The 144,179-nt window shown below is 44.1% G+C and overlaps 1 protein-coding gene across 1 annotated transcript; it reads right to left on the bottom strand.

Moving 5' to 3' along the window:
- Window positions 1-6,420: 6,420 nt before the first annotated feature.
- On the bottom strand, window positions 6,421-118,339 carry LOC8028650 (relaxin receptor 1). The gene is made up of 20 exons (XM_029981071.3): window positions 117,993-118,339; window positions 41,176-41,331; window positions 31,667-31,768; window positions 30,451-30,565; window positions 28,270-28,341; window positions 28,123-28,191; window positions 27,782-27,853; window positions 27,623-27,694; window positions 27,282-27,350; window positions 26,717-26,788; window positions 24,795-24,866; window positions 24,144-24,215; window positions 23,485-23,556; window positions 23,335-23,406; window positions 22,335-22,564; window positions 20,895-21,094; window positions 20,067-20,285; window positions 14,663-14,864; window positions 9,801-9,962; window positions 6,421-6,695 (listed from the first exon to the last, which is right to left on the bottom strand). The coding sequence occupies exons 1-20, from the start codon at window positions 118,078-118,080 to the stop codon at window positions 6,520-6,522; spliced, it is 2,364 nt and encodes a 787-aa protein (XP_029836931.1). The 5' UTR covers window positions 118,081-118,339; the 3' UTR covers window positions 6,421-6,519.
- Window positions 118,340-144,179: the final 25,840 nt, after the last annotated feature.

A 144,179-nucleotide genomic window follows, 5' to 3' on the forward strand; every position in this document is an offset into this window, starting at 1 on the left:
GTATGACATAAGCTTAACATTTAAGGCAGTCAGCCGGTGTCCGCTTTTGATGCATGTGAACAGTATAAGATTATGACTTTTTTATGTATTAACTAGAATAGTTAAACGTATTGTAATTTTTACTGAAAAATAAACACCCTATATGCATCACATACGACCCATATTCACTTAATGCCATACGAAAGGCCTACATGAAGGAAGATTTAAACGTCATGAAGTTCTATAGAGAGACTTCAGAAGTTGAAGTGGTTCAAGACAATCTTTCTTACCCAATGCACGGACTACACATAAAATACGGAATATTCTCAGTGTTGTGCGCCAGACTCTATCTTAACAAAATTTCGCGAATTTTGATATATTAGACATGCGGAAGAAAGCAATTCCATTATGCTATTTTTTATCAACCATACAGAAAAAATATGGTTTATAAAGATCACCAAACATCAAATTGACATGTGTGTTCTTTATTGGAAAAACGCATTTACCACGCCATATGGGCCTTTCAAATTGTATTATTGGATATGGGCTGTAGGGTGTAGGGGTGCATATTACTTTTTCCCCAATAGAAATATCCTTAACCAAATTAGACCAGAGGCAATCTCGGAACATCTGGTGATTGCATATGCGTGCATATTCAAATAAATAGAACTATAATCAGTGGTTATGGGCGATCGATTTATTAACGACTATGTACAAAAGGAGCAATATGTACAAAACACGAATTGGGCTTAAGACAGTTGGCTGGACTTCAAGAAAGGAAAATCACTTAGGCCCTTTAAAGGAGAAAATTCATTCTGAACAGCAAGCTCGACGTGAAAATTATGTACGTTGTTTCATACCCTAAAACGTACAAAATGTGAGAATCTGCTGCTTTGTTTCAGCGCTGAAGTTGTTTCGCGAAATATATTCTTCGGCAGGTTGGTAATTACGTTTTTTACTGTCTTTCCGCTCAATCAACTGGTTGTTGCAGTCAAAATCTTGAAGGCTTCTTCGCGAGCGCTTATGAGGAGCGCAAGTTCTCTTGCTTCTTTTTCTGGCGTTTTGGTGACGTCAGAACACCGAGCCCTGATTGGCTCTGATTGAAGGATAGTGGGCAAAAGGCAGCTTGCTTTGAGGTCTACCCACTATCCTTCAATAAGAGCCAATCAGAAAGTTCTCGGAACGCCGGCAAAAGGAGCAGACGAACTTGCGCTGCACATGTACATTAACGCGCGGCGCCGACGTCACATCGCTGCGGTGGCGCTGCTGTCGACGCGGCGCAGGCGCAACCGCTTCAAGTAAATCTTGTTTCTGCGCATGCGCAATGCCCACACATGGTGAAGGGCAAACGCAAACTGCTTTTGTAAATGGCGCGTTTATCTATGCATATATTAGCACAGATTAGCATAGTGTGGCATGAAAAATGTAGGCAGTACGTTTTTTTTTATGGAATTAAAGGGGTACGGAAACGAAATTCTAGCGCTCCGTTTTTAGCTTTAATGTGTTGCATGTTGGAGCATAACCTTAAAAATACCAGTCTTTTTTTTGAAAGGCACAAGAAAACGAATTTGAAAGCTAATTAAACGATCTTTCGATGTGCACCTGGTGGATGCAAATGGAGCCTATTTGGGAGGTAATCTAGCAATCTTTGGGGAACTTGCTACGTAGTCTTGACGTGGCAAGTTCCATCGGAGCAGTGCCGCCCTTTGGAGTTCAAGATTTTCCTTCATAACTTTCCTCCTCGACTCACAAATTGCGCATTGTACCTAACAGTTCAAGAAGACGGAAAAGAGGGACTCCCCTCTTGCTCGGACCCTCGTTTGTGTACCCGGACACAGCCATTCTCCCCCTGGCTCGTCGCTCATAATTTGGACAATAGTTACTTTTCCCACGCCGTTCACCCCTAAGCTGACAGTACTGTGGAAGCTACGTGCTCTTTGGGCCAGCCACACGTTCGTCACCCACGTGTGCTTCGAACGGCTCGGTTGAAACGCGTTGACGCTGTTGACACTACTACAACGCTGACAACGCCACCAATGGCAAAGCTCATAACCACGCCAGCCTTTCTACGTCAGGAATGCGGGGAATGTTTTGTTTTTTTTCTGTTTGGAACCGTTTGGAACGAAAAATATAGCTAGTCACTCAAAATATAAACTTGCGATTATCATTTTCGGTTATTATCCGTCATGCTTAACTCATTTCCGAACTAAATTTGAATATTTATATTTTCGTTTCCGTACCCCTTGAACATCACTGGCAGCTAAAGAAACACGGGGCAGGGGCTATTTTGTTCAGACTTCTTCGTTGGTTTTTCGCTGTTCTTAACGGCCAAATATTGCAATCCAATATCTACGCACCAATACCCTAGTGAAAATGGTATCTGTATGAAAAAGATTTTCGTCCAATAAACGCCTGGGTCAAATAGGACCATATATTAGCATTTAAGAATAATACAAGAGTACATAAGAAGTTATAAGAAACTGATAAGAGGTTCTTTGTAACTTCTTATATAATATTATTTATTGTTCTTATATGGTTCTATGTTCTGGTGCGATCTTACTTTATCATATGCGTTTATTGGATGAAGAAATTTCTATTAAAAATAGATTTTTTACTAGAGCCATAACGTGCTCGGACGTGCTACCTAACCCCTGTGTTCCCTAAGCTGTCAGAAACTGTCGTTTAAAACAAAGCAGCTGAACGTTGCTTACATGGTTGATGCATTTTTGTAAAAGTACTACATTTCATTATTACTATCCCCCCGTTGAGACACCACATGAACTCGCTGAGCTGATGAAAGAGATATTGACGAATGTTTGACAGTTGTTGTTCTTTTTTTTTTTTTTGACAAAGACGTGTACATTGTAACGGCATCACACTCAGACATACTACTCACATAGAGTTTCAGTTGGACCCATATACGCGCTGAACCACATGAACCCAAGAGTGCGCTACTGGTATGAATTTACAAACCTCCAGGTATGTACATTCCCAACGACGTATACGTTGAAGCAAAAACAGCACCTCACCAAGTACACAAGCGCGAGGCTTGCTGGCGAAAGGGTAATAAAAACTGTTCACAATAGCCAGTCGGCGGGATGATCAAAATACTGCAAAACAGAAGCATGTAAAATTGGAAAAAAAAAAGCTTTTCTAACTGGAAACCTAGATATTGAGTGCGTGGCTAGAGTTAGCGAGCTAAGAATGTGGCTGCGACGAAAGACACCTTCTTTAAGGATTGTTGACAACCTCGACCCTGGAGTGGTGCTAACTGCGAAAAAGGCAGCATTCATTTTAACACTCACATTTTGCCTTTCAACTACAGTTTGAAGCGCAGTGCTTTCCAAAATTAAGATGGTACTTTTGTTTTCAAGTATAGCTTCTGCGTGGTGCAACAAAAAGATTAACGCGCTGTTTTGCTCCTTCTCCAGGTGCATTCGTTTTTTAGAGTTTGATTCTCTCGATTTGTAGTGGACAGCACATAAAACCACAATTCGTTTAGCCTTTTTCGCAATCTATGGGGGATACCTATATGGATCTACTGTTGCGCAGAAGAACGGGCTTTCACGTCTTGCTTTAATAGAGAAGTAATAGATTCTTAGTAGGAAAGAGCCACTGAATTCGTACCCAAACATATCCCTATAATGTTTGAACACGATGGCGTTTATCCCCAATATACGCATGAGCTTGTTGTTGCCCACCCTGGCTCTCTGCATTGCCATAGCGCAACTTTGCTTTCGTTTGTTTCTTTCATTATTATGAGAAAGGTGAAATGCTAAGTTTGTTGCACACCCCCCATATAATATTAGCACACTCATATAATGTAAACGTTGTAGTTCTAGTAAGACAAAATGAAGGGGCAGCTTGCACATTAATATTACGCACCATGCGCAAATTACAATTCCGCTGAGCGAATCCTGGCGTCTCCATTTATGCAGTAGCTTTGTCTTTGTAACGACATGCCGCTAACAGATATGTATTGATAATACATCATACCGAACCTCAAATAACGTCCTCGCTGCTTGAAGTAAGGAAGAATGGAATTAACACCCACATACAAGGTGATGACGTCTCCATCGTGTGTCTTATGAGTGTGGAATAAAAACGTATATCTACTGTAGCTCCTTGATCGCAGGCTGTACAAAGATAAAAAGGTACACAGTCATCGTGAGATGATTAAACCATTACATAGGCGCTTGCGCGATGACCTACACGGAGTGAACCACCAAAAAAGAAACCTCGTCCTCGAATTTGTCATTCCTGGTGTCAATAAACTACAATGAGCACAACTGTGAGATGGTGCCAGTGTTGGCACTTGTACCACCAGACTTTTACAGTCACATTGATTATGCGCGTTGCATTGACATGCACATTAAACGGAGATACCCTGTGAGTAATCGTGGTAGTAGGACAGACGTTGTACGACAGCTGAGGACGACATTTACGACAAATACGAATTTTACGAGTTCTGTTTGTCACGTCAATATAAATATGCGCTTTGGCCAGATTCATTAGCGAAGCTTTGGCCGACACCGACGCTGGGTTCGATATTCTTTAACATACCTTTTAATTTCCTGGACCTCCAACACCTAAATGTCCGGATGGACGTCTCTTTACGATCATAGACTGGTCTGTTGGACTAAAACCCCCAAACCAACCAAAACGTCTTTTCATATCTTCCTTGTTCCTGGAAACAACCCTCCACCAAAAGAAAAAAAATCACTCAATCTCTCACAAAAAATCCTGTGAACATTCCATACAAACGCACATCTCAAGAGCATTCAACATCTCGAGGAGAGGATATTGAGTTCACGTAACGTCACGTGACGCAGGGACGCCCCTCGGTGTCACCATGTCATGTGTCTTCGTGGTCTCGGATCTGTCTCTGACATTCCAACTGCTTTTTTAGAATTAACCTTCCAATTAAAAATAAAACAAATTTCTTCGTTAAAAGTTAAAATCGTCGTATTTGCATCTATGGATTGTCCGAACCAAAGATGATGCAGAGATTCAAGTTATGAAGACATATCAGCATATGTTGAACAATGTCGTTTCTGACACTGACAAACTAATCGCAAAAATAAGATTGGTTAGAGGTCTACCGTAATTAAAAAGAAGACACTGCAAACCCTGGGAAATGGCAGCTACTCGCCATTTAATCTACTATTACTTCATATCGTAGTTTAAGTAAGAAGAACCAAAAAAGCAATTGAACGGTGTGGATCCTGGAGGAGACATTTCTTTTCCTGATCAGTGAACGCGAATGTCTGAGTGGTTGACTACTTGAACATCGAGATCTTCGTAACGCTGGCAGTGAATCGGTCGTCATGTAAAAGAGTCTTGCCCATGTGTTAAGATCATGGTCAAAGCGAATTTCCGAAAAACAAAACAAATTCAAATCGCAGAGGCTTTACAAACTGTGAGAAATAATATGAAACTTGTAGTGGGGGAATGTATCTGAGCCATAGCCAACATTAAAAAAAGGGTGAGGATGTCTTTAGACTCCGTTGTTTCATAAATAAAAAAAAAAAACGAAATAATAATTAAGTCAAGTCATTCTGAACCTTTAGCAAACCGTCCTTCGCGTGTTGCTGGATATACTCGGCTTCATTTGAAGCTCGACCACAGATGGCGCTGCGAGCCGACGGAGGCAAACAAACGGCAACCAAAGAGCACCGTTAGTGCGCTCATCCCCTTTGTGCGTTGGATATCACCCAAACGAAACATAAATTTCACGACATTCACACGTACCACCTTAAGCAAGAGCTTGTGAATGGCGCCAACAGCGCTGCGAAACAACTCAAACAAAATATAGGAAGGGACAGCAGGTGTTCATGTAAGTTATGAGAAGGGTGCACGCTGCTTCTCCGGCCGCTGTTCAATTTTGCAAAACCTCGCCCGGACGTCTCACAGGGCACGCGCTTGCTGTATGAACTGAGATCAAAAGTACCTGTCCTGCCCCATAAGGTAATCACAGACTTACTTTTTGCGAAATAATAACTTACAACCTTACAAAACATGTGTGAACTTACGAAACGATTATAATACAAAAAAAAGAAAATAAACAAGGTTCAATAGCCGGTGGCCTAGCGCTCTTGTTGCACCCCACCCCGTCACAAGTTAGAACAGAGTGGAATCCACGGGCAATAGTCATCCCGCTATCAAAGAAGGTCTTACACACAATCTCTCCTTCACTCTCGTTTCTCTAAGGCTCAGATCTACACCGCATTCAGTTAGGACGGCGAGAAAAAAAGAAAATATACATTCATGCTGAACTACGTGAATAATAAAGCGCATGTCACGCAATGACACCATAAAAAAGTCATAACTTGTCGTCGAGGGGAAATCACCGTACTGTGAACTTATCTATACAAGCAATCCGTGTCCCCCCTCATTGTGTACAACCAAGCCCGCTGATGTTTCTTCCACGAGTGAAGACTACAATGACGATTAGCATTCCGTTCGTCGGACGAGTCTTGGTAGCCGTCGAATCTGGCTTCGCTGTCAAGCCGATCTGCGGCAAGACAAGCCCAGCCAACTTCAGAGGACGGTGTCGTCTGCTTCGGATGATTCGGAGAGCTCGTGGATCGCCGCGCACGATTGGCGGGATACTGGGTGGTACGCACTTCCGCCGGAAGTACAGTCAGTTGACACCGACGGGACGTCCGTTCCAGTAAGACTCTGCGTCGCCACCGAAGACCGAGGTGTCCGGCTGCCTGGAGCAACACAACACCGATCAAAAGAATCTGTATGTCATAAACGGTCCCGGAGAATACGGAAAATAGATTCGCATGTTTATTTTCGTACAAAGACAACTGGCAGCTCACCGCGGGTCTTTTCATAATTACGTTAATTGAAATAATTAAATACAAAATCGGCGAATTTTAAAATTTTAATTCTAATAGACATTCTGCGAATGTAATATTTATTATCATGAGCGTTCAACTTTAGATACGTGTTTGTGAGTGAGATGATGAACTCGTAGCAAATTTAGTGAGAGGCACATTAAGATATGTTGGCTATTCTTATAGATTCCTGACGATGAAACACTACATAACGTGGTTCACGTCAAATGCAGCATAGGCGTACGATCCCACAGCAGAACATGAATATCAGCGCAGCGCTGCTTTAAATATATTCGAACGTTTACGTGCAAATTCACCGGGTGAAAAATAGTGCGGAGCGAAAGTTCGTCCGCTTCTCGCACATGGGTTGCAGTGACGTCAGAACGCCAAGCTCCGATTGGCTGCGCTGGAAGAATAGAGGGTAGACATCAATGCTAGCTGCCTTGAGGTCCACCCACTATCTTTCAAACAGAGCCAATCAAAGCTCGGCTTCTTTCTGACGTCACTGCAACTCAGGTTCGAGAAGCGGACGAACTTCCGCTTTACATAGGTTTCTAAATTCAAACAAAAATGACAAGTCTTCGGGAGTGAGGGACACGACGTATTCCATTCCCCTCAATGGGGCCTGGAACCGGAATCTTTAGAAGCTTCGCCGTTTGGCACGTTTTAAGTGTTGAAAAAGGGAGAGTGCCGTTAGAGCGCGCGACACCAGAGCGCCGACGTTAGAGCGCGCGACATGAGGGCGCTGCGAGAGTTGCGCGCGTGACACTAGAGAGCACGTTACGAGAGCGCAGGACCAGTTGAGCGCGCGACACGAGAGCGCACGACCAGTTGAGCGAACACCGCAAAATGTGGAATGTACCCGCGGCTCCACAGACAGACCAGAATTGTGCGACTCTTCGGATCGAATCATTGGCGATTTTCGATTGATTAAATATACCTTTAATAAAAAATAAAAATAAAATCGGTACGAGTTTTTCTAACCAGTCGTTTACTGACATCAAAGAGAAAAGGGGGCAAAAGAAAAATGGGGTTGTGTGTATGTTTATGCAGCCTAGAACTCGGTCTGCCTCACAGGGGCGACGAGTCTCCCAGCTGTAGAAGAGCAATTTAGCCAGTGCAGTCCTGGGGTCTTTAACCTGCATCACGCAGTAGTGATACACGACCGCACGCCGGTACGATGCTCATCCAGATCGAAACGGGCAGGGGCAAGGGAGTGGGGCATATAGGTACCGGGAATGTCTGAAGTTGGGTGGAGCAGCGAGTCTAAGATTTCTTCACGCTGCTGCGCTGCGCCTTTCGAATATACTATAAATAGTTTACTTTTTGCTATATTTCGTCTATTCTTAACAGGCATTTGGGCTCTGAACTATTTGGTGTCTATTTAGATGCTCCTAACATAATTTTAAATAGTATTGTGACGTCCATGACCGTAATGAAGAAAGCTCACCGCTAAAAAAAACTCTCAGCAAAAAACTCATCGAAGCAAAAAAGCTCAGCGAAATTTTATATGTTGCAGAACTTTGCAACCTTTTGACGGATACAGGAAAAACTCTCCTGCAAACCTGTGAAATAGATTTGAGAATTGTTTTCCAAAATCTTCATTCGTTGACGCGTCGGGTATGGTGACGACGTCACTTTCTGTTGTTGATAGAACACAACCTAAAGGCAATGCTCTTTCTGCATGTCCCAGAAAAAAGCTTACAACGAAAAAAAGACTTGTCCATCGCTTTGTCCGTTCTTTGCATTTTACATAGAACCGTAGCTTCTCCACATTTGTTTTAAGAAAGTAGTCCAATCTTCTAAGGGCGGATGAGAGTGCTTTGACTAAGAAATATATGGACACCAAAGATTTCAGAAATATATGAGTAAGAACCGCAGCACAAACAAAAATAAAAGTTCGAACTGAAATGTTTTAGACATGAATAGAGATCGAACTTTTACACAAGGATAGTGCTACAGGTAGTAAACTTAAAGGATCGATTGTAAGATTCGTAGGTCAGCTTTTTCCGACAAAAACGTCTCTAGAGACAGAACCAATGCGTCAAGATCTACAGCGGCGAGATTCCGAGAAGCGCATAGGAAATGGTGCCTGCCGCACCGAATGCTGTCGGTCTCGCCCCAGCGCTATATCCCTCCACTACGCTGACATCCACGCATATTTCATTTTCACTGTCGGCACAGGTTCCCGGATCAAGCGCTTAGTACAATTGTCACTTGTGACAATGTGAATGGTTGCCGTATGACACTTAGCACGAGAGCTCCTTTCCCGAAATTGATCTTGAAAACCCCAGGATACGGTTAAGCATGTTACATGTTGCTTCTTTCCTTCTGAACGTTTTAAAATGATTTTCAATAAAAATTAGTCAGATCGATGGTGAACTTTATCAATTAATATCAAAGAACAAATAAAGCTAGGTCAGCTGCAATGTCTTTTTTACTGCGGAAATAAATGCTACTTATGTTCTTTTTTTTTTTGTTCTGCTGTCAGTTTTTTGTGACACTTGTTGGCTTTTCACACGCAAAAATTTCATCGACTCATTCGTAATGTCCTTGCTGAATTCCGCGGCGTAAATCCCCGCCTATTCCAAATAAAGCATGTGATGTCCGAACAAGCGATCGGTCGGGTCGGGCCACCCGCGCTGGGCTGGTTGTGCGCTCTTGCGACGGGCGCTCTAATGACACACGCGCTAATTTCGCTGCGCTCTCGAGTCGCGCGCACTAACGTCGCGGCGCTCTCGAAGTCGTGCGCTCCAACATCGCGGCGCTCTCGTGTCGCGAGCGCTAACGCCGTGGCGCTCTACTGTCGGCGCTCTAATGTCGGCGCTCTAATGTCGTGCGCTCTAGTGTTGTACAGCCGTTGAAAACTCGCATTGTTTCAGACAACGTAAGAAACATCGGGCGTGACTTATTGTGTCACCATGCCCCGCGTTCGTTAAGTTGTCGGCGACCATGCATATACGAACAGGCACTTACTGGTGAGCATGCACTCGAGGCGTTTGTGGCACTTAAGCAAGCGCTGGGCGAATTTTTCTATCCTACGTCGGAGCTCGGTAGGCGCCGCTAGCGTATAGATGACGGGATTTAGGGCGCTGTTGATTGGCAGGATGAAGACCACCACCCATGCGTAGATGTTTTCTGAAAATAAAAAGAATAGGTAAAAGCTACAACTGATTATAGAGCCTTATTTCGACTACTCGTTCTATTGCTCCCCGCTTATTGGAAGTCCGTAAACTTACTACACACGTTACAATTGCTGTATCAACCATAACCTAGGCAAAATAAAAAAAAAATTGGGTTGTGTGTGTGTATATACAGCCTAGAACTTGGTCTGCCTCACAGGGGCGACGAGTCTCCCAGCTGTAGATGAGACATTTAGCCAGTGCGGTACAACCGCTAGCCTGGGGTCTTTAACGTGCATCACGCAGTAGTGATACGCGACCGCACGCCGGTACGATGCTCATCCAGATCGAAACGGGCAGGGGTGGGGCTCGAACCCAGGATCCCTGGGTTCTGCAGCGCGAGCTTTCGCTCCACGTGCTCCGAGCTGGTGTGCGCTAGACCACTCGGCCACCGATCCCCCTAGGTAAAATAAATTTAACGTGGCAATGGCAAATGTTGGGGCTTTTACGTGCCAGACCAACGAAAGGCATCTGAGACGCCCCAGCGCAGAACCGAGAATTAATTTGGATCCCCTGGGAATCTTGGGAGGGCTGGTTCACAAATTTGAGTTTAATTGCGGTCGATTGCGCTTCGACCGCTTTGAAAGGCTTACGACGACAGCAGACACTAGCGCCATCTATCGGCCAACCCCGGAATCGATGCGACGTGCGTTCATTTTACGCATTATTCATTCACTATGAGCCCGCACTAATACCGACATTATAAGAAACCATTTTATCATAGATAGTACGTGGATATGATCTGGCAAACGGTGCTGAAATTGCGGTCTAGTTATACGCGGATCGAAAGGGTTCAAGAGCTAGCTGATAGATGGCGCCAGTGAGCTAGCATGTTCTCTCTTCGTAAAACGTTATGCTCCAGTTACACTAGGGCGACAAACAAAAACAACCGACCCCGACAAGCCTCAAACACGAGCAGCGTGCCCGCGCAGGGTATCTTTGGCAGGCTTGCAGTCACTCGCGCTTACTTCACACAAGCACCGAGCGACGGAAAGCCATGCTGCACGTGTTTGATGCTTGTCGGTGTCGGTTCTTTCTGTCTGTCGCTCCGGTGTGGCTCGGACATTGCAAGTGGTTGTAGCGCAGTAGACCGCAGTTAAACGTAAATGTGTAAAGCAGCCTTGGCGTGCAACTGGACTCTCGGTTGCACGGTGACTTCTCCATATTTAGCCTCCATCACATGGGAATCGTATACCTGCTAACTGGGGAGAAATAGTGCAACCAACCACTGCTGCGCTGTCATCGAGCGACGCTGCAGAGGCTGGTTGCACTATTCCTCCACGGGGCACGGTGCCGTCGGGGCCGAGATGCTCTCCGATAGTAAACCGAAACTGAAAAATCCGTCGAATTTGGGTGGTTTTCAGAAAGTCGTAAAATCCTTCGCGTGCCTTCTATCGTTCTGCAGTTTGTTGATTTAGTGTTTTTTGATGATGCTGAGCAATTTTCTTATTGAAATCATGCCCTTAAACACAATATTCAAAAAGTTGATTACGCGAAAATAATTAGCAACTTAATTATCCCAGACTTTAATAATTATCCTAAATAGGCCCCTGGCCCAGGACCAAAACAACCCAAATCTTTTTTTGTTGCGACGCGTAGTTTTCGCAATGCCGAATTTGTTAACCTTTTGTGAAACACCCTGCATATATATATATATATATATATATATATATATATATATATATATATATATATATATATATATATATATATATATATATATATATATATATATAAATTGTGTAAAACGTTTCTGGCGTCCTAATTCGGCAAAACTCGGGCTGTTCGCCACAACCTGCAGTTGCTGGAGGTTTCGCAAGTTCAGAGTCGTCAGTATTCACACCAGCGGATAGGGGAGGGGGACAAAGGTCATTTTGTTTATAGGGGACACGCCCCAAAACCAGGAACTGAAGCAATAGCCAGTGCCACCCGCAATTCTAAAACGACCTCACGCCCTAGCTACTTGTCAAATTGCAGTCGCGCGGCAAGCAAAACGAGGACTCTACTTCGCTACTGTAAACAGCAGGCGGCCGATTGAAAACATCGTGCACACTGCGTGTTATTGTTGGCACGAACGATTTATTAGTGCTTCGTTTAATTTCTCTTATAAAGCAGCCGGCGCCAGGTTTAAGGCCGGTGATGTCATCACATTTATTTGCTTTCTCTTTCATTTTACTTCGAATAAATACTGACGGTCGTTGAATTCGGCCGCCAAGGTATATGTGCCGAATGCGCAGCTACCATCAGACTAGTTCGTCCGAAAGTGACCCTTGGATTATAAAAAAAAGGAAGGGCTATCGCTTGTTCGCGTCAACAGTGTTTCGTTTGTAGATTTACGCATCTAACGAATAACGTTTTGCTTAATCATAAATCAGAACGAAGCTGGGGCTGCGTTCCAAAATCCTGCTCAATTCAATGTGGGTTACTCCGGCGTGGCATTCCACGTCACAACATAGATAAAACACTGGACGCAAGTGGGATTTAGAACGAAACGATGCATAACCTTTACTCTCGAATGAGATCGAGCAAATTTTAGAACACGGCATGGAAATGTGAAAAAACACCGTGCGAAAATCGCAAAACCAATTCGGAAAACAAGTAAAAAGTTTTAAACACTTCTTTTAATAGTAGACCACGCGTAAGTATTTATTGTACGCAAGTCACAAGACGTCTTTTACTAAAAACATGTGCGAAATTTGCATGCAATAATTTTATTTTACTTAATATCGTGAAAAAATGCTTATATTGCGAATTTCGCGAGAATTTCGGTCGGTTATTCAAACCGGGGGTTAAAGTGTAACATTCTAATATTCAGCCCCTTTGACCAGACACATTGTGTAAGAATAAGGAACTTGACCATAAGTCGTCTACTTCCAGGCAGAATTTAGTACAAGGCGTATATCTAGGAAGTGCGGTAGAAGGCGTACTACACTCTCTCTATATATTTTTTGTATTATCAACTGTGTACATAAAACGCCACTTGAGGCAAACTAACATCCTGTTGTATAAGCAAATCCGCAAGACATTTTTTGTTTCATCAGGCTCTATCGGAGAATTACTGGACCAGTCCCGGAGGTGCGGTTGAAGTTAACGCGAGTCAGTAGCAAGCCGAAGTTACCTTGCCGGCCGTTTCATGGACAAATTTGACGGTATATATCAATATATACATCGACCGATTGGCCCAGTAGGGTACTTTCTTGAGGCCTCCACTAAAGTGAGAGAGTGCGTTACCATGTTTCTAGGGCTTCACAGTGAAGCTCTGGAAACATGGTAATGCACTCGTTCACTTTATTGAGGCTCCAAGAAGGTAGCCTACTGGAAGTAGAGGGCTGATAGCACCAAACCATGTACATTCACGTAACAACTGTCAAACATGCATCACGCAGATGAATTACACAAAAAGCTTCTGCCCTACAACACCAAACCGAATCGTGGCTGGTTTTCTAATAAATGCGGTTACCTGATCCTCCAGGTAAAATAGTCACAAGGGAATTTGGTTGTCACGTCACCGGCTCCGTGAGGAGACACGTCCTATAATTCTAGTCGATTCCGTTCAGCAGCCATAAGCATCGTCTCTCCTCTGCTTTAACTCTTGCTGAACACGACCTTCCCCGGAAATAACTTTACAAGCCACGGTGGCATGTATAGTTATTTCTGGAATAATAATTGAAAACTAGTGTTTTTGTGAAGATATATACGAATGCATGAAAGGATAAAACATAGAGGGCGTGGCCGGAAACAGAACTTATTTCAAAGGAAATTCTGGCGTGTGTGTGTATGTTTTATCCTTTGTGTTTTATCCTTTCATATATTCATACTCATTTCTGGGGAACGTCGTGTTAAGCAAGAGTGAAAGCAAAGGACAATCAATGCTTACGGCTGCTAAACGGAATTGGCTGAAATACTGGGTAGTGTCTTCTCACAGAGCCGATCACGAGGCAATCAAATTCCTTTCTTGATTATTATACCCACAGGTTAAATTAACCGCATCCACCCCTAAAGCACATGGATGTGGTTTATTCATTTTACCTTTCAAACCTCTTGACCCATTTTTTTCTTCACGAGAAATCCGACTTCTAAAATTGAAACAGGGGCAAACTGAGGGCATCCCATTTCTTGTAGCGCTACGTACACAGATTGGACGGCGGGGGCAAGGAAGCGTTGCGAGGAAGTGGAAATTAACAGTTGTGGCAGTGGAGGGTGATAAGTCAACTGTGTGGACGTTCTCATGGACTCCGTGGCGCCGAGAGCATGTGGATGACGGTGTGTGCCAGGAGGGCTGCCGGCGTGGACTCGACGGGAAGCGGCTTGACCTTCGGGACTGTGGATATCGGTTGGGGCACCGGGGGAGCTCGCCTTTTTAAACGAGTGTCTGACAAATAAACCTTCAGCTGTGATTGAGACGTTGTGTTGTGTTCGTCCCCTTCTGTGTTCCTGAGTCTCGGGTTCTATTACCATGAATCATCACCAGCTCGCTTGTTTTTCAAGTATTATTGCACGTACACTCAGTTTATTGTCTCCACGTAGCAAGTCACGTGACCTCCAACTACCTTATGCGACCAGTTTACCCTCCGGTTCAGGCGCCTCATCGATCAGAAACCCGGACCAAGAGTGCGATTGGGGTCTTTGTGGTGAAGCAAAAGCTTTTTTGAGTACCTGATATTTGGACCTCGAGAAGTGCGAGTATCTTGATGATGACGATGGGGATCCAGCACATGCAGTCGGTGAGGACGATGAAGAAGAAGCGGAGCGCAAGCACGGCGTCTTCCTGCTTTTTCATCGTGACCGGTCGTGCCCGCTGCCTGTCTTCCTTGATGATGCAGAACATGGACAGGTACAGGCCCATGACCAACACCATCTGGAACCGGGTGGCAGTTATGTTTTTTTTTTACTCTAAACCCTATCCCACCACAGCCTGTGCAGTCCGACGAGTTGACTACTTTGTCATCCCACCGCCGTGCAAAGCCACGTTATGAATTATTTCAAGAAATCAAAAATGATCAAGAACAGAGTTTTCAATCTGTGTAACTAACTTACAAAATCCTACTTAATAGGTTTTCCCCTTAGAAAAGTTTGGTTTGTTACGATAAGTTTCGCCCCAAACTCTCCCTACGACTGGAGGCTATGTATTAAAAAAAAATCTACCGAAGCAGAAATTCACCGAGTTTCTTAGTCCAGAGACAACGAATGGCCGTAGTTTTTTCACGATAAGTAGAAAAACAATGAGTGCCAGTTAGACCAAAGCAAAACAGAAGTTTGTACGGACAAACGCGGTTTTAAAAAGGAGGCATTGACCCTTCATAACGACTTTGTGCACACTACTGTCTGCTGTGAAAAACGTCGGGAATAAAAACAGAACAAAAAATGGCGGTGAAATTGCAAACAGGGTTCCTCTAACCGCCATTTCATTTTATTTATTTTTTTTTTTTACAATGCCGCTTTAGTACTCTTGATTTGAATCGAAGTGATCTTGGTGGAGTAAAACGATCAGAGGTACGAGTAAAGACTAAACTAAAAAGCAATATAAATTCTCTAAATTCGTTTTCCCAGTCTTCTCCTTCAATCACAAGTTATACGGTGGACGATGGTGGTCTGTATTTGCATATCCAAATGACATAGCCACATCGGCCATTTCTCTCTTCCCGACTGAGAATTAATTTTAGATTTCGATTAAACCGAGCCGCGCCACAAAGAAAAAAAAAACGTGTTTCGTTCACGTAATTAGATTATCCTTATTTTATTTTTATTTTTGTGTAATTTGTTTCTGCCACCACCGCCTTATAGAAAGCACGGAAGCTTTTAATCATGAAATAAAATAGTCAGTGACTCAAGCGCTTTGAATTTGCATAGGAATCATCGTGCTGGAGAGAGCCAGGAACCCCCCCCCCCCCCCCCCCCCCCCCCGCCTCATCACTCAGCCACCAGTGCATAACGCGCTCGCATCATCGCCCACTAGACTGCCTTTCACCAGAACTTGGCACAAAACGAACACTACGAAACCCCCGGGCCGATGAGAGCCACGGAGCCAAAGCATCTGACAGGTCTTCGCTGGAAGAGTGCCCTCCGACGATACACTACCACGCATTTCCTAACCACGCCGTGATTGGAACGCTGGGGCCAATACCCTTCGACGTTTGCCAAGTTACCCTGGGAACAGAGTGCAGGGATGCTTCCCAGAGATCCGGCCTCATTTCCTTTCTCTCTCAAGAGAACACTACATCTATATCTCTTCTCCTTTTCCCTCTCTTCCCTTCTAACGATGCAAATGATTCAACTTTGTTACTGTGCGTAGCGACGCGATGACAGCCAAAGAGAACCGAGGAGGAAGGATCATCCTCAAAGGGCTGTGGAGTGAAGCATCGTTTCAGAAGTAAAAGCGGGCTCGAATGTATGAGGCGTTGCTCGGACGGCTTCCGTAGCAAGCAACTCGGAAGGCAACGGAAGAGTTTGGTCCAAATTACGGCCATATATCACCCCTTTTGAAAGATGGACGTGGGGGAAGCGTGGGGTTGAAGTGGTGGCCGCGGTTGGAAGCGTATTTTATGCAACCTGTACGAACCTGGAACTACCGACATTTCCATGCATCGAAGGGTACATTTGTTAGACAGCCTTCAGTACGCACCTCTTCATACTCATACCCGTCATACACCGACCCTTTAGCTGGAGGTTCTTGACCCGCTAGCGATTGTACACGATCTTCATTATTAAAAAAAAATATTTCTAAGGAATCAAGAGCTATCAATGACAGGACAAAGCTAACGTCGAATACATTCCTCGAAAGTGTCGGAATGTCGTTATGAGGGTTCAGTGATCGTATAGTTCGTCTTAAATAATTTAGGTTCTTGCGCTCCTTTTTACTTCACTTCGCTCTTCGTAGCAAAGTTGACAGACTACTCTGTACGAATCGTATCTTACGCAGGAGACGCAAGTCGCCCCATATTGAGGTTGACTTTAAAAAAGAAAATCACAAAATGAATCAACACAGGCAGGATTAACTTGCAAATGTACCTCCTAGAGAGAGAGAGAAAAAACTTTTATTGGCGGAATATGAGAATTCCTTATAGTGCGGTCCTCGTTGTGGCCGTTGTGGCGGCGACCTCCTTTGCCCTTTCCACCAAGGCGCTTTGCACCTCTGGGTCGGAGCTTCGGAGCGAGGTCTCCCACTCATCATGGGATGGGATTGAGGGAAAAGGGTCTTGTGGGCAAGCCCATATTATGTGGGGCAGAGTGGCTTTGTCTCCACATAGGGTGCATTCCGAGGTGGGGTACATTGAGGGGAAGATGTGGGTGAGGATAGTGGGGTTAGGAAAAGTGCCCGTCTGGAGTTGGCGCCAACTATGGGCCTGCTCTAGGGTAAGGGACTTGTCGGCTGGCGGGTAGACCTGACGGGAGAGGAGGTAGTGTGTGGTGATTTCATGGAAGCTGGATGGACGGTCCCTGGCGGATCTGGCCCCGTGATAGGGATGGAGGCTAGGCCCTGCCCGGATAGTGTATCCTCGGGCTTGTTCATGGGCCGCTTCGTTTCCCTCGAGACCAGCGTGCGCGGGTGTCCAGACCAGCCTGACGGAGGTCTGGGGCGGGTTTCTGTGAAGAATATTGAGCGCTGGCTTGGAAATGCGGCCAGCTGCGAAATTTTGAAGGGCGGTTTTAGAATCCGTGATGATCACTGAGGGGGTTGGGATCACAGTGAAGGCGAGGGCTATGGCTACCTCCTCCGCCGTTTCTGGGTCAGTGGTCAGGACGGTGACAGCGTCGATGGGGGTGTGTAAGTTGTCAGTCACCGCCGCCGTGAAAGCCCCATGGTGCCTGTATTCTGCCGCGTCGACATATAGGACACCCGGGTCATCCCCGTAGGTTCTTTGCAGGGAAATGGCGCGTTGTTTCCTGCGAGCAAGGTTGTGGGTGGGGTGGACGTTTCGAGGTAACGGATTTGCTATAATTTTGTTGTGGATGTTGGGCCTGATGGGGGATTTGTCTTGGTGGAGCTTGTGACATCCAATGTTTAGGCTGGCGAGTATGTGCCTACCAGTGGGGGTGCGGGAGAGTCTAGTCAGTTGGGCAGCACGATGTGCTTCTATTAATTCGTCCAGGTGATTATGCAAACCGAGTCCTTCCAGTTTGGCAGTTGGAGTGCTAGGCGGTAGGCGCAGTGCTATTTTGTAGGCCTTGCGGATCAAGGTATTAACCTTATTGTTGAAGGCCGGCGTGAGGCGTAAGTGTGGGGCCGAGTATGTTAGCCTGCTCAGGACGAATGCCTGTAGGATGCGTATGCGATCCTGTTCGTTGAGGCCTTTATGTTTATTTGTCACCCTTTTCAGTAGGCCTATTGTTTGATTAATCTGACTTTCTATTCGCTCAAGAAATTTGTTATTGAGCCTATTCGCCTGGATCTGCAGTCCCAAGATTTTGAGCTCCGAGACCACTGGGATTGGCCTGCCATTGATGTGTAGTTCGATGTCAGCGTTGTTTTGTTTCCTAGTGTTGGAGGGCCGAAGTAGTATTAGTTCGGATTTCGCCGGAGAACAAGCGAGACCTGCTCTCTCTGCTTCCTCCGCTACTATGTCAACCCCTTGTTGTAGTGTTTCTTCTATATGAGCGTCACTCCCTCTGCCGATCCAGAGGGTGATGTCGTCCGCATAAAGACTGTGTCGGAGTTGGGGAATTCGGCCTAGCCTTTTGGGGATGTTGATGACTGCCAGATTAAAGAGAATGGGCGAAAGCACAGCCCCTTGCGGGGTTCCCCTGCTGCCCAGTTAGGTAGTGTCTGACGTGAGGTCGCCAACGTTGACTACGGCAGTTCTCTCGGAGAGGAATGCTTTGATGTAGTTGTACGTCCTCTCTCCGGGGTTTACTGACCCCAGACCCCCCAGGATGGATTCATGGGTGACATTGTCGAATGCCTTTGTGAGGTCTAGGGCCAGGATGGCTGCCGTGTCGAGGTTACCTGTGGATTTGATTATTTGTTCAGAGAGCTGTAATAATATGTCCTGCGTGGATAGCCCAGCCCTGAAGCCAACCATGGTGTGTGGGAACAGGTCTGCGTCATTCATGTGGTTGGTCAGCCTATCTAGGATTATGTGTTCCATTAGTTTACCTAAACAGGATGTTAGAGAAATAGGTCTTAGGTGTTCTAGGGTGAGGGGTTTCCCTGGCTTGGGGATTAGAATAACTTTTGCGTGTTTCCACGACTCGGGAATCCTCCCCTCTCTCCAGCATGTGTTGATGTAGTCGGTGATGTCTGTAATGGATGAGTCATCAAGGTTGCGGAGGGTGCGGTTGGTTATTCCGTCCGGTCCTGGCGCCGAGTTGGGTTTGAGCTTGGATATTGCCGACCTCACCTCCGCCTCCGCGATTTCTCGGTCCATGTTGGTGTTTTGCTGCCCAGGGTAGGGAGGGAGTGCATTTTGGGGCCCGGTCGGTAGGTATTTTTGGGTAGCTTGACCGCGGCTAGTATCCCCAGGAGCCCCGAAGAATCTTCAGGGCACTGAAGAATCTTCGGGTCACTGAAAGATTCCTCAGGAATGTCGGCTACTCATTCCCAACTTTCTTGGGCATCAAAGACTTGCGGATTTCCAAATACAACTAAACAGCAAACATCGCAATGCTTCCCGTGAATATTTTAGATAACAGTCATATATAATATCAAGAAGCAGTAATTAAACTTTCGGACGCGTACAGCTTTTGTTCCACAGCGCTACAGTTTCTTTGAATCCTACAGGCCACATTCACAAAATTATCAATTTTTGCTTTTCTTGACAAAAGATTGTAATGTTGCGAGGACTGTAATTGCCTATGTATCATAGAACGCGAGTCAATAAGAATTTGCGTATTTTCTTAAAACCTTTCTACTCCCCTGACTTTCCCAGAATGTTGTCAATGACTTCGAGGTTTACAGGAGGTTCCTTTCAAGTTCTCGCCGTGCAAGACACATAACTAAGGAGGCTCGTTCCAACTCTTGCCTTAAAATCTCACTTTAGTCTTACACTCAGAAGTGTGACTTCACAGTCGCGTTGCATGTACCTTCGAATGATGGAAAAAAGAATTGCCGGGAGGGACTTACTGCGAAGAAATTGATTCCCAGGAAGACGAAGGCGGAGTACTCCCAGCCGAGCATGAAGGGGTCATCGATGTGAAGCGGGAAGCAGAGCCCGTTGCTCGAGTAGAATGCCCTTTCGCTGGGCCAGCGCAGCACTGGAAACAGGGCCAGCACGAGGCCGGCCAGCCATACCACAGCCAAGAAGTAGCGCGCCGCGTTCACCGTCACCGCACGCACGTTCGTCTGCGGTCAAGGGAAGGGAAGACCATGCGTCTTCAACCAGTCGAATCAGCCAACACAATAGAGAGTTTTAGGGAAACGCTTCGCATCTCCGATCGGTCGAGCAGCCTCGCGATAAGAACGTCAAGCTACCTACAGCAAAAGCTTCCTTGCTTTGATCACAAATTTCAATTCCAATTTTTATCATTATCTTTTTCAACAAGAAAAGTTTGGAAATTAGAACAAAATATGTCGCCTCATGTACTTGAGGAGCCGCGAGTAAAGTTATTAGTGAGGAAGATTGTAATAAACAAAGATTATTGAAAAGTCACTAAATCCCAAATCTACATCTGCTAAACTGTTTAGCTTTGTTTCTCTTCTTGTTACAAATTATAGTTCAGTGGTCATTCAACGCTTTGCTGTGAACGTTTGTTCCTCGTTTAACGAGCTGTTTTTATATGTTTTACAGGACCGCGCTGAAATCGCTGCTAAAGTACCCTTGTACGGGAGATTCTCAAGGTGGAGAAGATATGGAAATGTCATGAATGCTCATAAACTGCAGCTGTCTTGTCACAAAGTCGATATTAGCGACAGACACATATCCCGCTAAAACAGGGGGACGAGGTTGCTCACCTTGATGCAGCAATAGCGCTCGATGGTGATGAGGGAAAGGATGAGGACGGACACCTCGCAGGACACCATGGCCACCAGGCCGCAGAGGGTGCAGAACCAGGAGGACATCCACTGGTGGGCGTGCTTGTTGTACTCGTCACGAAACGCTACGTCCAGGGAGCCGACCGTCACCAGGTATATGCCCATCAAGAGGTCCGCCACTGCGCCACAGCAGAAGGCAGAGGACGTGCAGCAGGGATTCAATCTATTCAAAAAGCAGACAAGTAACAGTATTTGTGGTGTGTGTTTGTTTAACTAGGGGGCAAGTGAGTCATCGCCAGAGGGTGTCTTGTGTCCCCGCTGTAGATGAGAAATTAGACCAGGACAGTATCACTGCTAGTGTTGGGTCTCTAACGTGCACCACATAATGGCGATACCCGACTGCAGCAGGTATGATGCTCGTCTTGATCGAATCATGCAGGGAGGGGGGGGGGGGTATCTTAGAATGTCTGGGTTTTGCAATGCGAGCTTTCGCTCCACGTGTTTCGAGCTGTGATGCGCTAACACATTCTGTGACCGAACCCTACACTCAATTGACTGATAATTATTCTTCGCCAAAAAAATTGCGGACATTAAAAAAAAAAAAAAGTTATGTCAACAGGAAAGGCCTTAGTTAACGGCGGCTTCAGGTAGACTGCGTCGCGAAACGTCTGCCACGGAAACCTCTTTTGCTATTCTAACAGGCACGCACTCGACCCACGAGCCGTTTGATGAGGTAAATTGTATCCATAGCTTTACTGAGATAAGCATCTTGTACAGAACGGTTGTTGTGTTTTGTTTACTTGTTTGATTGTTTTTATTTAGACACAAGGTCTATGTAGCAAGGCAAGAGGCCGATTTACTCTGCCTGACGAGGAACTGATACCCCTTTACCACCAAAACTAAAACAAATAGAGAAAAAGTCACTGTACGGCAAAGACCGTCGCTGTTGTTCGTCTGCCCTTGATGTGCAATCCCGAATATATACTAGATTTTAAGCGCCACTAGCATGGGAAAAGTTAACTTACTATTTTAGTGGCTAGATGGCACTAAATATTCGAAAGAGTGTTTTCTCCGTTCGGTGTGAGATTGCAGTAACCTTTAAGGTGTACTCTAAGAAGTTAATTTTTCTTTAATATCTCAGATTGGAGCCAACGTTTGGCTAAGCTTAAAAAAAAAAAAGAAGAAACGTCGGCTGCTCTGTTTAAAGATTATCTTTTCCCAGGCTAGTGTACAGTGACATTCGATTGCACAGTTATGTTCATGTAATCGGTGACAGGTAAGAAATGCAGTAGAAGGACGGCCTGCCGCACGCTCCCGTTGCCTTGCGCCGGGCTATGTCCGCGCGTGCGGCGAACCGTTATCAAAGACAGAAAACACGCGCTGGAGGAAGAGTGTGTAGTTAGGCGGACGGAGACTCACTGGAAAGGTTCTTGATGAAGAGCGAGAGGACGCGGTCCTCCTTCTTGGCGAGGAAGCGCCAGGCGAAGACGACGCTGTTGCCCGTGCACGTGGTGAAGGCCACGACCCAGACGGACAGCCGAAGCACGGGCCACACCAGGAGGTGCTCTGTGGACGACAAGCCGTCCGTCTTGGGCATGCAGATGCGCACGTAAGGCGCGTAGCTGCAGTAGTGGAACTTCTTGAAGTAGCTGCACGCGAGGGACGCCAAGTATACCAGGGATCAACTTCACAAAAACTACCGAAAGAAAACAAAACAAAAAGCCATCTATTCCAGTCAAAACGATGCGTTGATTCGTTGCGCATAAGGCTAAGAAACGCAGAAGGCGCGTTGTGCATGTGTTGGCAACTTTGACTCTTTGGCGATGTTGTGAGCCGCTGTCGCACAGCTAATACGTCCTACAAAAGAGAGTTTGCAGACAGAGTCCGAGGCGTGTTTCTTCCTTGTATAACCGTTCTGTTACAATAGGGAGTTTTAGGGAACCGTTTTTGCACATCCGATACGGTACGATGGGCCCTCCCGTTCGAACTGCGCATGCGCTACAACAGGAGACTCCCGCATGCGCAGCTCATCTCAGAGGGCCCATCGTGCACCGTATCGGATGCGTACAAACGGTTCCCTAAAAGTCTCTATTAGAGAGTTTTAGGGATTCGCAAAGCGTCATGCTTATATTGCGTAATGCCACAGCGCAGACTTCATTTCGAGGTCTAAAAAGATGTTCCGCCTCATCATTCGCTGCACTGATTTCGTAGATCGCAGAGATTGTAACTTTGAGTGTTTTTCGGGTAAGTACACGCGCAGGCATTCCTTAGAGTGTAACACTACATTTAGACTCGTTTATACAATTCTAATTTTAACGTTTGAGCAGTCTTATTCTCTAGCTTCATGACTCTATAGAATGCAGGCTCGGATAGCATTGCTCAATGAATTATGCAGTCACGTACTGAAAGGTAGACTCACATGAACTCGAGTTTCGGGAGATGACGAAAATGTCGAATGCCGATGTTGGAGATCTCGATACCAGAAAGGTTCCTGACAATAAAATTGGACTATTGTAATGTAAATTTTTTTCGCAGAAATGAAAAAGAATCCTAAGGACGATCGACTCACAATGAGTTGAGGCTACGCAGATCGTGAAAGAGTGTTGCTGGTAGTGACTTGATGGGGTTTTGTGAAAGATCGCTGCGGCAGACAACGCCAATGCAAAAATACATGTTTTTAAAGCTTTTATTAAAATTAAATGATCTTAGTTCGTAAGTTTCTTTTGTCGAAATTCCAAAGTAAAAAACAGTGTCGAAAAATTTACTAAATTCGAGGTGCGAGTCCCAAGTCTTGAGCTGTCACGAACTAAACCAATATTATGAGAGACCAATATCGCAAAGATCGGGTAGGAGTAGAAGAAAGAGACAGAACAGAACAAGAAAGATAAAGGGAGAAAAGGATGGATGGTATATAGAAGTGGGGATGACGAGCCTAGTCTAACCATTCAGACTTTCAACCCCTGATTAGCAACTGACGTTTTAACGCAAAAAACGACAAGAAGGAAATTAAATATGCGAGTAAATGAAAGATACGAAGGGAAGAAAGGCGTTGATCGAGGAAGAACAGAAATACAAGGTGTTTTACCAAGTAATTTATCATAAAGTTAAAAGAAGTAACTTTTGTGCTAACACATTAAACGCAACATTGTAAATTTTGCATAAGCTGGTACAGCTCTCTGATAAAGTCCTTTTATCTGTTACTTTTATATATTTTTATCGCATACTCACATTTTCTTCAGGCTACGAAGACCTTTGAACAGGCCAAGATGAAGGGTGAACAATGAGTTTCTTGAGATATCTCTGCGTTTGAGAATTAAGTAAGAAACAAGGATGATCAACGTCTAATTCATAAAATATTTAAGTCGCAACCTACATTTTGTAATTAGCGTATACAACGTTTGTTACAGACTGTATTGAGATGCAGGTTGAAATTTTTTTAAAGTACAAATTTCATAGCAATGTCCCTGACTGTTATAATTATGGCATCAACAAACTAAACTTTTTAATAATCGTTCAATGTTCAAAATTCAACAACGAAAGACAATTTGCTTCTAGTGGTTTTGCATCACAATATATTAATGCTGGAAGTACGTTTGCCTCACAAGAAGCACTACGTTTATTTCTACTTTATAACTTTAGATTAACTAGTATTTTAATAAAGCTGTTATAGTGCGAGCTGGTCAAGACAACAAGCGGGGTTTGTAAAGATATCAAATACGATCTAATAGTACAGTCATATTAACCTAGGACGTAAGCGTCTAGCTCAAACTGTTTAATAGAAAATGACTATGTACACGAGGAAAATAATAAAATAGTTTAAAACAGTTTTTTTCTACAGTTTTATATCCTGAAAAAAGTGAGAAAACAGATTAAGCTCACAGTTCCAACAACTTGGTGTTCTTCTGAAAGGTCTCTTCGGGTATATCTACGAGATGATTCTCACGCAAAATTCTGAAACGCAGAATGCAAGAACATTTTGTTTCAAAACGTTAACCTTAGACACACGGTACAGAACATTACACTCACAAATAACATACATTTATCAACTTGTTTCACTTCCTTCAAAAAAGTGGTGAACATTGGTACTTCGAGAAAATTTATCGATGGCTGGGCTAGTTAAAGAAAGGGCATGTCTCCTATGAAACTAGCCTCGTAACCGAACGCAAACCTGAGCAGCTACGTAATCAGAATCAGATGAGTACACATATACTCCGGTTTTTCTCAAGAGCCATCTAGCCAATCCGTGCCGAGGGCGCACCACATGATCTCATGCTCCGCGCGTCGCAGCGCCCATCCCAAACGTCCGGTAAGACTTGTTCCCAGCGCAGTGTTGGCTGCGACTGATCAATAGTGTTTCATTGTGGTCTATCTTAAGGTGAAACAGAATATAACCGCGTGCATAGTTGCGGACGTGCAAACAGAAGCTAAAAAAGGTAGAATTTGCCTTTGGCCACGGTGGTAGGTTCAACGCCTCAGCACAACGATCCATCAAAAAAAAAAAAAGAAAAAAAGAAACCCGTTCAAGAAGCAAAAAGAAAAAAGTGACTCTGTCATCTCGGAGCCGCAATCCATATCCGCCGGACACAAGAGCGATCGAAGCTCACCCAGGCACCAGGAAGTAAAATATCGGCAGGGTACACTTTCTGAAAGAGGCAAGTGCACGCTATGGAAAGGTTTCCTTTTCTGCCGCCGTGTTGACAAACACCCACCTGCCCACACGCGCACCCCCCACGAGGACTCTAAGTGCACGGATAGAAGAACACACGCTGTCACAATGCATGGCTTGCACGTGTCGTCATTACGCCATGATGGTGGGCGTGTCTATTTGTTCTTGCCCAAAAACAAAAACACGCACGCTTGGCGGTGCGCAATGTACGCGAGCTGAAGGTACGCGTTCAGCAGCATGGTCACCACAATGGCTGCTGATGTGAGGTCAGTGAAAGCCGCGTATACACACACTCAACTCTCTGACGTCACGGCACTGCGGTGGCGCTGCTGTCTGTACAGTGCATGCGCAGACTTTTCATGTCACGCGATAATGGTGTCTGCACTCGCGCAGTGTGCATACCTGGCGTGGGAGAACGCAAGGCTTGCTTGTAGACAGCGTGATGGCGTATGGACCAACGCACGGTTTACAAACAAGTCAGCGTTTGTCCATCTCATGTGTGCGTACTGCCCGTGCGCAAAGGGCCTACAGCAGCGTCACCACATCAGCATGACGTCAGAGCTGCTTGTTTGTATTTCGGAATATAATGTCACGTGACAGGGTCGTCCACGGGTTACACCGCGCCTGCAAGGGGTCACTGCCACTAAAAGCGGCGGAGAGCGTTATCCCGGTACTACTCATCTTTTTGTTTTGTTCTTTTACGTGGCAGTGTGATGTTATTGTATACGCGGTGGCGATGAGGTCGGCTCTCCCCTTTTCGGTACCTCTAAAAATAGCACCCCGTTCACTTCCTCTATCGGTTCATTTTTTTTTTTTTTTTTTTACTTGCGCGTACGTGGGACTGAAATCCTCCTCGCCGTAAGTTGGTGAGATCTGGAGAGAGCCGCTTTTTCATTTCCTGTCGTTCTGTCTCCCCAATCCATCATACCAAAACCGCTCGAAACTTGGTAGCGAAGAAAGAACGACAGAGGCAGCAGCGCCGTGTTGTTGTCGGATCGGATGTGAAACTACTTTGGAAACTTGGGAAGTGGGCGACGGGATCCTTATGGCTAGACCCCGCGCCATTGAATCTTTGATGGAATATAGATCAGGGATGGACGTGTGATAGAAATAAGTAAATGGTTTGTTTACTTACAAAACCTCTAGGTTCCGAAGGCCCTGAAAGGTGTCTTTGTGGAGGGTTTTCAAATTGTTTCTTTTGAGATCACTGAAAATAAGAAACAGGATACATGTTTTTAAAGATTCCGCGTACATTTTGTTTGGGTGTGTAATCCATATATTTTGCAGGTTATGAACCCACTTTGATATAACACGTTTTTTCTCATATAGTATCGAACACTCAATTTTTTTCCCAGCTACATCTGGTTACCTATAAACAAACCTAACTTGACATTCAGAAAACAAGAAATATCCTAAGGAAGGACATACTACTTTTTACGGCTCCATCCAATCTATTTAACTAAGTATATCAAGCAAAAATATTAACTCAGATCGACATAATTTGATGCAGAGACTGTGCTCTCCATGTAACAAATTTTTAAAGTTAGGTACATTTGCTGGTCTTTAAAGCAAGATGTCTTAGCAAACCAAAATTAGGTCTCAATATCATAACAATAATAATACATAAATATTCTGATCCTCTTCAGCTGTAATTCTTGTATATTCAGGTCTATACTAAAGCTAATCAAGTGCACACTTACAGCCACGTAAGCGATTTCTGCTCAGGAAATGGCCTGTAGATTCCTGTAAAACCGTTGCCCTCCAGATTTCTGAAATGGTGAAATCCCACAGGTGACTGGGAAAAGTAGGGATCTGGGAAGCTTGATTTATCTGCTCTGAATGAGGACTGTTTCTAAACAAAACCACCTTAGTCCAAACAACTTATATGGCAAAATAGTAGCTACTGAGTATCGTAAAGTGCTCACTAAATTGTCGCAAATACTTTCGGTTACCCGATGTTTTTTATTTACTCAGAATGTTATATAAAACTAAAAATCGCGACATAATTCCTGATAAATATTTCAAAGGAAATGTTGCTTACAAGAGCTCAAGCTTGGGTATATCTCTTAAAACGTCAAAATTGAATATGCTCAGGTGATTGTGCTTGAAAGTCCTGTAAACGATTTATAAAGGCATGTTATTACGTAAAAGGTACTCAATAATTTAAATGACACACGCCATTAATCGTAAATATACTTACAGCCAATTAAGGTTCAGCAGGCCGGCAAATGATCCTAGGTGAATTTGAGAGATGTGATTTTTTTCAATTGTCCTACAAGAAGAAACCGCGTACATTGGTTTAGAGTTGCAGAAGAATCACAGGTTTACACAATCGATGCTAAATAACAAACAAAACGTTTTTCCAACATATAAGAAATGCTTGGTGCATATGGTGAGGAGAACAGTAACCCTCTTGTATATTATCATCTTTAAGATTGCCAAGCATCGTCAGGTTTCGCTACTCGCCACGACACTCATTCCTATGGGGTAACAGGTGACAGGCGCTCAATAAAGAAAGCACATCAAAATGAAAATACTCACATAATTCGAAGATTTAGGAGTCCATTAAATGCCAGCGGAGATATTCCTGATATTGAATTAATGATCATCCTAGAAATAACAAGAATATTAGCAAGATATTATCACAGTTTATTGAGGGCTCCGCTAAACAGAAAAGAGAATACTCACAAGCTTGATAGATTTGTGTACCCGTAGAAAGCATTAGCCGGTAGCACATTGAGACTGTTGTTCGTTAATATTCTAAAAATAAACCACGCGACAATTAAGTTTCAGACATTTAAATTTGCATAGCTATCAACGTCAAGCAACCCAATTACACACAAATCTCGTTTTTCTTTTTCTTTTTAAAAACAAAACAAACAAAATTTCTATTCTCAGAAACTCTAAAATGTTTTAAAAAACCTGGTTGTGTACCGCACTCCCCATAGAACAGCATGCTATGAAAGATAACTATGCTTTCTCCACCATCCCAATCTTTCTCTCTCTCCCTCTCTCTCTTTATTTTTTGTTCTTTCGTTAATAACTCAACTTCAGAGTGGTGCTACCTTCATACGATAAAAAAAAGGTCTTACAAAATCGCCTTGTCCATATGGAAGAGGTGCATGTCTTCTGGTAATCATTGCCGACGTAATTTTTCTTAAAAAGTTATCTAGTGAGCGTCCTTTATCTCATCAGGGATGCGGTATCACTGTACAACTATCGGCCCATGTCATTGCTATCATCATGCGCTAAACCTCTTGAACACATTGTGTTCTTTTACAATCTTAATAATATTTCTCTGCAAAGTGTTGTGACGTACAAATATCAAGGAGTGTTTTTAGAGCCCAGCTCTTAGGCGCCCGTCTCCGGCTTGAGCGGCGTCGGCGTAACCGTGAGGTCACGGGACCCCCCCCCCCCCCCCTTCCGAGGTCACGTGACTCTCAAAGTCACGTGACCTCTCCCCCCAGGTTACGTGACCCCCAAGGTCCCCCCCCCCCCCCCCCGAGAACACGTGACCCTCAGTACCCTTCCCTCCTCCTCTTCAAGAGCTGCGCTCTAATTCGGCGTTACAGGGAGTTGTAAACGGCTTTCATTTACCTCTTGAACACATTGTTTTCTCTTAGAATGTTAATAATATTTCTCTGCATTGTTGTGAAGTACAAATATCAAGAAGTGTTTTTTTTTTTTCGTACGATTTAATCTGGAATGTACGCGTTGACTATGTTGTTTGCGAAATTTACGGCAAATATTGGTACTTTAAGAGTAATTTGAGGCACTGTTCTTGTGATATAAAGCTCACTGCATTCAAAACTCTGGCAAAACCTGTCCTAGAATATGCTTCCTAAGTTTGGCATCCGCACACAACTGTTAACATCGGCCAACTAAAAAAGGTGGATATATTTGCACTGCGGTTCATAAACAACCAATACAAAGAAACGAATCTGTTGCCCCACTTTTAAGAATCGCTCAAAATAACTTCTTCTTTAACGATAGGCGTCGTAGAGAGAGACAAAAATGTTTATACTGTATGTTAAACGGTTACCTTAACATAGGCACTACGAAGTATTTAACTCATCGACATGTTCGTGTCACGAGAAATCTTCATAATAGGGCTCTTGTTTCCTTTCTGTGTCGAAGTAACTCTTAAATTTTCGTTTTTCCACGTACCATCGAGGAATGGAATACACATTCTGAATCACATGTAAATTTCACATCGGCTGATTTGTTCTTCAAGGCTTTGGAAAATTGTTCGTGAAAAGCATTATTGTGGCCTTTCTGCTTTCTACTAAAAGTTTTCGCGTCTTTCTTTTGTTTTTGTATAATTTTTTGTGTAAATACCTCTCTTATCCCCACCTGTCACAACCTCCAAAAGCAAATTAGCAACATGTGTAAATAAATAAATGATCAGGATTCGCTTAGCACTATTTGAAACGAAAACAAATATTAGATAGACCATTGAGAAAGTAACATTTAATTGAGTAATTTTCTAGATTGCTTTAAACAAATAAGCTAAAAAAAGAAATATAACACTAAAAATAAAACGCCGAAAAGCGCTCTAGAATATATAGTTCTTAAGAGGCACTCAATATTTATTGAAAACGTTATGCAAGCAACAACAGTGTTTATTATCCTTATAAGATCAATTTGACCTTCTTCCGCTATCATCGCTCTCCAAAGTGAGTGCTTAAAATGTATTCCTTTGCAAGGGCATCCCCACAAACAGCTTAAATTCGTTTTGCCTGAAATTAGCAGAATTACAGTATGCATATTTAAAGGCCACTTGGCGAGGGTTGGTCTTCGTGATATCTTGTTATTTGCGCTTATTACTTGACGCTACATTATTTTTGGTGAATGCAAATGAGTTCTTACAAACGTGTCACGTCAGAGATCGCCCTGGGTACATGAGTGAGGTTGGCGTTCTCGCAGAAGACGCGCGTTGTCGAGTAACTTTCGCAGTAACACGTTCTGGGAATGTCCGTGCGATCTGAAATAAAAACAAATGAAAGTAAATGTAGTTCTGTATCGAAAGCCTGACGATGCTACTGTATAGACGTTGAGCCACATTATATACGTCGTACTCATTTCATGCAACTTATGCGGGTTACGTCCTCTTTACTTTCTATTCGGTTCGAGTAGCCATTTAATCTAAAATATTCACAATCTAGTATATATACTAGTAACCACTGAAGCGCTTTCGTCTTCACGAAGCACTACCAGGAAACCAGCAAATTAAGATTGACCCATAGTAAGATGATGCTCACAGCAGCCTTTTTTTTTTCTCATCTTTTGATTTCTTGACCGTTGAACATTAAAACGCTGTCGCTGCAACACTTGTGTTATACACAATTTGCTTCGGTGTTCATGCTCTCAATTTTTAGTACAAACTGTACGTAATATCAAATTGTCGATACTCCTTCATAAATTTCAAAAAAAGCGCTAAAAGTAGTTGACAAAAAATGAACACACACCATCGACAAGGTTTGCCTTGGTATCTGTGTCCTAATTGTTCTCTTCCTTTGCAGTGCTCTTTTTTTATAATAAATTAGTGACGATCGTTAAAGCTTTGAAACATTTTTCTATGACTGATATTACGAGGAGGTTTACGACAGTTGGCTCTTCACTAGGGAGGAGAAAATATTTTAGTAAGTTACCTCACCAACTACCGAGTTTAATTACTTAAAATGAACATATGTTTTGTTAAGTAGTGAGACAATAGGTAGCGCCTCTTACATTGTACGTACGTATAATAAACAAACAATATATTGCTCCGAAATTGCTTCTTTAGAAATAGGAATAGTGTCGGACGAAGTGACACAGCTTTAGTGCAACAAATTTAAGATAGTGGTATAAAAGACACCTCGTGCCTAAAGACTACTTATAACTTTAATGAATTGAGTATTCTGGTCTAGCATTGGGGGTATTGCAATTGTTTAAAGGAACAAAATCGGTGAAGCAAGTAGTTAAGTAATTCATTTCAATTCGGGAGCAATTTGACGGCCGTTGAATGTCAGCGGCAACTGCACACATGATTTGAAACAACGCATAGAAATAAAATGGACGATTTCCAACAACGGTGAAGACTTACTGCATGAGTATCGATGAAGCATGTGCTCGGCTTTGGTAATGTTCTGAATTCGCCAATTCGGAAAAACGCCCATGAGTGTTCCGAGTCCTCCATAGACGTCGGCTATAATATAACAAGTAAAAATAAAGAAATGTATTAGAACCGTGACTACAAGGAATATCGTTATCAAGGGTGTGGATCCCGTCGGACGATTCCGGTGCTCCTATCACCGAACAAAACTGACCCACGTGCACGCAATTGACATTTCTTTTCTTGAAAAGGCAGTGGTCAATACAGTACAAAAATATTCATGCAAAACATACGTACACACACTGTGTCGTAAAAGTATATTGTATTTTATAGACTACCGTACTATAGACTAAAGTGAACACGCATGCTTAAGTTTAGATCTCACTAAAGCTTTATGTGACTGTATTGGGCCATTTTGCGTACATTACGCGATCACGACTACGGTGCTACAACGCGGCTTGTGATGGTTCCCCTTATAATCTAACCACTCATCATTCCATTGCAGAATTATTAAACTTAAGTACGGAATAATCTCAGGGGCCTGCAAGGTGTAGATGGAAGACGAGCTAAGCAAAGATGTGGAGACATCTCGATAATGAAAGTGCGTAAACGCTACACATAACCGCGGGCACCGTCGCGTCGTAGCGGCCAACCACAATGGCGCCCTCAGTCTTCTTTCCAGAGCCGTAAAAAGAGGTGTAGGAAACAATGTTTCATAGATTGGTATTGTTCACTCGTGAATTCGGCTCCGTGGTTGTCTTGCGGACTCTATTTATTTTTGTTATAGCGTACACTTGCGAACATTTTTTCGGGCCGCTGGGACGCGACCGCAAGTTGTTCTGCGTTGTGTTTTCGCACCAGGGAAGACAGCTTGAGAGCCGGACAAGAATGGTACTGTGGTTTGGTCGCGTTAGGTTTATGAAGCTGGAATGAATCGGGTATTTCCTTAGTCGGAGGTTCAACGTCGCGTCCAAGCATCCTGTTCGTGCGCCTTTGACGTTGTCAGAAGTCATTAGATGGTCGCTCGGTTGCATCCTCGGATATTTGAAGACAACAAAGAGATGCCAGTAACTCTTTGATGCGACCCTTAAATTCCCCATTCAGTTTGCATTGATTGGATTTGGCCTTTTATCTCTCTTTACCTCCCCCACATTGTTTATCTGAAATGCTTAAAGGACTAAAGGGAGGGAAGAGACAGAGATGGGCATTGGGGGGCAACCCCCCCCCCCCCCTCATGTTTTGACGCGACCGCCAGGCTATCGGTGGTACTGCACCGGCTAAATTTCTCATCTACAGCAGAAAGCAGACCCCCATCGGGGCTGACCAACTTTTCACTCTCAACAATATTACATAACAATTAAATTCCAGTTATCCCCAAGAAAAGCCACCGTGTAATAACTGTTGTAATTATTACAAGCAACAGTCGTCAATTTATTTCCTTGAAAACAAAAACCAAACAAATATTTGTATCTACCCTCTAAGTTAGCTATCAAAAGACATTCTTGATTTCTATATTATTTTTGATTCGTATAGGCTTAGAAAAAAAAAAACTTTTAGTCTCCGCATAACGTTGAATTACGACTCGGTGCGAGACCCACTTGGTGATTGCCTCGCTTGTTGAGCACTATGGGGTTTTAAAGCGGAACCGCCGAAGCCGCCGAATCAATAGTTCATTTCAATTCCGTTCTGTCCCATTGAGAAGAAATAAGCTTGCTGAGGTCGAAGGATTCTGCAACTATTAGTGTATCACTCGGAAATCCTTTTCCAAACAATGCATGCACTCTCCGAGAATCCAGGCAATCACCGTTCTTCAGTGTGTGCCGCTATTGTCTGCTCTTTCCATTAGAAGAGTAATAAAGGAGATTCTTTTCATGTCCCTTTTTGTTTTGTTATTTTTTTTTATTGAAAATGGGCAAAACGCTACAAGGAGGGTACAGGGCACTGTTGGGACACAAGAAATCGCACTGCTGGAGAAAAATTGACAGCAGTAATTGGTATTATCCTCAAATAAAGAATGAAATGTAAGATTAATACTAGAAACATCACAATCGTGTCCTGCTAAATCGTAAGCCTCGGGAAGGTTTGTGCTAAAGGCGTGGTTTACTGAGCCACCTTTCGGGCATTTTGAACATGCATAATAAATTATATCTTAGATAAATGTTAGATATATTTTATCTGTGTATTTATTTGTGCTGCCATTTATATGTTTAGCGTTTAACAAATACGTTCCCTGGACTTAAGGTGCACCTGATTTCTGTGGAGAACGCTGCTTAACTCTCACCGTCTTCAATATTCGACCCTTGCATTCGTGTCACACATGCGTTGCGGGGGACTTTCGTTTAAAAGTTGTTAAAATAACAGGAGGATATCGCGTCTTTCGAAGAAGACCATGAACAAAACCAGAAATCTTCTTCGTCAATTCTCTTCTAATTGACAGTGGTTCCAATTAATTCGAAAGTCCCGTTGGTCGGGGTTGTTAATGCTTCTCCCGAAAACCTCGAGCCAATTAACACTGTGGGTAGACGAGTACAAGTAAAAAGATAATATTTATATCAATTTACAGCTTGTCTGGGAAAGCATTTTTCGCGAATGCGGCAGACTGTTCTGACTGTTCCAGATGGCAGATTGCAGATTGTTATTAAATACTTAGAAAAATAAAAGCATCACCGAGAGGTGACGTACAGTTTGAGAAGTAAAGCCATTCATGCACCGCCATTTTGTTTTGCAGCTGTTCCTCGTATTGTTGCGCTAAGTGTATAAGCAGTACCGAAGATTCACCATAGCGCTCAATTAATTCATACAAAAAAACGTTGTTCCATTACTTATTTATATTGATGTTCTTTTTTTGTGCGAACAAAACAACAATTAGACAAGCTGATAAAAAGCGAGTTAAGCAAGGTGAATGACATAAACTGCGTCGTTAGGGTTTGGTAACCCAGACGATTGATTATGCCCAAGTTTCGCCGAAGTCAAAATTTTCCTACGAAACCGAAGTATTCTACGGAAAAGCAATTAGTGCCTTATTAGTCACTGCCAACGAGGTAATTTAGGGAGGCACATAATGTTTCGAAATAATAAGGTTCATATTGGGTTTTGCATAATTAACGTTTTGATTAGTAAAAACAGACATATGGTTTCAATTATAGACTTGCTCAGCCCTAAATTAGTACATTTTGGAAGCACTTGGACGCGTGCGGAGTGTACCTGCTGGTGCGCAAAAGCAGCCGCTTGTGGTACAATCGCAAGGCTGACGGTACGAAAACGGAGATGATAAGATTGGGGAAAAAACGAGGGGGGGGGAGGGTAACATTGAAATTGAATGCAATTTCAGGACCCCATAAAGTCTAAGCGCACGCTCCATTTTTTAATTAATTGAGTTTCAGATTTTTACGATTGCAAACGTTTTTTACCAGTAACTTCGTGTTTATTCTTTTTTAACGATGAAGACGCTAATTGTGAAAACAACAACTTAAAACTTTAATTGGGGTAATTTTACGTACCTCATTAAATGATCTCTTTGACAGTGCCTAATGTAGTTACAGTCGCCATTTTTGTGTGACGCGTATATTTTTGGTGTGAACGCTCTCCGATATTACGAAATTTTAGAAAAACGTACGCAAAACTGCGTGCGAAAAAAAAGTCGTTGTCGCGATTGCGCGTGCGCCAAGTCGCAACCGCGTATTTGCGAGTGGTTACAACGATATTAATTTCCGTACGTAAAGTCCTGCCAGGGATGGGCAAAATACATGCAAATATGTATTGAAATATAAATACAAAATGCTTCGTCAAAAATGTATTTAATTACAAATCTAATTACATTTCCAAAAAAGCAATTAAGTACAAGATACAAATGCAACCAAATGTATTTGGTATCCTCCAAATTCTTTTCCAAATACATTCCTCAAAATTTGTGTCAGCGACTTCAGGGCACCCGCAACAAGTTTCTGGGTATCTCATTTTAATTTTGCATCGCACACTCGGGAGTTAGTGTACGAGGCTCTAGTAACGTAATTGAAATACAATAAAAAAAATTTAATCAGCTTGGATGTAATAGGCGAAAAAATTAGAGCTTCAAGCAGCTTTTTTTGCGGATTACATTTTGGTATAGACCAACAAAGAACCGAGACGACCAAGACGCGCAGCGCTAGGTAGAGAATTGTTTACTGTTGCAACTCGCACCAGTTACGAACATCTGGACGACCCGCGCATTTAGAATGTTTCAGGCAAAAATATGGATGGAAATCAGGTTGGAAAGTATCACAAGTTGTCACAGGCATTTACTTAGCCAGTCTGGCTGTGAAAGTCTATTTCGTCACCATTCCTGCCCTGGACTAGCACCGTAATCACAAAGTCACTAAACGCTTGTGCTTGATTGAGAGACACTGCATTCGGTGCAGAACGTAGTTTTCTTCCTGCTCTGGACAGTGCCTTTGAAATAAAGCCGGAGGAGAAAAAGAAAAAAAGCCCCATGGCCGAATAAAGGACGAAGACCATATCTTACAATCACACGCATAAAAACAAGATGCATTTTCGCCCACAAAATTGTATTTAATTACAATTGTATTTGAAATACCCACGTTTTAGTATTTAAATGCACACGTCAAATACATTACCCAATTTCTAATTAAATACAAATACAAAACACACAAAGTATTTGAAATACGTATTTAAAATACTTGTATTTGAAATACTGCCCATCCCTGAGTCCAGGCATAAGTAATTCTAAAACACGCTATACTTTCAATATTAAAAAAAAAGCACGATATGCTTTATACAGGTTTATATTTCATGGCCTTACAAGGAACCTCTAAAGGCCCGTTCACACTCTTGCGACCGAGTACGACTGAGAGAGACGAGATCTCTTAAAACTTCTTAAATGTTTTCTAGACTGAGGGAACACACTGGCATTGTGGCGCCATCTTTGCGGTGACTCTGGAACTGCATTTCACAAGAGCGAAGGTTTTGCAGGATTTCCGAGGTCAAATGTGCGTAATACCCATAGAAAGGCTCGTTTATAATATTGACAAAAGTTTTTCGAGCCAAAAAAGAAAGGATAATGCGCGAGAAATAAACAAAAAATATGCCGGACCGCCGAGTTTACACTGCTTCCCAATAGATGGCGCCAGTGTGTTCTTTGGTTTAAGAAGTTTTATGGAACCCAGGTTTAAGAGGTCGCAAGTGTGTGAACGGGCATTTAGCATACACTATTCCTGGCACCAGCAATTCGGTACACTGCCCTGAATATCTAATACAACACTCCAAGAAACCACAGGAACAGTGTGCTTAGATTCTTGGTTCAGCAGTCATGCTCCCCAAGTATATGTCATTTCTAATATCTACGCCACATGAAAAAAAAATGACTCACGTTTTTTTATTCCTATAGTATATGTACTGTATATAAGTGAAGCTCCAGTACCACGCTTTTATGAGTCGTCACATCTAAATGATTGGTTTTCAAGTTTACGCACGTACAGAAACTCGATGTATCCTAAGAGTGTCAAATGAAACGACAGGCCTCCCGATTTTTTTTTCTTTTCTTTGTCCATTTACTGAATTTGTAGCATGACCCACATAAAGTTGGAAAGAGAGCATTGACCCGGAACTCCTATCCATGAAAGTACTTTTTGTCCCTTGTCGAATCAGGAAGCCGGGCGTACGAGTTTAGGAAGTTAAAGACCAGACGAAGACGAACTATCGCTTTGACAACGTCCACCTCCCCCTCTCTTTCTCCTCCCGCATGTGTTCAGTCCGCCGGACCGGGAGTATTGAACATGGGCGCTTACACCACACATATACGCCCTTTCTCACACAAACACAGATGCACTCACGAACGCACACGCCCTCACACTCACACGCTAAGACGCGCACACACGCACGCACACGGGCAAGCATGCACGCACACACTAACACACAACTTCGATTCCGAACACCATCACGCAAATGCACATTAAGCTTCACTGAAAAGAGCGGATGAGAACATTCTAGCTTGCCAAGTTCTGTTAAGCGGATCTCGAATGAATAGTGCACTGGTGCCACCCTTAACGCAAACTCCAATTTTTATCTTTGGCAGTGAATGGTAAGCGTGCAGTTATGCATACACGACCGCTTTCCGTTAAAAAAGTAAACCAATGTTGTTGTTTTTTTTAGAGTGCCGCTCTTAGGCGCCCGTTTACAAGTTGAGCGGCGTCTCCGTCGGCGTCGGCGTAATCGCGCGCTTTGCATCATGGGACGTTTCCCCGCTAAAGTTAGCGGGCAAATTTCCCGCTAAATTTGGTAGGGAAATTTACGTCACGTGACCTCAACGCCAACTCAGTTTCCCCACTAAATTTAGCGGGGAAAATTACGTCTCGACTTCGTGTCACGTCACACAAATTCAGCGGCAGGAGGAGAGGAGAAGGAAAAGAGGAGGAGGGGGTAAAAGAAGGAGGGAAGAGGAGGAGGAGGAAGGAGCATACCCTCCCCTCATCCTCCTGAAGAGTTTCGCTCTAATTTCGTATTACAGAAATTTGTAAACGTCCTTTCTTATTTATTATTTTTTTTTGTGATTCTCAGACATTTAAGATTGTCAGACTGTGTTGCCTCACTCGATTGATTCGCTGAAGAACCTCCAACTAGAAAATTTGTGAACTATTCGCAACTCCAGCCTCGCGTGTTGAAAACCCTTTCGGGCCCAAAACTTTACTTGAAGTACTAGAGACCTAAAAACCCTAACATGGTTGAAGAACACACGAAACAACAGAAGTTTGAAAAAAAAATATCTTTTTTTTTCTTACGCATGTTTTCAAAATGTTGCTTGTGAGCAACATTGTTCATTTGTGGCACTATTTCACGTCGAACGAATGAAAGCAGTTACAACAGGGAAGAAGGCCCAGGCGCATTTATAATTTCGCACAGTAGAGAAGGGGATCACCGAATTTGTAATATTTGCGCCGGTCGTTCTTCTCGCTATTTTGAGGGCAGTGGTGCAGGCCGACATACCTCACATCTACTGTCGAGTTTGGTTTTGAAGGACGGGTGATCCGTTTCGAAGAGGCTGGTGGCCAAAATAAAGATTTCGGTCCTCCACTGCTGAGCGCAGGTACCCTCGCCCTTCCGACAGAGGGCACTAAATTTATTGAGTCGCACGTAGCACGGAGAAAATAATTCTCGAGTTGTCGCTCCTGGGAAAAGCTGGGCATCAAAGGATCAGTAATTTTTTCCGTTTCTCGTTTTCGCCACTGGGCTGCGCCAAATTTCTCTCCATGTACAGCATATATTAAAAAAGACGGTCCTTCTAAAATCATGGGGTGCGTTTGCGATTTATTGGTGGACTCCTCCCGTTTCAACTGCGCCTACACGCGATGCCCCTGCAGGCAAGCCTACCTCCCTCCTGCAATACAGGGATATTAGCCTACACTACCGCCTCCTCCGCCGCCTATTCCCACCTCCGCACCCCCACCTCTCCCAAGAGGCAGCACACATGCTGCGCCTTTTACAAACACACACTTTCCCCCACCGAACACAACTAGTACACACCCAACCACACCTCTTTACCACCCCCGCCTGTCCTGCCTGCGGGGCACTCGACACTCATTACCATTCCCTTTGCGAATGCACCGCAGACCCATACCCCCCTCTTCCCTCCCCGCACCACTGGGAGAAGATGTTGCGCGACCCGGAGTCAGCCCAAGTCCTGACCACCTACCGGGCCTTGGCGATCGCGGCGGCCCCCTGGGCCTCCGCCACCCCCAATACCTGATCCCGGAAGAATAATAAAGTTTCCTCCTCCTCCTCCTGCGGAGACTATACTTTGTTTCAGCTTAAGTTCAGACGCAGCCGATGCTACAAGCGCGAGCTCTGAGCTTTCAGCGTCCCTGCCAAGCACGTGTCTCCTGCAGTGAAAGCACTGTTCAGGGCCACATGCTCACGCTTCTAGCATCGGCTGCGTGGGAACTTAAGCTGAAACCAAGTATAGAAAGGAGGCGGAAAGGCGGAGACGTTTGTAAACGATGAACGTTTTTTGCGGCACCTCCTCGCCACTCGTATTGAAAACGCGACCCATAATTAAACCACGTAAACCTGCTCGAACAGTTTGGAACTCTTTGTAATACACAGCTCTCTAGCATGCCCGGATGGGTGATAGATTCCTACTCCTCTACTTCGCCTATTTTCCTCTTCGTGGAGCCATATTCCTTGGAGTTTCGAACACTAAGAGTTTAACGGTGAAGATAGCGATGAGGTTGCTGTCCGCTTCGCATCTCCGAAGGGCACGGAATTTCTTCCGGCATTTGACACAATCATTGCTCTAGGCACCATATTTGCATTCATACGGTTACTGTCTAGATAATCTCGCAAGCACAGTACTGTGGTATCCATGGCTCACATTGACACCCATTTCAGCAGTCACTGTGGGATGGCTATTGCAACCACCGATCTCCACTAGAGGGGGCTGGATGGCGCGTTGAGCAAACAGGTATGAAGCCACCGGAAGTGAGCGGCTTGTCCCGGAAGTGAGCGCTTGGCAGGCTTTGTAACCCTTCCAAGTAATGGTTCGAAAAGCGTCGAGGGCGCTGGATTTTCGCTTGTTCCCTCAAGAGAGCCTGCTTGTTGCGCAGTAAGAGCGCATGGGAACCCGAGAAGTATCATGGGAAGCCATTCAATGTAAACATTTTGAGATTCTAGTTGATCAAATTGTGAATATGTCCCAAGTTCAAATGCCTCATTCTCGAAATTTAATGCAGAACGGCAGTATTAAAACCCAATCAAAGACACAAAAAAGCATGGTCCAAAATATCGACTGAATGCACTAGGAAGCCCAGCAGACGCCCGACTTCCGGGACAAGCATCGAACTTCCGGTGGCTTCACTTGCGCCAGGCTCGGAGAGCAGCTAAGCGCCATCCAGAGGCTATAGTAGAGATCAGTGATTGCAACGGTTTACTGCTGAGCCCGTTCTTCATCTAACGTGCATTTTGCAACACCCAATTGTTTTTTTTTCTCTCGGGAATAACCCGCATCAAGCACCAGCAGCGTGGTGCTTTAACGTCAGGTTCAAGCCATCTATAAGAGACAAGGCTAGCAGAACTTGACTTTCAAGACTGTTTTATTGAATCTCAACCGCAGCAGGGGGTGGGGGGGACCGGTGACTGAGAGCGCACCGCAGGCGAAGCGAAACATCGCCCTGATGAACCCGAGCACCAGCTGTGTTCAATCACTACCCTCGGCCGTTTCGGTCTGGACGAGTATCGTACCGGTGCGAGGTAATGTATTACTACTGCACGATGCACGTTAAAAACAACAGGCTAGCAGTGGTACAGCATTGGCTAAATTTCCCGTCTCTAGCCGGAGATACTACCCCCGTCGAAAAAAAAACACACACACACACAACAAGATTACAAGTACGCAACCACTTGCGAGCGGAAGGACAGTTCATTCTAAAAAAAAAAAAAATAAGGAAAAACATGATCTGACCACGCTTTCCGCAATGATGCACACACTGGTTTAAATAGAGCTAATCACTCACAGCAGTGTCGCTCGTCTTCGCCGCCAGGGCAGTTGACGACGCCGTCGCAGTGAAGAAGCCTGGAGAGACATCGGCTGCTGCCGTTCCCGCACGGGACATGTCCTGGAGGGCAGACGACTTCCCTCTGGTCCAGATCCTCGGCAGTCATGTCCAGACCTGAAGCAGAAGAAGCCGGAAAGAATGAGATAAAACTTTCACGGAGAGCTTGAGAAACGCCGGACACGGCGGGCCGCATTCTGCTATGACATTGAAGCCAGTGATATTGGCTGGGGCATCGGCCGCTTGTTTGTTCTGCGTTGCCCTGTGTACGAGCACAAAGTATTTTTTTTAATTACATTTCGCAATAATTCTTTTACTAGGATGCACAGAATTTTTCGGAATGAATTGCACTTCGAATTTTTAATTCGTATTACATCCTCGTGCTATTAGCGGCGAGATGTTTCGGTGGCGCCCTCGTTCGGTTACCTTTCGTGACGTCATTACCTTGTGAACAACAAGTACAATGGTGTCTGTAATCAGCATGGTGAAAGCCTGAAATCATAGCGCTCTCAAAGCAACACTGCCAACACCGTCAAAATTGGAGTTCTTCCATTCCTCTTATTTCCGACGATGAGACACTCTTTGCTGACGTCATAGTCAGCGTTCGGCCAATTGTGGTGGGCCGACCACAGCGACACTTTCGGCCACTCACGTCTCCAATATCCGTGGACATGTTCCTGTAGCTTTTCTTTTCTGGCCAGAGGAGGAGTGTCCATGCACGACCGTTTACAGATAATTCTCTCTTCAGCGAACAAAGTGGCCTTTGTATGATGTTCGAGCAGCGAGATTGAGGCTTTCGACAGCGTGGCCCGTGCATACATTTGATCAACGTACTATGGTGCGCGTCCGCTCGGGCACCCTTCAGATCCTCAGTTCAACCCCGCTGCGTCGTAAAGTTTCGCCGAGAACAACACACCGTCGAATTAAAAATTCGAGGAGTAGATTTGAACGTTGCGGGTGAAGACGCTTTATGCAATTTTTACCCTAAACGTTCTGAAGACCGGCTCGCACCTCCCAATGATGTCCCCCCGTGTGCGCAATCTCAATACAAATTCAAACACAACGAGACGACTGAAAATTTGGCGTGAAACTCCTGTAGCCGATCGCCTCTGTGCAAAGTGTGGCGACACTACATATCATACTGCATTTTGAGCAACTCGTTAGTCTTTATTTTTAATTTGATTTTCGCAGCTTTAAAGTTTCATTCGCAAGCTGTTCATGTCATGATGTTCTACATGTCTTCGCTAAGGATTTTTTTATAACCTCCAAACGTCAAAACGTTCAGCCCTACGTCGGAAAGAAGACATTTCTTCAGAAACTGTCCGTAATTTTCATTCGGGTCAAATACTCCAGGTAGCATGCCAGAGAAAAGCCTAACGTGGCGCATTCTTGACAATCCTATCGGCCTGGTTTTGCTCCAAGGCGTTAGTTAGTGCCAGAGTGCGCATTATTTGTTTTTTCTGTGGGTTTTTTTTTGGATCGCCACATAATTGCCAAAGTTCCAGTCGAGCTAAAGACTGTTCAAATAACGACTGTTCAAATAAAATTTAGTAGCTGCGTTTTGAGACGTTTTGTGTGTTGTCCCCTTCTTCGTCCGTCGCCTCCGGTCTTCAAAAATGTGTAACATCAACCAGCTCGCCCTGCCTATACTTACTTTATCTTCAATCGAGCTAAAGATGCCAAGTACGAAGAGAAGAACAAGCAGTGAGACCTAAATCTGGAGGTTGTTTGGTCCTTTACACCCAAAGTTTCCACATTGAAAACCGAACAACAACAACAAGTGAAATCTATAAGCTCTAGTACTCGGTTTGAGATTTAAGCCCAAGCTTCCAGACCGACGGATAAAACACCAACGTTTCAACCACAACTTCGGCACTTGGCTGGCAAATTAGGATCGAGATACTCAGCCTCTGGCCAAATAAGGTCAAGTTTGGTTCAACCATGGCTTTCTCGCTTTTTGAGGCCCTAAATGTCCGGATAAAAACTAAATTTTGGTCCAGAGAGACGTGCTATGCCTGGGAAACGTTTTAGCGTTCCTGCAGGAAGCAAGGCCGGTCTACAACGCAGCCAGGCATCTATTTTTAAAACAGGAGTTACAGCTTAACCAAGTCAACCTGCGAACCAGTTCCGCCTCTCGTCAGGCTTGTTTACCGTCGTTGTGCACGCGGAACGAGGTTCTCCCAAGGCACGCGTCAACAGCGTGATATGTGACAGCTACCATACCCCTCTTTTTGATGCCTCACTGAAGCGCACAACACCAAAGCACCGAAGAAAAAAGTCGCGCAACAGAGGGGAAGGGAGAAAAGGGGAAAGAAAAAGCGTGACCCAGCTGAAAATATACTTTTTGAGCCCCGACTCCTAGCGAAGTGTTCTTTCCGCTACCCGACGCCACCCCCGCAAAGCACGCAGCTGGAGACCTTCACGAAAAGAGGGTGACGCTCAAACTAGAAATTCGCACCAACGTTTTGGTGCTAAGGCAATTTCTGAGTAGTGTTCTTATTTTTGTTTTGTTTGCAATGTTGTTTCGTTTTTAGACCGACTACCCCATTGCAAGTATCCATCGCTGTAGCTAGCGAATCATTTTTTTGTAATAAATGGCGGATCGATAGAATAAAGAAAAATTACTCCAATTTAAAAAAATTCAGAAATTTCGTCAATTCCGAACTAAGGCGAGCTAAACACGTTTATCACGCTTCGTTATTCGACGCGTCCAGTTTAAGAAACCCAGAAATTATGTGGAAGCGCCTGAACCGTTTACTGCGCAATCCAACCGAAGATAGAGCACCAAATACTATGATAATTGACGACACGGAAATTTCGGGCAAGGATCTCGCAAATAAATTTAATGATCATTTTGTTAACATAGGCAGTAGCACGTACGACAGTACGGCAGCAAATATTTTAGAAACTAACCGTGAAACCCTCTTCCTGAATCCTACAGATCCTGCCGAGGTGTTTTCCGCCCTCATTAACATTACAAATAGCCGAAGCCGTGACTGTGAGGATCTCTTAATCCAACCAATAAAATATGTAATAGATCTCGTACTGCCCTGCCTAACCCACCTATATAATTTGATACTCTCGTCTGGCGTATTTCCCAATAGAATGCAAATTGCGAAAGTGGCAGTCCTGTACAAAGGTGGAGACAGAAATGACATGAACAATTACCGGCCGATCTCTATCCTTCCTATTTTTTCAAAGCCCGTCGAGAAAATCATATATTCGCGTCTTATGCATTTCTTCGAGCAACATTATTTATTGGCGGAGTGTCAGTTCGGTTTCAGAAAGAACAGGTCTACTGAAACTGCTTTGCTTGTCCAGAAGGAGATAATATTAGAAAATTTTGAAAGTAAACTCTTAACCCTAGGAATATTTATAGACTTCAGTAAAGCATTTGACCGGATAAATCACAAAATTCTTTTAGACAAATTAGAATGCTACGGAATTCGAGGTGTTAGTTTATCACTCATTGAATCATATCTACGGTACCGGAATCAGTACGTTCAGATCAACTCATACACATCATCCACGCAGCAAATTTATTCAGGAGTGCCCCAGGGAAGTATTTTAGGACCCCTTTTGTTTATCTTGTACGTTAATGACATCATAAAAATTGAAGCCGCTGTTAAATTCATAATGTACGCTGATGATACAAGCATATTTTTCACCGACACTCGAGAAGATGTGCTTGCATCTAAGGCGAACGTTTTTTTAGAAAAGCTAAAGACGTGGATAGATTCTAACTCTCTTGTAATTAATACCGCGAAAACAAAGGCTGTATTGTTTCAATGTCCAGGATCGCGTGTCAGATTGACAAATGATCTACTTTTCGGATCATGCCAAATTGACTGTGTTGAAAATGTCAAGACTCTTGGTGTTATTTTTTCAGAACACATGTGCTGGAATAACCAGGTAACACATATCCATAAAAAACTTTGTAAGGTTGTTGGCATATTGAATAGGTACAGACATACGCTCCCAGTTCATATTAAAAAGTTAATTTATGACTCCCTCTTTCAATCTGTAATTTGCTACGCTCATGTAGTATGGGGTACGACCACTATGCGAAATGTCAATAAGCTGCGACTGTTGCAGAAAAAGGCGCTTAGAGCTATCGAAAATGTTCCTCGAGATTATCATACCCTTCCCCTATTTTTGAAACATCAGGTCGTCGACATTTCCTACTTGTATCCCTGGAGACTAATTTACATGTATCAAAGATCAGTAAAACAAAACATCAAAGTTATTTTGAATCTTGGAAACCTGGTGAGAAACGAAGTAACATATTCATTACGTGACCCTCCTCATTGGCGTGTTCCCCCTTCCAGGACCAATTTTGGATTGCAGAGATTTAACTACAGACTGGCGGTTATGTTAAATAAGCTGGCATCCCGAGATATTGACATACGCTCCATAAACTATCAGACAATTCAAAGAATATTATAATATCGAAGTGTTTTTTCTTGTGTTTCTTCTTCTGTGGTTATTGTATAAGAGTTGTAGTTTAGAATTTCTGTAACCTAGCTGTGCCCCCATCACTGCTGCTTGGTTTTGGGGGGCGCTGGACTTTGTCAAGCTGCGAGTACGCAGCTTTTTTCCAGCCCCCTAGTCCCAAATGTAATTGTTTGTGACTTAATAAACTGATTGATTGATTGATTGATTGATTGAATAGGTCCTCATCCCTGTCCGTTTTGATCTGGGTGAGCGTATCGTACCGGCGTGCGCGCGTGTATCAACACTGCGTGATACACGCTAAAGACCCCAGGCTAACAGGGGTACTGCACTGGCTACGCTTCTCATTTGCGGTGGAGACATGAGACGCGCGTTGGTGCTGACTGCGGTCACTGAGGGGATGAAAAAACGTAGGGCGTGGCTCACTATGTTTACGCTTCTTGCTTCGCGATTGGCTCTGGGACGTTCTTATCGACGAATGCGGTAATTCCATTGGCTGCCGTGCGATAAAGAGACGCGCGGAACGTTTCTTAAGCTGTCACTGGCTAAGCGGAGCACAAGTTCGTCTGCTTCTTGCAGAGTGCTCACGATGATGTCAGAACGCCGAGCTCTTATTGGCTGATTAAAAAAAAAGATGTGTGTAGACCTCAAAGAATCTACCGTTGAGGTCTACCCAATATCCTTTCAACCAAAACCAATGAGAGCTCGCCGTCGTTCTGACGTCACCTCGACTCCTGTGCAAAAAGCAGACGACTTGCTCCCCGCATAGCTTCCCGTCGTCTGCACGTAAACACAACACAAATACTTCATAATTATCCGGGTTTGTTTGGCTGTGTGACGTTATTCAAAGTTATCTCTATTGAGTTCTTTTTTACATCTGTATATATGCTTTTGAACGGAAGTATTTAGAGTCAAGATGTAGAGGGAGAAAATTACACGTTGTTCAGCGGCCTTATAAAATAGGACAACAAGAAGGAATATATAAGTGTGACGATACAATTGTAAGATGCTGCGAACGAACGATAGTGTAATCGGGGTAATACGAGACGCCGAGTACTCAGGTCTTTATCTAATTAACTTTAGTGGTACATCAATGTAAATGCTCTGTGCGAGAGTGAATAACATATCAAGATATGTAGATACATGTTGTAGAAGGTCCGCACTGTCAAAGTAAGGCAGGTAGAAAGTAAAAAGATTACAAACACGAAACAAAATTTAAATCACGACACAGTTTAGCATTTTTTTGGCTTGCTCCGGGAATCGCTCTGTCCAAGTTTACGCAACCGTAAGATAACAAAGTGGAAATAATTTGAGCACCAATCATTTTTTTTTGTTTCCTTTTAGTATAGTATTTTTATATAACTCATTAAAGCTTGATATATATATATTTTGCCGTTAACAGCACCTCATAAATTGTTACCCTCGCTGTAGTCAGTGACAGCTTCTCGCTCTCTCTTTCCACTTTAGCACAGCGAACCCTGGAGTGGATCGACCGGATCCACTCCAGGGTTGGTGGAAAACGGAAGCTCCATCGAGGAGCTTCCGTTTGACTTTTAACTCGTTATCGACTATAGCGTCAGCGTGTTTAAAACAACATCATATGTAGTTGTCCTTTATGTTGTTTTTACGTCAAACAAAAATCACAGTGGCATAAAGTTACATCGCAGATTTGCAACAAAATCGCGAATGTCGTTACACGCGGACATTCTTTCCCATCCGGCTCTCTTTCCGACCGAAAACCCTAAATGACGAACACAAATCTGCAAACCGAAGCCGTGATGAAAGAAAAAAAGAAAAAACGCGCGAAGGCAAGAGCTGCGCCAAGGATTTGCCGGCGTCCACTTAGGAACCCCGACAAAACAAACAGCCTTCCAGTCGTTTCACATCCGTCTCGACAGTGGACTAAACGCTCCGTTTCCCCTCGAGGATGGGCCGTAGCGAGCGATATTAGCCGTCTCAACCAATCGATGGCGTTGTGAATGTGACGCGTGACTGCGCGTCCCACACGTTCGTTGCGTCCCTCCCGAACGTCACGCGACTCTAGCCCGGCATTGGACTGCAGCTCCGACGGCTCGCGGCATCAGCTGCGGTCCATCGTCAGGTGAGACCAAGTACGGCGGCCATAACACTCCGCGTGCACGGACTATTTGAGTAGCCACTCCCATCGAACTCGTAATAGAAGCTCCCCGTCGGACCCACACACACATCACCCGACGCGCGTGTAAACACAGACCACAAAGCTCAACCCCACCGAAAAAAAGAAAAAGAAATACTAGAAGCAGTTATCACTGGCCCAGGAAAAAGAAAGAACAAAGAAGAGGAGGTGCTAAGTATAACTGCGACGACCCGAGGAAGTTGGGCAGATTATGAGAGACAAATTGGGCCTTCGTCGAAAAAAAACAACATCTAGTCCATAGGCTTTGACTCTTCTGGGCGTTGATGTTCGAACCTACGTCCTCAGACTTAATTAGAGCCACTAAATAGGCGACGCTTAGAGTATCGACTATCAATAGACCACGATGGATGGATGGATGGATGAATCCGGCTGAGCCCTTTGGATCGGGCGGTAGCTTACGCTACCTAGCCACTTGTATTTTTTGGCGCATTCTTTTTTAAACGAGAGTCTACAATAGACACGCCCCCCCCCCCCCTTCCCTCCCCCGAACAAAAAGAAACAGTTTTAGAAAAGAAGTGGTTCCATCCCACAAGTTCACACGTGAATAGACCACCAAGCTCCAAGCCTCTGTTTAGAACACGTGATGCATTTCTGTCCTTCTGCAAACCCGAGGGCTTGGTCGATGCTCGAGCCGACTCTTGGTGCAAGAAGCACAAGTGCCGGACACTCGAGAAGCAAATGTGACGCTGTTTCTTCCGCATCAGCACATGCACTGCAGCGCGTGTCCGTCACGTTGGCGTTGTACTTCCGTCGGTAAAGGCGAGTGCGCAAGGCCCCACCTCGTGCCTCGATGAGGAGTCAGCTGCCCAGTGTGTTCCCACATGAGGTGATGGGGGCGATTTCGTTTTTAAAAGCTGCGTAAAGGTGCATGCTCGTGTGTCTTTGCATCTCTTCCTTCCATCGTTGGGCCTCTGTGGTCTTGATTTGCGATCACACCTGGGTGGCCCATTCCTTCTTAGACGTAGGCTCGGCGACCATTGCGAAAGCACCATACTTTGTGCCAAGCCACATGCGAAATGCACAGCGCCGTCTAGTGGGGCACCGAAGAACATGCTCCGCGTCTCACCAGTTGGCTTCGGCGCTGGCAACGGTCATGGCGCGAAAGCATCTCCTTCGCTCGCACAAGCACTCGCGCAGAGAAAGCGCTTTCGAAAACCGAACGCCCGCGCCCGTGCTTTTGCCGGCACTCAAAGCAAAATTTCGCGCCGAAGTGTACGTCCGCCATGTTGATTGCAGCGAGAAACAAGCGACCGGCGGGGCAACGAGCACGCATACGTGCGCAAGAAGAGCGCAAAACAATGCTGATTCCTTATCTCGCAAGTGTGCACTCTTAGAAATAGGGGGTGTATAATGGTACACCTCTTGTTCCATATTGCCGCGCGCGCAGCTAGAAGTCGAGAGGGTCGCGACGCCGGGAAGTCGCTGGTAATGGGAGGCCCGTGCTTGAAGGGCACGTTCAATGTTTGTTGCCTCCGTGATGAATCCTTCGACTGTGGTAGGCGGGGTTTCGCACAAGGCCGCTGAAGACGTTTTCTTTGACGCCTCGCATCAGGATTCTCAGCTTCTTCGCTTCGGAGTCTTGAGGATCGGCGCGGTTGCTGAGTCGCAGGACATCCTCGACGAAGCTGACGATACTCTCGTTAGGGCCTTGGATCCTCGCTTGAAGAAGCTCTTCCGCACGTTCTCTTCGTTGTTGGTTCGTGAATGTTCTTCGCAACTCAGCTTTGAGTTGCTCCCAGGAGGTGATCGATGCTTCGTGGTTCTCGAACCAGTTCCGAGCGGTTGCTTCCAAGGCGAAGTAAGCATTCTGTAGACACTGTTCTGGTGTCCACCCGTTATGACGGGCCACTCGTTCGTACTGTTGGACCCAGTCGTCGATGTCTTTGTGGCTTTCGCCGTGGAAGGGAGCCGGTGTCCGAGGAGCGACGGGTAGGTAGACGACGGCAGGAGCGGCGGGGTTCTGCGACTGGTTGGCCATCGTCGTCGTCTTCGGCTTGGGCGTGTCCAGCAGTAAACCGTACTCAGGATCCTCTCCCTTGGTGCGGCGGCTGGTTCGAGTTTCAGGTTCCGCGGTGAGTGGTCTTCTCACCGAGCTGGGAACCGGACTTCCACTGCGGGCCCTTGGAGGGGAACGCTGCACGGGCATGCGGTACCCCGCACCTCCACCAAAATGTCACGGGTGGTGACCAATAAATAAGAGGAAATAAACAGAAAGAAATGAACGTTTTATGTGGCAAACTCGTGCCAAAAATAAAAGGGTACAAAAGATAATAACAGAGCGTCGCGGGCGTCGAAGTCGGCGTAGCAGCAGAGTCGAACGCTGGGGCGAAACTGAATGCAGATCGCCACGCGGAGCCCCTATGTACACGTGTGGGCTTCTGGAATAATCGGCATAGAAGGTTCGGCGTGTAGAACATTCTGACCTCGAACAAGCAACATGGCTCTCGAATTCACTAGAACATTACTTTACAGAGTCAACAAAAATGCGCCTCCACGGCAAGGAATCGAACCCTGGCTTTCAGCGTGGAAAGCAAGTGCGATAACCGTTAGGCCACGCGCGCGCTGCCTACTTGGCCAGCTGCGCGCGCGGCAATATGTAACACCACAAAACTACATTTGAACGCTCAGTCCACTGGCATCCAGCTGGCGATACCAACTTTTACGAGCTGCTTGATAGCTGTTGGATATAACGTACTAAATAAGTAATGTGCGTACCAAGGACTAGAAAACAATAAACAAAACAAAAAGACTCACCGATGTTTTGCAGCAGGGCCAATAAAACCATGATTGTCTTACGGTAGCCTTTAAGGCTTACATTAGTTATTTTAATAAGTTATGTCAATCGACTATCAAGCCGCTCTTCCAAGTTGGTATTGTCGGTTTGACGTGTGTGGACTGAACGTCGAATTGTTGTTTTGGGGTGTTACACATGGGACAACGGGTGTACCCTATACACCCCCTATTTCTTAGAGTGTGGGTGAGGAAACATGACGGTGAGCTGTAGGCCTCGATTGTTACCTAAAACACTACAAGATTGACAAACGGCAGGAGAACCTCGACGCAGCAAAGATGGCAGCACACAGAGTGTAGCCAGGTGTTCAAACAATTTTGCATATGGTATATTGCGAATTCGGTGCCGTTAGTGCAGTATGGGCGCAACTGGCGATCGCTACGATTCGAAAATGCGACTTGCTCAAGTTCTTCGGTGTACGGTGTCAGAAATCTGGGGCGACATTATTGTCCTTTGTTTCGAACTGTTCTTTATATTTCTGAGAAGCGGAAAATCTTTACCTCGAAATTCAGATCAAGCTCGAAATAAACTGCCAACCATGCTTATAGGCACCAAAATGGAGGAAGTGTCATTACTTTGAAGCGAAACTTACTTAACATCTCTGAGCTTACCTCATTCTGTACTCCTTTTACTTTTGGGTGTGCATAAAACGCACCGCACCATTATGTTAAATAGGCAGTGCGCACGAAAATTGAAGAAAACTTTGCTCGGCCCTTAGCTGATCTTTGCTCTTCTCACTATTATTTCCTGGTTATTGAAAGTGTCCAGTGGATTTTTACTGCGCGGAACGGTTGAAACCATTCAGGAGGGTGGAGAGCAGCAAACAACATCTAGAGGCCATGTGAACAATTCCTTTATTTTTGTGCAAATCACTAGTTTTGATGGTGTATGGGTCACCGAAACTTTGATTCTTCGTCAAAAATAGAAGACCAGTCGTCACTTTCAAATACAAGTTTCCGTATTCACTCATTATCTAAAGTCGGCGAACCCCGTGTGACTATGTACCTTTGGCACAGCTTTCTTGGCTCTCTGCAGGCTCGCAGCCTTGGATACTCTCGGTCTTCACGCGAAATGTTTAGTATAGCGCTTCCATCTGCCGGGGAGCGCGCGAAACAAGCTGCTCCAATACTCGATTCGCACTCGTGATTAGTAGCCGAGGGGTTAATAAGAGGGCGGCGACGGGGAGAAAACGGCCATGTTTCGTTGATACGACAGCGGCCGTGGTAAGGTTTCTTCAGTAGGCCTAGCGACCGAAAGCCATACGGCGCGAGCGCGCTATGGCTCGTCGCGACGACGTGAGGGGCTTCCAGTCTGGCTTTGTTAATCTCGCTTAATATCTCACGGTCTGGGTTGCGACACGCGCTGCCCGTCGTTTAGGGAGAGGGGGCGTCTTCGGGCGCTTGGGCTGTGGGATTGGCGAAAGATTGTGAAAGGTGGGTCATTGTATTCTCGTATACGTGTTTACGACCTTCTCCTGTATACCGCTTGCGCTGTAGCTGTATAGTGTTTGGGCTGTCTCGACGAATCAGTTGTGCGATGCTTTGTTCTTGTGCCTTGATGAATTATTATACGCGTGTTGCGACTGTGCGATGCCAAGTTATTTTCCCTTTTCCTACTACTTTCGCGGACGCGTTCGACGCATCGGTCCATATCTTCTCGTCAACGGCAGTGTTGAAATCGTTCGTCACCGCTGGAGTCATCGGAGCGAGGCATTAGTGGACGAGAAATTCTAAGAACTAAGAGCGAAGGCGAGGACCTCTAAACTCGTCAGACAAAAAGTTGGGGCCGAATTTCACGAAGAGCAGCGATTGGCCTATCACAACGATGACTTCGTGCTTTATTCGCGGACGTCCAATCGGCGCACTCCGCTAAAATTATGCTCCAACTTCGCGTTTGACGAGTTTCGGGCCCCAGGAACGCGAGCATAACAAACTACGCCCAGCGATTCTTAAGCCGTTGAAATCAATGAATGAATAAGAAATGCGAGGGTGTTGCTTAATGAATTTACGCTCCTTGCTTTCTGATTGCGGCTTCGACATTATTATCGGCTAATGCAGCGACCTGGTTGGCTGAGAGAGAGAGATAATATATATACATATATATGTATTAATATAAATTTATCCAGGATATATTGCTGAATTCTCGCGAAACCATCAAGTGCGCTACCGCGCACCGCAACAAGAAGCACGGGGAGCAAAAGAATAGCCCTCCGCTGTCTGAACAAACATACAACACAATTTTCGCTTAACCTACGTTCCCGCTTTACTTCATGTGTTATTCCACATACACTATACTCACTGCTTATGTACAACAAATACATATATGACACTAATTGCTGAAGCTTTATATGTTTTCATTTTTTCTTTCACCTTCCCCCTTTCTTTTTTTATATATGTCTGGATAAGAAGGTGACACAGAAAGCTTGAGGTTAATGACCTCCACTTGATGTTCAGTCGTTGTTGCTTCCGACAAAAAAAAAAGGGAAAAAAAGAGCACAAACCAAAGAAAGGAAGGCGAAATGTCGTGCGCTGCGAAAGGGAGAGAAGTGTCCAATTTGGGAGCCCAAATGGTGCCTGGTACTGCCATTCGTCAAAGCAACCATTGCTAACTCCTTTTTTTGGTGCAGCGCTCAATGTTATGCCGCCTTTTTTTTTAGCACTGCTTTTGATTTATAGGCCAACAAGCAAAAGGTTCGAGCTTTCATTCGTTTCACAGTGACTTGGAAAAAGTCCAAGTCTACGCTCCAAGTGAGCCAATCAGCGCGTAAAGAGTAGTCACGTGACTATACTCTACCTCACTATAGTCGCTGACGGCTTAAGAGTTCAGGCGAAGCTCCTCCCACTTCTTTCCCCCTTCGCAGAGCGAACGCACGAGATGAGGTCTCACCTGAACTCTTAACCTGTTCCCGACTAGATTTGAGTTCGGTTCTGTCGAAGACACGGGTGGGAGAGAGAGGGGAGAGGAACTTCTGTACGAATTTTTGAGTGACGGGCTAATTAATCTCTGAGAGGGATAAAAGTGACTTCTGGGACACACAAAAAAGGGTCTGGGAAAGAGGGGAGTTCCTTCTTTCCCTCTTCTCCAACTGCTGCGTTACGCTACCGCAACACCTCCTAGAAGACAAGGCCGTAGCGCTCTACTCGTGACGTCGCGAGGGAAGGCCATCGGGAGCGCGCGGCGAAGCGAAGGCAACGCGCGTGGATCAATCGCCGTAACGTGCTTTTAGTCACATAAGCGTGTCTTATTAGCTAAATTGAAAGCTGCACATAGCAACGGGTCTCGAAAACATTTCATTACACGGGCAAAATATTACACCGCTAAGTGATCGGTATGAAATGGTACGAGGAAGGCGTATAAAAGAAAACATTGATTCACGCCATTATTGCTGCAGGAATGCATATTTCCCACAGAAATACTTCGACAAAATGGCAAGACACGCAGTGATTGGACACAGCAAAACAGGTCACATTGAAAAAATCAGGTAGACGTAGTCAACGCGGACACGGCTAGAGGAATGTCACTTACGATCATGTAAGCGATGTTATCGCGTGCAGTCACTGAATTCTTGCATCATACCCCGGCCACATGGCAAACGTAACGTAATTTCGATCGAATGAAAATATGGGACCGACAAATCAGGTTGCGACGCTCATATAATCACTCAAAACAGCGAGCTGATTAAATCCCGTATTATTTAATCAAGATATATTAACTTTTCCGTGTGGCAGGGTTACTTAACTTACTATTTCCAGTCAACTAATTTACTTCTCCCTATGGGCTCGAGGTGCCTAAGAAAAAAATATAACCTATTCTGTATACAATAATACTATTACCTTAATACAGTTAAGATTCTAGTATAAACGCGGTAAATGCAACAAAATAACATTAGTATAAATAAACACATAAACACAAACAACGCACTTTCAATAATCACACAAACTTGTTATTTACCTTCCAGTAAAAACTAGAATATTACCACGCATAATTATAAATGCCGACGCAATAGCAAACGGATAATAACGAAGAACAAATCTCCATTCTATCACGATATTAAAAAAATATCGACTGCAGCACTTTACTTGCGTCTTACATGACCAAGAAAGCCCGTAGATAAGTTGTTCCTCACCTGTCGATCCTATCCACACGTCCCACACGATCCATCACAAAAAAATTTTAACACGAACTTCAAGAAGTCTCTCTCTGTCGAGAGAGGTCATCGGCCAGTGTCATCGTTGACTAGTTGCCACACACGTCAGTCAAACCGTAGCAGCTAGGACTTGTTTCGCGAATCCACGTAAACGCCGTAGTATCAAGCGAACACACACACAAAAAAAAAATCTACCCGAGACTGCGGTGACGACACAAAAAAAAAACGATGGGTAGGACAAAACTACACACACACACACGCGCGAGAGCAGCACCAGCAGTGTGGGACGAGAGGCTTAACATTGTCGACCCATCTCTTCCTCGTGTGCGCTCCCTCCCAGCGGCGATGAATGGATTTTTTTTCGGTTCCTTTCCCTTCTGAAATGTCTCAGCGTACCTTTGCATGCAGTCAGCAGCTCACACGCAACGTGAATTTACCAGAATCAGAGCCCGTACGAGGGAAGATGTCGCATCGGAAATTCGGAGCCGGTTCATTCGAAAAGTGTGGGGAGCTGCGGGACTGCGCTTAGTCCCGCGGTTACGGGGATAATCAAAAATATAAATTTGGTACTTTCAACCTTGGTAACGCGTTGAATATTACGTTTATATTATGTATATATTAAATTGTACAAGACTGCGCTTTTAAAACGTGAATTAATGTCGGATAAACGCGCACGAACATTAATGCGCCGATACGCGTCGACAGCTTCATTTTCTCACGTAGTTGCGTCCTGTCCTTCCTTCCATCGCCATTGTGACGTGCCCACTCGGAGCGCTATGGCCTTCTCTTCTAGGAGGTGTTGGCTACCGTCGGCTGTACCTTCATTCATTGATTTATTCGATAGACCTTTAAAGGCACCTCTTTCAATGGTAGTACATAAAAAAATGGGGGAGGGGGGGGGGGGGTTAATACAAACATTTTTTTTACAAGAAACACCATGTTGATAGATAAATGGCAGCTAACAGTGCTGACCCGTTATGAAAAGAAAAAAACGTCAAGAACGAAAACAACATAAAGTGGTTGGCAGCTTACAGTGCTGACGCATTAACGAAAGAAACGGCAAAAACAAATCATGAAATGACAAGCATGAAACCCGTGGCGGGGAAAGGTTGCCGTAAGTGTAAACCCAAACAATATATTAACGCGACCCGCTAGACCAATAGCAAGTAATAGCATTACCGAACGAGGTAGGGTCATCTTGTGCCACTAGTTCAGACAGCGGGTCATTCCAGAGTATAACAGTCTGAGAGGAAAAAGCTTGATCACAATAATTAGTGCGTCCGCTGATTCGTGAGGCGTGGCAAGAATGATTTAGTCGAGATGATACTCTGCAAGAATGTAGCGATACCGAAGAACGACGAGTTGGGTAATACTACTAAATTTTATGGATTAGTCTTAGACGTGCTATTTTACGACGTAGTTCAGAGTTTGGATATCCAGTTGGCGTTTAAGAGAAGAGACACTGGTTGGGGGGTTCGATGGTAATCGTTAAAGGGCCCATGAAAATAAAAATAAATTATTATTATTATTTTTTTTTAAAACAGCAAGGTAGGGAGACGCGTGCCTAAAAAATAATTTCACGCGAAAAAAGAAATTAGAGCAATATTGACGGCGCGAGATTTACTTCAAATTCTGCGCGCAAAGTCAATGACGTCACAGAATGGTCATACACTCTTTCCACCTCTCCTCCACGCGCCCGAAATGCCGAGAGAGAAAACAAGTGGAAAGGAGGTGACTCCCGACTAAATTGCGTCCTGCGCCGTAAATATTGCTCTAAAAAAAAAAAAAAAAAAGTCGCGTAAAATTAGTTTTGGAAAGGTGTGTTCCAAACCGACCTGTATAATATATATATATATATTCTTTCTTTTTTTTTTTAGGAATAGACTTTGCTGTTTGTTTCTGGACAGACTCAAGCTGGTTAATGAGGCAAATTTAATTTGGACTTTAAATCGCCGATGTATATTCCGATTTTGACCGAACCTATGTTTCATAGGCTAGTTTGCGTAAGTAAGAGGGTGCTGCTTTTGAATTTCACTTAATACAGCCAGGAGTGCCTGTAGCTTGTGTCGTTATGGTTTCAATATGGTGTTTCCAAACTAGATCATTCGTCAGTGTAACGTCGAAATCCTTATAGAAAGGCACGGAGTCGATTTCTTCAGAGGCAGCAGAATACGAAAAACTAGATGTTGCGTTTTTTCGAGTGAAGCGAACTAGTTTACGTTTTGACATGATTTGTGACACGAGCCATTTGGAGTACCAAGAGTGAATCATTTCGAGTTTACTATGATGTTAGAGATGATCATTAAATATGTTATTTTCTGATACAACACTGAGTCATCTGCGAAAAGGGGAATACTAGACACAATGGATTTAGGCAGGTCATTCATAAATATGAGAAACAGTAACGGACCAAGAACAGATCCAGGTGAGATGACGTTAGTAGAATTCGACTTGTTGTTGGCCAAAGTAAATCGAGCACGAAAAAAAAAAAAGAAGAAGAACAGGAGATCTCGTATCCATGAGACAAGAGGGTCAAGGCCGATGCAAGAAAGTTTAGTCGTTTGGCAAAGATAAAAAAAACTTCGTCAAAAGTCTTCGAGAAGCCAAAGAACAAAGCATCTGTTTGAGATTGTTTTTCCGAATTAGTGAAGAGCTCATGAGTGAATTCTAAAAGTTGTGTCTCGCATCAAAATCCCTTTTCAAAAACCATGCTAATGACTGTAAAACAATTTTAAAAAAAACTTCCCGCACTTTCACTTTGGTGAAGGGCAACCAGCGAAGCTGTAAGCTCGTCCCGTGTGTTTCTTCATCTACCCCTTATCTGCTTTGCACCCACCAACTCACCCAACTATCCATTCTTCTATGATGACTGGAAAGTTTGCCGCCATCTAGGAGCGACGGCGACAACCAGACTGGTTGTCGGGTTGCCCCCGTCGCTGATAGATGGCGGTAGCTGTCCCGAGTTTTGTGTAGTTTGTGACGACATTTGTTTGGTAGCGGACACAAAACTGGGGAAACTAGCCCTTTACAGCTGCGCTGTAAAAATAAGTAAGGGCTGTATGTGCTTCGCCTCCGCCTCTCTGACTGTGTCGAAGGGTTCGTTGGGTTCGCTTTTTGCCCGGTTTCGGTGAAACTAAGTACAGATTTTGTTTGAACGAGCTTAGGAAGTTTTAGTAGGCCGTTTCGATATCTCCGATACACGCGATCCCCAGGTGACGATACGATATATGCACAAAGGCGGCGGCTGAGTACCGGGTATCGTTCTCGGAGTCATCAGAAAACCGCTCGTGACTGCATCCGACGAGAGATGACACTAGCGTTATCCATCGGATAGCCCCGGCACACATTGCGATCTGCGTGTATCTTAAGCATCATTCTTCCACCGTGTGCTTGAAATGGTTCTGCCAACGTTATATGCGACCATTCATCGTAGATGGTGCGTGGATTTCGAAAGAAGCCAATAAATAAGCTTTAATCGTCAACGTGAACTCAATGTGCAGACCAGTCCCGAGAAGAAAAAAAAATCGTGTTTTTTCGGCCCGGGTAAATAAACTACGCATCGCAGAAAGTTCAAACTCCGTGAGAATTCCACGCTAGCGGAATATAGAGCGCGGACGTTTGAGAACATGACGTTACCTGGATCGAACGGTAATCGAGACACACAAAATTTCTCTATGAGCTGACGTCCACTTAAGTGGACACAAAAATAGCCTATTGTTGGTGCCTGCAGGACCTGTTTCAGTGAGAAAAAAATAACTTGTTAGCAAGCAAAATGTTATTCCTTATTCCCTTGCTCCTTTCTCGGGAACGCTATGTACAATTCGAAACACTTCGCTTTTGTAAAACACACTACTTAAAAGCAGTTCAACATCGCATATGCTCGCATACAGTAAAACAAGCTAGATGCAAACATTTGCACTGCTCGACACTTATAATCCTGTTCACACACTTGCGACTCCTTAGAACCGAGCGCCTTAAGGCCCGTTCACACTCTTGCGACTGCTTGCGACCTCTTAAACCTGGGTTCCTTAAAACTTCTTAAACCAGAGAACACACTGGCGCCATCTATTGGGAAGCATTGTAAACTCGGCGGTCCGGCATGTTTTTTTTTATTTCTCGCGCAATATCCTTTCTTTTTTGGCTCGAAAAACTTCTGTCAATGTTATAAACGAGCCTTTCTATGGGTATTACGCACATTTGACCTCGGAAATCCCGCAAAACCTTCGCTTTTGTGAAATGCAGTTCTAGGGTCACCGCATAGATGGCGCCACAATGTCAGTGTGTTCCCTCATTCTAGTAACATTTAAGAAGTTGTAAGAGATCTCGTCTCTCTCAGTCGTACTCGTTCGCAAGAGTGTGAACGGGCCTTTAAAACCTCTTAAAATCTCTTACGACGGGAGAACATACTGACACGCTGACGCCATTTGTGCGGTGACGTTGAAACTGCATTTCACTAAAGCGAAGGTTTGGCGGTATTTGTGAGGTCAAATGTACGTACTACATATGAGAAATATTATTTTCTAACATCGACAAAAGTTTTCCAGGCCACGAAAGAGAGAACGATGCGCGAACGAAGTTGAAAATATACGGGACCGCCCAATGTTCCACTGCTACCCGATAGGTGGTGCCACTGTGTCCTCTCGTCGGAAGAGATTTTAAGAGGTTTCAAGGCCCTCGGTTTTAAGAAGTGGTAAGTGTTTGAACGGGCCTCTAGGGTGGACATGACTTGGGCGCTCTTTTGCATCGCTTCGATGGGGTACTGGCGGGGATCAAACGTTTTCCACTTAGGCTGGTATTCCGACTGAGCAGTTTCCATCACTATTGTAGTTTTGATGAGAGCCTTTTAATACTGAAAGAAAGAACAGAAAAGCGGCGATCGTATGTCGCGGAGTTTGTAGGCCGTGCGCAGTGTGCATTGTGTAGTACACCATTGGTAGAAAAAAAAAAGTGTACCGTGGTTTACTAAATTTTATTCAGTTACAATGTCGTAATCCTGTAGGGACCGGTGTCTCCGACGGCGCTGAAGCGTCCGAGACCAATCTGCGGGCGCTTCCCCAGCAATCCTCCGTTGTCACGAGCAGCAACATGGCGTCCCGCGAAAGGAACACAAGGACGCGGCCGGCGCCGCGCGTGTTATCCAAGCGACCGCCGTCCGAGTGCACGGACCCCCCGCGAGGACGAAAACGGAGACCGCAAACACAGGGACGCAACAAAACACAGGAAAAGAAGCAACGAAGTCGACGCAGGAGCCGAGCCGCGAGCCGCGGGTAGTCCATTGACCAGTGCCCGGGGGCCCGGCCAGGAAAAGTGGGCTTTGGGAGGAAAAAGCAGCGCCGTGCTGCTGCACTGCACAGCAGCCACTTGAACGGCGCACAATCACGGCGGGGCTTCTCTCTCTTGCACGCCGACCCGGACTCCGAGTTCCGGCTCTGTCTTCGCTTTCTTTTTTTATTCTATCGCGCGCGGGGTCGCTTGCATTGCTGTCCAATATGTATCCGCGAAATTTGAGGTTTTCCGGAGGTTTTCTTTTTTTTTATTCAGAGCTATTAATGACAGCTGCATAACAGCTAACGGAAGTAAGCAGTTTTTTTGTTTGTTTGTTTTTTTCCGTCTTATATTAACGCTTGGTTCTGTTTTCCCTAGACAACGAAACGCTGCACCTCTTGAAGGCACGGGACTTTAAAGCTGAGTGGAGACATGCTACCACCGCTTTTATTCGAGTGGTCGGTGTGGTTGCAAAAGGTTTAAAAGGGGCACTCAAATGGATTCTGAGATCGTCTATTTATGGAGACATTTCAATGCACAGGCTCTAAGAATCCTGGGAAAACCAAAAATTACGCTCATGAGCGGGTGACTTCCCTAATAAACATATAATTAAAGATCGCGACATGCCCCCCTTTCTGCGCCTTGGAGCATACCCCAGGGGGCGCAGTCAGACGGCGTTTACAAAGAATAATTCCGGTATTGCGTGTCCTACACCCAAAGATTTGACGTTTTTTCACAATGTAATGCTCAACGCACCTAAAAAGTAGATGCTTCGAATCTCCACATTAACTATTTGCATGGGCCAAATTTTAGGGAGGAAATAAGGACCTTGAAGGGATGGCCCCCTTCAAGAGGCAACAGTGCCCGTCTATTTCTACTCCTACGAGTTTACTGGACGTCTTGCCATCTTAAACTGTTCATTGTTATCGACAACACCCCGGCAAACATTATGCCATCAAAGAATTAAAGATGTTTGCAAATCTCCGTAACGCGAAATTAGAGCCCAGCTCGTGAGAAGGAGGAGGATGAGGGTACGGAGGGGAGGGCGTTCCCCTCCCCCATCCTTCGTACCATTTACTCCTCCCCTCCTCCTCTGCTCCTCGTCCTCCTCCTCCTTCCTTCCTTCTCATCCTCCTCCCTCTCCTCCTCTCGCATCCTTTCCTTCTCCCGTCCTCCTGCTAGTTTCTATCTCCTCCTTTTTGCCTCCTCCCCTCATCCTCCTCCTTTCCTCCTCTCCCCTTCTTGTCCTCCTTTCCTCCTATTCCTGCGTACCTTCTCCTCCCCCTCCTCCGCATGTCACGTCGATTTTCCCGCTAAATCTAGCTGGGAAACTGAATTTGTTCATAGTTGACGTGACACCGAATCATGTGACGACATTTTGTCCGCTAAATTCAGCGGGGAAACTGAATTGCTGCTGAGGTCACGTGACGTCAGTTTTCCCGCTAAATTTAGCGCGATTACGCCGACGCCACTCAACCCGGAAACGGGCGCCTAAGATCTACGCTCTAAAACAAGCTTCTACAAGAAATGCACTTGAGTGCCCCTTCAAGACCGTCTGTCAGTTTTGCCCGCTATATTTAGCGGAAAAATCGACGTTACGCGACCTGATGTCGAATGACCTACATGCCAATCTAGTTTCTCCGCTAAATTTAGCGGGACAATTACCGGGCCCGTGACCTCCACACCAATTCAGTTTCTCCGCTAAATCTAGCGGGGAAACAGAATTGGTGTGATGCTAGGACGTTTCACGGATGCAACACAATTACCTGGCAATTTGTCTTCTTTATCTATTTTTTTTTTCGCGTTTGTCTGTTTCAAAGAATTTTACACGCCCCTCCTCAGTGAAGACACTTCCCATAATCACTATTAAAGGGCCCCTGAAAAAGAAACAAAAATATTTTTAAACAGCTTAAATGGGACACGCGTGATGAGAAATAAATTTTACGCGAAAAAAAATAATTTCTAGAGCAATATTGACTGCGAGAAATTTATTTGAAATTTTGCGCGCAAAGTCCATGACGTCACGGAATGGTCATTCGCTTTTTCGACCTCAACGTGAAGGTGGAGCCGATCCACCTCTACCCCACGCGGCCGAAATGCCGAGAGAAAACAAGTGGAAAGGATGTGATTTCCGACTAAATCGCGTCTCGCGCCGTAAATATTACTCTTTATTTTTTTACCCTATTTCCATGTAAAAAAAAAATGACAATAGCGTAAAAAAACAAATTCTGATGATACATTTTTGCGAGAAAAAGAAAAGAGAGAAAAAGAAGTCTAGGATAACCGCAACCATTCAGGGAAGACCAAACTTCTTTTACTGTTGTTGTGCAAGCTCTAAACCAGGCAGATACGTGCACCCTTGCGGGGGGGTCCAGCGACGTCGCGACAAAAAGTATACTGTTCCAATTTAGCGTGCACGTAACGCCGACTTTATTTTTCGCTCGAGTAAAACTAACGAGAAAGCTCCCCGAGAAAACGAATGATTTATCACTATCCACCTTACGGACAAAGAAGCAGGAGCAACAAACACGCGCGCGCCATCAATCGCATTTCTCGAACTACCCACTCCTAAAAAAAGTGGCTGGAAGCTACAAGCAAACATAACAGTGCTTCCTTTCTCACGAAAATGAAAACACGTCAAAATGAACAAAACGAAAATAACCTAGTTTTTTTTTTTTAGATTTTTTCTATCCTGTTTGTTCTGAACGAGAGCTAAGGGGACCATAATCTCGCTACCATTGGACACGCTCAATCCTAACTCGTTCCCTCTTACATGATCCGGAATTTGTTCCCTGAAGTGCTCACCGGGCCAGAGTTTAAAAAGAGGGGGGGGGGGGGGGGGGTGCGTCCCCCCTCGTTCACTGCCCCCCGCCCCCCCCCCCCCCCCCTCCACCCCCAAAGGCGTCTTTTTGCTGAAAAATAAAAACATACGTCTTAGTGTAAGAAGAAACACCTAATTTATAGTGAGATGGTAATTATCTTCGTCCGTGACGTCAGAATTGTTCGTGGGGTTAAATCTGGCCGTGACGATACATCTCTTAGCACAGCGCCCCCCCCCCCCCCCCCTCCCAAAAGGCCTGAACCATAAATCCTCCCCTGCGTGCGCCTCGACTATCGCTTATTGTTAAAAGAAAGTAAAAAAAAGAAGGTATACTTTTGATTTAGTGAAATAGCTTTGTTCTCTGATGTTGTTTTGTATTCCCAGTGGTATTAAGGGGTTGCGGCTGGGTGTTTGGGGACGCGTGTTGGTGCTGTTCCGGAGATTGGGCCATTATTTCCTGGACTAAAAACGGCGTAATAGGTAGCACGTCCGACCCCATGGCTTCGTTCCTAAATGGGCTACATGTTACGAATGACAATGATAAAAAGCAACTTGGACATGGAGCACTATCGCTGCTGCTGTTTTGGTGATGCAGCTTTGTTGCGTTGTCAAATTCAGCACCATTGTACGGCCTGAACAGCTGTCAATTATATTTTCCAGCAGCGCGTCGGGTACACATGGCTTGCGCTGATGTCGTATCATCTGCCATTGGGGTAGCTTTGCTGCTGAGCAGGTATACCTTTGGCAGCACACATTTTTCACCAAAAACCTGTTTTGTTACTGCAAAAACAAGTAGAAATTACCACCAGTCTGGTGCGATGATATCACGTGCAGGCCAAGCATAAATAAAAATAACATGCTAAAAAAAAATGAAAAAAAAAAACTCGTACCTTTGTTAGCAAAGTCAGCTGACCTTTTACGCATGCGTAAAATGCAAATCCGGTCATGTGCAGTTTGGTTTGTTCCCTTTATTTTAAAATAGTTTCAAGCTACAGACGCCAGGCCTCGCGTCGAATGCCGCTGCAACTCCAATACGGGTGGAAGGGGGAGACGAGCGTTCGAACGCGAACTCTTTCGAACCCGGAGTAGAAACAAAGGCTTTGCGTCTACCCTCTAATCATTCCAACCACAGCTCCGCACTTTGGCGTCCGCCCCCCCCCCCCCCCCCCCCCCGGCCCAGTTTCTACCCGCAAAGGCGCTCACTCGCACGGTTCCTATGTTTTACTTGTTCGCCACTAGAGGGCGTCGCTTCATTCAACACCTTTCCCATCATCATCGTCACCATGTGAATTGTAGACCAGTCAGGCCGGAGAAAAAAAAGAAAAAAAAAAAAAAGCTTCTGTCATTACATGCGCAGACTCAAGAGAAATCAGCCTGGGGTCGTGGCTTGAGGCTAACCCTATTAGCTGCCTCCTGATCCAGACGAAATAGCGCTCACGCAGGTCTTAATTGTTGCAATTAGCACATGAAACCACCTTTGTGTGCTAGAAAAGTGTGAGAGGTTCCCGTTTATTTTATTTTGTTATATCTAATTCTTATGTGTCGGCCGACTGGAAAATACGGGAGTCCAAATGCCCAATTACACAATTAATTCGGGAATTAAAATCGGCCGCATTTTATTCGCGCAAAAGTGGGTCGAGGATTGACGAATCGAGGCAATGGACAACATTGAACACGGCTGAAGTTTGCCATTCGATGGCCTTCGTTATATGCTTTTGCTCGACTGGACCACCCAAAGAACAGAGAGTTTTTGCTTTTTTGTTACCTGACGCAAGGGGGCATTCCTCGCTGCATTTCGCAAATCGCGGAATATGCCTCAAGATAAAAAAAGGTCACTCTCTCAATCTACATTCGGTAATCTATTGCCAAGTAATTCGGCGAAAGCGAAGTGCAAAAAAAAAAAAAAAAGGTAAAAGAACGTGAGGGGACTGGGCTGAAGTTAGAAAAAGGTTTGCTCTTCCTAAACAAATGTGCTTGCGAAGATGAACCAATTGAACCCCGTTCACAAATAACTTGAGTAAATAAAACGAATCTTACGCAATAGACCCTTTCCGAAATTCAGTCTGGCCACTTTGATCACTATCATCATCTGTGGAACGGAATCTGTGCAATACCAATGGCGGCCTTATAGTGACTGTTAAAGGAAGACGTTGAAAATGCTCCTAAGCGGATCTTGCGAGGCCTGTACATTCGGGGGGTCAGTGCAACGCGACGTAGGAATGGAACACAAGAGCTACGTAGGCGTTTATTTCTAATAAGTCAGATTCAGTCAATCTGTGGGCGGCACACAATCGGCTTGAAAGCACCTTGGTGTATAAAATTTTCTCGAGGCATCTGAGTGGGTTGGAGCTTTGTTCTGAACGCAGGTTCTTGGTCACCATTGAATTGAAAGTGATCGAAAAAGAACTCACACTGAACAATTCCTGGCGTGCCGTTGACTTGCAAAAGTGACGGTGCCGATACAAGTTCATTTCCGCCATTGATATGGCAAAACATAAACTGCTTTACAAACCACCAGATGGCACTGAATTTCGGAAAGGGTCTATAGGTAACTTTAGCCACGATGTTTTGTTCAGACAAACTACGAATAGACGGTTGGTTGAATGTAAAATTGGAAAACGATTTGTTTTAGTCTGGCCACCAAAGATTTCAAGGCCATGGCTTGCAAAGTTAATTTTGGTGAGAACCCACCAAAATAGGTTTTTTGTGGTTTCTTATGTTGCTCGAGAAGATATATATTAATGCGAGTGACGAGAATGCAATAGTTCTAGGGTGCAAACCGCTCTTCGGTTTCCCCGCTTACAAAATCAGTGAAATCATTTTTTTTTTTTCAATGGCGGCTAGATTTTGAGTGTTTTAAAATGAGAACCTTAAGGCCAACCCGACCATTTTTTATGTGTAAAAAAAAAGTTATCAAAGCTAAAAGATAGAAAAAGCGCTTTTCTCATAAGGATTACACCAAAGTAGAGCACCTCAGCTTTCGTCGGTGGAAGATTTTAGAGCAGGCAAAGAAGCCACGTTAATCAGGATAATGGCCACGTTAATCAGGATAATAGGATTTCCGTCCAACAACAATGGTTGGCGAAAGCTAAACAATGAAGCGTGTTCCTTTATTATTAAGCCTACTTTACACATTTCTAACTCTTTCCTTAGGTAATAGAAGCATATGCAGTCATAAAAATGTTTGAGAAGTTTGAGTTTCGCAGGCCAACAGAGTATAAGAGGCGTCTTTTCGCTCTCTGCACACTATCAATTTTCGGCCTCTCTGTACAGTTTATTAACCTACATATAACGTGCTCGAATGATTGCCATCGAAGCGTTACAAAAAAACAGGAACCTATAGATTCCATCGTTTCATCTTGGTCTCATCCCAAATTTGTAGCAATTTTTTTTTCTTTTTTTTTTCACATGATGTGCAACGAGACACCTCACATAAAATAAGCAAGTTGAACAAAACAAAAAATGCCAGCCTTTTTATCATATTAGATGACACTTTAAGAAGCTTTGTAGCTCGCACCAGCAAATCAAATATATGCCCTTATCACAAAAAAAAGAAAGAAAAAACACGGGCAATGTACAGAGTGCTGGAAAGAAACCAACTTAAGCGTTTGCAGGGGGCCTTCAGGCACGAAGCGTTGTTATATCGTCCGCACAATGCCTGTGCAAAGTCAACACACGAAATCGTGCGCCACGTGTTTCTTTTTTTTTTTTTTTCTAGCGTACACGTTTATGGAGTACGCGGCTATTTACGACCATCGGGATTATGAAGAGGAAGCATGGCCCGTTATCGCAGAAAGTCCCTCGGAAAGTGGAGCGGGACGAGTAACCATCCAAATCCGATTAAGCAAAACGAACGGAAATAATCCGTGCTGACGTGTCTAGGGAAGGATTAAGGAAAGCGATGAATGGATGAGTGTTTTGGCACTTGGGAAGCCTTTTCTGCCCTGACCAGGAGAGAATATGGATTAGTTCGTAATCGGCATTTGCGGTTTTTTTGTCGGAAATTATTACTGAACAAATGGGGGTTTCATTTTGTTTCTTTGTAGAAGATAACGGTCACTACACTGCATTTTAGCAACCCTACTTCTTATGATGAACAAACTTTGGGATCGCAAACGGCAATGATTTGAGACTGAGTTATCGTGGAATAGCAATTATAAATTTATATAAAGTGATATTCGTGCGTTATATTCAAAACTTCAGTTAAAGCCCTTGAATTGACGTGGTGGATATCGACTAAAATTCTCTCTATGCGACAGACGGTTGAAATTGGCGGCTAACAAAACAAAACTTCGAACGTTTTCGTTCTAACTTGTCCATTTCGACAACCTCACAAGCAGTTTGTTCTTCTATACTTCATAAGCAAGTGTAGCAAATGGCGTTCGCTAAATTTGTGAACCCTAATTTTCAGTCTTAATAAGAATTTTAATAAAAAAATATCACAAAATATTTTAATAACGAGCATTAAGAATGGAAGTAATATGTTCTAAAACAATTTATATGTGTATATATATTTGTTTTCCATCTGTCTGTACTTATACAAATAAGAAGTACGAAGCATCTACACACCCAAAAAAAAGCAGAAACACGATTTCGTGGTTTACCTATTTCCAGTAACTTACATTATCGTAAAGTGCTCTCGCGCTGCATAGACAAAAAAACAAAATGTCGGAAAGTAATAAACACTATTAAACAAAGCTAGCGATTAAACCCCCAGATCCAAGATGCAGCAGGCTTTCCCATATTTGTTCGTCTTATTACATTCATGCGTTCATATTGTTAGGTCATCCAGGCGAGTAAATGCCGTGAGTTCGAAGGATTGGGGTCATGGATTTCAGCTAACAAGGAACCACCGAGGAAACAAATTAAAAATATGCGAGGTAACACCGGATCGATGCCACAAACAGAGCACGACGACTGCAGCAGGTGGGAGCAAGTATTTGTCCACCCCACGGAGAGGGAAGCTTTTAAAACACACACAGACTTCGACGCGCTACTTGCCAACAATGCGTACTCAACGCTGCAGGTATACGTTTTATAAATGATGCTCTCAATGCCAACACTATTTTTTTTTTTTAGCTGCTGTTACGCGTGATGCAACAAAACGAATATAGAACATTCTCGTGTCAACATTATACTCAGCTACGAAACTGACAACCTTCGCCAGCGAGCCAACCGGCTCGATGCACAAGAATGAAGCATGTATGAGCGGTAATGAGGGACTCGCGGAAGTTTGCAGCTAATACTTCAAAGAGAGACCAGATAACATTTAAGAAATCAGTCACTGCTTTAAAAATAAAAAGGTTATCTGATCACTTTTTTGAGTATTAGCTGGACGCTTCCACGAGTCCCTCGTTGCCGCTCGTACTTGCATCACTCTTGTGCATCTTATCCATTTGACTCGCTGCCGAAGAATGTCAGTAGCAATTTTTACGCAGAGTGCAAGTTCGTCTGCTTCTTGCCTAGGGGTATCACTAATCTCAGAACGCCGACTCCAATTGGAAGGATAGCGAGTAGACCTCAATGCTATACGTGCCTTGATGTCTACCCACTATCGTTCCGATCCGAGCCAATCAGAGTTTGGCGTTTTGACGTCACAGAAAGAAAAAAAAAAACCGCTCATGAAGCAGACAGACTTGCGCTCCGCATACATTCCGTTTCACTTTCAAGTCCGATCGCGGCCGACGCGACGAACTGACGGAGTCAATTAAGTAGCTCTAAAAGTGCTTCGTCACGGTGCTCGTCGTCTTTGTAAGTTTGCCGTCTCCGACCAAACCAATCAAGCGCAGAAAAAAAAAAGCGCAGGATCATGGGTTATTAACTGCGTGTGATTGGTTTATATAGCTGGGAATCAGCAAACGCAAAAAGGCGACGAAGGCCCTGACGATGCGCTTTTTGTCTCTGCTTGATTGGCTCGATCGGATCATAGCGTCGAACGTGGTCAAAAAGAAGAGCATAAAATAACGCACTCCCTCCCTCCCTCTCCCCACAAGAAAAAAAGAAAAAAAAAAAGAAATTGCGTATGCAAAGAAATAGCATCGGCGCCATGCGCCAATATACAGCGTGTACACTAGCGCTTCGATCTCACTTTAAGCGGTCGTCAAAAATCGATTTCTCAGCGTGTAGCGCTAAGATTTACTACAAACGTACGTCTATAGGTGGTGCATGCATAGTTAAAATGTCTCCAAATTATCTTGCCTCATTCGAAAGAAAAAAACAAAAATAACTGTTTCGAGCTATCTGCCGCGGCATTCGCAGACGACGTCATCACCGGGCTCGCCTAGTCAAATCTGCCACTGACAGACGTCGGAAGCGTCCAGCGCGCCGGCAGAGGCGCGCGCCACCATAGTGAAAAGTTACCAAAGATTGTCTGCTAAGCTCGTCGCCGGCGCACTCGAGACGCTTCCGACATCTGCCGGCGGCAGACCTAACTAGGTAAGCACTGTCATGACGTCGTCTGCGAATGCCGCGGCAGATTGCTCGAAACAAATTTTCCTTTTTTTTTTTTTGACAAGGTAAGCTCATCTGTTGAAATATTAACTCCATATGTGCACCACCTAGCCGCACCTCTGTAGCAAATTCCAGATCGATACGTTGAGAAACGGATTTTTGCAGACTGTCCAAAGTGGGATCGAAGCGTTAGTGGTCATAGACACGGTTTGGGCTCGAAGCATGCACAGTGGTGACGAGACTATATCTTTGCGTACGCAAAGAGTTTTGGGTACGCCATTACAAACCACCCTATACTTCGTTTCCGTTTCAGTCCAGACGCAGCCGACGCTACCAGCTATCGGGACCAATCGGGAAGTGTCAAAAGCGCCAGACACTAGGCATGTCCTACTTATGATTGGTTTGGCGATGATAGTACACGTACAGAAACATGGCGAATTAACACCATGACGGTGTCGCCTGCGTCTGGACTTAAGCGGAAACGAGGTATAGTATGAGTAGTATGTCGTGCGATTTGAAGGACGACACCTTCTTCCACTCAAGAGAAAAAAAAAGAGAAAGCATGGGTGTTTGCTTTTCTTGCAGAACACAAAGGTAGCCAATCACTGCAAAGAACAAAAGGATTCCGGCCAATCAGCATGCTCAGAATATGATATGCGGAAAATGAAATGCGCGCAGGATTAATGCGCAAGTGAAAGTCATGCGCGCTGTCCCTGCGTAGACCGCGTCCTTCAGGTCTAATCGTAATTTGGCCTTTGACATTAGTTAAGATCCTTCGGTTGCCAGCCCTGATTGGCTGCCTTTTGTGTTTTGCAGAAAAGAGAGGGGGGGGGGGGGGAGTCTGAATATACCTGGCACATCATGCAAAGCAGCACTGATCGTCACATTACACCTCTATAACTCCTGTAAGAATTCCAAACGGTTAACAGTAGAAATTGAACAAAAAATCGGTTGGATGATCAATGGGGTTCATCCGATGGAAATGCATTAAGCTTTCAAATCAGTGAACACGTGACATCGGCTTCCTTTCTTCGTTGCTCTTGAATACGGTCTACGGCCAGCCATATCACTCGTGGAAAGAACCATATCCATCGCCGGACCGGCGACTCAGCTGGGACGCATGAGTGGCGCGGCGCCTGCTCATCTCTGGCTCCGCGCCAGCTGTGCGACGCTCGTATTCGCTCGAAACGCTGACGTCGGCACGCGTCACCCTCTCCCTCTCTCCCCGCCGCCGCGGTGCGACGTTAGGGAGTTTTTGTAGATCGTTTCTGCTGTTCCGTAATGTTCCCGGCAACCCGCTACAAGATCCGGGACTCTGCAGGCACGCGAAGTAATGGCGTCTTCGTTCCGGAGAGCGTAGCGGAGGCGGGAAAACGGTCTTCGAAAACTCCGTATTAAATTTCTAACCACGATGCCTCCTCACGGTCGATCGTTGGCCGAGTGGGCTAACGCGTCTCAGCTCGGAACCTGGAGAGAACCTTCTGGGTTCGATCTCCATCTATACCCGTTTCGATCTGCATGAGTTTCGTAACGGCATACGTTCTTGTAATCCCTACTGTGCGGTGCACGTTAGAGACCCTAGGTTAGCGGTTGTAGTGCACCGGCTAAATTTCTCATCTACAGCTAAGAGACAATTCACCCGTTGAGGCGTACTAGCTTCAAGGCTGTCTAAAAATAAAAGCGACCTAATTTTGTATGCCTCCTCACCACTCTCCTGGTGGCGTAATGCATGGTGCTCACAAACAGACTGACAGGCAGGTTCCCGTGAAAGCAAACATTTTAATGTTAACGCATTGAAAAAAAAAAACCCATAGGTCACCTTTAGGCACACGTTTAGGAGAGGAAAAGAATACATATCCAGACCGCAATAGTGGTTGTTTATTGCATAGTATAGCACTAAAAGAATTAAATATATATTTCTGAACTATCTTTACCTAAAAGGCTACCAATGCCATATAGGGCGACTAACGCTCAACCTTTTATTTACTTAAAGGCCGACATACCCTTTGCGGTTTAAACTTCTAGCGTGCTCCAACATGGTTTGCCTCGCAGTTTAGAAGAGGGGGGGGGGGGGCGCAAAGAGGATTATCTTTCCTGCAGAAAAGCTGAGTTTCTAAGTCGTCCTTTAAGTACACATAGGCGTCAGTTGATTGAGTGAGTTCGGAACGTCAGCGCGTGACGGGTTTTTTGTCCTTCTATGCAACACGTTATCGATCGCGAAGAAAGCAAGGCCCAGTTGGGAATATGAGATGATGTCTTCCCGCATGAGTGGCCACCCCCCACGGTATCCCGCCCGGCCTGTCAGAAGCTGCCGCCTCCTGGGTCAGGTGCAGCGAGCCGTGAAAAGTGATAAGACCGCCGTTTGTGTAAATGTTTCAAAGCAACGTTTATCCTCAAAACGCAGTGCGCAGTTTGCCGTTTTTTTTTATTTCTTTGCGTGCGTGTGTGTGTGTGTGTGTGTCTGTGTGTGTGTGTGTGTGTGTGTGTGTGTGTGTGTGTGTGTGTGTGTGTGTGTGTGTGTGTGTGCGCGCGCAATTCGTTTTGCGTCAGCTCTTGTTTATGAGACGCAGAAGAGTGGGAAAATCTAAAAGATAACACCTGGCAAAATATGACATTGGTAATTACGAAACGTTTCACTCGCAATGGACCATTCCGGAAATACGCAGCGCCTCCCATCGGCGTTTCGACGCACTACGGTAATCCGATATACAGCGCGTGAAGGGGCATACCCGTGAATAGAAGGAGCGGCTCGTGTAAAAAACACAGAAAGAAAAAAACACAGACAAGAACACAAGATACAAAGAGGACACGAACAAGAATGCTGTTTTTGTCCACTTTGTGTTTATCCTTTCTGTGTGTGTGTGTGTTTTTTTGTTTTTTTTAAGTCTCAACCATCACGTTTCTTACGTTTGAATTGGCTCGTGTTCGTTTAGCATTTTGCGAAATAATAACGCAAACAACCGAGAGAAAGACAAAACAGGGTACATATAAGCTTCGTGATGAGTTCGCTTCTTTTTTTTTTTTTCATGTTCTGAACACGCGGTGACCAGAAGGAAGGAGTTCAGGCACTTCCAGGATGCAAAGGGGGGGGGGGGGGGGGGGGGGGGGGCGTACGGGCTGCCCGAGCGTACATAGTAACTGCCCCACAATTCCCTGCGCGTGCTGTGCAATGTGGAATCGACGGCAGGCCCTGTGGGATTTTTAAGAAAAGTTTATTTAAATACCGATGCATGAGAAGTGCCAAAAAATATGACTAGTGAATATGAAGCTGGGTTTATAAAAGTGTACCATTTTATTGGCCGTCATAAATATGACAGACTCGAACAAACACTGAGGAACAAGAGGTGCAATGTTCAGTCACTAATTACAATTCGCTTGGTAACAGGGTACGCAATGAAGCAGAGATTAAAAATAAACAGTATGTACAACGTTAGATTACATAGTGTGATCGTTTTCTCTACTTCCCCTTCTGATCTCCTGATGACAGTGGGAAAAAAAAGGAGGATGGAAACTACCTTAAATGTTCTACAAAACTCACCATGAAGACACCTTAATCGCACCTTAGAACATCTAGACACCAACATAATATGAAGGATGTTCACCCTATGCTCCATTTGCTAGATTTCTGGTGTTTTATTTCTTTGACTTTCTTTCTTTTTTGCGCCGTAAACAAGACTGCAATAATAATAATAATAATAATAATAATAATAATAATAATTAGCCGAAAGTACCCTGTTCCACTATCCATTAGCCTCGTTTTCTCCGCCGATTCCGCGTCTCTCCACGGCGCTATACATCACGGACAAAGAGACTGCGCACATGTGGGCTCATGGTTTGTCTCCAGACGCCCCCATCATCAGGGCCATTCATCCCCAGCCCCACGCGCTGCACCTGTTACACTTCGTCTCACCGTAACTCGGCAAACGGCAAAGGCTACGGTCCCAGCGAGCCAATCGGCGCGCCGGAGAGAGAGTACACGTGACAGTATCTCTCCAGCTGCGCGCAGTGCTGTCGAAACCGCGAGCGGGAAAGAAAGAAAAGTCGCTTTTGTAGGAAGTTCCGAGTGGCGGCGGGCTAATGTTTGAGGAAGACAAAAGCGACGCCTTGGACAGACAAGAGAGGGGCGCAGGTAAGAGGAGAATTCCTCCTTTTCCTCTTATTTAACCGCTCGGGTTACGCACTCGCCCCTGTAATACTTTTTGCTGAGGGCCGTCAAGGTGCTCCGACTCTGTTGCTCCGATTGGCTCGAAGAGAAGGCCGTGGCGTCTGCTCTTTGCCAAGTTACACGGTGAAACGAAGAATACACGAGTCGAGCGCTCGCCGGGGATCGCTCGCGATGAACCAACCACGACACGCCGCCGTGCGCAGTCTCCATTGAAATGCGAGCCCGGGTCATCAACATTACCGGAAGCATCCGGTACGCCGGTAATGGTGCGGACGCCGTCCGAGAACTCGGTGGTCCGGTGACGGCCTAAGAATATCTCTTCCAGGGAGAACACATCGGACATGAATGCCAGCAGAAACACACAACGAAGCCCGGTGACAAGGACAAGAGAAAGTAAGAAGAAGGAAGGGAGAAAACAAGCGAACGGCAAATAGACCGTGGACAGGTCATTTATCACGGAGCTAGGTCAGTGCCCTCTATTTTGCCGGCCTTGTAAGGGTCCGGCGACTTACATCTGCAACAAGCGCTTAGTCTAAACGTTGCGTGCTGGGCCCGCGTTCTTAGCTAGGACACGGAGCACCCGAGCGCTCTCCGTTCCAGCTAAGATTGTGTTCCGCTTTTTTATGAAGAGGACAAAAAACGGAATCTAATAACAACCTTGAGTTATGTTCAAAAAAAGTTGTCTTAGTTTTTTTTTTTTTTTTTTTGTGATACAAGGTACGGCGTGATGATGAAACGGGCAGTTTATACACGCAGATATTTAAATAAAAAGGGAGGTCGACATGCAACGGATATAAAAAACGAAAGAATCAATGTCCTCTTTTATAATTAAAGTTTCGGTAAAATAGTGTGCGTAGTTAATGTTTCAGGCGAATTTCTTTTTTTAGTAGCACTCTGAATTTATTTAGTTAACGTACATCTGAATCGATTAATGCATTATTGGGCGACAAAGTTCTTATCCCATTAATTTGTCAGAAATGGAAACCTTCAATGAAGTTGTAGCGGGCATCATCTATGCAGACTTGGAAAGTAATCTGTTATAAGTGATGGACTACTCGTAGTCCATTAATAGTTTCAAGAAATTTTTTAAATGCCACGTTACTTTTTAGCGGCAGTAATTTGTACTGCAATTTCGTTCCAAAATATTGGTGTTTGAGTACTTTATTAACTCGTTACTTAAAAATAAAATATGAACATAGTACAAAACCTGGAGCAATATGACGTGCGACCACCCGCTCGACCAATGCACAAGAAACAGCGCGTGCATCCAAGCGTTTTTCAGTACTGCATGCAACTATACTGCGTTCATGCATAAGCTGACAGTGCGTCAAAGCTGGAGGCACGTGAAGGCAGCATTAAAACGCTGTGCTCACTCTTGAAGGGCCCGTTTCAAGAGGGAGCTTTCGTAGATCGGCTCGTTACCTTCGAATCTCCTAGTGGAGGTATACGCGGCTACTGAGCATGCGCACCGCTAGCTTTGTCTTCAGAATCCCAGGGATCATTTCCGGTGGCGGCAAGCAAGGGGGATGGCGGCTGTGGTAGCAGCTTTCGCTGCCTCGTGAGCTTATAGGTGAACGAAGTGAACCTATATTCCTTGTTTTAAATACATTTTACTTTCTACAAGGACTACCATAATGCGGGCGTATGAGAAAGGGAACGTAGCGTTGCGGAACAATCTTGAAAACAACGAATTTGTTTCAGTCCTTTCCTTGATAAGTGCACGGGAAGAGTAACGTGAAAAAAATTTGCTAACGTAGCGAGTGAAGTAATCTGTTACTTTTCAGCGAAAGAGATTTGTAACACTAGAGGCTTGGTAATTTGTACTTGTAATCCATTACATTTTTTACGTAACGGGCACAAGTCTGCATCTATGTTGCTGTCTCAATCATCGCCGAGTTTAATTAACGGCGATACATCTGCTTTTGCCTCGCGTCAAACTGTTAAATGTGCAACAGTGATTGATTGGACATGCGTTTATTTATTCTTACAATTTTTTTTTTAATGTCTCGTCGGGTAAAGCCTGCTTACCTTTACTCACGACTCTAGCAGAGTGATTCAAATTTAGCATTATAAGTACTACTAGGAGTAAGGGAGGTAGTAGTTGGGATAGTAGTAGTAGTAATAAAAAAGGCTAAAATAAGTTATTGACACTTTATGAAGATGTTATAGTGAAATGTGAATTTTACATTTTTATATGTCATTCAGGCAAATACGGAACGAGAAATGATTGTTTGAAACCAAAATTATTGCGATAAGTTTTAGATAAATCGAATCAATCGACAAAACACAGAAGTTGTAAAAACGACAGATTCTCGCTATAAAAAGTTTCAATCACGTACACACTTAATAAGCAATATTTCCACTAAAAATATTGAGGGCTACCACGACGGAAAGTCCACTCCTTGACAAAATGCTGCCACTCGCTGAAGTAAAAGTGATTTAACTCCCTAGTTTGTCTTCGTGCCAAGTGGTCCCCGAAATGGCACCACGATATTCATACCCCACACACGCGAAGCTCGCGCCTAACCACAAGTTCAAAGACCCCAGCAAAGACACCTCCCAACCCAAGCGTACAAAACCCTTTCCGTCTTAAAGTCACGCTCCGGATGTCGCGCATAAAACATGAAAAAAAAAATAGTTTTATTGAAGTGCATCGAAGCAGAGTCACACTGCAGCCAGAAAGCGGAGTGAGATTCAAATACGATCGCGACGTTTCGTCGACAAAGAGGAGATAGCGCCCGACTTTATTCGTCCGTATACCAAGTTAAGAGTCAACATCCAGTTCAAGCCAAGAAACCCTCAAAGCCACAAGCCGTGTCCCAAGTCTTTAGCCAAGCACGCAACCCGTCACGCATCAGCAAACGCGTGTGCTTATGAGGTTCAACAAGCTCGTAAAAAATCGAATTACGACGAACCCATCGTTAAACAGTGGGAAGCTGGTGGTGTGCTTGGAGGATCGCGAAGTTGCTGGCTCGTCTGTTGCGTGCTTGCTCCTTGGTTTGGGACGCGGTTGGTTGGCGATGAGGACTCTTCGTGTGCTCCCTTGACCCGCAAGCGGACAGTGCGGTGGAAGCTACGTCCTCGTTGGAATGTAGTCCGCTTCGCTCGAAGTCCGAGACGCTAAGATCTGATGTAACCAATCGAGCAGCGTTGTCTTTGCAAGTTGATTATTATCACCGGCTTCGACAAACTCGCACAGAAAAAAAGAATAGAATGGTATCGACCTTTACCTTCAAGGTTCCATGAAATGCATGAAATACATTAAGGACTTGGTGAGGGAATCGGCGAGGGACTTGGTGACGGAATGGGTGTCTCACAAGACATATTTTTTCCCGCTAAATGTAGCGGGGAAACTGAATGGTTGCATGGGTCGCGGTGATGTCACTGACGTCGATTTCTCCCACCAAATTTAGCGGGGAAACTAGATCAGTCTCTGGGTCACGAGACGTCAATTTTCCCCGCTAAGTTTAGCGGGCAACTAAATTGGTGTATATGATCGCGTGGCGTCAGTTTCCCGTTAAATTTAGCGGGGAAACTGAATCAATGTTTTTGGCCACGAGAAGCGAATTTTCCCGCTAAATCTAGGGGGGAAACTGAGTAGACGTTTGCGCCACGTGCCGTCGATATCCCCAAGGTGTATCATATAGGCCGCGTGACGTCCCGTGACGCCAATTTCCCCGCCTAATTTAACGGAAAATGGAGGGACGGAAGGAAAGAAATGTATGGATTGGGGTAGCGTTCAGAAGCATCTCATGCTTTAAAAAAAAAATGCAGACACGTGGCGCATTCAATGTGCCTGATTGGCTTAGCTGGGGATAGTCCACTTGCAAAGACGATGAGCGCCATGACGATGCATTTTTGGTGCTGTATGATTGGTTCTATCAAATCATACCGTCGGCTGCGGCGGGACTTTGCGAAAGCGAGTATAAGGAGTACTCACTGGGCGCCATATTTGTGGGTGCTGTCTAGGGCGCATGCTCAGAACGAGGCCCCGTTCATAGGCTGCTAAGACCGGCCATTTTGACGGTTTGGAATCCACGTTGCAAAAGAACCCTGGAAGCTAGCCATCAGCACGCGCTCAGCAGTCGCGCATACAGCTATGGCCGCCAGTGAATACTCCCACCTTTGCCCTCGTGCAGGGAGCGAGGGCGCGTGTTATGAAAAGGAGGCGGTTTGTTTAGTGCGGCGAGCGCGTACAGCTCCCACTGCACTGTCAGGGGTGAATGGAGGCAGGCCGAAGATTCGCAATCGACGTGGTGACATCTTCTCGCGGCGCGTACCGGCTGTGTGGTGCGTGAAGCCTGTTTGTTCGAGTTATTGGAACTTTCCGAGAAGGCGCTTCTATACGGACTCGAGGGTCATCGACCTAACCACGGACTTTACGGTCGAGCGCAAACGTTTACGTCCAAGTTGTTTGAGTCGTCTGGGAGCGTTTAAAGAATGCGAGGAAGCTTCGGAGCGCGAATGAAGCCGAAAATAAAACAACCAGTAAGGCGGCCCTTTTTTCCCCATTTTTTTTTTTTTTTTTTTTTCAGTTTGAAGAAGAAATTGTTGCCATCGACATCTTATAAACCCTGATATGGGGAACGATAAAAAAACGGACGAACACAACAAAATCTCAAATTGAGATTTTGTTGTGTTAGTCCGTTTTTTTATCGTTCTCCATTTCAGGGTTTACAAGATGTCGATTAATTACCAGTTCGCCTGCACTCTCTCACTGCTTAAAATTGTTGCGACTAGAATCAAGCGTGCGCATTTAAGGCAATCAATAATGTGTTGATTAAAAATGTGCCCTAATTTTTTACACAATGACATGATTATGGGAAGAATTCGTTCAATTGACACCGAGTCAATGTTGTTTACGTAAGCGACTGTTGAATTCATTAACTTTTATAACGCAGTCAGTCATCCAAAAATCTTTTGTATTTAATTATGTTTTATATCCGAATCATAAATTATTTTTTCTTTACATATCCTCACGCGTGTTTCCCTTTATAATTACACTTGCAGTGGTGTCGAAAGCTTATGTTTTAGTTCATAATTTTAAAAACCTCGCAAAATCATGAAAACATTGTAAGGTTCGCTGTAAATAAAATATTTCAAGAGATATTGATAAAAAAAGAAATTTACATTTATTCTTCGACTTTAAAGATACTAAACAACACTTTATTCAACATCGTATTCCATCACGAAATAAATTCAATGAGTTTTAAATATTTAAGTGTTCCATAATACACACCGTGTGTTTCATAGGGACCGAAGAGAATGGAGTAACGTACTCTACCAAAGTTCCACGACGCCATACTTCTGTTAGTGTTGTTTTTGCTTGCATATCTCAAATATTCTCCACTTTCAAACTTGCCAAGAACTCTGTAACCTACTGTATATACTCGCGCTGTTGATTTTGTCCGAGGTCTGAAGCTTTATATTGGATTGTACCCCAAGTGCTTCCACTACAACGAAAACACTAGAGCGAAGCGCCAGTCTCCAGAGAAATCTCTCACCCAAAAGCGCCATATTCACGGCCTACTGTAGCTCACGTCTTTTCAATTTCTCTCGCTGACTTTCTAACCTCCAAGAAATCATTTTTTGTTTTCTATTTCATCTCAACTTTTGGTTTCTCGTTGTTATTCTTAGAAAGGAACATTATTGCGCAGAAAAGGTAGGGGAGAAAGAGGGGAGGTCATCTCAATGCGGCCGTTTGAACACACACCCTATTGAAAGGGGGAAAGGTTTCTATATGATTTGATAAGTAAGAAGGCCCGAATTACAAAACAAAAATCATATGACCTTTTAGTAAGTTTATATATGAGTTCGTATACTACCTTATATGTTCTTGTACGCCTATCGGGCTCATTCATATAATTTGTTTTGCTAAGGAACGTGCACAAAGTACTTTGGGCAACGCTAAGGCTTCGTGTTGGATGTCCATATAATATACTAGGGTGTAAACGGGAATATAGCGACAAAAAGGATATGTTCCTTTGAACGCGCTCGTTTCGCTAATTATAACTTTCTCAAAAAGACACGGAACTCTCGAAAAACCAAATTTTAAGTGCATGGCCAGGACATTCATGTAACAGAATAAACTAAAAAAAGAACATAATTAACGCAATATTTACTTTGCGAGACAAATTTTGAGTTAGGAGCGATTCGGAATGCGTGCTTTTCTATTTCGAAAAGTTGACTCCGCGAAATAATTATTTAATCATTTTTCTTCTCTTAGAAAAGGAGAAAGGGGGGGGGGGGGGGGGGGGGTATTTTGTGACATATTACCATTCTTGAACACGCTACTAAAAAAACGAATTGATTTTAATTACAATTCCTCTGGGTTAGATAGTGTTTAATTAGGTTACTTGAAAATACAAGGAATTAGCCGTTACTTGAAAAAGGTAACCGCTGCTTCTCCGATTACGTAATAATTTCCGGACGATAAATTTTTCTGTTGGATCGAAAACGTGTCCTTCGTTCTGTCCATTGTTAAATCACCGAGTTATTAACTATTTCTTAGTTCATTAATTTCGGTAAATAATACTTCTCTCGGAAATTGGGTTCGAGATAAAAGTGCTAGGAAACCTGTTCGAACAAAGGGCGCCATTCGATACGGGAGGGAAACAAAAAAAGCAACAGTTTCGAGTGATTTTAGTACCTTCAAAGGTAATCAGATTGCTGTTGCGATTACTTCGTGATAAATGTAATCAAATGGTTATAAAATCACTCCAAAACGTAATCGGAGTACAGCGTGGGAGAAATGGATTGAACGCACTTAAACTGACCGCATAAATCAGTTTCTTAACTTGTGGCGCTGGGATTTACTACAGATGTGCCTGAAATTGATGGAAGCCTTCGCTAAAATTATGAAAAGATTGACTCGCCAGAGTAAATCAAGAAGAATAAAAAAACAATGTTTTCTCTGTACTCTGCATGTACACTAAAAATATATTATCTATTACTGTGGCGCTTATTTGGGCAAAATGAAGTGAAGAATATGTAAGCCAATTCTATTTTCTTTACATTTCACAAGCTTTTCAATCGTAGTAAACGTCAGATTAGCCCACAACGATGTTGTGATGATTTTGAGATAAAAGGCTTCGGGACAATTTTTTCATAGACAAAACCAGCTTTTATTTTCTTTTTGTTGACTCCGGAGGTTGCATGTATTGACACTCTCAATTAATAAATGCACCAGCTTCAAGCACCTCTGTAGTAAATTCCAGCGCGATAAATTAAGGAACCGATTTATGCGGTGAGCTCAAAGTGCGTTCAATCCATTTCGCCCACGCTTTCTATATGTGATTACTTGTCAGTACCGTACAAGTCTGCATATTTTTTTTTTTTATTTTTAGCCAGGCACCTAGCGTGTTGGCGTTCAAACAACTCCGCGTTGGCCCACACCCGAGAGTGGACTCTGCGCTTGCGCAAAAGCCATTCGAGTGACACCAAGTGGGGAAACCGACCGCAGCGCCACCTTTTTTTTTTTTTTTTTTTCTCCAGGTCGTGAAACGTTATTCCTACTTCCAGACCAATATTCGCAGCTTTGGCTCGAAGATTCTTCCATTCGAGACGCACCGGCTAAGGTGCTTGCTCACCACAGCTGTCGTGGCGACATTAGCCTAGATAAGTCGGGAGCGCTCGCGGTCTCTCGGAGCGTCTAGCCTCCCGGTAGCGCGATGCCTTCACCAAAATAATGCAAAACAAAAAATTGCCAGTTTTGCGGCAGCCAACAACGGCCAAGGACCCTTCTAATGGCGGCTGTGGGAACCATTAGTTGGGCATGCGTCCACCGCCCACCGCTCGAAGGTACCCCCCACCGACGGCACTTTTCGGAGAGTTCAGTTTCTCGGAGACCATTGCGAGGCTGCTCCGACTTGGTGCTCGCAGTGCTCGAGGGCTGTGAGCAACAACACGCCGCGGTTTGGAGAAAGTGGAGGTTTGAAATAAATACGGAGTCCATGGGCCATGCTTTCCCGCTGATTTCGGGGAACTGTTGTAGTTTAAGAGCTTTGTAGGATTTGTTTGTTTGTTTGTTTGGGGTGGATTGAGGTTTTGATTGTTCGAATCTGGCCTGGGCACGATGGAGTTTCGGTGTTTCAGTCAATCCATCGGGCGTATTCATAGATGAAACTTGAAACACGTATGTTTTTCTTTTCTTTTTATATAGGACCTCCAGTAGCGTGTGTCAACAATGTGCGTTCATAAATTTCTATCTTCTCTTTTTTATTCACGTGTGCAATTTTATGGTTTTCAGCAACGTTTTCAGCTCCGATTTTTGTCTTAAAGGAGCGATGCAACAATTTTTGTACTTTGCGCAAATACCGCTTAAAACGGATCCCTAACGTTAATGACTTATGAAACACGCGTTCGTTTTTCACCCCACGCAATAGAAGTCCCAGAAAAAAATTAAAGACAAACGAGCAGCGTTCACCCCCTCAACTCGCAGCTAGTACAAGCGGCCACGTGATCTGAAGCCGATTATATGCCGCCAGTGTTGATCATAGCCACGCGCTGGGGTTGGCAAAGCGCAGGACACGCGCTGAGTTCCAGACATTGTTATGGCTCGGCTGTTGTCGTCGTTGCAGCGATTGGACACGGGTCACTACCCGAGGTAGCGATTATCACGAGCCCAAGTCGAGTGCCCACGCAATGCTCGGGACCAATCTATGAACCGCATTCAAACATCGTCACTTGGGTGTACTGCGATCCCCACGGTACGTCACCAAATTTTGCGAAGGAGAGATTGAATGAAAATGATCGCTTTTGTCCTTGAAATTACACCGCAACAAAGGAGTTTCTTGGCCAGTGGCGTTGCGTGCGAGTATCCTTGAGTCCCAGGTGTGCCAGTAAGCTCGTGTCAAGTGAAAAACATTTCAATTGAATATCGTTGCACAGCTCCTTTAATTATAGCTCTTGTTTTATAATAAATTTGTGTATTAGTTCAGTTACTCTCTCTTGAGTCAGAAGAGTGAGTACTTGTTAAAAACATAAAAAAACATTTAGTTATGAAAAATATTTGTTTTATATTTAAACTTTTTTTTTATTATTTCGATGGCGACATTTCATATACTAAAATATGTTCATACCCAGCAATACATTATGCGGAAATTATTTACGAACAACGCTTGAGGGGTAAGCTTGGGTTTCAGTATGCTTGGGTTGTCCAAACCAATAGATGTAATTGTGCTTATGTCTAAAATACCTATACAAACTCAATACTCCTAGACAGTATACCTCGGTCACACCTAACGTACGCAGAGTACACGAACGTCATCCCAGACTACATTTTGGGGGTCGGCAAATCTAGTGGCCATTTTTTTTGTCTTAAATTGCCTTTAAATCTGCAGTGCTAACGCAGAAGCAGAAATGGGGGTAACATGTTTTGTTTTTGTTTTTGTTTTTTCCTAACCACTTGAACTTAAAATCCGTCAACGTATCGAGACTCATACCCCGACTTGCGACGACAACACCGCATGTATGTAGCAGCCGCACTCTGAGAAGTTTGGATCGTCTGCTCTCTCGCAAAACACTTGGGGCACCGTGACAATGCACTTTTGACGTTGCTTAATTCACTCCACGAGATTAGGTGCCAATCTCTGTTACAATCCAAACGACGTCGTGCCGGGTGCGCCACAGTGCAGGCTGTATGTTTCTTATTTAGGTTTGAGCACATGTCCGGCCTCATCGTTCGTCGAGCGAGCTATACAGCTTCTCTCTCTGCATATGCTGCATCAATTGACGCTCCCGAATGCTTTGCGGAAATGTAGACCCGTCTGATTTCTCAAGACGTGGTCGCTAAAGGTTGTCTTCATTCTTCATAATGACTTCAGCGAACACCGCGTCATTTGTACACGATGCGCAAGTGCTGTGACTGCGGCTTTCGACCGTGACCTGCCCAGAGTTGCCCCGTTTCGCCACCGGTCGCGCTGACTTCAGCGGCCGACCGAGGCGCCCCCTCTGTTCACTCTTCTGGGGTCTCTAGAAGCCAAAACGTCGAAGAAAGTTTGTTTTTCGAAAAACGAAATCTAATTTCCGGTGAAAAAGAGAAGCCGGCCAGGAATAAGTATAGCCTGCCGCAAGCGTCTTATAATCTCGCACGAAAATGACACGCGGCGGGATTGGGAGCAAGATGCGGCGACTGTGCGACCGATCGATCGCTTCGACATCCGCGTGGCCTTTAATATAAACCGGGGGGACTCGTTTTACGACCCCGTATACAACAAATAAAACGCGTGTCCGGTTCCGCCATTTGCATCCCGATGTTACGCGACGTCGGCAACAACCCGTATCGCTTCGCGCATCGCAGTCACTTAATGTGATCGTTGCCAAAATAGTGTACATAAAAAGAAAAAAAAAACACAAAAACTCAAGATGTTGTTTTGGCCAGCCGCTTATTGTGTCAACTGCCGATCCGAATCACATAAAAAAAAGAAAAAAGAAAACATGCCCGTTGCCGCTTTTGGTTTACGCACTAACGGAACTTGGTATTAGGGTGTCATGGGTTAGGTCACGTTAGTGGGCGGAAGTGGGCGCTTTGGAATCAATTCAATAGAAGTTGTGTATTCATTTGTGACTTGTCAGAGGTGTTTATTACTTATTCAGTTTTATTTTTCCTATTTTGTTTGGTTGTTTGGTTTGAAAAGGTATGTTGATAAAAAGTGTTTTGTTTATCTATTCTTACGCGGTTCATAAAACCGAAGTTTGATGAGCCAGTAAACCGTTCATAAAATTTGATCAAAATGTGCGTCATCCGGAGTGAGACATTACTAAAGCAGAGTAATAAAATTTAATAAAAAAAATCGGTAATAGAATTTGTACTCCGGAATAGTTATGGCAACAAAGTGTATATCGTAGATGTGATGGAAAAAAAAACGAATCGAATAACATGACACTATAGCGCTAAAGCATGTACGACCATATTGAAAAAAAAGGCTACGTTGTGCTGGCTTCAGCATTTGCTCAAATTCCCCTCTAAATTTATCAGGGAATTTTTTCAGCTAAATTTAGCGGGAAATTTAGCGAAAACTTCCCGCTAAATGGAAGACGAGCAGGAGAGGAGGGTACGGATGAGAAAGAAGGGTATAGTCTGCTCACCGTTCCTTTCCCTCCTCCTCCTCAAGGGCTGCGCTCTAATTCGGCGTTACGAGGGATTCTAAAAGTCTTTAATCTTTTTTTATTCTTCGCCCATAATTATTATTTTCTTTTTTTTTTTAGTTTCAGAATTGCTGCTTTAAACAGACGCATAAGTGCGGTGTTACGTATCGACTATCAGCCAGTAGTTCACGCGTCCCGACACCCGCGCTTTTGAGCGCACGAGTCTAAAGCACGGGACTGCTGCACGTTCTGGGGCACGGCACGGATCATTCCAGGCGCCATTAAAAACACCATTCATACGCTTCTCAACAGACAGATTTCACCTGCCAGTTTAGGTACACCACCGCTGCCATAATGCATCGAGGGAACTTTAGTCTTTCTGCACGTGCCACAACCTCGCTGGTGCTCTGCGCGTGCAGAGCACGGACAGTCTTGTGCGCTGCCGATTGCCTCGAGTGAACTAAAGTTATAACAGCTTCACGCATGCGCCGAACGCTTGGGGAGATCGGTCTATTCAATTCAATGTTTATTTGATGAGGTGAAGAGTTGCGTCTTATTATCCTGGTACCGGCTACTTCAAATCAAATAATGTACAGTATGAATGATATGTGATCTCAAACTATAAATGTGTTCATCTTGAGTCCCTGCCTTGAATATGGAACCGGAGGCATAATTGAAAAAGGCCTTTTTTATCATTTGCAAGCCGTCTAGATTCTTTATAAAAGAGATAATGAGGCTTCAACCGGAAAGCGGAAAGCTTGTGGAGGGCAAACGCGTAAATATCACACAGCAACAAGAAGCAATCATAGGAAAAATAGCTTATGCGCATACATATCTGACGAAGTCAACTTCGAATCAGTAAGAGCGTAACCGGAAACTCAAGCACGGTCGCGATAGCAAGAAAGTTACGTTGTTTTGTTGTTTTGGGCTCGTTATTATACCAACACGAAGCGAACTTCCCATCATTTTGGTATGGACGCTTTGCGTCAGCTGTGCCTGGCCGGCGCTATGACAGGACTCCCGTTTTTGTTTCCTCTTGTTCCCTTCATTTCACTTCATCCTTACCGCATGAGGACCTCATCGCAGCGTACGATGACGCCATCATTTCACGCCACGCCATGACGTTATTGAGGCATACATCCCCAGAGCGGACACGGTAGCGCCAAGAGCTCGGATTAAACTGCGACGCGAATGATTACAAAAAATGACTCCGAGACGAGAAAGACAACGCGACATACAGAAATCGGCCCACATTTTGACTAAACTGCGCTCCAAAGGGTTAGAAATTAAATCGGGGCAAATTTTGACTAAACTGCGCTCCAAAGGGTTAGAAATTAAATCGGGGCAATTTTTGATTAACATGAGCTTGTTTCTGTATGTCGCACTGTTTTTCTCCTATCGGTCTGTTCTTCTCTTCATTTTTTTGTGTATGCGGGGGGGGGGGGGGGGAGGAGGAGGAGGAGGGGGGGGGGGGTAATCTTTCCCAGCTCAGCTTAATCAGAGCATGAATAACCAACTAGGCCAATTCCAAGCGCCACGAAGACTGGTCCTAAAAATACTACGCGTTAAAAAGAAAAGGCCCTAAGCACGCATCTTGACGACATCACGAAGCATACCTGAACAAGCAATCTTAACCGAAACAGATAGCACGCAGAGATCGATGGCAATTCGCGTAAAGCGGCTCCTGAACCCAGCGCTTCGATTGAGGTAAGCAAAAAAGTCAGGGTCACTACCCGTTTTTTTCTTCTTACCCTCCTCTCTCCACACGGGCCATCAAAAAGCCATCCAAAGTAATTCCGCTCCAGCACCGTGAATTGAATTTCGTGCCGTGGGATGTCGCGCACGTCGCCATCAAAAAACCCTTTACCCCCCCTTTCTCTCCTCTCTTGTATCTATTCATTTATTTATTTATTTACTCGTATCGTTTCGTGTTCGGCGGAGCGTCGAGATATATATGGGCACGAGCATCGAATCCCCTTGGGAGAAATCAATTTTCCTCCGCCGCATACGCGCGCAACTTGCGCCAGATCGCTTCATGCTGTTCGATGCGAGAGGTCAAACGCGTCGCGCGAAGACCGCGAAAGGTGGCCACACCGACCTCTCTGGTTGCAAATACGTGAAATGACCTTAAAGTGTCGCTCGTTGTGGCCATTCGCAAGTCCGGTAGAGGCGACGTGCGCCACCTGGCGGAAAAGGCGTGAAGGAGTTGAGGGTGCCGCTACCACCTATCACAGCGTGGCAGCGAAAAGTGTGAAACAGGAGAAGGGGGATTAGATGGAAGAGGTTAGAGTTGCCAATAGGGATTTCTTCTTTTTTCAGATATTAAATAAACTACTAAAGCATGAAACGATTGGGGGCGTCATGTAACCTATATCTATATCGAGTAAACGTGCAAGCTAGACGTAGTAATTAATTCATGATTTAATTAATACGTTCATTTATTCATTCAATCAATCATTCATTCGTTTATTTTTTGTGCTTATGAACAGCCCATGCCTGGGTAATAACGCATATCATTAGCGAACCAGCAAAAAAAAAAAGAAATAAACGTCAATCTGTGCACGCATCGAATTTTCTGCTCTGGTTGAGAAAGTGAGACTGTCAAGCTCATTAGACTCGCTAATTACTTTGTCGGCGTCGCACGTGTTGGTGAGCTTTCGACATTATGGCAAAAAGAATTGCCATTTTATTACAAATTACCTTTATATTATATATTTATATCCTGTAATATCGAGACAGGTACGGACCGATCGTCAAAAGATAGTTATTGAACACAAGTATATTCCATAAAATAAGTGTTTCTTATTAACCAAAAGCGCTATAGTCCGTTGCAACTCAAGAAGGTAGGGTGAGGCAAAGAAAGGCCGGGAAGGAGGAAGCACACGGAACGCTAAAGAGAGCAGGAAGTTCCCCCCCCCCCCCCCCCCCCTCCCTTCCAGCGTTCTGTCTGCTTCCTCCTACCCGGCCTTCTTTTCCCTCTCCCTACCTTCTTGAGCTGTAACTGTAGTCCGTTATGCACATTACAGTCCCGCGGTTTATAATCGTAGAGCAGTTTAAAACTATCTGATATAGTTCACTTCTGAAAAAAATAAAAATAAAGGATTGTTAAACGGTCTGTATCAGTGCGTTGTAACGGGGGATATTTTTTATTCGAAACAGATTTATTACAAAATATCCGTAAAATATGCACTAATATGGTTTGCATATGTGAGTTATACGGCCAGGGGGACATTACGTGGGTGGCTAGTCTTTGCTATAAAACGGCTATTTAATTAAATTTCGTTAATTAAATTTTTGATTATTGGAAATAGACATATGGCTCCAATTAGAGACTCAGACAGCGTTATTGAAAACCACTAAATCAACTTTTTTTAGAACGAGTTGAAGCTTGTGGGAAACTCGGGGGCCCGCCAAAGTTACCTCTCGTGAAGCAGGCATAAAGCTAGCAGCGGCGGAATGCGTACGGAACGCGGATGATTAGGTCATTATCGCGTTCCGCAACTTCTGTCTTTGCGCCAGCTTCACCGGATGGCAACTTCGGCACGCCCCCGAGTCTGCCACGAGCTTCAAGTCGTTCTAAAAAGAGTTGATTTAGTGGTTTTCGATAACGCTCTCCAAGTTTTTAATAGGAACCATCAGTCTATTTTCACTAATTAAAAAGTTTATTCATAACTTCTAGTTAATTAGCCGACTTATCGCAAGGATTAACCACCCACATAATGTCCCCCTGGCCGTATAACTCACCTCCACAAACCATATTAGTGCAACTTTTACGGATTTTTTGTAATAAATCTGTTTCGAATAAAAAATACCACCCGGTATATGGTACTACCCACCTGCAGATAACAAAAACCCGCAGACTGCTTTAAGATAAGAAAAGCAATAACGTAGTAAATTACGTTGAAAATCAGCAGGTATTGACCGAAACGTCCTAAAAACAGCAAGTTAAAAAAAACTATTTTGAGAAGTGGATTGATGATATATAACAGTGTCCTCGCAAACTGCGGTTGAACAGTGAGTTCAGGAAAGCTCATATCACTTTTACATTTAAAAAATAAAAATAATGGCAGTATTCATTCAGACGATAAAAAAGTATAATATCTTCGTAGCAAGGCTTAAGTTTCTTATTTTAAGCACATGGCTTCCCCCGTTGGTGTCATGATTTGATCTTCCGCTGAAAAGACGAAGTCCCGCAGGATCCGGGACGCGGTGGCTGATCTAGAACGTCGGCGATCAACAGCCAACGCGATTACTTTTTTTTATGTTCCAACATTCCCATCTCATTTCTGAGAGAACAACATTTTCGCGCATTAATATACCACCAAATTACACTTTGAGGTCAACGGAAACTGCCACTGGATTGCAGTAAACGTGTAAAACTTAATCAAAGTACATGTCATTAAATCTAGTGTTAATAAAAAAGAAAGACACGCCGGACATAAAATGCCTTTTAGTTAGACAGGCACATTTTGAGATTGTTATCGTACCACCAACGGCATAACTGAATATTCTAAACTGTTTCGCGCCTCGCTGTCACGCTCTCTTCATTCGCGAATCTCTCACAAAAACGGCACAATGAAACTCTGTCTTCTTGCAACGTGTCGACACATTTTAGAGCGAGGAAAAAAGAACAACAAAAAGCACCGACACAAACGCAACTATCAAAGTGTTAAACGATATCGCTCCAACGCTAGTTCCATCAAGCTACATACCTTTTTTTTTTTATACAGTGGCTTCGTAGCGACGGACGCTACCTCATTAAATTCACGTGGTCGTAATACAATTCCCCTTTCTTAATTTTCCAACTCTGCCGGATAGCGCAAAAAAAAAAAAAAAGTTACCAAGCATAAAAATGGTGTTCACTGCTCAAGCGACGCCCCGGAAAAATATGAGAAAGTCTGCGCCCGTCACAAACCAAACAAAAATACATGTTTCTAAAATAATAAAAAAAAGAACAAGAACACTGAAGCTCCGAACAGTTTAATTTAGACGGTAAGATGCGAAACTGTTACCGCCAAACAAAGGACAGAGAAGACAAACTCCAAATTCATGCATAATAAACGCTTTTCAAAAGTTTGCGCCATCGCCCGTCCGCCGTTGCTTGATCACATATTCTGAGCTTGTATTGGACACGAGCGTTGCTTCAGCGTTCGGCGTGGATTCGTATCCAATCAAGCGCTTCGTTTCCATTGGATTGGATTGGATTCGACTATTTGGCTTCCCCTTTGTGGCGGGTGATCACGTAACTTTGGATTCTGGATCGAGCCAGTGGTCGCCTCTGTCACTTCCAAACAATGGCGACCGCCAATGTTGCTCGATAGATTTTTCAAATGGGTCTAGAATATCGCTAAAGTCACCGACAACTTAAGAAACGCCGGGCGTGACGAACCCCAAGCAACTTATTACCGCTACGCCGCCATAGAGATTGCAAAAATTTTCATATAAAAAAAAAATTAACGGCGAAGAACGAATACGAAGAAGCAAGCAAATTAACCCTGCGTTTGTTAAGCTGTCAATGATAACAGTTGTTCCATATATATTTACATTTTTTTTAAATTTCTAATGCGAAGTTTAAATGAAGCCGAACAATAGTAAAAGCTAGTAGGAGAAACTTTAATAGAAACTCACTGAGACGACCAAACTGGCAGCCGACGCTTCGGTATGCGGTGCTGCGTTCCGAATTTAGCTCGAATAGATTCGAGTGATCTTTGTGGATCATATTGTCGCGATTGAAAAAGAATAAACCAACGTAAAAATAAAAAAAATAGATGTTTAATCGGCGGACTTGTGCCAGAAACAAAAGAAAGAATGAGCGTCAAGATCTCGGCGTGAGAGTCTGACTCCGCAAGGCCACGCCGGCCTCCTTATTTATTGCATTTGGTATCTCGAACATTCGGCCTAGAATGTTCGAGCGTCGAACATTCTAGGTAAAAGTAAATCCGAATCTCCTAGAAGCACAAAGTAGCGTTCCCCCTCGGTCATGCACGCGGTAATATCAGGTGATTACACAAATAGAGTTACGCTGAACGCGACTAGGTTTTCGAACGCCAAGCTACAGAACCTTTTCTCTGATGTGAGATCGAGTAAACTTTGTGACACGACCTACAAGACTTATACCCCCTGCCACACGGTAAAATTGTATATGTCCGTTCCATCGGCTGGCATTATCTGATCGTCCAATCATGACGTGCCACTCCTGGTGCGCGCGCGCGACACTCGTAGCCAGCATCGCGAGCTGAATTGCCGCTCATTCAATGTCAGTGTGTGTAATTGGCACTTAACCTTTTATTATGGCCGGGGTATCACTCTCCCGAAAAACGTCATCCCCGCGGCGACACTTCGGCTGTCAGTTCAGCGATCGGAGTAGACGCTAACGATCCTTCAAAGTGTCTGCTCACTATGTGGTTATCCCCAAGTCGGAGGCATCTCGTATATGCAAAATAAAATGGGTGATTGTCATGCGATGTGTACTACATACAGCAGGATGTCTGCCATTGAACACAAACACCCAAATATTTAGTTTTTCATTTTTATCAGTAGCATAGCCTGGCTAGTCCCCTCAATTATGCCCCCCCCCCCCCCCCCCCCTCCTAATCTAATCTCTCCCTGAATACCAGTATGAAGCCCATTCTAATCCCTTCCTGGTCTCACAAGAAGAAGCCCGGTTCGAAAGAGGAAGGAGTATCCGATTAGCGAAACTCCAGACAGATTCACCTAAGACCAGGTGCGACAGACTAAGCCGCATTAAGGAAACACAGGACACGTCGGTACGAGCAGGAAACATGACAGTGTGCGACTGCTTTCCCTGCTTCGTTGCAGGAAGAGCCCAAGGCACAAATCACGTTTCGTCTGTTAGGCCTTGACATTTGCCTCGACCACGGCAGTACGTTGTCATGGAGGGTAAATATGCGCTTGGTGGCATCTAAAATTGCGATAATAACGTTTTAGAATAGATCCTCGCCTTTCAGTGTGGTGATTTATTACCAATATAATGTGCTTTACAAGAATATAAAAAAAAATATTTAACATATTATGTGAGTTTGATTGTAGACGGCAGTGATTCGTATTTAAAATTCACGAATTGGTCATTGGAGCCTCGTTGTGATATTCCGCTCCTTGTTCCCCGAAGACAAAATAGAACCACAACTTTATTTTTAACCTCTTGATTGAAAATCTGGCCCTCCATTGACAAGTCTCCAGCTTACGTATGACAAGTTAACTCTGACGTGACCTTCTTTCCTAATTTTGAGAAGTTCAAGAGAACTGTACTACTCATGATTAATCACTAGTTCTATTTTTTTTTTATTTTCTTTCGCCTTATATACGTGCAACCCTCCAAAGACCTTCAAGCTGTTCAGGGCACAATAAATCATGAATTGTTTTATTTACTGATTGATTAATTATTTGATTAATTGATCACACTATGTAATCTACTAAACTGGTCACTTCATGTAAAGTAACCGCGGTATACTTTCGATTAACGTCACCAAGTTAGTGAGCGATTAAACAATCACTGCTCACTCCTGGTGAATTCAGGTGGGTATATGTTGTATTTAAGTAGCAACATCCAATAAATCCCTTTCTTATATCCTAATATTTTGTTTTACGTCTAGGGTGATTCCTGAATCTGATGCCAGATTTTGTTGTCTTCTGCTAATCAGTACTTTTTGTCAAAATAACTTGGGACTCCATATATTTAATCTTAATCAAAACGTTTTAATCACGTGACCCCATTCTCGCCTCTCAAAACTCCTCCACTAAACTTTAAAATTCGGTCCTAATTTTAATAAAAACAGAGAGAACGCACGATAGCGAGAAACGTTATACGCTTAGATCCTCCCCCCTCCTCCCGCCCAAAGAGAAGACGGAACTGACACGCGATCCTTCAAACACCCGTCAAGGAAACTCAAAATGCGAAGGGTCACGAGAATCTTCCAAAAACCACAACCACCACCCAAACTTGCAAAAACGATCCCGAAAGATCAAACCAAGATGAACTGAAAAGAAAAACAGTCAAAAGCACGCAGAATGCCAAAAACTCTGAACTAGACACAACGGAGTGTGTCTCGTGAAATCCAAACCGGCTCTAGAAACTCCCGATATCGGCAAGGGTGGACAGGGGATTGATTTATCGCTGTCAGTAGCCTCGTGACGACGCGCTTCCTGCTCTCGAGTCCCAAAGCGGCTTGCATTTTGTCTGTATATCTTCCTTGGCTCGTTTTCTTCTTGACCTCCTAGAGATCGCCCACCCCTCTAGACTTAAGACTTATTTATATCTTAGTTTTTTTTTACAAAAAGAGAGAGGGGGCGAAAGGGTGATAGATACAAACTCCTAGAGATCACCCACCTCCTTTAAACTTCACTTTCATTGTTTTTCATTTCTCGAGAAAGAGAAAAAGAACGGAGATGGGATGGGAGAGGGAGGGAGCAAATATGTGACACTCCGGCGTTCGAAACCACAGCATCCACTTAAGAATTAGGGTTTGGAAGGGACCATAAGACCGGGATTGAGGGATAGATTGCTTTGTTTGCTTCCTTCCGGGACGCAACGTTTGTAGCGAATGGGGTCAGACAAATTGGGAACGGATTTGTCCTGAGGCCATTACATGGGGACGGGAATCTCCTTCATCGGTGCCGTTGCTCTACGAAAAGACAGCTTCTCAAGTGGCTACATTCCTAACACCTAATAGCTTTTTAGGCACTTTACTTTTCAACAATTACACGTGCAAATCGAAAGAGCCAATGTTTTCGCCCTAGGATGCGTGCACAAGGACCAATTATGACAGTTTTACGAAGAACAAAATTTTTTAGTTGTATTCAGCTCATGGGATCCTGATTTTTGGGGCTTCTGCATTGGAAGTGGAATGTGCAGTGCCAAGCGGGGGCTAACTGCCGTGTTTGTTTGGAAAATTTTTGAGTTGCATGGCTTTCGCATTCATAAACCAATTTTCAAATCATTAAGGCCCGTGTACACTCTTGCGACCTCTTAGAACTGGGCTCCTCATAACCTCTTACAACGAGAGGACACACTGAAGCCATCTATTGGGTAGCACCGTAAACTTGAAGGTCCGGCATATTTTCTATTTCTCTCGTGCATTATCCTTTATTTCTTGGCTCGAAAAACTTTTGTCGACGTTATAAACGTGCCCTTCTTAGAGGTATTAACAATGTTTCACCTCGGAAATCCCGCAAACCCTTCGCTCTTGTGAAATGCAGTTCCAGGGTCCCCACATATATACATGACGCCAGCGTGCCAGTGTATTCTCTCGTCCTAATAAATTTTAAGAGGTTTCAACAAGTCTCATCTCTCTGGGTCGTACTCGGTTGCAAGAGTGTAGTAGTAGTAGTAGTAATCTTTAATAACTAATTCTTAGAGTCAGGATCAAGTTCCAGGTCTTGTCAAAGCCTCAAGGGCTTGTGGGACTAGACCCAGCAGTTGCAGCAAGCTTATTGAAAATGTTCACATTGTCACGTACACACACTCACACACACACACGTACAAACACGAATCACACACCGATGACATGTTCTGCTCCAGGCGCAAGTTCACATTTCTGTCGGTCTTGAAAAAGTGCAGGAAAACACGTAGTCTCATCAGAAAATAAACGCACACATACGCAAATACAGTAGCCCGAGAATACAATGAAGACCGTAGTCGTATCGGAAGCAGGAGCGAACTGCCAAGGCCAACTTATTTCCTCAAAAAAAAAAAAAAAAAAGAACGCGCGCGTTTTTTTGCAGTATTGCTTTTCTAAGGAAAAAAGAAGCATTTTATACTTTCCAAAAAGAAAAGAATGAAAGATATGCGCAGTCACAGTTACTTTGAAAACTTACTTACACGATTAGTTTCATAAAAAAAAGTTTTTCATGTTTTTTATATTTTTATTAAGAAAAAAAGAAAAAAAAATCCTAGTGAGGTACAAAATATTTCTTACAATCACGTTTTTAATGATAGCTCAAAACGTGTAAACAAAAAAGTGAACTGAGAAGATTACCTTATAAAACTAAGGTAGAAAAAAAGAAGATGGATGGTCACTGTTTTCGCACATCCGAGAACATGCTTCTCAGACATTTTTTCAACGTTTTGTTTGAGTTAATGGAAAGCAGAGATTCTGGAAGACCATTAAAAATTTTCGGGACATAAAATGTGCGCAGACTTTCACCATAGTGAGTTCTCACCCTAGGAGTGACGAAACGTGGAACAGATCTGAGTTCACGAGATGGAGTAGTCGCGAGTTTGAAATCACTTTCCCAGAAATGGCGCCAAACGACAGTTTGAAGGAAAAGCGAGTAAAAAGACGGCAACTCAAGTGAAATGAAGAGGTTAGCATTGGATGAAAAGTCGCTGTTGTATGCGACACTTTTTAGAATCCCTTTTAAAACTCGGTCAATTCTTAAATGCCAGGATAGTGAACAATTGAAAAAGACAGTTATGCCGTACCTTAGTACGCTGTAAGCTAAGGCGTGCATTATGTTCCTTCTAACTGACAATGGTATAAAACCTTTAATGTGGTACATCATGCACGACACGCTCCTCAACCGTTGACATACGTAAGACATATGAGTGTCCCATGTAAGATCACAATCAAAGTGAATACCTAAGTACTTTACTGAACTAACATATTCGACAGGTCTACAATTACAACATGGACAATTGGAGCTGTGAAGGAATAGTGGAAAAGTCAAACTGACATTTTTTAAAGGATTACGGAAGCAGATCAGTTTTGTTTTCGAAGCATTTACACGTAGCTTGTTTGCCGAAAACCAGTCAATAATTTTGGTTGCGTCTGCCTGAAGCATTTCCATAGCACGCTGGTAAACTAGGTGCCGAGAAAACAAAAGAGTGTCGTCCGCATATTGAAAAATTGTTGAATTTGTCGTTGCCGCAGAAATGTCATTTACGTAGAGGTTAAATAGTAAAGGAGAAAGAATGGAGCCCTGGGGAACTCCACAAGTAAGGAAAACTTGAGAGCTGCGGACATTGTCTACTGAAACAACCTGTGTACGATTTGAAAGAAAACTCTTGAGCAATGTATGAAATGGTCCCCGAAAGCCGATTCTATAGAGTTTGTCTAAGAGGATGTTGTGGTTCACGGTGTCAAACGCTTTGGCTACATCAACGAAGAGGGCACACACATACATGTTATCGACGAAGGAAGAGTGCACAATATCTGAGAATTTCTCAAGGAGATTAGTTGTACTACGACCAGCAACAAACCCGTATTGACTTGGCGAGATTAAATTGTATTTGTCGAGAAAACCGGACATAACAATAAAAATATGTTTTTCTAATATCTGTGAAATACAAGATAGTATTGAGATTGGCCTGTAGGATGACACTTGGTTTTGTGCGCCACCTTTGAAAAGAGGAACAACTATGGCCTGTTTTAGGTCATCAGGCACATTACCAGTTTCTATAACATTATTTATAAGAACGAGGAGCACGCGTTTTAAAGAGTCATAATTCCGACACAAGTCTCTAACTGTAAGGCCGTCTACACCCGCCGACCTGAATCGCTTAAATCCAAACAGGTAGGACCGCAACTCAGCTTCTGAGAGAGAAGGAAGGAAAGCAGATTCATAGTGTAACGGAGTTCCGGGTGTCGAATCCACCGCGCTATCAATTGGCACAGTAATAGAGTTAGCGAAAAAATTATTAAACGCGTTGACAGTAGTCGCCATATCAGTCCCAAAGTGTTTGCGTAATGTCTCAGTTACGTTCTTTTTTAGATAGCCACGAAGCTCATTGACGACCGTCCAAGTTTTCCTGGAGTCCGAACGAGCGTCCGATATTTTTTTAGCGAAATAGGTTCTCTTCGTTGACCGAATGAGGGCATTGACTCGATTTCTTTGCATCTTACATTCTAGTTCGAGAGAGGCATTGTTGGGGGACCTCCGAAACTTCTTCCACAGTTTTTCTTTGTGACTTATAGCTTCAAGAATATCTGGGGTGAGCCAGGGCAGTGAGGGCTTGCGTTTTTTAACATATACAACGGTCTTCGATAACTCCCGGAAATTTCTAAGGATGTCTACAAACATTGAGTACAGGTTCGTGCTGTTAACCGAGGATAGGAATTCATTCCAATCATATTCTTTAATTAGTCGATCAAAAGTGTTGAAGTCAACCCGCTCTAAACGACACGCACTTTCGAAATTATTACCTTTTCTGGAGGGAAAAACACATTTACATGCGACAAAATAATGATCTGCAAGCTTTTGTAAAATGACAGCGGAGTGTATGGAAGCATCTGGAGCTCGTACGTTTACATGATCTAGGCAGGATGATACAAGATTTTCATTTAATACTTCTTCGCGGGTCGCACTCTGAATGGTAGGTATGATTCCATGCTCGGCAAGTAGTGATAAATAATCACAAACACAATTTTTGGAAGTTTTCAGGATGTCAATGTTGATATCTCCCACCAAATATAAATGTGCTTCATTAGACGATTCTCTCAAATTTTCCCTCAGCTCCTCTAAGAAGCCAGAGCAGTTGGACGAAGGAGGTCGGTAAAGAGCAAGCAAGCAAACCGCATAGTTAGAATTAGAAACCTTTAGCATCAAGCTCTCCGAGTGTTGAAATGTGACATCAGTTTGAGTTGTTGACCATGAGTTCTTTATAAATACGCCGATTCCTCCTCCTCTAGTAATTGGCCGTGTATAAAAGAAATTTTGAAATCCTAAAATATTAAACTGTGACAGATGATCAGCACTGACATTGATTTCTGTTAGCACAATTGCATCAATTTGGTCCCGCATTTGATCAACAACTGTCTTAAATTCATCCCAGTATTTTCGAATACTGCGAATGTTTATGTGTAAGACCATGAAAGAGTCGGTTGAAGAAGAAGAAAACGAGCGATTAAACGAGAGAAAATCGGCGTACTGTAAAAAACTAGCCATGTCGGTTATGTGATTAGGTCCAGGTCACTTCTCTGCTGAATCCGTACCGGAGAAGCGCCCTCATCTTTTTTGGCATAAATTCGAGCATTTTTGACCCACACAAATTTGTAACCGCGTTCTTTTCCAAGAGTACGTGCCTGCCAGAAAAGTTCTCTGTTGGTCTGAGTTAAGCTGTCGTTGAAATACAGTCTTTCGGGTGGATTGTCACGAGAAAATTGCCTGAGCTTGCTGCGAGCTTGCATCCATTTGTCTTTAGTGGCTACAGATGTAAACTTGACCAAAATAGGTGGTTTTATAGATCGTTTGCCTGGTAGCCTGAAAACCGACACGATATCAGCTGGTTGATGTCCCGGAATTCCTAGCTTGTCTGCCAGCCCCGCTAAGATGGAAGGGAGAGCCTCGTCGGGTTTGACGGTCATTCCATGAATTTCCATAATATGTTGGCGACCGCGTTGGTCAGCGTCGTTCATCTCGTTTTGGAGGCTTTGAATAGTATGTGCCTGTTCGCAAACCGTGTCCTTTAGTGAAGCCACTTCCGTACGCAGCTCGTTCATGTCGGTCGCATGAGCAGACACCGTGGCGAGGAGGCTATCGTATTTCTTTCCTAGGAAGGAAATGGAAGTTTGAACCTCCTCCACAGTCACGTTCATGCGATCTATGGTAGGCTTGAGGAGCAAGAGCTCATTCACCTTTGCGGGAAGCTCGAGCAGTAAATTTACGCTAGCCTTCAGAGAAAGTATTGAATCTAGCTTTTCGTTGATGGTCAGGATTTGCGCCGCGAGTGTCGTGGTTTCGCAGGACAAAATCGAGTCAGAGCTAGCATCGACCCCGTCTATATCAGCACGACTGTTCTTAGAACGGCAAACTTTGCACCTCCATTTTTCTTTTTTGTCGGGGCTCATGGCAGTAAACGTGGACTCAGCAATGCCGGAACACGTTTTCCCGAGATGATAGTTATGCTCGCAAACTGAGCATGTCATCAGTCTACCATCAGGCAAAATGCCTTTTTGGCAAGCGTCGCAAACAAGGGACATAATCGTCGAATTAAATGGCATTAAAATAAGTAGAAAAAATTTAAGTGCTGTAAGCACACCTAGGCAGGTTACACCAGCGAAACAGTATATCAAGAGCAGCTTGGCACGGTCACCGAGAAAATGGAACTCCTCAAAGCACTGATGGTCGGTTACCGGCAAGGCTCGTCCGTGGATGTTCGCTGATTGGCCCAGGGTTGATGTTGAGTCGCAGAAAGTCGCCGAACGTCACGGATGGGCATGGGCAACGACTGCTGACTGAATGGTCGATGTACGGTAATGGCGGTGATGAACGGGGCTGCAGTCGCGATCTTCGAAGCAGTAAATCGGAAGCCACGACTGGATGTCGATTCTTGAGCCGGTGAGATGAGGTCGCCTAACTCCCCGTTAAACCATCTAGCAGGCAAGTTAAAGGTCATCGAATAAAGATTTTAAATTACATTTCTCAGAGCGATTAGAACGAATGCCCGGACATATTCACTTCTTCTTCTTCTATCAAGTTGCAAGAGTGTGAACGGGCCTTTAGAAATTTCTTGATTGACAAAATTTATTGATCACTTCCTTTGAGTTTTTTTTATAAAAAACAGTTCTTAGAAAAGTTTCTGACGATCTGTTTTAAAAAATATATATATATATATATATATATATATATATATATATTAGATATTCAACTGAAGACTCAGTATTTATTTTAATATTTTATAGTTGGTTTAGCTAAATCTCACCACAGACGGAAGATGTGCGGTACGGACAAATGAAATTCTGCATTCATCCTCCCTTGCTCCCGTTTCCGAGCTCGATGTTTGCTGCCAAGTAGGATCCGTTAAGTCCAGCCCAGTATATTGCTTTTTTTATTTCGTACAACATTGAGAAACAAATCAAGTCCTAGTCAATGACATTTAACTACAGAAGTTTATAGAGATGCCAGAAAAGCAGAATTAATGAAGATACGTCATTTACAGTGGCTGACAAAAGTCTACGCTATCGTAGGAGAGACTACAGAAAGTCAAGCAAAACTGCCAAGGACAACGATACAAAAGACGTGGACATGCTCGCGCGCATCTTCTTAAATAAGACTCATTCTCTTATGATTCTCTGTAAGACTAGAAACCGTCTGTAAGGATCGGAGATGACAAACGATTTCAGACGCTGATAGATGAACCTAACACGTCAGCTAGGCGGAATACAGACAGACATATGCGTGAATTAATATTGCCTTTCGCCACGGCCGGTGGTCGTACGTCTGGCCCGCCTCTCTTGCCGTTGAAGACGATCACAGTACTCGGGCATCGCAGACCATTAGACGATATCTTGCGCAGAAGTGGCGTAAAATGGTCCCGCGTTGGCCATTCGTCTTGCTCATCTTGCAGTGCAAGGGATGGCGATGGCCCCCATTGGTCGTTACGTCAAGTCGCCATCCATCATACTCGCGGGGATATAGTTTCCTGCGGCGGGCAAAAAACGCTAACCATGCGCACACAAAGCGGATGATGGGAAAGTGAAGAGTGTACACGCTTGGCATGTGAGTCGCTATTTGTTTGTTCCAGCACCGGCGCGATGGCGAGCTGTAATGACTTGTGGTCGGCTGTCAAGTCTGGGTTTTGGAAAGATCCCGACGACTCCCTCGATGCCCCCCGCCATTAAAGAAATGGCTTTTGATGAATGTGTTTTGTTTTATCCTTTTGTAATCCTAAATTTTGTCGCGACGTGCTCTTTTTTTTTTAATTCGACCCCTCTTCCCTATTTTTCGGAAGCTAGAGAGACACCTCAAGGCGTAGATCGATATAGAGTGTTAACGGGACACCGTGTACGAACGCGCTGTTCTCGCCGCATTCGCAGAACCGTGAGGGGGGATCGGTGGCCGAGTGGGCTGGGGCACACCAGCTCAGAGCACGGGGAGCGAAAGCTCGCACTGCAGAACCCAGGATCCTGGCTTCAATCCCCAACCATGCCCGTTTCGATCTGGATGAGCATCGTGCCGGTGTGCGGTCGTGTATCACTACTGAGCGATGCACGTTAAAGACCCCAAGCTAGCGGTTGTACTGCACTGATTAAATTTCTCATCTACAGCTGGGAGACTCTTCACCCGTTGAGGCAGACCAAGTTCTAGGCTGTATAAACATACACAACACCCAATTTTTTGTGTTTTTTTTTGTTTTTTTTTTGCGCAGACTTGTGGCCGTTGTTAGCTTAAAGAACGGCGTTACCTTATAATAGCGCCAATTGTACAAATCCCGAAGCCACGCCTTGCGTTCCTTAGGCTATCACTGACTATTCGGAGCGCAACTTCGTCTGCTTCTTGGCTGCATAGGATTGCAGTGACGACAGACCGCCGAGCTCAGCTTGGCTCTGATTGGGTGAAAAGTGGGTATGGATCAATGCTAGCTGCCGTAAGGTCCACCCACTATCCTTCCAATGGGAGCCAATCAGAGCTCGAAGTTCCGACGTCACCGCAACCCTTGAGCAAAAAACGAACGAACTTGCGCTCCGCAAAACTCCCCTTCAACATCTGCCACGAACAACCATATCAAATGATTGGGTGGAATGCAGGTCCATGCACGTTCAACGTGCATTCCACCCTATGCTCCGTCACTGCCTCATCTTCAACGTTGAGCCGCCGGGGCAACACTCTATTACCGCTTAACCCTACATAAAAAAACACAAACACACAAAGTTGATGCAGAGCGCAAGTTCGTCTGCTTCTCGGTGCTGCGGTGACGTCAGAACGCGGAGCTTTGATTGGCTCGACTGGAAGGATAGGGGGTAGACCTCAAGGCAGCTAGCATTGTGGTCAACCCACTACCCTTCCAACGTCAATCAGAACTTGAGGTCCGCACAGTCACCGACATCTTGAAAAACTCAGGACGTTGCCCGTTATACTCACCCTTTTTGCTTCGTGATTCTTTCTACGACGCTGTGGTCTGCTAAGGTCCACAATCTCTTTGACGTTTGATTAATATTAAAATGTTCATTAATAATTTCGTTAATATGTGATACTTTCTACAGCTTTTTTATCAGCTCATGCCGCAATCTCATTGGCTGAGGAGCGATAATGAGATGCGCGGAACTCTCCAAGCCCGCGTTTCCTAAGCCGTTCGTGACTATACGGGTAGAAACTGAGGGAGAGGAGAAGACGAGAGAGCGCGAGGGGGGGGGGGGAGGGGTAAAGGAGCAGCTAGCTGCTTTTGTCTCTACTTGCTCTTCGAATGGGTTCGAACGGCGAACGCCTGATTCCGGCGTTTAGCGTTCGAACGCGTTCGAACAGCGAGTAGAGACAAAAGCAGCTAGTTAGCTTTGCACTTACCCACTAACCATTCCAATCAATCTAATCAATCGCCTCCTCTCTCTCATTTCATACCAGCATAGACTCATCAACGTTTTCCACTGCAGCAAAATAATAATAATAAAAAAAATATCTGTAGACGCACAAAAACAGTTTCACGGTTTTATTCCGCGGCGCTAAGGAACGCTACAGTTGATGAAAATTGTGCGCAGGAAATGAATCATGGAATTCCTCCGAGGTAGGAAACCTGCCTGCCTTGCTGAGTCAGCCATTTATTCCTGGGGCCGTTTTGTTTACGGCAGTAGCACGAGCCGAGACACTCGAAGCAGGAAAAGAAGAGAAACCTATCGTCGGCGCTTGTTTAGCTTGCCTGTGGACGTTACACCTTCCGCGAGACGCGCAGTAAGCAAGCGCGCCTTAGTCAGATATATCCGTGCTCGTCTCAGCTTACTTTGAGTAACGGTCCGTTACACGAAGCCTCGTTGCCTGCGTACAGCCCTTTCGTGCACGTAATGGAAATATGCGATGCGCGATATGACTCATTCAGTTACAACTTATACGAACTATGTTTGATGATAATGCTATTGATGCAAACGTGTTGGTGTTAGACTCGTGGCAGCTCACAAAACCCCGTCTGCTCTACCGACGTCTAACTCACGGTTAGCTCAGTTGGTAGAGCGCTCCACTAAAAATGGAAAGGTCACTGGTTCTATACCAGGATAAGACGGATCTTTTTCGGTCGCGCACCAGTCAACTAGCTGTGTTTGGAGATTTGTGTTTGTCATTTCCGTCCCTTGTTTTCCCTCTCCAGGGATTATCAAATCAAATCAAATCAGTTTATTCAGACAACCGTGTGGAATACCGAAGTCTGAAGGGCAGCCACAAAAGGCATCGGCGTGCCTGAGAAGGCATGCCGATGCCTTGTCAGGCATGCCTTTGTCCTGGCAAGCATCCAAACATGCCTTGTCAGAAACGTTTGGATGTTTTTTTTTTTTTTGTTTTTTTTTTTTCATTCAAGATATTTTATTGAGAATGGCCAAAACTAAGGCAGGACGTGAACTAGCAACGTAATTGAAGTATACTGGCAGTTTTCTTGCGAAATATTTGAAGCTGCGTAGCCTTGCACCCGAATATTGTCACCAACATTCTAAGTCGAATCATTTACGTTATACTGTTGCACTTCAACTGAATATGTGGGCACAAAAACAAGCCGTTTATCTCTTATGGTATTTCTGAGCTTAGACAAGCGAGAGCTCAAACTCGGAAAGACTATTATCATGGTGAAAGTGTATTATATGATGTGTTTTTAGTATGTCCTTTACAACCTCTGATGTTAACCAAGTACCGGTTTTGACGTTTCCTGCTTTTTCGCCTATGAGCATAGTGGCAGTTGACGCGATGTGGCAGTTGCGTGGCTGGCATTATTAATAATGCGAAGCTTGTATCCTGCGCAGGAGTAGAGGCGTAAGCTCAGGCGATTGGGTGGTTGGGAAGGTGGTTCTTAACACCAATCTGGCAACAAAAAAAAAAAAAACTAATTATCGACCAATTTCTTCAACAAGAGTGCCATGCAAAATATTCAAACACGTCAGTTGCTTGCAGTTGAACCTTTTGTTTTTGGGAGAACACGTCTGTTGGATGTATTCCCCGCGGTCTCGAAATTCTCCTGCCGTACGGCTCAGCCCATTCAAAGGTAGTTAAAAGAGGAAGTGCTAAGCTTTGCTTTGAGTCCGCCCTCAGAAAGTCGAGTGCTCACAGGATACAGGCAAGCTTTAGCAACCAATTGGCCCGACTATTGTCAGCGGGCTTCCCTGATTCGTTCTTGAGGAGTGCGGCGGAAACCATATTGCAAACAGTGAAGGGACGCACTGCTAGAAAAAGGATGCAGTCACCACTGAGGAATGTGAGGCCAGAAGCGGTACCATACGTGCACAAACTCTCGCATAACCTCAAGAAGGTTGCGAACAGACATGGGGTGCCGATTGTGTTTACAGCTGCGACAAAACTCGGCCAACTCTGCCCCCGCATTGCTGGAGAAGGCAGACAGAAGCGATGATGCAGCACAAAGCACGCCAGGCCATTTGTTGGCTGCAAGATAGAGGTCGCTTATGAAATACCGCTCACGTGCGGGAAGACATTCGTGGGGCAAACGGGAAGGTGTGCCAACGACCGTCTCAGGGAGCATGCTCAAGATTTAAAGACTAATGACGGGGCACCTTTGCCTGCACACTGCAGAAACTGTAAGTGTAAGCCACGTTTTTCTCATACTGTAATTTTGGGCGGAAATAAGGGACAAAAAGCACGTGAGCTGTTCGAAGGCCTTCTTTATCAAAAAGAAAGGCGACCTATGTGTGAGCGATACCTCGATAAGTTTGTATAATGCTGAAAAACGCTTCCTTGATAAGTTTCTGTGACGAGCGTGTGATAGTGACACGACGTATGCGCATTGCGTGGACGCATTGAAGTTGACGATACATTTGTATGTTTTCTAAAGGTTTCCTCAATACAGTTGTAAGTTGCGCTCGTGTTTGTTTCACTCTCTTGTGTCCATCTTTTTTGCGCAAAACCATGTATCCAAAGGTTCACCAACTCGCTCAACAACAAACTATTTTACATTTCACTGGGCTATCGCGGGATCAAGGCGGACGTGTTCAACTCGTCGTTTTGGATTAGTTTCCACTCCAGATCTCGATCCCGATCCGAGAAAAGTTGCTTCGCCAATTTCGACGGTATGGACCGGAAGCCAGCCTGGCCAGCCCTCGGCGCGCACACGTGACTTCCTTTCTCGCCGGGCATCTCGCCTCGGAAAAATTCGTAATGGCAGCTCGCAAAGTGCCGACCGCTTTACTGGTGCTGCTGCTTGACGACAGTTCGACGTCAAGTTGCTCAAGCAGTTCCTCCAGCAAAAGCGGCTGAAGTAGCAGTGACGACGAGGATTACTCGTATGTCCCGCACGAAATCGACTGCCTGTTCGGACCTCCGCAGAAGAGGCCAAAATTCGAGACGCACTTGGACAACCTTCACGAGTATTTCGATAAAGACGCAAGTAAGCTACGCTGATGCACACCGCTTTTCGACACTCATCTTTCACATCGTGATTACCTTCGCTCGTGCGTTGAACACGTGTTGTTAGCGCCGTGATTGCGAAAACACGTACTTGGAGATCCAGGATTGCAGGAAGGGGATTTCCGGGAATGTGAATGGCGGGAAGGCATCCACCGATCCCGGAGAAAGGGTCCATCCGGAGGCGGAGCGACTCCGTTGGGGTCGCATGCTCCATCTCGGACCTGGTGTGCTGTTTCCGGCGCGCTCGAAAGGGACGAGTTGAATTCGCCATTTGGATTTTTTTTTTATTCAGTCAATCTGTACCGACGCATTATTATTTTTTTTAAGTTTTGATGAACACATTACCTTACAGAATATTCTTTCTTTTTTTTTTTCATTTCTGATTAAACAGAACGGTACACATCATTTGAATTACATAAACCACGGCGTGATATTCATTCCTTTGGTATCGATTTTCTTACAAGACATTTCGAAGACGCCGAACCGAAATCTCTGACCTGCTTGAGTCAAACCCGTGTATAAAATTCTAAGACACGCACGTTCTCTTTAATGTCAGGAGTAGCTAACAATATGACAATATTCGCCCTATCCGTGTCCGTCTATAAAAGTCTAACATTTAATCCGCCGTAATTCAATCTCCATCGTAGTTCATAAAGAAACAGTTGTGCGCCCCAGCCCCAACAATGTGAACTGGGTGACGCTGTTAACGCGAACACGACTTCGGCGATTGTTTTTTTCTTTCGCGTGTTAATTTGAAAGGGAACTTGCGGAGCACTTTCTACCACTAAAGTTGTTTTGATGACCGTCCTTCAATGCTGAAAGAAAAAAAAAACTGAAGGACCCGGTGGTTGTTTCCTTGAGCCAACACTGTCACGGAGTATATGCGCCTCTCCCCTCCTCTAATAAGCTCTATTCGAAGACACGTGCCTCCTAAATTAATACAAACCGCAGTTCATGTTCACAAGAACCTCCTGGGTGTTCGCTCCGCGAGTTTTGACGTATAATATCCGGTTTTAAGTAGTTAGTCGTTGTCAAGTTTTTTCTTTTTTTTTTTTTTCGTAATTCACGGGTAAAACTTTAACATCTAAAAGGTTTTGGTGCGGCTCCAGAGCACACTGTAAGGGCAAGACCGTGAAAAAACAAAAGAGTTGAAGGCAAACAAAAATACATAGATTTATACAAGAAAATCCGGAAAACTATCCAAGCGTTAATCTTCTTTTTTTTTTTTTTTTTGAATGAATGAATAAGCCAGTAAATAGAGCAGTGTGGTACTTTTTCACAAAGATGTCCTTGGGTGGTGCATTTATCGTACTAAATTTTCGGGAGCCAAGGTTTTTGGCAAAAAAATTCGAGAAACGAAAAGTTTTTGGTATTGCCTACGCAACGGGAGAAAAGGTAAACAAACCGACTAAGTTAACGCCGTTACCTACATAGCGTACTACACGCGGTCGGATCTGCTGGTTCTGCTCTATGGTGTTCATCTCTAAGAAGCTTTGAAGTTGTTGTACCACGTGGCGCCTAAATGTGAGTCGCAGCGTCAACCCGACGGTACATGCTGCCACAGAAAGCACGAACCGACAATAACATACCATCTGCAGTACTGTTTTCTTCCCGCGCGTAAGTAATGACAAGTTTTTCTTTCTTTGCATTTTTTTTTCAGAAACCTACACCAACTAAATTTATGCATGGTAAGTGCACCACGCCAAAAGGCACCTTGGTGAAAAGTTTTATTTCACTCGGTGCAATTGCTTATTTATACAAAAATTGCTTACGTCCGAACAGTGTTCGAAAACACCATGTGAGAAACGCGTCGCCAAAACCGTGATTAAAAAAAAAAAACGTGAGACAGTTCACTGAAAGCCGTAAAATAAATATGCAAAAACAAGTTTTTTTTTTTGTTTGTTTTTTTATGCGTGGGTAAACAGTACTGCAGATGGTATGTAATTGTCGGTTCGTACTTTCTGTGGAAGCATGTACGAGGCATGCCGAGTCTCAGTCTTCGTTATCCCGCGCTCAAAAGTGCCAACTTCTCGGTTGCTCTCAATTTTCCTATTTAAACTATCGACAAAAACGTCATAAATAAGCAGAAATGCGTTTCACGGGGAAGGCAGCGGACGCTAGGTTAACGTCTCAGCCCTCCAGGCACTCAACGCCGTGTTTAGCGTCGCTATGTCCTCCTTTTGTACCGTGCCTTATTTTTTTATTTTGTCACTTCTTGAATAGACCGATCACACTAAGCGTTCGGCGCATGCGTGACGCCACCATAATTTTAGTTCACAGAAGGCAGACGGCAGTGCATGAGAGGACTCGTGCCATCTCGTGCTCTACACGCGCAGAGCTCCAGCGAGGTTGTCCCAAGTGCCCAAAGACTAAAGTTCCGTCGATGCATTGCGGCAGCGGTGGCGTAGTCAAACTGGCTGGTGAGATCGGTCTATTTTTTGCGACTGTCGAAGTATTATCGAAACGTCTGGAAGTCATCTCTCCTGCCTCTTCTATTATATATATATATATATTCGTCGTTATTTCATTTTTGCTGTGGTTGTAAGCGTGGCGGGCGAAGCTCGCGGTGTGGCTGCTTGGCAGCCGGCCAAACCTCTTCGACCGTGACTTGCCGTGCCACACTTCACGTTTCAAGGCTAATTGCAAGTTTGCTTTGTAAGAAGGTAAATTCGCATTAATGAGCTACGCTGTAGAATAACGACACTTTAGCTATCTTAGTTAGAGACTATAAAAACACCGTTGCCATTTGTCACCAGCTTATACCGACGTGCCTGACGGAAGATGCAGGAAGGGCTTTCGGTCGTCCTGCTAGATAAACGCCTTCGCATCAGAGCAGACGGATACCACGATAGTCTCTTAAAACCGCAGGTACCGATCAAAAAAAAAATTTTAAAAGGATTACTTTCGCAATTCGGCGCCCGTGCTTCTCCAATCTCCAGAATGGCGGTGCCAACGGGCCTCTGAAATATAAACGAAGGTCACGTGACACAAGCGGACAAGTGACTGCCACGGAAACCTCGGACAATGGGAGAAAAAAAGTGTCGATACCTTGAGCTTATAGGCTTCCAGTGACTCCACGGGAAACTAAACACCTTTTCAGCGCTTATCCATAATTGTCGCTTACGCGAAAACTGACGAATCACTGGTCTTGGCACGTATGCACGGTGCCCTAATATTTGGCGGAAAATAGATCTTTCGCACATGCTCAGAAAGCTTTCCACAGCGCGGTGGACTAAGATTGCAGCGCGTAGGACGGAATTATTGGAGTGCTATATTGGCGAAGAGATGTTTCGGTGGCTCCCCCTTACGGGTCCTATCTGTGACGTCACGACTGAAGTTATTGCTTGTCAAGGACAATTGTGAGGTGCGCGTCAAAACCATGGGGGAAGCTCGTGGTCAGTGCGTCCTTAAACTATACCTCGGCAAACCTCACTCATGAGGGCCCTCACTTACCCTCGTCTTCACAGGTGAGGTAAGGGTGAGTGAGTTTCTAAACCAGGAAAACTCATGAGTGTGAGGGTGAGTGAGGGCCGTGAGGGCTGTGAGGACCACGAGTGCGAGAGGGCGGTGAGTGCATGAGGGGTGTGAGGGCCATGAGTGCGTGAGGGGTGTGAGGGCGGTGACTGCGTGAGTGGCTGAGGGCCATGAGTGCGTGAGGGGCGTGAGGGGTATGAGTGCATTAGGGCTGTGAGGGCGGCGAGTGCGTGAGCGCGTATGAGGGGTGTGAGGTCTTCAGTGCGTTAGGGGCGTGAGGGCGGTGAGTGTGTGAGTGGCGTGAAGCCATGAGTGCGCGAGGGACGTGAGGGGTACGAGTGCGTGAGGGCGGTGAATGCGTGAGGGGTGTGAGGGCCATGAGTGCGTGAAAGGCGTGAGGGCGGGGAGCGCGTGAGGCCCGCTTCAGGCGAAGCAACTTTCTCAGCAATTTTGGTGTTGCTGGCGGGTTGTTCCCTGGCTTTTCCTGGATCGACACGAATTGCTGAGATCGGGCCCGGCTCGAAACAAGCGAGAAACTCGGAGCAATTGAAAAACGTTTGAAGCGGCTGCAGCCAATCAGGGACTCAATATTTTAACGTGATGCCTCGTGCCGGTAATGATGGCAACAAAGTACTTGGTTCTGGATCGAAAGTGATCGGTTTTGGAAATAAACTGTTTCAGAAAGATGCAATAGTATTCTCAACGACATTTAAATGCATAAAAACACGTTTATAGCGCGTAGTTGTGTGTCTAAATAGTGCAAGAAAAATAAAATTTCATGATGATGATGGCAAATTGCAGCAATTGGTTGCTGCGTGTGAACGCGGGCTGCCCGTGTTGTTGGTGTTGCGACGTCAAGTTGCTGGGCGAAATTGTCCCGTCTGAAGCGGGCCTGAGTGGCGTGAGGCCCATGAGTGCGTGAGAGGCGTGAGGGGTATGAGTGCATGAGGGCCGTGAGTGCGTGAGCGGCGTGAGGGGTGTGAGGGCCATGAGTGAGTGAGGGTGGTGAGTGTGTGAGTGGCGTGAGGGCCATGAGTGCGTGAGGGGTTTGAGTGCGTGAGGGGTGTGAGGGCCATGAGTGCGTGAGGGTGGTGAGTGCGTGAGTGGCGTGAGGACCATGAGTGTGTGAGGAGCGTACGTGAGGGGTATGAGAGCGTGAGGGCTGCGAGTGCGGGAGGGCCATGAGTGCGTGAGGGGCATAAGGGCTGGGAGTTTCAGTGAGTGTGACTGTGGGGATGAGGGTGAATGGGGGCTGAAGTTGAGTGTTGCTGTGATAGTGAGAGTGAGTGAGGGGCTAAGGTGAGTATGGCTGTAAGGGTGAGGGTGAGTGAGGGCGACCGAAAATGCCGACCTCTACCTTAAACCAACACCATGAAAGCTGAGACTCTGACGTTCTTCTTATTTTTTATGAATAAAAGTAGAATTCGTAATGCTTAAAACGTCGTAGAGAGCGTTTGGATAATCGTGGAAGGTCGATAGAGCGAGACACCTCTGGTCGCACACGTCGCCATTAGTCGGTGACAGGTTTAGGAGCCAGTAGGCTCTCCGCCTCGAGCGCGAGCTTACTGCCATTTGGTAACATTTCGTCGCACTCGCGACCAAAGAAAGCCGAAAGGGGACGAACGCGTGCTGGAGGCGGAGCAATTCTACTACGACTATAAAAAGACGGCAACGAAAGACAAAATGAAAATATAAATGACACGTCGAAATGTGTACCGCGTGTTCACACACTCACGGCGAGCGACTCACTTACAGGGAACCGGCAGGTTCCGGTTCGTTCCGGCGCCGCGGCCGGTCAGAAAATGCAACTGGGTCACCGCACGCGATTGTCCCGGAGCCCTCCGCTTCCCGACGGACCCACGTGGTGGCGGCGGCGAAGCGGGAGGGAAGACTACACCTTGTTTTACCACACGGTGAACCGCACTGAACGCTGCTAGCCAGCCTAGCCAATCCAGCGTTCCGAACGCACCGCGTGACAACCCGTCGCACGAGTCGCTGTTCCCCTCCGGTAGGGCACTCGCGCCACCTAAGCGACATTACGATTGGTTTAGATGGCTCGCATAGCCTTTTCCGCGGTTCATTGTGAGGCGAAGCGGAGACTGCGAGCTATCGGCGGTTGTATAGGAAGTGAGCGCACGAACAAAAGAAGGAACCGTCGAAACGTATACTTGCGCGCAAACACTGGTTGCGACGATTTCCGGTGGTGGAAGAGGCGTGACCGTGAATGGGCACTCGATCGTGGCCACCTCCTCCTCCTCGTCGTGTTCGTATTCAGAGAGGGTCTACTACACACAGCGGCTCGAGTTGTAACGGCACACGTCTGGCCCGGAAGCGGAGCGCTTCGACACGTGCGGGGAGGGCATCGTCGGGCACCGACACGCGCTTCTTGGTTGTGGGAACCGAACGCGTGTCAATACGGGTGGAAACTGAGGAAGAGAAGGAGACAAAAGCGCGAGTTCGTCTGCTTCTTTTTGCAGAGGTTGTGGTGACGTCAGAACGCCGAGCTGTGATTGAACAATGGTGGGTGGACCTCAAGGAAAGCTGCCTTGACGTCTACCCACTATCCTTCGATCAGAGCCAATCAGAGCTCTACGTTCTGACGTCGCCACAATCCCTGCAAAAGAAGCAGACGAACTTACGCTCCGCACAGACCAACTCAACTCTTTGACGTCACGTCACTGCGGTGGCGCTGCTGTCGGTACTGCGCATGCGCGGACGCTCCACTTCTCCCGGGTCTGGCTTCTGTGCACGCGATAACTCAGTGTGGGCAAACGAGGGCTTCTTCTGTGCGTCGGTGATATACTTTGTTGCGAACTAAATCCAAGCGCAGTCGCGCTGCAATCAGACGGAACCATTCTATCCGCGCCAAAAGTGCATCGTCATGGTGCTCGTGCTCGCCGTCTCGCCGTGATCCTTCCCTTTTTTCTATTTTGTGCGGGATTGGTTTACCCAGTGAAATCAAATAAAGCAACGAGTGTGGTGACAATGCACTTTTGGTGCTGCATGATATTCCATGGGCGCCGCCATGTTTGTTTGTGCTGACGCATGGCACGGTAGAGTAACTGCGCTTTGTGCATAACTCCTTTTTAATTTCTTGGAAACCTATAGGCACATATTGTAGTGAGAGAACGTCACAAACGCATATTCACGAAGCTCTGAGGGCAACGCCAATGCCAAAAATGCTGTAAAAAGCAAAAAAAATAAAAAAAAAAATATATATATATATATATATAGAAAAAAACGAAGCGCAGGATGACGAAAAGTCTCAGGTGCGTTTTCTTCCGTATATATATATATATATATATATATATATATATATATATATATATATATATATTGTTCCATGCGCAGCCATATTCTTCAAAAGTGCCTGCGTTTGAGATTATTATTTCACATATTTATCGCTGTGGGCTAGGATTTCGGACACATAGTGTATATAGAATTTTACAAAAAATCGTCTGCTGCGCGCTGCCATCTTTGTCTGCTAGGCTGTGGAACGCCCACAGAGCATGTGCTGTTGATCTGCTGTGCGCCATATCGGACGCTGCGCGTGCGTTCACAGCTTAGTAGGGAGTTTTCGTAGACCGTGTTTCCCCCTCCGCTGAGCCCTCCGCAACGTCGAAGCCGCTACTGCGCCTGCGCGCCGGTGGCCTTGCCTGTAGAGTTCCGAGTAGCGTAGCGAGCTGCGGAGAGCGTTGCGGCACGTCAAAAACGATCTATGAAAACTCCCTAGTGACTCGGCATTTTTCGCTCGGGTGATAAGCGATAGAAAAGTCTATAGGTCGGCTGCGCTCGGACCAAGGAATATAGTCTGGACACTTGGCAAAAAATTTGGAGAGAAATTCGGAGGGCAGCGATTGGCCCAGTGCCGTGCTTGACCTTGGAATCGCCGACCAATAGCGAAGGTCGAATTCGTCGCCGACTTTGTTCGCCAAGCTTCCAGATGAGGGCCCCATGGAGTCATTTCCTAGACATCACTCGATGCCGTTTGTGATTGCTCCAGCGGGATTTTCTACAGCGCCGGTTTAGTGCAAACATGTCCAAGTTTTAGAAGCATACAGACCTTTGTGTTTGCTTTTTTTCAGAAAACATTCTTTTTTTTTTTATTTAAATCATAGCCAGAGTGTCGGCTCGTCTAAGTTTAAATAACGGAATAACGTTGTAACAACAAGAGGGTAACCCCGAAAACCTAGCGTCGCGAGTGACAAAAAAGGCAAGGAACGAGCAAGTTCCACCGCACCCGTCCTCATACCTTATCGACGCCGAAACATATTACACTGTCCGCCGCCATAAAAAGAAAAAAAAATTATATATATATGTTTATAAAAAGTTTAGTCTAAGGTTTATCTATATCTTGTTTCTGACACTAATTACCACGCTCGCTATCAACATCAGACGGTGGCCTCACAAGAAGCGGAAGAGCTTGGGTATGCAAATTCGACCAGGCGTCAATGTGCGCCCCGTGCGACGACAAAAAAAAAAAAGGAGCAATGTTCGCGAAAGTACTTGCAGCAGCGTATAGCAGGACAAACTAGAGCAAAAGCCATTAGTTGCAGCAGCAGGCCAATGACCGCTCCCTGCTTTGTACAAGGGCTCACTAGTCAATCTAGGCTGAGAAAACATAAAGTACCTAGAAACGAACAAACAAGATTAAAATATTAAAAGAAACACGATGTAAGGTTTAGTTTCCGACAAAACAATCTTCCGAACTTTCCCAAAAGCCGACCAAATGCAAAGTCGTGTTTGCATTCGCAATGAAAGAGCCCTGCGAACAATGAAATCAAGAGTTCACTGACGCGCTAGAGACTATTTTTATATGCAATCTTACCTAACCCAGCTTTAGATAAACAAAACGTCAACCGCTCCTATTGGAGCTGGTTCGGCGGAACGGTGACTTTAAATTCGATTAATGTTTTCTTTCCTTTTATTTTATTACAAGGTCAAGTTTCACAATGTCTAACGTTGCCAGTGGACGTCCAAGCTAAACAGGTTAAGGAAATTTTAGGATGGAATATGGCTATATGCTTCGGGTCAACGACATCAGATCTTACCGGAGGCTTCAAAAGAAAGAACCTGGATGAATACCTGCTTCCGAACACTGAGTGACTGTAAGATCAAATGTGCCCACCGCGAACCAAAGAGACACCCACGCTGGTGCAAAGCATTTGAGCGACTACAGCTCAAGGCTATAGCTGCTTTGCCATTTACACAACCCACTGTGTCTAAGCAGCCTAGCGTGAAAAACTACTACTCAGCCACTTTAACAAAAGCATGCTCTTTTGTCTATTAAATTAATTGAAGCACCAATGCCCCTTTACATTGCACTAGCTGATGAATAGAAGCGAGTTTGTAAATTTTTTTTCACGAATAAATCAATGATGTTTTTGATAATGTGTCTTAGTGTGTGCTTAAAATCGTTCTATGGTGCGGTGAAGTTTTCTTATAAAGCTTTTTAACGCCACCTCCAATCCCCAATTTTGTCCATCCGTCCATGCATTTTTTGCTAAATTTAGCGGGGAAAGGGCCGCCACGTGACGTCACGTGGATTCTACACTTTGGGAAAATTGACGGTACGCGAGCTATACGTCAACTCAGTTTCCCCGCTAAATTTAGCGGAAAAACTTGCTAAAAAGATTTTCATCAAGAAAATTCGCGTCCTACGGCCAAAATATCAAGTCAGTTTCCCCTCTAATTTTATCGGGAAAGTGCTTTATTACCCTCTAATTTAGCGGGAAAATTCGCGTCTTGTGACCTAGACACCATTCCAGTTTTTCAGATAAATTTAGCGGGGGAAATCGACGTCACGTGACCTATACAACCATTCTGTTTCCCCGCTAAATTTAGCGAGAAAACATACGTCACGTGACGCGCCAATTTCTTCTAGACATCCCTCTCCTCCCTCTCCCTCCTTTCCACTCCCCATCCCTTCCCCCTCCTTTAGTCCGTTACAACTCAAGAAGGTAAGACAAGGGAAAGAAAGGCCGGGGAGGAGGAAGCAGACAGAACGCTAGAGAGGGGGAAACCTGCTCTTCTCCCCAGCGTTTCGCCCGCCTCCTTTTCCCCGGCCTCTATTTCCCTCGCACTACCTTCTGGAGCTGCAACAAGCTATAGCAATATCGTTCGTGTGTGTAACTTTTTCTTAAATTAAAAGTCGCTACCAATTTATTTTTTCAATGTTTGCCGTGGCAACTGCCGGCTTAAGAAACCCGGGGGCGTGGCCTAATACGTTCTCGCCTCGTGATTGGCTCTTGGGCTTTCTTCTCGGATAACGCTGAAATCTCACGGGTCTCCAAGCGATAATGAGATGCACGGTGCTTGCCACGCATCGGGTTTCTTGAGTTGTCGCTGACACCGGGGCGGATCTACTGCTGCTAGACATCGATGGATAGAGAAAGCTTCTTGGAAAGAAACGACCTTTCCTCTAGCGCCAAATCGGCATTGACAAGTAAGAAAAATATATATATATATATATATATATATATATTAACTATTTACACACGGCAATATACCTTTCCTCCTGTCCCCATCGACAGAAACTATGTTTAACCATACAGGAACCTTGTCGAATACAACGATGTCCCAACTAATGTAGAGTCTTTACCTTTCCTTCCTGCACTGCCCTAAGCGGCAACAAAACAAACACCACGGACAGCGTTTCTTTTTTCTTTAACAAGTGCGTTTTCTTCTCTTCTTTTTTTTTTTTTTTTTTGCCGGCAAGGAAATTTAAGGTACAACCCAACCATTTTTGTTTTGTTTTTTTCCTTTCAAGTTCCTAAGTCGTTAACAAAAACAATATCTGCGGGGAAAAAAAAAAAAGAAAGAAACTCGTTGGAACACCTGAGTAACAAAAACTTAAAGCGCCCTGTAACTATTTCTCTCGATCTCAGATTAATTACCGAAATGAATTAGTGGTTAATAATACTTTTTTTTTTTTTTTTTTTTTTTTTGCTTTTAGGCATATGAAGGCGCGGTTAGTTCGTACGGGGGAGGTACAATTTAGCGACATCTTTCGGGCTGTCTGCGGGCACCGATACATTTTTAGAGCGGAATCTGATGTCGATTTACGGTCTTCTAATTATCTTCCAGAAAGAAAAAAACGGACATTAGAACTCGCTAACGTCGATTCCCGTAATCTCTGTATCGTTGAATGTAAATCCAATCTTGAGCTTTGCTTATCCTTAGAAAAACCGATACAACCCACTCAAATCTCCCCCATCCTTCTGACAAAATCACCGTAGTCAGTGATAAACTTTAGAAACACTGGACACGCAGTGTCTAGGGGATCTTGTCCCCGAGACGTTTCTTAAGTTCTCAGTTTCTAAAATTTCAGAGTCGTTCTTCCTTTATGTTCAGGAGGCGCGCAAGCCTATATCATTTCTTGACTCGATCATTCTGCTTTTTTTTACCGTAATTAAGGTTAAGAAACTGAAGACGAAAAAAGCAGCTAGGCTTTAATGCAGTGAACCCCCGTGAAAATAACGACCAAGTATGGACAGTAATAAAACGTTCTGCTTATTTTCAAATAATTACATCATTCCTTCAATAGTGCAAGCATAAAACAAACTATTTCCACATCACGTTCAAGGCCACTCTGCTATATATCTAGGGTTCCGCGTTTTCGGTTTTTATTTTTTAAAAATTCGGCGTACTTTTTTCGGTTTAAACCTAAAACGCTGAACCTACAAACTGACCTTTTTCGGTTAAAACCGAATTTCCAAAAATGAATTCGACGTACTTTTATCGGTTTTTATCGGTTTAAACGGAAAACTCCGAACCCTATATATATCGTGTATCTCGATTATATTTGCAGACGACGGCATTCTGGTCGACAGCCAAATCGTTCCCGGATCAGTGACAAGGCCGTTGACGAGTGAATAATTCAATAATCAAATTACATTTGAGCGCCAACACTTTCGGATCTAAAACACTTGCGTTTCCCTTCCGTCAAAGATGACATCCTAACCTTTCTTGAACGAGCAAAAACACACCTCCCAAATAAGAATCAAAGTTGTTACTTAAATCGAAATCGTCCTTTCAATCAACAACTTTTGTTGTGCGATCGTAGCACGTTATTTGCGCAGAACGAGTCTTATTTAACGCACGCAGCAAACAAAGAGAAAGACGGGTAGAGGAACACAAAGATTCGAATCTTTCCAATTACTTCCGACGCAGCGTCACCGACACCAGCGTCCGATTTCGCGCGACACGAATAAAAAAAAAACTAAAAAAAAAACTAGAGTTTGTTCTCTTTTACAACGGGGTTACGAATGCTCGCCGCGTAAACGAGGGCGGAGTAATTTTTACGGCGACATTCGGAACGTAGACGAAAGAAAGGGTCGTTTGGGCTCGGAAATGTCTTTTGGCGGGACGTTCTACAATTTGGCGGGCGTGGTAGGCACCGCCGAGCACGAGCGTAACCCCAAACAACCCTCTTCTGACTACCATAAATCTTCCGTTTTTCGAGAGGAAAAGAAAAAAAAAGGGGGGGGGGGGGGCGGGTTGTCTTAGCTCGCAAGTTTGTTGAGGCAGTCGCTGCGATTTCTAAACTTTAGTTCCAAATCGAGCTTCAATCGTCACTGTTCCGTTTAGCTACGCAGATATGCGGGGGAACCGATGCGAAAAACGACGGCGTTGTATTACACGTTGCAGCGAGTATAATTGGCAAATTGCAGTCGGAGAAAGATTGATGGAAGGGAAAACTATCGCTCGGGGCTCGTCCTCCATCAAAGATTAACAAGTAGCAGTTACCTCGGAGCGATTTTAAATAGCGTCTACTCGTTCACAGAGCCGCGGAATCAGATCCGTCATACCTAGTAGCAGGACCCTATTTACCCTATTGCACTTGTATCTCTATACTGCGGTTGCTCTCTTTATTATATTCCTTTTCAGTTTGACACTAAACGGTTTCTGTCTTTAGATTGATATGTAAGTAGATTGGCAACATGGTCATTTTATACCTGCTTATTTTTACTAAAAAATAATTGTGAGCGATTCAGTTTTTTTTTTTTTTTCGTTTACCCAACAGGTGCCAAACGATACTCATGCAACACAGGCTACTGCCGAACAATCTTTCCCTGAGTTTAGTCAAGTTGCGCGTTGTTGAAATTAGTTCCCGACTGTCTCTCGCACGTATGGGAACATCTGTTTCGCGTGTTTTATAAATCTAATTAACGAAATATCACCATCCCACGTAATACATTTCTATGCTTACATGAGAAGATATAGGATACAGTATAAACGACACCATTGAGCGGGCATCGACATCTCAAATGTACAATCTTTTTTGCTCACCATAGTCAAGGCGATCTCGATATTCATGAGCACATAAAATAAGCGGATGATGATGAAGATGCGAAGGTCTTTCAATTTGGGCTTGATGAACTGTGTTCCAGGATTCAAGATGAACTTGTAATTGAATTTTTTACTTTTACGATCTCTGTTTCGTGATTCGGAGTTTTTCGGTGTTCTCGTAGACTAATGCAGAAGTACCATCGGCTTCAGAGCTTTAAGATTCCTCAAAGTAGCAACGCCGCGCGCTTCTGAGGCTCATGGTCAGTAGGTGAAAGCTGCTGCTGTAACATCGGCCTAATCTTTTCTTTCTTTTTTTAATTTTTGCCACTAACGTCAGCATTCAAGTTTAGATTGTGAAAGTAGTGTTGTACTTACCATCTCCTGAACAGCAGCCACACGCGCATACCAGCACTGTCAAGCTAACAAAAACAGGTCTCCATGAGCGGCCGGAAGCAGACGACATCCCGTCCAGGAGCTAGCAGACGGCGTGGTGCGCACGGCCAGAAGCCGCCTATCTCCAAAACTTGTCCTGCAGCAGCCGTCGACAGCCAAAGAAGACGCCAGTCACCGGCGTCCACTCACGGCTGTCGAAGAACCACACACGGCTACTGTCGCCTTCTCAGCCGGCTTCGGCCCGGTCCACGAAGTCGACGAAACTGCTCATGGCTTCTCTGAAGATGAGGCTTGAGGAGGAACCGCGCTCCTGGTCGTCGCGCCGAGGGTTCGCGGGCGACTGAAGCCGCGAGCTTCGGGTTCTGGGGGGTATAGAAAAAGCCGGGCGAGCTTCGGCGCACGCAGCGTGCTTTGACGTAATGGGCCGACGAAACGCGAGGAGCGGGGCGGAGGGAGAGGAGGGCAGCGAAACGGGGGAGGGGGTGAAAGGAGGAAATGTGGGAGGGTGTCGTTGACGGCTGCGGGAATGGACAGTTGTTTCTGAATGGAACGAGGATAGGTCAGTGGAGAGGATCGAATGCAAGTTTGGATTCGGTCGATCATTTCGGAGGCCTGATCCCGCGGAATGATTGAAGGGTAAGGGAAAGTGTGCATGACAAGCAACTGCCTGCTCTTCTGAAAAAAAAAATACCGTGAAAATTTTTAAATACGAGAATTAGATAAAGCAAGATTTTAGCATTGAATTGGAGTTCCACCTCTCCTTTGTGTCAGTGGGGAAATTCGTTTCACGAATCAGGAAGTCAACTAAATCTAGACATGCTTTAATTAAGTACGCTTAATTAGACACGCTCATTTGCTTAACCTGACATTTCGTTGATTTCTATGTATCTTAAGCGTTTCCATTATCAGTGACTGTCATCCAATATCAGTGATTCTGATTTTTATCAAATGAACCCAAGCCAGCCAAAATGGCTACGGGTACAGGCGCTTTTCCCGAAGTCTGTAACTAGGATTCCGTGTTTTCGGAGTTCATTTCTCGTAAAACTCGGAGGGTGCATTTTGGAGTTTATTTTTCTCTGAAAATGCGGGGTTTATCGGAGTTTATTTTTGTAAGATTCTCAATTTTCTCAAATTCATAGTTTATGTTACTGTGTCCCCAATTAAAGAAAAAATGAAGTTCGGGTACTATGATTTTTTATGCTCAAGGAAACTTGACGAGCTACAAGGCACACCCTTTTGCCAATAGTTCGAGATTTCAAAGTAAACTAAAGTTGAATCTCCTCTGGGCCACTGACCCTGTGCTCTTGTACAGTTTATTTCTAAAACACCGTCTTTTTTGTCTTTTTATTTTGTCATTATGACCTCCGAATTGACGTACAATTTACCGGCGAGTGTTTTTTTGAATTTTTTTTCGGATTTATCCGAAAAAACGGAACCCTACGCATAAAAATGGATTTACTTAAATAAAAAATAAAAAAGAACTCCAAACCAAAATTACCGAAATAAACTTCCCGTGTATGTTCACATATACATTTATTTAACGTATGGAACGTCTTGCTGGCAAAGGGAGTAACTTTGTTTACTGTAAACGACTTAATTTTTGCGAAGACCTAATTTTCGCGAATTTCGCGAATCGCCCACAGTTTGCGAAAAATAGGTCCCGCGAACAATTCCGGTAAACTGCAAACACATTGGAATCTATATTGAGAACTCACTGCGTCGCAAATATTAGAACCAGCGAATTATTCCAAAACATCAGCTTTGACCCAAATCGCGAATTATTGAGCCTGCGAAAAATAAGTCGTTTAGAGTATTTTGCGTGCTTATACTACCACTTAGTCAAATGATCTTCAAGTCTCCACACTTCATTAGTTTAGATCTCTTTGATCTCATGAGTTTGATCTAGTCTTGGATTTGGCTTCCTGTATAGTGTATTGTTTGACTGTCTGTTTACTACTTTGTTTACCTTCAACTTGAACTGCATATAGCCGTGTGTTTCTTCTGTCTACAGGTTTTGTTCTTGTTCATTGCTTTGTGCACCCTCCTACTTGGGCCTGAGCGTTTGAATTTGTCGTTTCATTTCATTTATACGAGCGTTTATAAAATAAACCCGTGATTAATAGGAACTGTCAACGGACGAACTTGGCGCAACGCTACATTCGAGTCAGGGAACGACAATCGAAGGATTTAAAGGATTTAAAATTGTGGATGGCCCTTTCTATAGAGCATTGTAACCTCTATTCTTCGTCGAAGATAAAAACAGCCCCATTTCTTACGAAAGTTAATGCTCTGGGATCGTCAATCTCCAAATAAATTTGAACCATTCATTTTTTATGGGCACGGGGAAATCACTGCGGACGTGAGGCATATTTATTGGAAAGAGAAGGATAAGAGACGCCATATATTCTGCCTGACAAGCCCCAACAGTGCCCGAACTTACAAATCTCGTGCAGAGGTTTTTGCGACGATCGATCGGAAGGCCACGTTGTCCTGATCTTGTATATACCATCGCATACACTCTATAGTTACCATCACCACACGCGGCACTCAATGGTATGGTCTGTTGCCTTTCTTTTGTGCCTCAGCCAATAAAGATTATTATTATTATTACGATTATTATTATTATACTATTATTACACAAAAACTCGCGGACCACTACTTCACGGCTTGTCAACTGCTCTCAAAGGATTCTGTAAAAACCACCTGTTCTAAGAAGAGACAAGTAAAAATATTTGATCGCAAAGCGTTTGACAAATTAATCGCATCATATGACTGGGACAATTTCTTGTGGTCTTTTAGTCAACGGGAGAGTTATTCAAAGTTCATTCAGCTATGGAGAACTCTCCCTGACTGCAGTACAAAAGTAATTATCGTTAAAAAGCGTCAACCTGAACTCGCGTGGCTGAATGATGACATTATTGCCGCAATCAAATATGAAGAACTTTTGTGGACGCGCAGTCGACAGTCACCGAAGAACGAGGAATTGCGTATTAAATTTAAAATTGAACGCAATAGGGTAACCTCAATGATCAAATCAGCTAAGCGTAGCTATGCCAAAGCAAAGTTAGTTGAATCCCGCTTTGACACCCGGGTAACCTGGTCTCTTGTCAACGAACTCCGTGATGGTCCCCGTGCTAGACGTTCAGTTGACGAAACTCTCGAAAAGTATTTCCCGTGCAGTCCTCTCTCTGCAGCCAATGCTTTCAACACCTATTTCGGAAAGACCTCAAGCATATCGCGCGATAATGAAGTAGATCTCTCGCTCTCAATCATTCCAAATGTAGCGTCCGCTTTCCTTCCTGAAATAACTGAGCAAGCGCTACAAACTATGTTGTTCATTTTTAAACCTCGTTTGTCTCCTGGAATTGATGGTGTACGAATGTCCGATTTGTGTAGAAATTACAACTTACTAAAAGATATACTTCTACGGTCATTTTAAACAAGCCAATAGTTCTGCACGCTTCAGACTTTGCTTCTTGTGAATGTGTGCCAGTAGATTACGTGAACACTACAAAATACTTAGGAATTTATTTTGACTCTGATTTATCGTGGAACTCCCATCTTTTCTACATCATGAAGAAACTGCCGAGCAGCATCCTGCACCCTCTACAATATAAGAACATTTATCCCCATGCCAACCCGAAGACTCATTGTGCACGCACTCGTTTATAGTGTGCTTCGATATGGAATTACCTTGTTCGGGCAGTGCACAAACCTATTAGAAACTAAAGTGAATTCTCTCCTAAAGGGCATCTTGCGTAGCGTGGCATATGGCTCCAATATTCAAACATCCAACAACATCTTTGACGATTTCTCTTTACCACCCTTTCGAGCCCTATTTCTGCATGCAGTTATACTCCGACATTACTGGGATAATACCTTTAAGGTCCCCAACGTGGTTTGTTGTGACCTTCGGAAAGTGGCACCATATGCCACGCCGCGAATCAGTACTCATTTTGGGGCATGCATTCGGAGTTATTATGTTGTAAACACCTTTAACAAACTCCCACCTGTGCTGAGTGACATTACTTCTCGTGGAAAGTTAAAAAGAAAACTGAAGCCTATGTGCTCGCCCATAGGAAAATAGCGTGAACCTTCAAGACTTTTCGTAATGAGTTTGTACTGTGCAATTCGTCTTTAACGATATTTACCTTGTCGCGTTTTTGAATCTCTGTAACTTCTTTGTTCTGTGTTTTTTTTTTTAGGTTTTTTTTTTTTTTTCTTGTTATGCGTGTTTTTGTAGATATTCTGTTGGGATCAGTCCTACAAGTCTTTAGAACTTTGACGGTCCCGAAATGATACTCTGAGGACGTTTAAGCACCTGCAATAAATTTATTATTATTATTATTATTATTATTAATATTATTATTATTATTATTATTACAATGATGGGCTTTGAAGTCCTCAATGTCGACCCTCTCTGATGAGATCAAACGACTCCACACTGAGCTAAACATTTCCGAGCAGTATGGCCGTCGATCAAACCTCGAGATTTTTTTGCCTTCCATAGAGCTCGAAGGAGCAGCTTCTATCTCCGCTAGTTGGTATAGCACAAAAAGTCGGCATCTCCGAATTCCGTTCCACTGAAGTTGATGCTGTTCACCGCTTGCCCTCTTCGCGTGGTGCCCTCCCGGTCCATCTCCTGAGGTTTTACGCTGCGATCACTATGAGGACCGCTGTTTGAGCTGCCCTAAATCACAGCGAACAGAAACTACCAAAAGGTTTCTTCAATGAAAATCTCACACGGGCGACCAGGGAGCTGTACTGGAAGGCCCGATCAAGATGCAAAGAGCAGCAATATCGCTATGTTTGGGTAAAAATATGCCAACATGTGCGCAAAAAAGAGTGAAGGTGCCCCTCCCGCACGCGTCAATTGCGTCAGTGACCTGGAGCTCATTGGGTAGCGCCTATGGCCCTCACATTTTCGGAATGCCATGATTTCACTTCAATTTCGAGTAATTCTAAGTCCACAGTTATTGGGTTTACCTCCTTTCACACTAATATTTGTGGTGCTAGAAAGCATTTTGACCAATTGTGCCTTGTCACCAACTGTTTGAAAGATCTTGCTGATGTTTGGGTTCTAACTGAGATAAATGTGCCATCTATATCTCTTTATATTTTTTCTCTTCCCGGATATCGAGAATTCTTCCGTATCCGTTCGAGTAGAGCAGGCGGTGGTATTGCAACATTCGTTAAAGAATCATATGTTACAGAAGTTTTGACTGTTACATTTGCTCACGCAGTATGTATCACCTTAAAACTCTCCAACTTAATTTACTCGGTAACACTAGTTACCGGCTATCGCCCTTCCCTGTGATAGTGTTTCGTCGTTTCTGGCTAAACTGAGGTCATGTCTAGCTGACTTCAGTGCTGCAGAACAGCTTTGCGTAGTCGGCGACATAACCATTGGCAATCTAAAACCTGCAAAGACAACCGTGTGTGACTACCTCAATATTCTTTCAGAACTCGGTGTTGACTGCACTACAGGCTACTACTAGAGAATGTATTTTTAATGGTCATTTTGTCTGGACCACATCCAGAACAAGAAATTTTAATAGTGATCCTGTGTGGATCAGATGAATGTACGAGCCAAAGGACTTTCGGTAAATATGCTGTGATTTCACATAACTTGCAAACCATTCATTCTCTGCGGTACAGTCGGTTTCCGATACCCCTTTAAATACGCCTGCCCTGAAAAAAGACAAATAGAAGTTGTCGATCGAAAATACTGGGTGAACTAATTTCTGGTTTTGATTGGAACAGGTTAATGCGATCTTCCAATGAAGAGGACCTTTACTCCAAATTCATACACGTATGGCAAACGTTTACAGGATGCAGTACAGCAGTTATTACAGTAAAAAGACGTCACGTGGAACACACGTGGTTTAGTAATGAAGAAATCACCGCAATTAAGTACAAAGAGCTATTGTTGATGAGCTGCTGTCGCTCACCCAATAATGTGGATCTTCGGATGAAATTCAGAAGTGAAAGAAACGTAGTAACTGCACTGCATTCGGTCAGGTAAACGTAACTTCGTTAAACAGAAGCTGGTCAAATCACGTCTTGATTATCGCGTCAGCTGGTATATTGTTAATGAACTTCGCAGTAGATACAGTGCGAAGCATTCTGTCGATGAAAAGGTTGCAAATTGTTTTTCGGATAGCAAACAGTCCGCATTGAATATTTATTCCGGAAATACATCAAGCGCCTCGCGAGATGGTGAACTTTGCCACTCAGCGGTAACTTTAAAGACGCTAGATCCGCCTTTCTTCCTGATATAACAGAGGGATAACTATATAGTATGCTGCTTACTTTCAAGCCTGGCTTATCTCCCGGGATCGATAATATGCGGATGGCTAATTTGCGTAGAAACTATAAATCACTGAAGAGTCTAATCCTCAATATATTAAACATATTATAAGATCTAGTAATATCTCTAACGTTCTAAAAACGGCAATCGTCAAGCCTTTATACAAAAATGAAAGCCATGGCTAAGTTAAATGTTATCGACCCATCTCCACCTTGCCTTCATTAGCAAAGCTGCTAGAAAAACATATTTTCTTGACAATGACAACATTTCTAGATAACTTTCATATTTTGCAACAACACCAGGACGGGTTTATTATGAGAAAAGGCACACAACCCTTGATTGAAGATTTTTCTTATTTGCTTCATAGTGCGTTTGAACACAACCTGTTCACATGTGCGCTTTTCTCTTTGTTTCCAAGGCTTTTGACTTTGTGCCCGTAAAGTTAATTTAAGTAAGCTGTACAGTTTTGGCTTCCGAGGCCCTTTTTACGCATTACTTAAGAACTGTTTTGTCAAATCGTATGCAGCTTGTTTCCATATGTAGAATTCACAGTGCTAAAATGTCCCTTAAGGCTGGGGTTTCGCAGAGCTAGATATTGTCACCTCTTCTGTTTAATATTTATATCAACGACCTTCCGCAGCAGAGCAAGCCAAATTACTGATTTGTTTTAATTAAATTGCATTACTAATTATTTTTAAACGACATAAATGTAATTAAGTTACATTACAAACTACCACTAAACAAAATTAATGAATTACAATAACAAATTACCACATAAAAGTAATTAAATTACTTTCAGATTACTGGATCGTATAATTTAAAGGAGGAACTAAACAAAAAGAAAAAACGCACTCAGCTCTGCATTTGCAAAGTAACAACCGTCAAACCCACACCAAGCCGGTGAGCAAAACTAGACAGATAAGGCGCACCAACATGCCCTCCCAAACCAAACCGACTGACCTTAATCTGTGTGTGTTGTGGGTTCACGTTTTTCCGAAATATTCACTGCGTACGCTGTCGATCCCCGGATGCGTCTGGGTTCCGATTGCCTTGCTAATGATTATTCCTGTGGGCTGTGTCTTCTTTGTGTGAATTTCGGGGCAAGATAATCTTCAAAGGGAAAAAAAAACATGTTTGGGGAAGCCTATTCTTGGTCACCGCAACACAAACCTAGCAGAATTCAGGTGGCATGACCCTCTAGTCCGACCTAGAATGCCTTCAGGCAACGCGCACATGAAGGCACCCAGACCGACTGTCACACGGTCCAGCAGCCACAAACGAAAACCGCAGTTGTCGTTTCTTTTTCGTAAATTTTTTAAAGAAGCTTCTTTTTTTTTTTTTTTGCAAATGGAAGAACTGTTTCCTTTTTTGTTCATTTCCGGACAAATTAAGAAACAAAACACGTCTGAAATATAAAATGTAATTACTATTTTAGTTACAATTACCGCCACTAGGATAATTCATTACATTAATCAATTACCTGCATCAAAAAGTAATGAGATACATTACACATTACTCTCAAAAGGTAATTTAATTACTGTAATCCAGATGCAGTAATTTTATTACTGCCACTTCTGCTCCACAGGCGGTAAAGATCTGTGAAGCATTCCTAAACGCCAATGATACCGTTTTGTTGTCGAGTCATTTGCGTTACCAAGGGGCCGTTGATTTGCTTCAGTTAGATCTAATGCGGTCGATAGGTTGGTTTTCCAACAATGTCATCCGGATCAATGGTAAAAAAAACGTAACTAATATGATTTCGTAGTTCACTAAAATCAGCTCTCACAGACGAGGCAGTTTTTTTGCACACGTCAAACTGTGTGTCTTGCAATTGTGAGCCAATCGATTATGTCAACGCCACAATATATTTAGGAATACATTTTGATTGTGACCTGTCATGGAAGTCGCACCTCTCCTACATCATCAAAAAGCTACGAGCTGCTTCCTGCACTCTCCACAAGCTGGGCATATTTCTTCCGATTTCAACCAGAAAGCTACTGGACTGGTTTATGCGCTCGTGTATAGCATACTCCAGTATGGTATAACTGTATTAAAGCAGTGGACGGACCACTCTTAAGTGAACACTTTACTCAGGGGCGTCTTGCGAAGTGTGGCTTATTTCTCCAGTTTCCAAACATCTGATAACCTCTTCAATGACCTGTTTTTACTAACATTTTGAGCACTATATTTGGAAAACTGTAATACTCAGATACTACTGAGATAACACGTTTAAAAACCCCAACAATGTACGTCGCGCCCTTAAAGATCTGACACCGTTGACAGCGATGCGCATCAACATGCAATGTGGGAAATGCATTCGTCTTTATTATGTATCTCGCATTTTAACAACCTTCCCTCTGCGATAACCGGTGTCATATCTCGAGAAGCTGTAAGACGCAAATTGAAAGCTCTTTGTTCAGGCACATAATGTACCTTCAATATTCCGATACATTTTTTTTTATTATTTCACCTTCTGTGAACTTTGTACGTTGTGCCGTAGTCGCCTGCTTGTATACATTTTTTTTTGACACGCACTCAGGTTTTTGTTTTTTCCATACTCTGATCTAAGTGTGTACTGATTTCATTATTTTTAGGGATTAGTCCTATAAGTCTTTACGGCTTGATGATCCCGTCATTATGCTTCGACATACTCAACATACTCAAAGCACCTGCAATGAATATTATTATTATTATTGTTATTTATTGCTCTCTTGTGAACGAAACCGAGATTTTTTTTGTCGTTCGTTTACGAGAGACCATTTTTGATATCTTGTGAATAAACACCGTGATGGTCCCAGTGCTAAACATTGGATTGACGAAATCGTGAAAACGTATTTCCCGTGCAGTCCACTCTCTGTAGTCAATGCTTTCAACACCTATTTCGGAAAGACCCCAAGCATATCACGCGATAATGAAGTTGACTTTTCGCTCTCAATCATTCCGAATGTAGCGTCCGCTTTCCTTCCTGAAATAACAGAGCACGCGCTACAAACTACGCTGCTTGCTTTTATGCCTCTTGTGTCTCCTGGATGTCGATGGTGTGCGAATGTCCGATCTTTGTAGAAATTACAACTCAGTAAAGAATTACTTCTACGGATGTTGAACAGTTTTACAGCTTCGAGTATAATTCCAGACAACCTTAAAATAACAATCGTAAAGCCTCTATTCAAAAGTTGAGATCAGGGTAAGGTCAAATGCTATCGCCCTATCTCGATCTTGCCTTCGATGGCGAAGATTTCGAAGAAACATATTTTTATAAAAATATATGATTTCATGGATAAATTTAATCTTTATTCTCCACAGCAGTTTGGTTTTGTTATTGTATTGGAAAAGCCAGACAGCTTCTTCTTGAGGATTTTTCTGATCTTCTGAACACTACCTTTGAAAATAATCTTGCTACTTGCGCCCTTTCCTTAGATGCTTCCAAATCTTTTGACTCTGTGTCATATAAAGTTCCTTCGAGAAAACTCTTCAGCTTAGGCATCAGGGGTCCAATTTACTCTCTGCTTAAAAACCTTCTGTCAAATTGAACGGAGCTAGTTTCGATATCTGGACAGCACAGTGCTGAAATATCTTTGGAATCTGGCGTACCTCGGGGGTCTGTGCTCTCGCCTCTCCTTTTTAATATCTATGTTAATTACCTTTCCCAGGTAGTGAAACACTGTAAAACCTTTCATTATGCAGGTGATACCGGTCTATTATCGAGTCATTTACATTATAGTTAGGCGGTAGTATTACTGCAGCTTCATTCAATTAAGATCATGAATTGGTTTTCGAGAAATGTCATTAGTGTCAACACGAAAAAAAAAACGGAACTAATGTGTTTTTCTAGTCCCCTAAAGAGGGTAATTTAAAACAAGCCGATACTTCTGCACCCCTTCAAACTGTGCTTCTCGTGAATGTGTGCCAGTAGACAATGCGAAAGGTACAAAATACTTCGGAATTTACTTTGGCTCTGATTTATCGCAAACGTAGACAAATGTTTGAACAGCAGTAGAGGCTTTATTACACGACGTTTCGGGAAGAGAATTCCCTTCTTCACGTTTCTTGGGCCTTGTCAGTTTGTTGTGAAATTCCCATCTTTTCTACATATTGAAGAAGCTGCGAGGGCTGCATTCTGCACCCACTACAATATAACAACATTCATCCCAATATCGACCCGAAGACGCACGCAATCGTTTACAGTGTGCTTCGGTATGAAATAACCTTGTTCTGGTAGTGCACGAATCTATTAGAAACTAAAGTGAATTCTCTCTTAAAAGGCATTTGCGTAGCGTATTCAAATTCAGTATTCAAACATCTGTTAACATCGCTGACGATCTCTCCTTACCATCCTTTCGAGTCCTATTTATGCATACCGTTATACTCCGACGTTACTGGGATACCTTCAAGGTTCCCAACGTGGTCTGTGGTGACCTGCGGAAAGTGGCACCATATATGCCACGCCGAGAATCCACGCACATTTTGGGACATCCATTTGAAGTTACTATGTTCCACACATCTTTAACAATCTCCCACCTGTACTGAGTCATATACCTTCTCGTGGAAAGTTAAAAAAAAAACTGAAAACTATTTGCTCGGTCATAGGATAATAGTATAAACTACCAAGACGTTTTGTAATGATTTTGCACTCTACAATTCCTCTTCAACGATATTTACCTTGTCGCGTCTCTGGCTCTCTGTAGCCTCCGTTTTTTTTTTTTTTTTTTTTTTTTTTTTGCGTTATGCGTGTTTTTATGTGAAAATTTAGTTGGGATCAGTTCTACAATTAAGTCATTAGGACTTTGACGGTCCCGAAATGATACTTTGAGGATCTTTAAGCATCTGCAATAAATTATTATTAGTATTATTATTATTACTATTATTATCATTATTTGGTTTCTATTAGGTTATTAAAACGTTCGATAGGTCGCCAAGGTTTATCCATGGACTTAGATGAGATCAAGAAATAAAAACATGTTTTGCGATCAACCCATAATTTTTTTTTGCGTTTAATTTAGCTACGGCTCTCTAATAAATTATGTTCACTACCAATATCGCGGTAACCGGAGAATGTATAAAAAATGAACATGCAACTAGCATTTGCACGTTATACATGATTATTTTCCAGAAAATGGCGTTTTCCAAAGGGCAGCACAAGCACAGAACCGATGCATGCTAAATAATTGCTATGAAACTGCCAATGACCGTGAATAACTTTTACAACAAGCAGACTTTCTTTATTTTGTCGCTTCGTCCGATATGGTAGTTCTGCCATTTAAAGCTAGACAAAGGGAACGATGGAGCTTACAAAGGTGACATTAAATAACACCGACTAACTGCGTTCGAGCCCTTGCGAAACCAGATCCCGCCTAAACAAAGGGCGCGCAGTTGGCGACGGTTGCCGCAACCCTCCAGGTATTGGCGGGCGTGCACCTCTCCGCCCGGGGAGATTATCCCCGCTCGCTGCAGGCCACGTTGATTAGCTCTCGCAATGTCCCAATCGGCGGACTCTTTGCAGTACAAAAATCAAAAGCGTCAAGGAGAGCAAAGCCCGAAGTTATAGCGACCAGTTGTCCCCAAGGTTGAGATTGTCGGCGCAGCGCACCTTGGACCACGACGGTCCTTTGTTCGACGACCCGGACTGGAATCGGGCGGGTGATACGTACGCCAATCTCGTTTTATCTTCGTTTCTCCTTGCGTGGGATTTCTCAATTTTCTCGAGGTGTGAGACCGATCATTTAGATCGAGTCGACACGGGTGCAATATTCTGGCATCGAGATTAGACGGGAAAAAAAGAAACAGACGCGATTTGATAAAAACGGTTTATCGGGATCCAGAAACGTTTTGGGCGAGAACGCGGATGATCCTTCTCCTTTCTGTGAGATTAGGGAATTATGCCGCTCTGGTGATGCGCTAAGCTCCTGAAGTGGCTTCTTAGTAGAGATATTTATTTTCTTTCTGTTTAGATTTTGGAACTTGGAAAGCTATGTAACAAATGCGGGTGTTGTGTTTCAGTTCCAGCGAGCCTAAACAAATAGATTATTAAATGCTAAAACAAATAATCATGTTTTTTTTTTTTTTTAATTGTGATTTTTAGTTGGCGGAAGAAATAGCTGTTTAGAAAAATACAACGATTCAGGCTTCTGAATGACCATGAAGAAACTTTGGATTCTGAAAGTAGTTTTACATTTATTATCAAACGCGTGCTGGCAGGAGACGCATTATTATTTAGGCACTCAGAATAAATTTACTTTGAATATTTTTTTATGGCTTAGGAGGTGTTTCAATACTCCAAGGACTTATCACCAGATGACTTCAGTCAAGAGGTGTGGCGGAACCCAATCATTTTAATAAACGTTTTCTGATCTGATTCTATGACTTATCGTCAATTTATAAATTTTATTTTGTCACAGATATCACGTGTATACAAACATAAATAGGGGGGGGGGGGGTTCAATAAGGAGTTTGCTTCCTGAGCTGTGGTTGTTTTATTCTGTGATGGAATTGAAGGATGTTACTTTCAAATGAAAGTTTGGGATCTCCTGTTCCTCAGGGTCACATAACATTTCGATGAAGTTTCCACCAGCGGCGATGTGGTTCCGTTATAGTTGCACTAGTATTTGCATGCCATCGTTGAAAAGAATAAGGGCGGCTGTTGACAAGACCCACCGCGCGCTGGAGAAGCTGCAGTTTTAAGATGCTTTGCCTGCCCCCCCCATACAGCCCGGAACTCGCGCCATCAGACGTTCGGCTGATTTCCAAGATGAAGCATGAAGGGCACTCGGTTTTCGTCCGACGACGGGGCCACCGACGCAGTGCTCCGATGGTGCCGTTGGTGTCGTCAACAGCCGCCTTCAATCTTCTACGACGGCACGCAGGGACTAGTGCACCTGTAGCGGAAGGGCATCGCTGCTGCTGGGGACTATATTGAAAAGTTAGGTGCTTCTGAAAAAAAAAAAAAAAAGAGATTCCAAACTTTAATTTGAATGTAACATCTTTCAATTACATAACTGAATAAAACAAAGAAAACAGCCCAAAAGACAAAACACATTTACCGCCCCTCGCATCTACATAAGCATGTATATGCGAGGGGTAGTAAATTATATTTTCTATCTCCAATGGCAAATGGAAATTAACTTTAAAAATTCATCATATACCCAAGTCACTCATAAGAAGAATTTATCTCAGTTACAGTATCACATTGAGAATGTAGAACTGACAACAGAAACTTTTAAGTATACCTAGGGGTAACAATAAGTCAAAACTTAAAAGGGCAGCCACATATTGTCAATATCTGCGCAGCTGCGTATAGGAAGTTATGCATGCTTAGACATAAACTTAAATAAATCAATAAGGAAATAAGACTTACGACCTACTCTAAAATACGCTTCGGTCGTTTGGGACGCCGCAACCAAAACCGATATAAGAAAGCTGGAGAGGATAAAGAAGACAGCACGTTTAATAACTTCATATTACAGATCAACGTCCTTTGTGACAGAAATGTTGAATACCCGGGAAAATCCTTCAGTGGAAGGATTACAATTTCTGGATTTACGATTGCATCCTCATTCCTCAGGTGTTTGTTGGGCCTTCCAGCAGAGGTCGGAGAAGCCAGTCCTCCCTTTCACCAGTGCTCACTCCAAGTCCGTTAAGCATGGAATAGTAAGGTCACTTTTCAAGTCCTCATTCTCCAAGTCATGCACGCATTTCTCCGAAAGTAGCCTCAAGTTGCAGCAGCAGAGGTTAGAAAAAGCAGGCTTTCCTGCTGACCTACTTCGCTCCACCCTTGAGAGGTTCATTATCAAACCACAACTTCCGCAAGTTGTTTTAAAAAAGAAAGGTCGTTTCGCTGTGATTCCCTACATGCACAATTCCGCGCACCGTCTAAGGTCTATTGCGTCCAAGTTCGACACGAGTGTGGTTTTTTCTTGTCGTATGCGCCTCAAACAGATCTGCAAAAAGGTTAATGGGAGCGACAGTCCCCAAGGGTGCAATGTAAAACATGCAAAAAAGTTCGTAGAATGCGAAGAAAGGAAGGTGTATTCGATTCCACTAAGTTGTGGCAGTCAGTACATTGGACAGACTGGGAGATGCGTCAACCACCGACTCAGACAACATAACTTGGAAGCATCAAAGGCTTCAACTGAGTCGTATCACCCCATTGTCGTTCACAGCCGCACATGCGATGACTTTACTCCTCATTTTTCTAATACTAAGATACTGGGAGGGCACAACAACAGATTTGGGAGAGAAATCATCGAGTCATTTGCCATGGGGACTGTTAACAACAACATTTCTGCACCGTCATTATCATTGACAAAGACAGAGGTCGAATTCTTAACACCAGAGATAACTAGAATATTGACACCTCGTCGTGACGCTACAGATTTTTAAACTCTTATATTTATAGTACAATTCTTTTTTTTGGACTGCAAACAAGAATAATTCTGCATTATCACTGACAATGACCAAGGTTAATTCTAACTAATCGAAAATAACTTGATTACTGATGCGCTTTTCAAACTTTTCTTTTAGTGTATTCCCTTTCCTTCATAACTAGTATCTCCTTTCCCTCTGAAAACGCTGAGACCCTTGGGGGCGGTTTTTTATCGTTGTGCCATTCTATGTTGTTGCTAAATGAAAGATGTCCTGTTCTCGTCCTCGTCCTCTCTGTTTTATACTTTCAAGTTTTGTATCTATTAACCAACACGCTCGTTTTCAATTGTAAATTGTAAATGTTGAATGTTTGTGGACTTGAACCCTTAGCGGTTAGGAAGAAAATTACACGGTAAAAGCTTTTGTTTCTGATTTATCGTGGCCAAGTAAAGATAAACCGCGACATTTATCTTAGGAACACGACCAACAGATCAGCTAAACTAAATCATTCTAAAGCGTTGCAGTCGTATATGGCCATAACTGATGTTTTCAAGTATTCTTTTTTTGCAAATACAATTAACGATTGGAATAAGCTTCACGAGCATATTGTAAATCAAAACGATATCTCAATGTTTGAGGATGCTGTTAGACTTCTTTAATGTGTTTAAAACCTAATCATATCGCCTCGGTGTTATTTTTCTTGTTTCACAGTCTTTGAAGTTAAATATGTATATATCGCGAGATTCTTTGAATGTTGTATTGTAGTTAATCTTTTTGTATTGTCTTCTTTCTCATCAGTTTGAGTGTACACGGCACGTGCCTTCGATTGTCGTGGTCAGTATATTGTTATTGTTAAAGTAAAAGTAAAGTAAAAGTCACCTTTTTACCTGCATTTAGTTTCCTAATTTGTGCTTTGGGTGCGCCTTGTATCCAATTTTGTGAATACGGTATTGTCCAAAGTTTTTATTGGATGTATGAACTGTATCGTTTTGTTATATTTGGTTCCTCCCTGCCACGGCCCACGGGCCAGCAGTAAATATAAAAAAATGCATATACGGCTTGTAAACGATTTATATTTATATGCAGGCTATGGAATCACCGGTATGGTTTAATGACTTTCATCGGCTTTCTTTCAAACTAGAGCTGTGACTTTAGAGTATAGATCTGAAGAGGGAAAACGCAAATAATTTTAAACTCCACATTTTGACCTTTCATACAAGACACAAATTAATTACCCCTAAACCTGGGGTCACACGGCTTATATATCATATAAAAGACAGTCTGTATAGGGAGTATTCACTGGAAGCCATATTTGTGGGTGCTGTTTAGAGCGCATGCTCAGAACGAGCTCACATCAATAGGCCGCTAAGACCGGCACTCTTGATGGTGCGGAATGCACGTTGCAAAAGAAGTGTGGAAGCTCGCCTTGAGCACGCGCTCAGCATTCGCGCACACAGCTATGGCCGCCAGTGAATACTCCCTATACAGATTCGATCGGGAGTCACCGCGAGATCCGTGCTTCGAATGCCACATGGCAATTCGTTCAAGAAGAAAGCTTGGCAGGCGGCATTCAAACCGCGGATATTGCTGTGACTCGTGTTTGGAGGCTGTCTCTTCTATGATGCATGAGCGGTGTAACCCCGGCTTAAAGAGAAACACTATGATTTCGGTGCTGAACAAACATGTAAAATGGCTGAACACATAAATGTGAAGATAAAAATGAGATAACTTGCAATAATCTTGTACAGAGGACACACTAATGAAAATGCATGTGGCCTCTTTGAGTAATTTTTACTCCCCCTGAGGTCTCCGAGTCAAATAATCTAATCATATGTCCCACTCAAATAAAAATATTAAGAAATGAACGGACAAAGATGGGTTTTGCCATTGTCCGTTTATTTCTCGCTGTCATCCCTTCTGAATAGAGTACGTGTAATTGTAAAGGATCACTTGATTTTTGGATGCCGCGTACAAGACTGGTCAAAGCTAGGGTTTTTACGTGTCTGAATTTCCCCTGACGCTTTCGTCGAATGTACTAACTTTTCTTTAGCTGCTTTGCGATTGCCACACGTTCGAGACAAAATAATCAAAGCGTCAAATGTTTTTGCGTCGTTGTTCCGAGAAATCTTTGTCGAGACTAATCTGCTACAAATGAGTGTTGTCCAGAGCAGGGCTCAAAACAGTCTAAGGGATATTATTTTTTCGACAAATTGACGTCCGGTTTCAAAAACAGAGCGCCATCCGTTAGAAAAGGAGAAGGACCCAAAAGGGTAAAATTCCCCTCATTTTACCGGGAACTTGGCTGCTGCTGCGTCGCCACCAGAAGCCGAAAACGATAACCTGTGGACATCGATCTTAATCATCAGGGATTATGGTCTATCCTTCGGACGACAGTTTCGTAAGATGATACCTCGTGTGTACTCCGTCTCTCCTTACAATGGACCACAGGAGACGCTACTGCGATACACTGTAGGGTGAAAAATAGATTAACCATGTCAGTGACAGCAACAGACATCGGATGTTGGGTTGGCGACACACCGTTTGGAACAGAGCAACCCACGCGAGATTCTGGAAGATCGTAGCCGCTGTAAGCTAAATTTTGCTGTAAAGTTGAGACGTTATGTGACATGGCGTCACGTCACAATAGAGAGTTTTATAATAGGGGTCCTCAATGCCTTGGGGTCTTCTGAAAAGCTTGGAGTAGTCGCACTGCGCATGCTCAGAAGCTCCTTGGGGGGGGGGGGGGGGGGGGGGGGGGCTTCGAAAGCTCTCTGAAGTCACGAATCTGTTATTCCCTCGCTATATTTAGTGGAGGTATTTTTCCGCCAAATTTAGAGAGGCATCGACGCACCACGTCCACGAAACACGCACGGGATCCACTCCGAAGCCTCGCTAATAAGTAAGGATTGGTACGGGGCAGTGTTTGCGTTACGACGTTACCGGTTATGCGTTACTTTTTTAGAGTAACGTATTAACGTACTCGTTACTTTTTCGGAAGCGTAACGGGTAACATACTTACGTCACTTATTTGGAGTAACAGATAACGTAGTTACGTTGGTCGTATACTTTTTCACGAAGCCTGCAAAAAATTACCCTTCAATTTTTTTCGTGTTTTTAGGCTCCAAGTTATATTAATTCTCGCACCCATCCCACTTATTTTCAAAGTTTTGCCTCGTTTCCCCCTTCTTTAACGATGGCACTTACTAACAGTGACGTCAAAACGGTAAAATGTATAAATTAATAAATAGTACAAAAAGTAACGTGCGTTCCTTTTTATAGGTAACACTAGCGGTAACTGATTACCTTTATTTTGCGTTAACATAGGTCTGTAAGGCGTTGCTTTTACTTGCGAGTAACGATAGTAACATATTTCGTTACTTCTTTCTATTCGATAACGTTTACAACACAGGTGCGGGGACGTTTTCTAAATGTTTGCCTTACGGATGCCTTCCTTGAAACACGAGGAATCCCATGCCCGTGTCTCATTTTCTTAGACTTAAGCCCAAAGGTTTTTTTGTTTTGATTTTTCCAACATTAAATACTGACACCTATAAACTCCCGATCTGTGCAAGAACTAGACCCAGAAAAAGAGACACCCCCAATTCGGAGGAAAATAAACTCTCAAGACGCGAAACCCTACAATCAAAAGCCATAACGGCAAAAAAAAAAAAAAAAAAAAAAAAATATATATATATATATATATATATATATATATATATTAGCAGAAGAGATTAAATGAGCCTTCTCTAGAATTCGCTTAACGCGTACTCTCTCCGCTGCAAACTGGTGTCCCATTTTTCCTGGTACGAGAATGGCGAAGATGATTGTGAGAACTTCGTCGGTTACGCTCCATCCTCGCCCCCTTTACAAAGGCGAAGGTTTGCTTTACACTAACGAGTGGAGGTTGCTTGGAAGGACGCGCGTGTCGTCTCGGGGTAATTAAGGAAATAATAGTCTGCGGTTTGTTTTCAATTTTTTTTTTATACGTTTGCGGGGTTGCAAAAAAGGTGAGTGCCCTGCTACGGTAGATTGCGCTCTGTGCTAACTCTAGGCAGTGTTGGGAAGTGCTTTAATTACATTGTACCTAAAGTACAATGTACTTTGAAGTAGCGCTCAAGTAGGTTTAGAAAGCATACTTTACTTGAAGGGCATTTTCTTAGTATGTACTTGCACTTTACCTAAAGAACTTTTTCTGGCACTTCCCCAAGAAAGTGCAGCTCCCGACTTCAATGCATATTCCCCAAATTTGTTCTTGTTAAATTTGTATCCCGAAATGATGCTTTGTCAACAAATAGGTGCCTTATAACTTCATAAGTTGTTTGCATTTGACAGTTCGACAGCGAGAGTAGAAAAACCACTCCGTGGCGACATTACTTCGTCCAATATTCGTCGCCGTTACCAAAAGTAACTGACACACCCCCCGGTTATGCCTGGTACAATGCACATGAGAAAAGAAAGACGCTGTATCGAGGAATGAAACAGCTTCATAAACGATTGTGTACTTGTGCTTCAATTTGGAAGTACACTGTATTTATATTATTTACTTTACATCATTGCGCCCGATATATACTTACTACTTTACTTAAGAGACATACATTCTTTTTTACTTTGTACTTTACTTCAACTTCTTTTTGCATGTACTTTAGACAAAACTGGCTATGGGCTAGTCTGGATTTATACGTTCGCTAAAAACAGTACAACGTTTGGTTGTTTGTGCACATTTTATAAACGAGAATGACATTTTGCTCGTACCCCTTAACACCTTTTCTACCTGCACTATTGTCCCCGAAAAACTGAGAAACGCAGGGTCCTCTTATCGGGTTTGGTTACGGCTAATGCTGCATGTTCATTGGCTGCGCGTCGATAATGATATGTTGGGGACTCGCCACGCCCGAAGCTTCTCAGGCTGTGAGAGACTATGGAGTCAACAACCTACAGGGTGTGTAAAAAAATAATTACAGAGTTTGTTTTCGCCGCAAAAATAAATTGTGCATCGTCGGACGCTCATTTTCCGCCCAACATGTTGAACCAGCGGTTCGAACCAGACGCCAAATTTTCAGAAATAATCGTTACCTCATTCCAATGTTATGAGTGATTTTTAGAAATTTGCGATGAAGAAATGGCACCAGTTATCGAAAACTAGCAAAAATGGGCCCCATTTTTTCATTAAAATTTTCAGAAAATCACTCATGACTTTTAAATGCGTTAACGGTTAGTTCTGAAACTTTGACATCTTGTTCGTACTGCTAGGGCTACGTTTGGGCGGTAACTGAGCGTTCGGAAATCCGAAGTTAAAGTTTGCAGAGAGAAGTCAGACTGTAACTTTACTTTTGCAGGGGGATGGAGAGGGGGGACGTTCTAATTTCTCCACGTTTGGTACCATTATTTGTGCTTTCATACCCACAGCAAGATCGGATCACCTGCCATGTTGTAAGATAATTCAATGCTGGGCAGTGAAGCCATATTCTCCTCTATACTGACAAAGCCTGGCAGATCGCCACGAGAAGCGGCCCCTGAAATTGAAAAGGTATAAGCGGCAGACAACGGATGAGAGGAGAGCCACGTGACGGGCGCCCCGCTGCGGCGAGACGCCGAAACACACTTCTCCCGAGCGATGGAATGTCCGCTCGTGCTCCTGCCTATCCTCGCGCTACCTCTTCTTTTCTCGTCGGGTTTGAAAACTATGTCTTGGGTCCTCGCCGCTGCAAAAGCTGTGCGCTGACGTCTAGGTTCCTTGAGAAATTCTTTGTGCTACCAGATCGACGCGCTCCAAATCTGCGGCCGGGGACTCTATGGGTCCGTGGTCGAAGTACCAGGCTTTGTGAGTGTAGAGGTGGCTATGGTGAAGCATAGTGACCCTCCCCCTCCCCCCCTCCCTATAATGTGGCTTTCCATCCTTGTAACAGTACGTCATTTATGGTTGTAGGCCAATATTTTATCAAAGTATCTCGCGGCATTTAGAGATTCACGACAGAGACCATAGCAATGGTGAATGCGATGATACTTAGGGGTACCTATAATAAAACTCGGAATTGAATGTGGGGTGTACCCCGGCGCCGTTCGGAGTAGCAAGTAAGCTTGTCATTGGTTTGTGTACGGCCAAGTCTACCGCACAATTTCGTCTATACATGACATGATGTCATGCCATTCGCCGTAGATGTCTTGTGGTTTACGAGGAGTTGGCCAGAGACAAACCACGTATATGTTTTCCTTTATTTATTTTTTGTAACACTCGTATCCCTCTTCGACCCTAACCTCCTTCTGGCTTCTACCTTCCTGCTTCCTCTTTCCTCGACATTTCTTCTCCCATTCCTCCGTTCACCGCCCCCCCCCCCCCCTCCCCCTTCTCTCCCCACGTCTATTAAAAAGGTCGTTCTCTCTACCCGAACACAGAGCTCAGCGAATACACAGAGGCAACACACAGCGCTACTCACAATAAGTGTGGACTCACCTACGTGAAAGGCATACATGTATCGCGAACGCGCACATGTTTCCTTCGTGTCAATGATATCTTTGTTGTTGCCAGACGGATGGCGGCGTTGGCGGCGAAGAACCGAGGACGATTCGCAAACGCAGCAAAAGATGTCGAAACATTCGTAAATTTAAGCGGGGAGGGCTGGAACTGGATCAACGGCGGTGCTAACGAACCTTTAACGACGTCTGAAAACGGAAGTTAGCTTCCGGTCTCAACTTCCGCGCGTTCCATTTTTATTATGGGACTGCCGTAAACCAAAGCGGCCATCACGCTCTTTGCTCCATTCTTCCGTTAGATGGCGCGCCTAGTACAATATTGTCAGGGATGGAAACATCTAGAAACTACAGAGCGTTTCCGAGCACCATTTGAATGTAAAAAAAAAGAAGTTTGTACAGATAAACCAACAAACTAAGTCAAGTAAAGCTTTTTTTTTTTTTTTTTTCACGGAGCTGTCTTTAGATTTATTGTATCCAAAAGGTATAATTGTAGCTTATAGTGGAAAAAAAAGTAAACCTCAAAAATACTGGTCGTTTTATTGTTTTCTCCCCTTTGCACAGGGAGAAAAACGGTAAAAACCGTCTGTTTCACGCTGCTACTCACAAATGGCTCAATATGAACCAAAACGTAAAAACTTCTTGGAGACAGACCCAAAAGCAGATCCAGCAGATCTGAGCGTGTAAAAAAGGGTTTAGTCTTACACCCTTTGCCACTACACCCCAAAAGTTTGGGGGGGGGGGGGGCGGGGGGGGGGGGGGGTTGTTTTGGGGCACTACACCCCAACACTTCAGTTAGGCGTGCAGCGCCCTGCACGATTAACGGTCCCAAATTTTGCGAGGGGCTTAATAACGGTGCGGTATAACTTATCAAACGGCTAAAGTCCGTAGCAAAGATTAGAGAAAAAATCTTGAGGCTTTGCAGTAGGGCCAAGGAAACCACGGTCACTTTTTTGTAGTCAATAACGCCCACATTAGCTTTTTTTTAATAAGTTGTACTACTTGGTTTTCAAGCCGCTTGTGAAAGTTGTTACCCTCGGTTCAATGTCAGTGTACTGTACGTCTAACTGAAGTTTTGAGGTCTAGTATATATGTGGAAAAGAGTGTAAGACACCTCTTTTTTTTTTTTTTAGGGTGTAGGTTTTATTAATGAAGAGCAGCGTCATTCAGACAGTTTTAACCAATTTTCTCCCTGTGCATAAAAATGGACTGTTTAAGCTAAATTTTTTAGTTTCTTTTTTTAGATGTTCACGCTTATAAATTTAAGTAAAAGCACCGTCTAAAAACATCTTTGTGGAAACTTTCATCGCACTCCTTTCATTTTCCCGTAGAAATAAATATTTAATGAGGCAAACTTGCGCCTTAAACTAAAACACAAAAGTACGAGACACACTCTGCGTCGGCGACGGAAAGGAGACTAAACTCGAAGCAGTGCCCTACCGCTGCCTTCGTGCGCGCGGTACGTTCACGGAATGTTTTGAACCAAAACAGACGATGATATAGCCGACAATAGACACTTTCCAAAAGTCCACCAAGCAACATTGTTGGTCCCCCCATTGCTTTTAACACGACGCGTGCGATTGGATCCGAGTATTTGCCGAACGATGACGCGGCATTCGTATCTGATACTAGCTTAGCCGAGTTCACGCCGTACGCTGACGTCAAGCTTCGTGTCCAATACGTGCTCAGAGTATACATGAACGAGGAATGGCAAACAGGCGTTGGCGGGAATTTTTGAAAAGGGTGTATAAGCTTGACTTTTTCAAGAAGAGCAAGAATAAGATCAAGAAAACGAGCCAAGCGGAGCAGGGCTTCGAACCCAATTCCTCCGTGTGTCAATCCCGTGCGTTGCCAACTCTGCGCCCGCAGTCGGAAATGCGAATTGCCGCTCGTACATTGAGCTAATTTTTTACAGCGGAGCTGTTAAGGGCTAGTTTCCCCAGGATCGTGTCTCCCGCAAAGAAATGTCGACACAACAGTCTGGACAGCTACCGCCATCTATGAGCGACGGCGGCCAGCCACGAATGCGGTTGCCTCCGTCGCTCATAGATGGCGGCAGCCTTTCTACTCTGACTTGCCGACTTGCGACCGGCCATTACTTTCCATTCTACAGCTCCGCTGGTCCTCCTTCTTCACCAAAATGGAAAGGCTAAACGTTTTTTTTTTTTTTTTTTTTTATGTAGATTCTTTTTTGTGATTGGTTCTTCGGTGTTCTTATTGACCGACGCTTCAATCTCATTGGCTGTGGGAAAATAATTAAGATGATCGGGATTCGGACAGTCTCCCATTTCTTAAATTGTTGGTGATTATAAAATCTTTATAACGTAATCACTGTATAAAACTCGTCATTTACATCTTCCGCGGTTCTAAGCATTCGCTGGGTCACTCATCTTTGCTTTGTGCGCTTAACGTTTTAAGGGTCAAATAAAACGCGGTATTATATTTTTTTCTTTTTTTTCATCGCCGTTTAAAGGTTTTATTAGTTAAGCTAGATAACTTTCCAGTCGGTGTAAAAAGAAGCGACTCTTTTAGCCGTAAACAAGCGGGTGCAAGCGTTTAATTATACTGCTTAGTTAAAGGAACAAAAACGGGCACGTCCTCTTGATAGCTGCGTTAGGTTACATTCTTAACGAGCCGCCGGACACTATCATTTTTTTTTCTTTTAGTCGCGTTAACGAGTTTATTACTCCCACATTGGCTCGGCTAAAATTTATCGCCGTTCTTTATCGACATAGTTTATATAACTAGGGCAACATAGGGTCGCACGACGTCGTTTGTTTGCAGGTTGAGAGATTAAGCGTTGTTTATCTATAGAAGCGGTTTCGCGACAAAGTATTTATTCAATCTGCGTCTTGTACGCAAAAAACAAAAGTGCGCATGGTATTTCTGAACAGAAAGAGTTCTGCGTGGCTCATTCTATGTCGCTGCAATTTACTGAGCCCTGCAGAATCTACAATTATAATGCAGTTAAATACAAAGGTGCAAGCGGTAGAGCGCTCCACAGGAAATAGAGAGGTCCCGGTTTTAATACCGGAGCAGGCAGATTTTTTTCGGTCGCGCACCAGTCCTTCTCCAGGGATGATTTTCGTCGATCTTCGTCGAGAATCTATAGGTTCGTTTCCGAGGCATTGAGCTAGTACACGTGTTCCTACCACGTACCTAAGTGTTTCTAGATAAACGTTTCGGAGCAGAATTATTCCGGAAATAGTGGGATTTCATTTCCTGACTCGGGGGGAAAATCGGGTTTAACCCGATTTTTTTTTAAAGAAACATGTTCGGGTCGTCACTATCGGGAAATATCTGGTTTTACCCGAAAACGAAGGGCCCTATAACAGTCAAGGTGCTTGGACTTGTTACGTGCTACCTACAACTACGGGCGAGTTTAACATTGATAAACTAAATGAATATACAAAGAATATGAAACTCTGTATGATTGAATAATACAAGTCTACTTGCAATTTAAAATAAAAATCAGTAAATTCACAGAATGTAAAAAAAAACGTGAGAAAGAAACCCTACTAATGAATTACACTAATTACTTCAAAATACTTTCTCCGGCGGCGATCAGCAATAAATTGCGACTTAATCTGCACAGACAAGTTTCGACGAGCTCTACGCTGTAGTTTTTAAAATGTCATTCACTCTAAAGAAGCTTGCTTTGGTAATTTGGTCATCAGTTTTAACTAGGCAGTATGCCTTTTCGGTTTTTATAGAAAAACACCCATAAACATCCGTCGGGGTCAAAAATTCAAAATCGGTAAAAAAAGAAAAAAAGAAAAGAAAACACAGTTGATGTAAAAAAACACGATATCGGTAGAAAAATTAAAATACCATTTTCTGGACATTTTTGCTCCAAAGGGGAGTTTTTTTGTTTTTTTTTATCGAAACCTTCTTTTCCTTTTTAAACTCACACTCTTTGTTTTTCATTATGGGTTTTTTTTCACCAGTAACTGCCGTTTTTAGCGGTAGTCCGAAATCGATCACCGAAATACACACACACACACACACACATATATATATATCTTTTTTTAACAAAATGAACACAAAGAAACGTCGGGCGAATTTTCTCATAGATAAACACCGGAAATTATATGGCATAGTTATAACGCAATGCGTTTCTGGTTCGGTAAATCTCGGTGCAGTAGTTTATGTACCGAGGCTCATAGTTCGACTCCCGCTATAGTCGCGTGATCACTTAAAGGGACAATGAAGGCAATTTCGGATATTTTTTCGGCGATTGAACTGGGTTCCCGGCGCGCCTCAGGCCACGTTGCCCAAATTTCAGCCAAAACCGGCGCTTGTGTGCCGCGAAATCAATTAAACAGTCACAGTAATAATCGTACCGGGATCGATCGAGGCGACGCCCCGAGCGTTGCGGGAGACACCAGCAGAAGCGGAGGTCACGTGACCCTGCGGGGCCTGGAAGCGTGACGTCACAAGACACGTGTCAGCGATTGGTCCAAACGAGAAACGTGCCCTCGGTCACGCTTTGGTTCGTGGTTTTTATGAACACTGTTCTAATTCCACCTGAAAAACCATGAAAACTATAAATCGAACCGAAAATGATAACTAAACCGTAAATAAAACACCATAATTATTTTTATCTTTGCTCCACAGCACGCGAAACGGGCAACGAGAAACTATGGGCAAACAAAATATATAAAATAAAGAACACAGCGCGGAGCACGCGGGAGTTTTTTGGTCCTGGTTTCAGATGTCGGTGCCGTGTTTACTTTAGGAACACGTATACTCGAGGGATTCTGCAAAGCGGTAGTCATGCCAATTTTGTGCGCTGTTGAAGGATGTTCAAACGGTCGACTGAAGACCCGTGATCGTTCGGGCGACGCTAGTTTTCACCTACTCCCAAGCGATGAAGCATTGCGAAGTCTCTGGTTGAACAGCGTTGTCTTGCGCAGAGGTCTCGGCGATGGCGTCAGAATTTGTTCGCTACATTTTCGGTCAGGTTACCTTGAACAGAACCTTCAGGTTAGTCGGATTCTGGGCGTAGGTGTGAGGCGAGTTACTCTGGGTCG

Source organism: Ixodes scapularis, unplaced genomic scaffold (assembly GCF_016920785.2).
Source record: "Ixodes scapularis isolate PalLabHiFi unplaced genomic scaffold, ASM1692078v2 PGA_scaffold13__105_contigs__length_92229423, whole genome shotgun sequence".
NCBI classification, from domain to species: domain Eukaryota; kingdom Metazoa; phylum Arthropoda; class Arachnida; order Ixodida; family Ixodidae; genus Ixodes; species Ixodes scapularis.

Bases quoted from the DNA above. Each gene is read 5' to 3' on its own strand.
- LOC8028650 (XM_029981071.3), bottom strand. From the start codon at position 118,080: ATGTCGTCTGCTTCCGGCCGCTCATGGAGACCTGTTTTTGTTAGCTTG. The intron at 24,216-24,794 runs GTGAGCTTAATC...TCTCAAACGCAG, and splicing joins AACACCAAGTTGTTGGAACT to AGATATCTCAAGAAACTCAT. The intron at 20,286-20,894 runs GTGAGCAACCTC...CCTTGACCGCAG, and splicing joins AGCGCTATTGCTGCATCAAG to ACGAACGTGCGTGCGGTGAC.